The sequence below is a fragment of the Nelumbo nucifera genome, chromosome 5 (assembly GCF_055504915.1).
Source record: "Nelumbo nucifera cultivar China Antique chromosome 5, China Antique-T2T, whole genome shotgun sequence".
Taxonomy (NCBI): Eukaryota; Viridiplantae; Streptophyta; class Magnoliopsida; order Proteales; family Nelumbonaceae; genus Nelumbo; species Nelumbo nucifera.
The window spans coordinates 16029519-16150499 of NC_142653.1; the positions used below are offsets into that span (position 1 = coordinate 16029519).

Below are 120981 nucleotides of genomic sequence, written 5' to 3' on the forward strand. Positions count from 1 at the left end.
TAAGTTTACCTCAGTTATCACTGCTGCGACAACATCCTCAGTCAAATTGACTTTCGGTTTCCCAGAGTCTTTCTTCTTTTGGTACTGGCAGTCCTTGTAATGTCCGGGTTTGCCACATACATAGCAGTTTCCTTTCTTTTGTCGCTTCTTGAATTTCTGATCATTTTTCATATTCAAGTTGTTTTTGAATTTTGTAGTCTTTTCCTCCACCAGATTGGTTTTGGAAAACTAGTCCTCATTTTTCTTTCTGTTCTTTTATTCTATCGTAATTCGGACCACTACTTGGTCCAAAGTAGTGTCCTTTCTCTTATGCTTCATACTGGTCTTGAAATCAGTTCATGCATGTGGCAGTTTCTTTATGAGAGAACCGAAAATGAATTCATCTCATAGTACCATGCCTTCCTTTACCAATTACCCCACAAGAACCTGGAACTCATCTATTTGGGCAGGCACGTGCATGTCTTTTTTCATGGTGAAGTGCAAGAAGTTGGCAATGACATATTTCTTGTTTCCGGCATTTTCTAAAGCATACTTAGTGTCCAATCCATTCTAGATTTCATAGGCATAATTATAGGAAGAATAAACATTGTACAGTTCATTGGACAAGCAGTTAAGGATATGGTTCGTGCTGAGGTGATCAGCTGTAATCTAGTGTTTTGCAACAACAGAACGGGCTGGTTCCTCCATGTTTGGTGGGTTCGGTTCGATCAAGGCAAAAGATACCCCTAATTGCTCCAAGGCAAACAACAGGCGTTGTCTCCAACGCTTGTAATTGGTTCCATTGAAGGGTTCAATCTTAGAGAAATAGGGAACTGTTGATAGTATCCGGTTCCTCATTAAGGGGTTAGCAGAGATATGTTCCATAAATGCGGTTTTAAGATTGTTGTAAAAATAGTAAAGAATGCAGAATGAAACTTATCGGTATTCGCTTTTCAAACCAAACTTGCAGAGATGTGATGATGCAAAATCTCAAAATTGGGAATTGCAGGAAGAAGGAGGATTGAGTCATGCCACTTGGTCACTCTCCTTAAAACCGCGTTTGCCCCCCTACAGTGCAGCTGGGTGATCGCAAATCGGTCACCAAGATAAAAGAACCCACAAGCTTCTGGTAGGCGTGCACTTGCTTACCAGACCTCTGCGAACCATAGAAAGGATGATGCTCAGATTACAGAGAAGACAGAGAAGAAGACTATCGAAAGAGAATGTTGTGTGTAGACTAGATCGGCCAGTACTCTTCTTATAGAATGATCTCAGACCCGAATAGACACAGATGTATCCTTTCAGACAGGAGCTTCTTCAGAACAGTGCACCTATTCGAAGAGGCACAAGGAGGAAGAAGAGACACAAAAAGGAAAACATTTTAATTTAAAATTAAATTCAAAAATTGAAGAGACACATTTTAAATTAAAAAGTTATAATTCGGTCACACGCACATGCACACGCGCCCTCGCTTGGCCCAACTCGACTTTGGGCAACCCGACACCCAACCTAACACATTTAATTGTGTATATTCTTATACATTATGTATAAAGTATGATACATGTATTGATTATTTATACAAGTCTAAAGTAATTCTATGTGAAAGAGGGAGAGAACTGTGGTCATAAAGCATGTCTTATTATGAAATATTACTATAATATGATGTTTTTTTGTAATCTCTTATGTAACATGTGTGCTCGTATAAATATTAAATATGACTAGAAAATTTAACAAGCAATGTTACAAATTGAACCCAATCCAACCAACTCAGATTTCATGATTGGTTGGATTTGGGGTTGAGAATCTCGGTTAAAAAATATTAAATTGGATTAGAACAAGGATTGAGGTTTTAATACATGAGGTCGGGGTAGCATTGATGACCTTAACCCAAGCCAATTTGACCCAAGTTGCACTTGCAGATGGGAACCTTTCTCACTTCACTCTGGTTCATTAGTTGATTGAAGCGGATCCTTAGTAGACCATCGTTTCTTGGGAATTGGTAGAAACCAGCAAATCTTGGTTTCTAGAGCAGCCAACCCATCTGGAAACCGCTCTGGTTTTACCTTTCCAGCTTCGGGTTTGGCTAGTCTCAATTTGCCATCAAATATGACATTGACCAATGTTGAGACATTTTCTTCTTGATTTCCAATCCTTCCGATAGAAGTAATCTGCTCGATAGACTTTGGAGTTTAGTTAATTGGGAAGACATTGACAACCTCTGAGAGATGTTTGGTGATAAGGAAATCAAGTTAGCACTCTTCCAAATGCACCCTCATAAATTCTTTGGCCTAGATGGGTTTCCCAATTTCTTTTTTCAGCATTATTGAGAGATAAATAGAATCATTTTCCAGCATCATTGCCTTCATTCCAAAATGTAAAAATCCGAAAAAATCAAGGCCATTTTTGTCTTTTCAATCTATGTAATACATTTTATAAGATAATTGCAAAAGTTTTGATTAATAAATTGAGGCATATTCTTCTAAAAATCGTGTCAAAATCAAAATGTTTTCCTATCGAATACATTTTAGATAATGCTTTCGTATCCATTTTATGAAATCCGTTGGGCAAAGGCAATGTTATATGAAAATAAAATTAGATATGAACAGGGCTTATGATAGGGTGGAATGGAGAATTGTCAATTTTGTCACATTAAAGTTAGGTTTTGATTAAAAATTCATAGGATGGATTATGCAATGTATCTCGACTTTTTTTTTTATCAAATCCTGGTGAATGGTAGCCCCTCTCTGGCAATCCTTCATTTGCATTCAGGAGGTGAAATCTTTAGAATTCAAACTAACAATCTTTGCCCTTCAATTATACATCTCTTTTTTGCAGATGATTTTTACATCTTCTCCAAAGCCAATATATTGAGAGAGAAAGTATAATGGAACTTCTAAAGCAGTATGGAGAGGTATCTATCTACACAGAAGGTGAATCTCTCGAAATCTGAAATTTATTTTAGTCCAAATCTTCATCCTACACTCAAAAGGATAATTTCAAAGGTTCTCAAGGTGTGAAACCAGTAAATAAGCCCTCTTCTTATCTTGTTCTCCCTCCTGTTATGGGTAAGTCAAGGAAAGTCGTTTTTAATTTCTTATTAGATAGGGTGGAGCTTCAATCTAAAAATTGGAAGGTAGGTTCCTTATAAATAGTTGGAAAGGAGGTTATCATAAAGTCTCTATCAATTTCAATTCCAGCTTATACTAAGTCTTGCTACTTGATTCCCCAGGAAACTTGTAGTCAATTAGCAAGGAAGCAGAGGGAATTCTTGTGGGGAGAGACCAATGATAAGAAAAGAATTAATTGGATTAGTTGGAGGAAGACTTGACATCAAATTCAATGGTGGGTTAGGATAGAGAACCCCTATGCTTTTAATTTAGCTTTCATGGCAAAGCTTCCTTAAAGATTAATTGAAAATAAAAATTGCCTTTGGTCCAAAACCATTGAAGGAAAATATTTAAAAGGTAAAAACTTTTGGTCCTTTAAAGATCCCTTAAATTGCTCTTGGGGGGTCTAAGGAGCTTCCTAGCAGGAGAGATATTCTTAAGGAAGGTGCTTGTTGGAGAGTGGCTAATGGCCAGAATATTGATGTCTGGGAGGATCCTTGAATCCCGGGACTATCCTCTTCAAACCACTTTGGACTGTACAAATTAAATCCAAGTCAAGTATATCTGGTAAATAATCTTATAGATCCCAATATAAGAGTTTACAAGTCAGATACAATTCAGACTATTTGTAGATTTAATTTGTTCAATGGAGCTTCCTAGAATGGGAGGTCAAGATAGGTTGATGTGGATTCCAGATCCCAAAGGCAGATTCTTGGTGAAATCAGCCAACCACAACCACAATGTTGTTCAGTTGTTGATAATGAAGAAAATATTCTGATTCAATATTTTTTATCCACAAAGAAGTGGAGTGGAAGAAAACTTCATAACTTTGAAAAATAAATATTTTCATTTTTATATATAGATAAATAAGGGAAGTTGAAAAATAAGTATTCTTCAACTTGACTCAGGGAAGGAAGCATAAGGGAGAACTCCATCATCAAGTTTCTACTAAAAAAATACTGGCTAGGGCTCATCATTGGATTGGATAAATGGATTACTCAACAATTCAAACCCCAAAATTGCGTTGCACAAGGAATTTGATATGGATAGATGTTGAAAAGTATATAGATAGGAGATTATGGAGAGATTTGGGGGAGTAAGAGATCGAATTGATACCAAACATGACATCCCATATGCATGTATTCTACTTGTTTTGCTAGAAAATTAAAGGGAGCTCTAGACGTGAGATGACTTGTATGATAAGAGACCACCTAAACTAACTAATGACCACTTGGCGGATATGAGGGGTCTGATTTGATTATAAGGGTTGTCAATTTGTCATGACTAAAATTAGGAAAATGGATGAAATATTAGTTGCTTAATTTAAATTGGGAAATGTTTGGAATTTGGATGAGATGACTGCTGGTGGTGGTGGGGCCTATTTAGGACAAAACCTTGAGTTTGGAACATACACCTATGACCTACCTGGTCTGTGAGACTGTGACACTTTTAACTTGCCACATGGCAAATGTTAAAGAACAACCATTTTGAACAAACAGGTGCCTTAATTGTATAAAAGTATTATTCAGAAAAGAATGGGTTTGGGTATGGTTAACTTGATTTGAATTCAGTGGCAATAGAGGATACAGGATAGGATAGATCATGTAGCAGATGGGGCTTGGCGTCAAGCCATGAGGTGCCTGATGGGCCACAATGTATATGTTATGCTAGTGCCAGCTTAACACATTTCATTTTTATATATAGATATAAATATGATATTTTCAAAAACAAAACTTTATATATTTAAAAATAAATAAATAAAAAGCAAAACCTTGCTTTTGTAGAATTGCTGGTTGAAAATTTAAGAAATGAAGTTGGTTGTGGAATTGCTAGTTGTCCATTGTCATTGCATGAAGGGAGAATACTTTGAATATATATGCTTTATAACAAGGATAAACATGTTTGTACTCTAAAATGAGATTAAAGGCCGCGTTCCAGACTTCCAGATAGAAGAATGATCAAACGTTTGAATACTTGTCTCTAAGCTCCAAGCCAACTTTGCTTTGGATCTCATGTTCAGAAGTCAGACCACCAATAGTGTGTCATATATCAATCAAATCATTTATAATTAGGATAACTTCTCCAAATAATAGTGATGCTTAAGGACACTCGTATATTATACGACTTGATTGTGATTTGCCAACAACTTTGTAATTTTCTACATGGTTATTGCATTTCTACCTAAGAATAAAAAATAAAGAAAACGAAAATAGAGCCAGAGCCCAGAGGCATCATTTGGATAATCTTTGAAGAAGTAATTTTGTGCTATGGCCCTATGGGTAGCAGAAGAGCAATAAAAATGACTCTTTTTTTTTTTATTTCAACAAAGCATCAAATAAAAGTATAAGACATACATGCACACACAATTGCACAAAACATAAAATATAAAATATATAAAAAAAAACCTTCTGGACAACTTTTTTTTTCCTTCTTTTTCAATTTTAGACTAATAAGTGAAGAATAAAACGAAATATTCATACATCTGTCGTGTAATGCAGGTTGTCTTTAGTTTACTGTGTTTAGTCTCATTTTGGTGCTTAAACAAGTGGAAAGTATACTGGTTGTGTCAGTATGACATGAAATTGTTCCAATAATAATAAATTTGCAGGTCGTCTTCCTCTGCAGGATTGGACTTGGGGTTTCTGACATTTGAGATTTGATAGAACGCATGTATGTTGAGGCTCTCCATTGCATTGCAATTTGCATGGACTGTATATAGTCTGTGAGATCAGAAATAGAAGATTCCAAGATAAGTTCTGTTTGTAAAATTGCTTACAGAGTTACAGTCTTATGGCAGGCAGCCTAACATCTTTCATCAATCAATTTAGGCTCATCTCATAGAGGGCAAGCTAGCTAGGCTGTGCTTATTGTAAGAAGGGTTCCATCAACGACCCTAGATTCAATCTACACATCAACAACACAAGGGGAGACGTTTAAAAGCATATTTTGGATTTTGGAAATGGCCCCAAAATCTCTTTGTCTGTCCATTATTTGGTATTGGTACAAGTCCCGCAGGTGCTGAAAGCTGAAATTCAGCATTTCAGTAACTATATAATATGGAACTAGAGTAAAATGGGCAAATTAACCTCTGTCCCATATGGGCCGGGTAGCCCGACGGCCCGGCCCATTATAAGTCGGACTTGATCATAATTTTAGGCCAACGGGTTTAGGCTCGGGCCTAAAGCACCGGACCCGATTTTTCTCGGGTCAGGTTTGGGCTTTCTTAAAAAGCCTGGTCTGAGTCTGAACCCGATATGATACTATATATTAAATAATAAAAAGTATATTTTATTTAATAAAATATATATACAATATTTTTTTGTTGTTCTTCTTTTTTTTTCAAGTAAAAGTGACATGTTTATTATTTTTGAGTTTTGAAGGTTTTAATATAAATAAAACATTTTCTTATTGAATAAAAAAAATTCTGTTTTTAAATTTCTGGCCAAATTCAGGTTCAAACTCAAGCTTTAGACTTTATATGAGGGCCAAGCACGAACTCAAAACCTAAGCTCAATGGTCAGGCCAGACTCGGGCCTGAATATATTCTATTGATACATAAACAAAAACCGGCCCGAACCCAATCTGACCCAGCCATGAACAGGTGTAGTCCCATCTGCTTCAATTATATTTAATTTCATCTAGATATTTCTTTCTGGATAAGTTTGGGAAGCAAAAGTTCCGCCCGGCCACTTGATTTTTTTTTAAGATGCATTTACTATTTACAAATCAATCATACTAGGATTTCTACCCGGCACAAACACATGAAGAAAGGGATGAAATCTGTCTTTTTTTAGACAGGATAAGGAAACAATGAATAAATATTTTATTTTAATGTCCTTTATAAAGAGCTTTTTGGTTTGGGTCTTCATTTGGATTATATGTGTTGTCCATTCATGAGAATGTACAAATGTGACTATGTGAGGGGTTTTATCTCTCTTAGATCAGGCTTTACTCTTTACTCTTTATAGTGAAATGAGTTTTTTAGTCTCTTTGTTTTTTTTTTTTTGGGTGGGGGGTGTTAATCCATGGTTTTTAAAACTGAACTGGTCTGGGGTCCAGTTACCGGGTATTGGGTCGAACGGTCAAACCATTTGAACCAAATACTCGATCTATTCTGACAAAAAATAAAAAGGTCAAAACCGTTCGAATGATTAATCATTCGGTTCAGCGTTTTGTTGACCAAAATCAACAGTTTTAGGGGAAAATTCGGTTTTTTGGGAAAACGAAACCAATCATCTGATTGGTTTCTAATTTTTCCGGTCTGACCATTCGATCTGGTCCAATTTTGAAAACCATGATTTAATCCTAAGACTCGGTTTGAAAAGAGTACAAATATAAATATATAGTGTAAATGCATACAAAATAGTATAAATATAAGATTTTGCACTCTGTATATTTGTATTTGTATTCCTTCCAAACTGAGCCTAAATTCCTAATGAGTAAAGTTCAATTTGAAATGAGTACAAATATATATAAAATAATATAAAATACAAGATTTTACGCTTTAAGCTCAGTTTGAAAAGAATACAAATACAAATATATATAATATAAACATACAAAATAATACAAAATTAAAGGTTTTGTACTCTATAAATTTATATTTGTACTCCTTCCAAACTTAACCTTACATATTTGTATTTATACTCCTGCCAAACTGAGCCTAATGAGTTATTAGTCTAGAAATATGCAAAAGTGACAAAAGAAATTAAGAAATGGAATTTTGCAGAAAACAAAGAAAACAAGTAAAGCTAGAATAGAAAATAAACCTCGTCGAAGTTCATAAACTGATGCCTCGGTCTGTGGTGAAAAAATATTGAAGTTTCGAGAAGAATTTTAATAAAATTTTAGTTATTTTTTATTATTTTAGTATTATGTCTAAAAGTTTGGTCGAAATAATAAGAAACTGAATCCTGAAATTTCAGAAAAAAGAAAGAGAATTTAAAGTTTTATTTGGCTGGAAAAAAAAAAATCTGCCCTACATTGTTCATAATCATTTTGATAGGTGTATCCGAAAACCAAAATATTACGAAAATTCACCGACATTTAGAACCATGCATGAGCCCAGCAGGCAATGTGTACAAGTTGTGCACATGCAGGGGACATGGGATCCATAATTTGGTGGGTTCCATCAGGTAGATTTCGTAAGGCTAAAATCGACAACATGGATTTCAAATATAAAATGGCCCTTGAATTTATGTCTATGGCCATTTCGTTATTGACTCATCCATCATCAGAGGATACATATTCAGGAAATAAGTCCCATACATTCTGGTAATTAAGGCACCACAATTGGACAAAGGAAACTTCTGTCTATAACCTGATAATGGGGTCCATATAGGCCCTTTTGGACAGTCCTTGTGGTCAAAGACGGTCCGTGCCTCTTTTGAACCCATAAAAAGGTGATTTAAATCTTATCTGTTCAACCACTTGGAGTGGCACATGACAGATTGCTTCAACATGACTGTTACTGTTGTTGGTCAGAGCTCAGAAGAGGTGAACTACTGAAACCCCTCCTTTCAACAGGATTAGACACAAGAGTATATGTGATTGTGAAGGGAATGTGTGTATCTCTTAACTCTAAATTTATGGTCATTTCTGTGCTGGGAAGTGGGAATACCCTTATTGGATTTTGTAGCTGTAGCAAATCTTTTTACTCTTGAAGCTCATCAAGAATTTACACTCACTTTCATGGTCCAAGCATAAACCCAGTTGTCATCACCTGGGCTGGGCCAATCTCCCTTCATGGGTGTTCTTTTATTTATATATACATAAACATTTGCTTCCCTTAATGGGTCCATGAAAATGTTTAAGTTGATGATGCAATTTGATCAAACCTTTCAAAAACTAGTTTGGATATTAAAACAAGCAAAAACCCCTTGTCAGGAGACTTGGGACTCAGGACAAGCAAGAAACTATAGATTTGACAGAGAAATTAACCCAATGCAAGGAATTTCAGTTTATAGTCATCTTATAGTACTGCTCTTTTTTCTTTCCTTCACGTTCATGCAAGTTGAGAGAATCTTCTATCATTTCTCTCTCTCTCTCTCTCTGGGAACTCAAAAGACTTGTACACCGGCCCATACAGATACAGTATGATTGAATTTTCATTAATTCCTCATTCACCTTTTGAAAACTTGAGGGGCTTCTCGATCATTGAGAGAAAGAAACTCGACCGGCCATCCTTATCCAACTCAAAATTGCCTTTCAAAAAGTGAGTCAAATGGCTGGTTCCAACTTCAACTCGGTCAAAAGGTTAGGGTTTCCATTCCAACCTCAAAATTTCATGGTGGAGCCCACTTTGCTCAGGAGCTGGGGATTAATCAACATGACAGTAGATTATTACTAGAAAAGAACATCAAACACAGCAGTATCCTCCGGCTTCTTTATCAAGTGGGAACTTGGAACATGGAACATGGAAGTCGCATCTCCGGAGGTGGGCCATCAGAAGTATATAACTATCAAATGGATGGTCCAGATTGTTTAAAAGATCTCGGATTATAAGATGGAGACAGCAAAATTATTCTGTACGCAACAAACACCTGCCAAGAAAATCTGGATGGACAATATGGTGATGGAGTCAAATTATTGCTAGTTAATATGATAGAACAAAAAAAAGGAAAAATAAAGGGATTATTACAAATTTTTTTCAGTTTTATTGGTAGAGGAAATTTTGGACGTCGGTCGTCACTCGTCAGTGACAAGTTCAAGTGCGATGTGTTTGTGAAAAGCTAAAATGATGGGAGTCTGAGTGAATTCCATCACTTTATTTCATATCATCTTTAATGAGTTGGGTTGAATAAAGTATTAAAAGTATGTAGTACTAGTAGTCTGTTTCAACTTTCAATTTTGAAGGAGGTAGTAAGTAATCTAAGTTCAATTACCATTTGATGAGTTGATGGTCAATGGACTTTGGTCTACCATCCAGTCATGCATCCACCATGTACAAGCTTAACACATTCATACTTGTCTCTTCTGCGGGGAAATATTGGGCCTGGCTGAAGTTATGTGAATTGAGCCCCAATACAACCCGACCTAGGCCCAAGTAGGTCCCCATCCCATTCCATAATTAACATTACTTTATACAGAATATATATTATATTATTTATGCCTAAATTTAAACAATAGGTAGATGCATTTTTGTCTATCATAGTTTTAGTTTGAGAGACCCTCTGGCCGACTTTAATTGATAAACATGAATTTCGATAAATAACTCCTGATTGGTATGATATCAGTTAATTGGTCAAAAAAGTTTTCAGATATCATATATTTCCGATATCATAATTGAATCCTGGTCCATGAAGAGAGAATTGGGCCCTTGTTCTTGTACAGAGCCCTGGATCTTAATGAGATGGATCTCAGATTTCTAACCCCCACCATTATATGCCCTTTTGTTTTTTTCCAATTGTCACTTTTAAAAGTTTTTTCTATGGCTTTGGCAAAAAAGAAAATCTCACTCAGTGGGACGTTTTAGTAGAATTGGGATTTTCTGCCAATAAAACACATTCCAATCCTCTACCAACTTCATCTTATGCCTCACATATCACTATGAGACTGAAACCCACCATAAAAATGGGACCTGCCATATATGAGATGTTGGGATGTGAGATCATGTTGGTAGGTCGTTGGAATGAATTTTGTTTTGTTGGCAGGTGATCCCAACTGCACATCCAAATTAAGGGTGTTCATAAAAAAATGAGAATGGAAAACAGGTAATTTAGTCTAACAGCGTGCAATACTACCCGTGTTAGCATTGCAAAATAGTTTAATTCTATTATTCCTAATTTTAGCCCTCACTCATTAGTTTAAATTTCTTATGTGTCAAATGGATTGCTTTTATTTCCAACTTTAACTTGGTTTATTGACAGACGCTGATTTTTTTTTTTTTCTTTTCAATTCTACCCCCTCTTATGCGTCTCAACATTCCTAATATCTTTAGTTTACCAAATTCCTCAAGGTGTTCCTCTCCTATCTCTCTTAGTGCAAGGTAACTTCTCTCTAATCTTTCTCCTTTTATTTATTTGTTATACTTACTTTCTTCGCTTTTAAGAGCCTAACAAATATTAAATTGTTAAATCAAGTTTCGTGTACTAAGAAATTCCTTCTTGTTCTTATCATTTTTGTTATGGTCATGGCTGAGTTGGCCTTAGGAGACACATGGCCGCTCAATCATCGCCTGGACACACCAGCCACGTCGGCACGGCTCAACCAACTCCGCGGCCCCAGTCATGCTACGCTATCATTGTAACCCCCCATCTTATCCTCTCAGCCATGTTAGCTACACATCACGTAGATAAGCACGACTACAGATAGGAGAATGGAGGATGGCAACTCCGGTAGGGAATAGGATTCTATCCCAAAGACCTCAGTGGTCAACCTCATCCCGGCAACCCCAGAAGCCCAATCCAACCAGGACACAGACCTCCGGTTATAAAAAGGTATCTCCCGCTCAAGGTAAGGGATTCTGACTTTTAGCACCTCATACTGTTACTTTGCTTAGACCAGCACCTTTATTGCTCGGCCCAACCATTCACCACCCTCTACTGACTTGAGCATTGGAGTATTTACTCGGGGATAACTCTTTGGGCCTCTGACACCCTTTCTTCATCATAGGTCTTGAAGCGCAGCCCCGTCCTACCACCTCGGCTCCGCCCTGTTGGCAAGGATTATCTGGCTACCTTCCTAGGTTTGTGCACCACCTCGGATCAAGCAACATCAATTTGATTTCTTACTATAAAACTTGTTGCTTTGGAAGATCTCTCTCTCTCTCTCTCATGCTTGGGAGAGTACAATTAATTTTATTTTTTTAAGTTAAATGACATGTTGCTACCTTCTTGCACAATACACAAATTGTTTGTGGAAAATGCTTGGCTCCTACCCCATTGGAGGACATGCGTCCTACCAAAAGTATTTTATACAATAAATTTAAGATTTAGGGGTTTAGGGGATTTGACTTTAGGGTTTAAGGTTTAGAATTTAGATTTTATGGTTTAAGGTTTAGGACTAGGATTTAGGTTGTAGGGTTTAAAGGTTAGATATTTTAGATTTTAGGGTTTAAGATTAGGATTTTTTAAGGGTTATAGACTTTAGCATACAGGGTTTAAGGTTTAGGGCTGATGGGAAATTCTAAAGAAATCTTTAGAATGCAAGCGGAAGATATTTGATGTCATTCCATGTACATCTGCATCTTTATATATAATAGAAAGAGGAAAGAAGGGATGTGAGGGGTCTTCTCACCACAAAGTTCATGTAGACGTCATCCTCTCATTTCTCATACCTGTGGTTAGTTATTTTTAAATTAAATCATAAAAAATATAAGAAGTCAAAATAAAAATCATCTCCACATTTAATTGTCTTTAATAAAATCCGTTCACTACTCAAATAAAAACCCTCTTAGATCTTAATTGCTTCTAATAAAACCCAATATTAATTACTCTTGCCTATAAGATCTCTCTCTCTCTCTCTCATAGTCAATGTTTGTAACATCTTTGCTCATCCCATTAAAGCATGTTTGTCCAAGCATGATTCTTTTTCTCTAAATGCTATAAACTTTGACCATTACAATGATGATAATGGTCTTGATGGGGGTGTTCATGAAATGAAATTTACTAACATGTGGCTATTTTGGGTGCTCACAAATCAAAGAGAAGCTTTATTAGCTTTCGTGCTTTCTGATAAATCCTTGACATGGAAAATTTTTATCCAAGCTATTACTTCATTGGCAATTTCTTATCAAAGTCCTCCCATAGAAATTATTAAGGTAATAATTCTAACAAATACGGATTAAGTAAGAACTGTGAGAGGCCAGTTGAGATTGAAAAGAAAAGTAGTCTTTTGAGTTCTAACTTTAACGTCGGAGAGCACAAACAATCTTGCATACTGACCATATTAAGCAAAATATATTACAATCCTACCTCTCACTCCAATATAATCTCTTTGCATAAATTCCAATAAAAAAAGGCCTTAATGTTTGATTAGACAAATAGAACGAATGCTCCACCATATGTTGAATGATTAATTTAGAGTACAGTAAAAAAGATGGTATAATAATTTTTTATAATGATTATTAATTATGATAATAAATAGTAATTAGTATTTATTAAATTTAATAATTTCTATTTTATTTTTTCTATTGATTTTACATATTTACTTTCCCTAATGTTGATATGGACATACCACTGCAAATTTAATTTGAAATGGCTACACCACAATTTACATCTTACTATGTGAATGGGTATTGACGGAGACATGAAGTTGTTATTTGGGATAAGGCTGCAAATTAAGGCTGCAACTTGGGCCGGGTTAGCCCGAACCCAACCCGAAAAAGTTGGGTTGGGTTGGATCGGGTTGATGTTCGGGTTAGGGTTAGGGTTGAAATTCATAAACCCGACTTTACTTTGGGTTGGGTTAGAGTTTTCCCCTTGGCCAACCCGAACCCGACTCTATAGTACATGTCATATATAAATATATGTTATATGTAATATATCATACATTGATTTGTTTAGATTCATGATATTTGTATAGCCCCCACCACATAATATCATGTATTTCTTTTAAGATAATCACTTTAGTTAATCCTAATCAGAAAGACTAAAACCTTAATAACATTATTTTATGTTTTATCATAAGTCAAAATTCATAATAAACTATAGTTATCTCTAACATTTGTTTTTTTGAATTTTGTACCAAAAGAACAGAAAAAAGAAGGTCAATAAATAAATACTTATAAAACTAGGATTAATATATGTAGTGAAAATTGAGTTAATATCTAAAATTGAGAAATACTATGAGGTTTTAAGGGATGGAAAAAAGGTTGGATTGAGCCCAACCCAACCCGAATTTGACTTTGGGATGGATTGGGTTGGGTTAGGGTTGAAAGAATTTAGTTAGGATTAGGGTTAGGATTGGGTTGATCGGGTTGGGCTAGGGTTAGGATTAAGATTGGGTTGATTTAAGGTTAGGGTTGGGGTTTAGAACTTAGGTTTGGGCTAGGGTTGGCCTCAACCCGACCAAACCTGGCCTGACTTACAGCCCTACTGCAAACTAATGATAGGTAGAGCTAAATTTGATTTGTTGATATTGGAAATTGAATATGTTATCTATCGGATATCTAACATGAAGCAATGATATGGTGTTGCACATGTGCACCATGATGCCAATTCACCCAACAATCGAACGAAAAATCCTTGGAGAGTTAGCTGATGTTTTAACTTTTAAGTTGCCTCTCTCTCTCTCACATTGGGTTTGCTCTGTCATTGTACGAGTGACACGTGTAGGAGAGAGAGAGGGAAAGAAATGTGACAATTTTTCGAATGTTGATCTGGACGTGTAGCCAAAGAATGACCGTTTGTTATGTGAAGGTTGGGAAAGTATCAGGGTTACAGTCAAAACATACGCTAAGAACACCCTATTGCATTTTTCTGTTTTCTTTTTTTTTTTTTGAAATTTAGAAAACCATATTAAAATGGGAGACCCCTTCGGCACTCTAGTCTTGTACTCTTGTTAAAAGAAAAAGGAAAATAAAAAGTCGATATTCACCTTGGACCTAAATTTTGGTCCAGGTCCAGAGCTGGTCTCTGATGGGCCAGGCTGATACTCCTAGAACTTGGGTTTGGACTTTGGTGAGTCAGGAGGTCTAGTCCAACTCGAACCAACACCCCTTCTCTGCCTGTTCTCGCAATGCTAAGGGAAGAGCAAAATAAAGTGGTTATGGCCTTTGCCGTTATCCAGTCCACATTGCATCCAAGTATTTTCTGAAAGCAGATTCTACGATTCTTAATCAAGTCCTGTAATTTCCCCAAAGCAGTGATCAAACTATTATCTAGAGTAGCCCTTCCATCGTAGAAATCAAACCTACGATCCCTTAGAACTGAATATAGCACTTAGCACAGAGATGATACTGAGAAATTTCTTTCCTGTTAAACAAGGCAAGCCCCCTCAACCTAATTGGAGTAATCCATGAAGCTCTGTAAACAAAACAGAGGCCCAATGAAAGGCCAATCATCAGAAAGACATGTTATCAACTGAATCCTAAGAGTTCTCCTTTTCCATCCCAATTCAAGCAACGTCCTGTTTCTATCATATACACTTCCCCTACACAGTTTTGTGATTGAGGCCCTAGTATAGCTCGTCCTGCTCCAATGTTTAAATTTGGATAAACATTATGAGCACTCGTGAGTACAGAGGCATGATAGAACTCATGCTCTTTGTTTTTTTATTCAAATCATCAACATGATCTGTTTTTTGTTCGAATGTCATATCCCTTGGTATTAGGGGCCATCTTTCCTTTGCCTGGCTCCTACTTCGGAAGTCAGATTCAGATGTCCCCTTTCAAGATTTTCTTTCTTGATCACTTTTTCATTTCAATTTTGATCCACCTTCCTAATATTTATGCTCACCTCTGAAAATACTGTACTATGAATTCCTGATCCAACCCTAGCAAATTATAAAGATATCTCTTGCAGTTTTTTTCAATTTGATGTTGATATAGCCATTGAAGTCGAAAGGCAACTTGGCAAGGCAACATACTAAAATCTCGATAGATGTTCCAAAGACCAAAGTTTTACTTCCTTTAGTTTCCAAAGGGTCTTCATTTTCTACAATGCTTATCTGGTTCACATTTCACCACTATTGGTATATGGCTAAAAGCACAAATGACCACCTAAACAATAAAGATGAGAGAGAGAGAGAGAGAGAGTCTGACATCTCGTTAGGGTGCTGGCACCGTTCGCACAACTCTTAGCCCATCCCCCATACCCATAACCCCCAACCCTGGTGACAGATGGCTACAACCAACCAGATTACTTACAAGTTACAACTGAGCCACCATCAGGTGTAGCACCAAATCTACTCATGAAATGACTTATACAAGAAAATCCTATATCTAGACGACTAGACAGAGCAGCTCCCATTACTGATCAATGTGAGATTCAAGGACTCCTGAAGGCCTGAACATTGATTGAGTGGATTTGAGGGCAAAACTGTAAGTCGAACCGACAGACACTGTAAGACTTAAATGATCAGTCAAAGAAACTGACATTAAGAACGTGAAAAGCCCATAATTTGATGTTTCATGATAAAAAGAAGGATAATTATGTGGAGATAACTTTATACCAAGTTTTCATTCTTGAAGCTAAAATGCAATCATCACCTACGCCGCGTATGAGCTTTTGGTACAGATACAACTTTGTATACGAAAACATACTCTGACTGAGCAGGGAGCAGGCACGTAATTGGCATTCATAAAAGAGACTCAGGCATAAGAACTTGACAACTAGTGAGTCATCTAAGCCCAATCTGGTTTCTTATTTCAGGAAATTGAAGTATATCTGCTAGTCCTAGATCTTATGACAAGGATGTTTGCCAAACTGTAAAGATTTTCTTTAGGAGGGGGGAGGGGGTTGGGATCCAAATCCAGTTCATCTCAATCCCTACATGCTTCCTCTGCTCCAGATACAGAATAGGATGGAGAAAGTAGGACCTCAGAAGACCTGCTTATTTGAAAGGCTACAACTTTACCTGTCTGACAAATAAAATCCAAATCTTTTATAACCAAGAAAAATACAACCTTCCTTAGGACAATAGAACTTCATACACAATGAGTGGTAACAAAGAAAAACGGTGAATAAATATCATCAACTTTTAATAACATTAATTTAGTTAGAAGAGACAAACATAGAAATACACTTATCAATTGACCAGGGCATTTTGGATAGAAAGACATCTGCATTTGGACCCCAGAAAATGTAAAAAAAAAGGACAGGCAAATATTTGTACGGGAAAATAGTTACTTACAAAAATATTATCTTATTAAATTTTATAATGTTTGATTGCAATTTGGAAACAAACTTGGAAAATGGGTCACGGGCAAAGTTACTGACAAGAGGGAAATTAATAGATTTATCAGATGAGAATTATTTAAGGAGACAGTTATGCAGTAGAACTTTAAAAGTAAATCCCATAATATCATTCTTATCCAAGACTCTAGGAAAAGTGACTAATGCTTTCAAAGAGGGTAATTCATTTTACCCCATTCTCACTCTTGTTTGTATAACACTTTGCTTCCTTTGGCATTTTACTTGCAATAAAACAATAGAAAATTAGTAATTTTCTGAAACAACTGTTTTATGACATATTTTACATCCAACCAAACACAAATGAAAACAATAAAAGAATGAATTGTCACCTAAGCACATATCACTGAATTAGACAATATTTTGCAAAACAAGAAAATTTGTAATTCAGCACCAACAAATATAATCCTTAAAGTTGCTTGTATTGAACCACCTACATAGCTAGATGGAACAAGTAACTGATCAATAATTTTGCTTCAACGTTAACATGTACTATCAATATACAAGTATATGTATCAGGCTAATAATTTGGTTAGCCCCTTGTGCACAACCTTACGAGTAATGACTATAGGCAAACACTGGCTTGAGACTCTGATGTCATAGAAAAGTCTAATGATAACCGGGTTTCCCAAGCCATCAAGATTTGATTTCTCTTGCAACTTACCTTCTAAGAATATGATACTTATCACTTAACAATATAAATAATTCCAAATATATTATTCTTCTGTGAAATAACTGAATTCACCTGCTTTGATGCCTGTGTCTGTGTGCTAGGATGCACTAGACATGCCATAAGAGTTTCAAAATCCAATATGGGGGGGTGTTCAGTAGAAAACCCTAATATCTTATCACTGCATTTCAAATAGAAATCAAGTATCCTGATTGGTGATTTCTGAAGCTCAACATGCCCATGATGATTGCATCCAAAACCATACATCAAACCTGAAGAAAAAAACCTCTAGGTACTTGTATGAATGGTATCAGCTCATCATTCAGATAATATAAGTTCTTTGAATTCTTCAATCCAACATTGAACCGTCAAAGGGACATAGTAAAATCTTCTCATTTATGAGTTGGGCAAGTGTCTGCTAGTCATACCAGGACCAGCAATTCATACTAGAAGAGAGAATAGCATAAGAAAATACCTCAGCGTTCTTAAATCCAACATTGAACTATCAAGTAGATATATACTTCAGAGACACATAGTAAAATCTAGAAGAGAGACACATAGTAAAATCTTCTCAATAATGATTTGGGCAAGTGCCTGTTAGTCATACCAGGAAGTCATGCTACAAGAGAGAACAGCATAAGAAAATACTTCCATGATACTGCCATATTGGCAACTTTTAATATGTCTGAGGAATATTCATCTGGAAAGAGAAAATAACTAGTAAATTCAAAAGCATATATAAATTTCACCTTTTCGGTGATTGTTGGAGTTCTGCTTGCATAAATAAGATACCAGCAATAAAACAATTGAGCACAATGTAACTGACTACCGACCCTATATAGTTGGGACAAGGATTAGATGATGATGAAATACATGTTGTTGTACTCACTTGCACCAAGGCTGACTACTACATAAGGATGCTTCCATGTTTGATCTGGTATTGGCACCTGGAAAATAACTGGTATTACTTTCACTAGAAGCCCACTTCATAATGCCAGCATAGACAGGTGCAAGAAATCTCCATCTCAACAAAACTTTTTTCATGACAGAAAGTTGTTTAGATGGCTATACTAAATCCTTAGTTTATTTTTACTTGAATTGTATTCTTCTGGACCCTGCTTCCCATTAATAACATTTGTCTTCCAGTTGTAAAGTTATGATTAGCTTAATTAACCATTTTGCAAGCACAGTTCAAGATGCCACAAGTAACTACATAGACCTGACCTTCCTATTCACCAAATTTATGGCAGATGAATTTGTAGATGTAATTCAATTTCTTGCACAAGATATGCATCCATATCCATACTGTTCACAAAATATTTAGCTTTTTAGATTGTTGGAAATTGGTGGTTCATCAGTTTTCAAGTCTGAAAACATCCAACAAATTGCAAGCTGAAAAATAGAAAAGCCAAATCTAGGTTGAAGTAAAAATTATCCATTCTTGACTGAAACAAATTCCACAACCTAAACATATCTAGAAGTTATGATCTCCCCCCCCCCCCACCACCACCACCAAATTATCATTTTAATTTGTTTCGAAACTTGAAGTTCTGGATGGTAATTGCAGACAACTTAGCAACCTTAATCTTCATACATGCACCAGAAACTGTATAGAAATACTCATGCCATATCTTGCTTTCAAGGGCTTTATTTATTTCACGCACAGGGTTTTCTCAGAAATGACTCATAAACATGGTGAAACAACATGATTTTACCCCTATTCTTCATAAAACCAACTCCTGTTGTCAATTACAATAGAATTATTTGAAAATTCATGTTTTCAGTTTCAATTTACTATATGTGCAGTGCATATACTATAATATCCTTTTGATTTTCAACCACAAAATACAGTGAATGAGATAATAGCTTCCTTACTTGGGTGAGCTGACTAAGCAGAATGAACTTAATTTTAATATTTAGGAATAGCTTTCTCAAGGACTACAATCGCACAAGTTAAGACATGCAAATGCTTGTCAACCAGAGGTCCAGGGAAAATATATCTCTCAAGTTCAAAATGGGCTTGGCTACATAAGTCGGCATATGTCAACACACAAGAATTGATGTTTGACAGAATCTGGTAACAAGATCAAATTACCTAATACCAAGTTCATAGAATTTCTCCTGTAATGGATCTACAAAGATACAATTCATTCTTTTTATTTCTTTGTATTTAAATCAAAACTTGCCTGATAAGAAAGACTTTCAGACGTAGATCTTGTAAACAATGAAGAGTTGCCAAAAAAAAAAGCAATGTTGGATGAACCACTTGCAATAAAATACATACAGAAAGATTAATGGTACGAGTAATTGACGTGAGGAAACTTAATTACCTAATGGATTTTCTTGCTTTCATGTAAATTCTACAGATACAGCTGCTGATCGATCCCTATCCAGTATTTTCTTCTGGGAACCTTTCTCCACACTTACAACCCATCTCGACATGTTCAACCCTCTAAATTGAGGATTTTTCACCAGCTGAAACACGAATCCTCTTTCACTACCCTGCACCGACCGTGTGGTTTGCAACACACCCACAAACCTGGATTTGTTCAACAATCTAACAGCAGGCATTCTCACAGCTAAACTTGATTTCCTCTGAATTAGCGCAAGCTGGTTTCTCGCAGAGCCATTTTTCGTTGCAGTAACCGGACCAGTTGATTTAGATCGAATGTAACGATTACCAACGGAACTATCTGAACTATTTGCTTCTAGGCGTAGCCCAAAATCCTCACCTACAGCACTGCTTGAAGTACACTCTTCTTGTCTACAATCCTCAATAACAGCACTACTTGTACTTGAAGTGCTTGGCTCTAGCCCGAAATCGTCGCCAACAGCAGTGACTGAGCCAATTGCTTCCCGCTCGAAATCCTGAGCAGCAGCACTGGTTGAACTAATTGCTTCTCTCCCAGAACAAACACCAACCTGAACACTGGATACCTTTCTATTCCTCAATGACGAAGTTCTACTTCCGGGTTTGGAGGTCTTGACAGTAATCTCTTCTTCGCGGCCAATCACCGGAGATGGCTTCCTCACCCGCCTCCTAAGGTGGTTCCAAACTGCAGAGGGAACTTTCTTGCTAATAGTTCGAAGAGAGTCAACCACCTCTACCATCGACGGCCTCTTCTCGGCAGTCTTCCCGACACACCGAGCCGCCAACACGGCCAACTGGCGCATTACCGACGGGTCCCCAGGCGGCCCGATCCGGGGATCGAACAGAGGAGTGAACTCAAACTGCTTGATAAGTGGCAGGGCCCAATCAACGACGGAAGGCGGACTGTAGTTCACGTCAATGGCGTTCCGGCCACTGATAATTTCCAACAGTAGGATCCCAAAACTGAAGACGTCGCTCTTGGTACTGAGATTCTCCGGCGCAACGTAGCCGGGGTCGAGGTACCCTAAAGTGCCGGCCGGAGGCGTACATCTTATCCTTACATCCTCAACATGTCCCCTCAGGGCCAACCCGTAATCACCTAGCCTGGCATTCCAATGTCCGTCAACGAGCACGTTTGACGACTTGATGTCTCTGTGAATAACCGGCGGGTTCGACGAATGCAGAGTATCGACCGCTTTTGCGGTCTGCAATGCGAACCGGATTCGCTTCGCCCAACCGGGCGGTCGAGGGCTGGAATGCAAGAGATCATAAAGAGATCCGTTCTCCATGAACTCAACAACGATTAGCTTCTTCTCTTCTGCACCTACACTAAAACCAATAAGATTGACGAGACGAGGGCTTCGAATTCTCGAAAGGACTTCGATCTCGTTGTCCGCAGGGTTGTTGTTAATGTTGTTGACGTTGTCGTCATGGAGCGTGGCCCCGGCCAACGTCGTAGTCTTCTTAACAGCAACAACGAGCTTTCCGTCGTCAAGAACAGCCTTGTAGACGCTTCCATGGCTACCTTTACCGAGAAAGTAAGCCGGAGAGAAGCCCCCTGTAGCGGACTCGAGCTCGGCATAAGAGAAGCGCCGGATTTTAATGGGTTTATTATAACGCTTTTTTGATCTCTTCTTTCTATCCCAGTTATAGGGATCGCAAGTGATGATAGAAGACTCAGCTTTGCAAGAGAGGTAACCCATTCCCATTTATTATTGTTTGAGATATATGATATCACGTCTCAAAGAGAGAGACAGAAGAGTGAAAGCCTGAACGACGATAATGCTGCAGGCTGCCTGGATGCCGCTTTGGAAACACAGAACTGGGAGGCAGATAAAAGGGAAAGAGAAGAGGAGTTGTAGTAAGAAGAGAAGGAGCGAGAGATTCAAAGAGAGGTGGCGTGGTGGGGAACGACAGTGGCAAAGATCATTACTGCTGTCATCGATCAAAGAAAAAAAGAAGAATTTGTCAAGTCTCCAACAGTAAAAGTACTCTGGGGTGGGATGGGGTCTTTACAGCCTTTAGACTCGGAGAGATAAAAGTAATGAAGTAAGTAAGCAACTAAGCACATCCATACATTTTCCCACGCAGACGTAGCACAGCAAGGAATTCAACTTTTGATGAATATTCAATTGCTTTTCCTTAAGAATTTAAAATTTGTCCACACATCTCTCCATATAAAAACGTGAAACCGTAAAGATGATAAGTGAGAGAATTTCTCGGATTTCGTCTCACCGGTCACCAGGTGGGACCCTATCTGACTTTTGTTCTTCTTAATTCTTATCAGATTGCTAAGAAAGAGGCACCCGGAAGGACTAGAGTATTGCAGTGGATGCATGGCAATGGGAAAGATGAAGAAAGGAAGGATGATCTCCATCTGTTAGGTGGTATGTTGACATGTTGTGTTGTGTTGGGTGGGCCCCTGACCCTGAGGCCAGACTCTGTGAAGGATCATAATATCATATACACACTACTAATACTATAGAGTAAAGGGTTTTAGGTGCAGATAAAGAAATCTTATTTTAGAATAGTGAAGTGAATAGGGTTGGAATAATGTGTGATCAACCAAGATGGCGAGTGATATTGGATTCCTTTGGCTTTTATGGGGTTGAAACTAGAAATCTGGGTTTATGGGTATGTGAGGATTTGGTGAGACAATGACCTTAGAATTGATGATAGGCATCAACTTGTGGTGGTAAGACCATTTCTGATTTTGGTCGGTTATAGAGTATTAACTAACGCGTCGTTGTCTTGTCCTCCACAGTCCACATTCACTCTACCTTTTCTTCTACAGTTCTACTTTGTGTTTTATTTACATTTCTACTTCTTGTGTTATTTTTTATTTTTTTTAAGACAAAAATCATATTTAATTTCAACACAGAGAGGTAATTAAAATACCAAGCAAAAAAGTATACGTAAAGTACAAATACACAATAGGGATTCGCACCAAGAAACTAGAACTATCTGGAACTGTAACCATCAGAACTCCCCAACGGGTGGGTATGGGCAGAGCCCTATAGTCAAAGCCTCTTATCCCACCACCTTTCCATACACCACTGAACCATCTTAAAATACTTAGGGTCCTTTTAGTTTGTAGTCAGAATTAGAATAGGAATGGAGGGGTAGAGAATGGTCATTATCTCAAATGTAGAAATACCATTTCAAAAGAAATGGGAATATAGTTCCGATTTCATCTAACCAAACAGTTAGAATCAGAATAGACCATTCCAATTCTAGACCCCTATTTCTACAAACCAAATGGGGCCTTATAATTTAACTATTTTTAAAAATGAGATTATAAGAATTTGGGGTATTTTACAAATAAAATTCTATGATCATTAGGAATATTTTAGTAAGTGCTTAGTATCGTGGCCTAAGGTGTTTTTCTGAGGAAATGACAGCTTTAACACCTCACTAGAAACAGCTATAAAACATCTTCTTTGTTGTTTGGCACTGTTGCTACAATGTGGAAAAACATGCAACGTTTTCGCCTATATTTTATTTCGTTCAAAGTGTTTTCTTGAAGTTTTTTTTTTTGATATAGTGTTTGAGCAGAGGTCGATGATTGTTCAATAAACAACACTCGCCTAACTTCATATCCAATGAACATTATTTAATTATTTTGAGATCTAACGGCTAACATGTGTCAAGACATATATCCCAATGGTTTGGATTGTTTAATTATTATAATAAAGGGTCATCTATACCTTATGATGAAACTTAATTATTATAATAATTAAATTAAAGGGCAACAAAATACTCTCATAAAAAAGAACCGTCAACTCTAAAATCTTAAGTTGTTAAATGAGGTGTTTAACAAGTTTTATCCTTTCACATTTGATTTAAAAATGTCAAAAAACAATAGCCTTTCATTCCATGGAATTAACCGTGAATACACATTATGAAAAAGAAAATCTTTCTTCACATCCGATTCTACCCAAACGTTCTAGTGCATCGTAATGCATTAGATAATAACTTGCACCTGCCAGGTCAGTATACACATAGGAGCCATATCACCTGGTAATCACAAGAAACACTAGCATCTTGACCGGATGTGAGTTGTGTTTTCATTTCCACCTGTTCCTCCCTTAAAACGGTTTAGCCAATTTTTTTTTTTTTTTTTGACCGTTGAAGTAAAATCTCATATATAGCATCTAGGTGGACTCAAAATGGACATACGGTATCAAACAACTCCATTCCCATAATATAAACCCATACCATTCGGGGTGGAGCAGATTAGGGCCCTGATTTTCCCATCCGTACAATTGAAAGTTGAAAATGAAACCTGAATATTATTGACCATAGCCCGCTGCCCGTGCGGTGCGGAATGGGGAAGGGTCATTGCCTCATTGGTTGGTCCTATCATTGTTGAAGCGGATTTTGGATCAACCCGATCATCGGACTGATCCGGGAGGTGAAAGGTTATGTGCAACGCTCGAAGAAATTAATTTTAATTGCATGGTTGGCGTCTACGGCACTCCAAAAGGAGAAGGGGGCCTTTGCTTTTGACTTGTGTTGAGATTCATTCGTCAACTGGGCATGGGCAAACAGTTATTCGGACTTTCTTTTTTTTTTTTTAAAGTCCGTCCAGAAGAATCTGATCACCATGGTTCGGCTATTCTGACTACTTTGAGTTGTTCAACTATTACTACATATAAAACAAATTATACTTGTATTTTATAATATTATTTTCTGAATCGACTGGTGGCGGGTTTGTCTCTTCCTCTTGCATGTGGCCGTACATGTTGAACCTGGTCGAGGCCCGTGGACATGGATCAACAATCCGATCCATATCTCAATTATCTCATTCAACAACCCTTAATTAGCTATTCTATTAATGTGTCTCTACAACTGCAAATGAGACCCAGTTCGGATAGGGCTGATTCCAAATGTGAAATTGGATATATTGAAATTCTTATAACTCAAAATTGAATCTTTTAGAGGACTCCTTCACAGGTATGGAGATGGGAGACCGGAGATGCATCTCTGGCTGTGGCTGAATTCTCAGGAAAGCAAAAAGCCATAAGCAACTAAAAGGATTGGTCGGACTCGGACCAACTGATGTCATCATTTTCACTCATTAGCGATAAAGACGAACAAGCATATTGGGCCAAAGCTCTGGACCAGGACCATGTTGGTGGATCTGGATAAACTCACCTGCCGCCTTGTCCTAGTAAAGAGGGGCTTTGGGCATAAATGGTGCACAACCATGGATCTTTTTAGCCCATGGTCCAAAGGGGGAAGAAGTACTTGGCAGATCCAATGTGCCTTGTTGTAGGATGCATGCTTGCAGCACATGGTAGAAAATAATAGGTGTTGCGACTAAGAAAAACCGAATCAATGAAAATCAAACCGAAAATTTAGTTAACCGAATCAATTGGTTCAGTTTCAATTCCATATTAAAAGAAAAAACGAAGGTATCGGTTTAGTTTCAGTTAACCAAAATAGAAAACTAGTGGTTAACCTAACGGATTGGTATACATGTATTTGTATATATTTTATATTTTTTGTACAATATAAATTAATAAATATATATTATATAAATACATATATATTTATAATATATAATATATAATATATTATTTATTATTTAAAATATAATATTTTATATATATTTCTAGTGTTTTATTATATATTTATATATATTTTTATAATATATTGTAAATAATAAAAAATTGATGAATCGACAAACTGAACCGATGGTTATTCAAACCGATCAACTAATTAACCGATTGGCTTCAATTCAGTTTTGGTTACTGGTTTTCCAGAAACTAATAACCCCAGTTCAATTTCAAAAATAAGTCGAGAATTCAGTTAACTGAACCGTGAGCACCCCTAGCACATAGAGAGGTACCATACCTTGCAAGGCTAAGATTGGGTGAAAAAAATAAGTTTTTGACGTCTTAATTCTTTTTGGATGCCCTAAATCTTTTAACACTTATAAAGCTTTTCCCTCTGCTAGCTAGTTCTACCCCCATTAAACCAGACAGACCTGTCATTTAATAATAGATGCAAAATACCCATCTGATCAGTTCTGAACCATACTCCCCATTAATTGTCTAAACTAATCGAACCTAGACATTCCACCAAGGACCACAATTTTCTTATATAACTTATCCATGAGCTCATCGACTGCATTAATCTTTGTTTGTATGGCGCATGATGCAGACAGGGAAAGCTAGACATATCTCCAAATCCCAGATATCAGACTCCTGGCTCCTTCTTCTTCTTTTTTTTTTGGCCAACTTATATATATAGCGGATAACATTTTGAGGGCACGTAAAAAAAAAAAAAAAAAGGAGAAAAGAAAAAAAAAAACTTCTGACAACTAGCTCATGGAACTTGAAAAATATCAACTCTGTCTAATTGATGGTTGAGCTATGTAGAGTTGTGCTTCTTGTCAGACGAGCAGGTCTATAAATGCGTAAATGGTATCCATTTTTCTGAATTTGACTTCTGATCCAACAGGCGTTGAGGCTATCTAAAATTGAATCCATTTAAATGGATCCACCCAAACTCATCCAATATCCAACCTGATATTTTGTGAAAATTGGTTCCAATGTTTGTCTGTAAAGAATCATAGGTGGAAGTCTTTACAAGTTATTTCTATGACATTTTATTCACGATGTATTCTTTAACAACATGTGGTGGGAGTGTTGGGTAGTAAAAAACAACACATAAAAAAATGAGTACTGATATTTAGATAAATAAAGAAATTAAAATAAATTGAAATGATTTGATCACAACCAAACAAAGCCATCTAAGAGAATAGAGGCCAATGAGAAGAAATTACCTGATGGGTATAGAATTACTAAATAGGCTAAAATATAAATGGGTTAAAGTACTGATAAATTATTTGAGGACCCATAACTAGTGGAACATGATTTATGTAACTGACCCTATGTATAATTGTATAATCGGGGCAAGGCTTTGTTGAGTTGAGTTGAGATGAGAATTTATTTTAATTTATTACTGATATGCATTATCCCAATATGACCTGAATTCATGGATATGATCTTTTTCTATTGGTTAAAACAAGGATAAGATCTGATTCCAATTTGAATAAATAAAATATCAAATTTAAATTTAGGTATTAATTATCCAATTAAAATCCAATCCATTTACACTTGCTAGTTGCTATTGACTATTGGATGATGTGCATATAGCTAAGGGGAAGGGGGATTGGCTCATTGGCTGCATGGAATAAGGGATAAGGGTGAGGGCAATTAAATGCATTTGGTTGGTTAAGAAGTACAAAATTAAGCAAAAAAAAAAAAAAAAACAGAGTTGATGAGAAAAGATGTGGCGGTACAGATTTTGTTGTACACTTAAATAAATGGTTGGTTATGTAATTTATAGGAGACAGGAATAGAGGTTTCCATCCTGAGCCACGTGAAGAAACGGTGTACCTGGCCAGGCCATATTTTGGTGAAACATACATACCTGATTCACACCATCCAACACAAATTCAGAAAGATTAGGAACCTTTTAAAATTTAAATGGCGATGGAGGTGGCCCAAAGTGTTTGCAGTTGCAGCCTTGCAGGAAGAGTCTATCAGTACACATTCAGATTTTCAAAAAAAAAAAAAAAAGGAGAAGGTAATGCGTACAACAGCTTTATTTAGGTTGTATGGATTAATATTTTGAAAAGATGGTTTACCTGGCAGACCCAGACCCAGACCCCAGGGCCCAGTCTGCCCTATCCTACAATAGGATGATTAGAAGCTACCCTTCCCTATCCCTTCAATAAATTAATAATTAATTAGGATTTAGGCTAGGCCAACAATGAATTATGATTTTTAACCCCCAAGGATGGATTAATTACTTTTTAATCAAAAGATTTTATATTGGCAAGTCTGAAAATGATGCACAGGTCAGATGGAGACATCTGATTGATTTCTTGTGTAGGTGGATCCCGGGATGATAGGATTTTGACTTTTGAAATTATCAATTATGTAGCAGGTATGGGAGTCCGAAGGGTCTCGGGTTTGTCCTGCGGCGGTGGTTGCAGGAAACTCAAATCTCCACTATCCCATGCTCAAATCTCCATTACACCAACAAGTTGGTGTTGTCCATCTCCACGAGGGGGTGTTCGTTATATCGTTTTGACTATTAAACCTCATCGAATCAAATTGTAATTAGCGGTTTGGTCTTAAAATGGCTTGATTTAATTTGAGAATTCTTCAAATCGTAATATTAAACATTATATAATGTTTATGTTTAAACTATGAATTAATATTTCATATATTATTGTTGTTGTTTGTTTGAATTTTTTAATTTATAATTTGATGTCTAAGGAACTCTTTATGTTGAGAAAGTGTGAATGTAATTTATATAATAATATTAAGTGATATTTATTAATATTTCAATTTGATATTTGAATTATATTTGTCATTTATGTGGCTTAAAAAACATTTGTTATTTACATAGGTATGCATGTTATTTGTGCTTTCTAATTAGGTTAAACGTAACAGAATGGCTCAAAACTATTGCAAAATGGACCAAACCATAATAGATTGATTTGGTCTAATTTGGTTTATTCTATACTAAAATAGTTTGGTTTGGTCTGAGAATTTCTCCAATATAACTAACTGGAAAACTTTTGAATTGAGGCACAGTCAATTAGTAAAATATTCCTCTTAGGACTTTGTCATTTCATATCTCTAGGAATCCCTGGAAGATTGGGTATTTGAATTTCCTCACATAAAATTCCTCTAAAATCAGAGTGAATCGAACTACATAATTTTTAGGGATTGCCATCGTCACCTGCATGGCGGCTAACGTCATCCTCCGACAATGGTCTGACATCAACAGTTCCTCTAAGCAAAGATCAATTGAAGAAGGTTTTTGCAAGAGCTTCTAGTTGAAGGATTTTGTTGAGAGAGCAAGAAGAAGAGAAAAGGAAGGGGAGAGGGGGGGGCAAAGAAATGAATGGAGGAGAGTGTTACTCTTCACTCTCTCAAACATGAAATTTATGTTATAAGAGAGAAATTACATGAAACTATGAAAGCCCTCATATGGGTGCCCAAATACAAAAAACAGGAAATACCAAAAAGACCCTTGCCTCATACAATCTCAATAGGTCCCATATTGGGGACCCAAGACAAAGCCCAAAGCCAAACAATGTGATTTTTATTTTTTTTTTTGGGTGGTGGGGAGGGGGAGGGTGGGGTTGAGCATATGTGATTTTAATTTTGTTTGTTGTTTGAAAGTTTGATGGAAGTTTTATTTATTTATTTTATTAATATTTTAATATAATTTGGCAGGAGAGGGGTGCAACTTAGCAGTTAGGTTTGGATTTTTCGTCTTCAGCCCTCAGGCTGGGCCTGGGCTTAGTCCTCAAGTAGCCCAAGCCTGACTTTAGCACGATCCAAGTCCAACCAAACTATAGACTTACTTGAACACTATATACATATGTAAACACATGCATGTAAGCATATATGCAAAATATGTAAATTTCTCTAATTAAAGATTTAAATCATTGATATTAAATACATTCATACAAATTTTTAATATATTGTGCCTAATAGATCCGCCTAATCCCAATTGACCAATCCAACCCAGCCCAACCCAAAAATGTCAAATTCCAGTTTTAGCTAGGTCCAGATTGGATTGATCGGACTTGATCTCAGACTCGGTTTGAACTTGGGCATTAGCCATTAAGTCAAATGTTAAGGCTGTGTTTGGTTGCAGTGCAATTTTATTTGCACCGGTAGAAATGCATGGGGTGCAAATGAAAAAAAAAAACACAAAGTCTTGTTTAATTTTTCTTTGGGTTTTACATTATTTTTTTTTCAAGTTTTAATTTACTTATTTGTACTGCAATCAAACAAAATAAGCTAAAATTTGAAACAAAAATATGTCAAAATTTACACTTAAATCATCTGCAATGTTGTAGTTTTGCATCAATGCAAATTTATTTGTACTGCAACCAAACACAGACTTAGGGTTGGACTGAATTGACCTTAAACCCAGTCCAGGCCGCCGATTTGCACTCCTACGAATGGGGGGAATTGCTCAAACTCAAAAACTCGTCGGAGTAGAGACCTGGGATCAAATCCCGCTGCCACCAGGGGTTAGGGGGGGTTAAGGGAAAGGAGATGGACTACCCCATGAAGCAAAAAAAAAATGCAAATTTCAACAAACAAAGCAATCCTTTTCTGACGTTTTGTATATGGACCCGCTGGTAGGGCAAAGCAATAGCCAATAGGTGATCAACGTCAATTATATCAAGACTAAAGGCACCAAAGATCTGCCACTTGGGATTCGATGCGTCTGGTTGGTGGAGATAACAGTTACATAGGTCACGTAATCAGGAAAATCCAATCAAAAGTATCATAAAATTCGGACCCTCCTCCTCTTCTTATCCTTTTAGTTGAAGGTCAGGTCCATGGAAAGCTAGAACCATTGAGATTTTGGATTCCCCTGGTCACTACCTCCATTCCAGGAAAAAGGTGGGGAGAAAAAAAATAAAGGTGCTTTTGTAAATCTTCTGGGCCCCCAATTGCATCTCAATTCTCAGCTCAACCACCTAAAAAATGCTATCTATAGTTGAGAATTTTCCGGTAGGTTGGCTATAGTTCTAGTCAAGAAGGCCTGAGACTAGCCAGAGTGTGAGTTCCGGATTGGCCAGCTAGCCCACATATTCAGAGATAAAAAAAGGAGAGTGGGGGTTTCAAGTTTGAAACTTTGAAGCGTGAACACCCCCCTCCCCCTCAAATTCAAAAGGCTAGTAGAATTGATTAATTAAAATTAAACATCTAATAATTTTATATATAAACGCTCACCCAAGTTGCAATTCACAATTACACAGAAGTTTGGATCTTATGGTTGACATAAAATTGAGGTTGTATCAGTATCATTTAAGTATCAACCCACCAATGGGTGATGGGTGACCCCACACAAGTAATTAGAGTGACAGCAGCATCCATCAATCATCATGATAGAATGGATGGTCCTCCTCCGTTGTCAAGCTCATTACCCTAAATTATTTCTATTAATCAGTGGGGAATAAGTTGAATCTGTGTGTGTGTCTAATTTGTCACATAGTGGGGAGCTGCCCAGTGGGTCAAGGTCAAATCGCATAACCCACTCGGTGTCGGTGGGCCTTCCCTTACGCAACGTGCCCATTATTTTGTATAGGCTTTGGTTGGCAAAATTCTGTCGATCTACTTTTCATGAGAGAAGAGCATGGCCTGCCCAATCAAAATAAATGAATTTCTTTTTCTTATGGTGGTGGGCCAAGAGCCCAAGACCCAAGAATATGTCCGACTTAAATTTACATTACTTTTAGCCTTTGAGGATACATATTTGATTTGCTCAATTCTGTCTGACTCCATTAATCGTTTTATTCACTAGTTTACGGATCCAAAACTTCAATGCTTCATGTATCTGATTCAACAACCATTTCATTCCTTCTAACCAAAACACAATTGCTTATATAAGCATAAAAAACATTTGACTTAGTTAACATTCTTAAGAATTGAGCAACACTGCAATGGACACCACTATTAAAATTAAAATAATGAAATCTATAACCATATTTCCTGATTGCTATTTTTTGGGTAATGCAATTTCACTACTGATTTATTTCAAGTGTTCAGTTTGTAATTCATAAACTGACTTACTATAAGATTTTATACTAGACGAATGTACCTTCATATGATCCACTTAATTGATGGTTTAAGGTCTCAAGTCAAGCTGTTTTTTTTTTTTTTTGTTTGAAAGATAGGGGGTCTAAATAGATCTTCTACATGGATTAGATATAGAAAACAATAATTGCTCCAATTCATGCAATCTGCTATCTTTCTGGAAAGCCAGGATTCAATATCTGGAATTCTGATTGGATGAGTAAGTAAATTAAGAGGAAAAAAAAAGATGTGGCTAATGCAGTAAAGATAGTCTGGACTGGATTGGAGATGTTTTATGTTGCGACTGATGAATCACAGTCTCGTTGCTTACGCGGTTCCCGAGTTTCTCCCCTCTTTTGTTTATCACTAGAGACTATATACTATATTGTCATCGTCATTATCAGAAATCTTCATCTTTATCTCATAACCCTCATTGGGTACACACAGGAGGGCTTTCGAAGTTGCCCAACTTACCGCACAACGACAACCGTTGGATCAAAGTATTCAGCCCAGAGCAGAGGTTAACACTGTCGTCACCTGCAACAACAATTCCAGTATTGGAATCTGTAACTCTAAATTAACTGTGCAGCGCTTGTGTCTAAATCTTCTAACCATTCTCTTCAGGTGGACGGTTGACTCCTAATATTGCCTCTATATATATAAATGTATTAGAGAAGAAGAATTGAAAACAAACACCAAAAGAAAGAAGAAAAGTAGAAGAGATTAATGGTAGGAAATGGCTCATCAGATATCTGATGAGGAACAACGATCATCATCCGCAACCTCTTAAATTTCCGCAAGCTTTCCGATAGGATAACCAACCATTTACATGAACTCTTTTGATGTGTATTTAAGCCTTTCGAGAGTCGTGACTATTTATATATAGAATAGGTGAGAAGAAAAAGGAGAAAAGAAAAAGAAAAACTATGAACTATGTGCATGCATGCAGATGCAGAACTCAAGATAGACACGCCCAAGTTTGAAACTTCAAACTGTGTTCAACTAGAGACTTCATCCAGGAGCTTATACCTTCGAGCCTTACCTCTAAACACTTGCTTTGTCACCACGGTGTTCGATATCTCCTCAGCTGGTTTTGTCCTTCTATATGTTTCGTCCAAGCAACCCCTCGGTACGATCTTCTTGCGCGCTGCCGATGATTTCTCCGGCAACTTATGTTTCTTCATGGGATTGTGAGGATGCAGATGGAGACTGCTTCTTTGGACTTTCGGATGGATTGCTTCTTCCCTGATGTTGTTCTTCACGTTCTTTTCATCATCTTCACTGCTGTTGTTGGTATACGGAAGAGAGGGATTCTGCTGGGATGCTTCAATGTTGACTCCCTCTTTGTTAAGACACCAATTGCAGATTCGATACAACTCGGCTTTTGGGTAGAGATTGCTACAGTATCTGCAACATTAACGATTAACAAGGCAAATTAAGAAATAAGTCTGGATAAATGCGGTAATCAACAAAGGAAGGAAAACGAGACATGTTCTGGTTAAGGTTTTCTTTGATAATTTCTCTTTTCTTTAACCTGTGCTGAAATCTGAACTGACAAACTTTGCATCGGAAAAGCTCGTCAGGCAATCCATGATCTCCACACATGCAACAATCAGTGGAAATGTTGGGCGATGATGGTGCAACGGCTGCTTGGCTTGTCATAGTTTCTAAAACCAGTGACCGAGAGAGAGAGAGAGAGAGAGAGAGCAGATGATGGTCGATGGAGGGGAAGGACTCTATACAGAGAGTTAACAAGTTCTGCGTCGCAATACAAACCAGACATCCCAAATAGGCTGGCAAATACCAACATCTCTTTTTTGGGTTATTTATTTATTCATTTGTAAACTATTAATTATTTTTTTGATAGATTTGTTTTAAATTATTAATTCGGGTTTCATTTTCAGCGCCCCACTCGTGAGTGAGAGTGTAATATAATAAATTTCTATCAATAAGATAATACAATACTTGAGGCAAGAGGCCAAGACCAGAGTTGTTTTTTTTTTTTTTTCTTTTTTTGTGGGGGTGGGGTTGGGATTCCTTTTTCCACTCTCTCCTTTTAAGAGTTTATCTCTGTGGTCATCATCATCATCAAAAAAATAAAATAAGACCTCCATTCTCTTGTATCTGTTGGCTTGGCACGGGTTTTAGGGACACGTCAGCTCATCCCGTGGCTTTACTTTCCTGGGTGAATGGAGGCCATTGAATTTCTTAATTGTTTATGTAATCAAGTGGGATAGGGAAAAGGATGTCATCGACACGTGGAGAAGGCCAGCTAGACTGTCAGTTGCCACGTAAGGGAGACGGGACCAGAATGTTGAAGAACGCAACAACCTCCTTCTTGGGCCCTGAGCCAGCTGCTGCGGCCTGTCTTTAAAATACCAAACCAATATTGGCGCCTGTCGTACTTATTAATTATTATTCACGGCAGATGTTTCCAATGCACGGTGGTGAATGTGCCTGTAAGGCGCCCATTTTTTAGCAGCAGATCCTGTAACTGTTCAAACACCCAGTATAGCCTAATATCTCTCGATTCAGTCAGTGCAAATCCGTTCGAACACCCATTATAATCTTACATTGAAAATATCTCCTCATGAAATAAACATAGGAGTGTAGAGATGTTCCTAATAAGGTTCAAAATATCGGAAATATAAGGTGTATTAGAAAGGTAATTTTAGGAGATATATTGAAATACGCTTTAGAAATATATAGATACAGACAAAAAATCAAGATATGCATGGACATACTAGAAAATCAAAAAAAAATCTTTAAAAATATGAATATCAATAAAAATGAGTTTTATGTGATTATAACTAATTTATTTAAACATGAAAACTATTCTTTAATGATTTATATAAAGTATCGGGATATAATTAGTAACCGTTGAAAAAATAATAGAAAAACTAAAATGTATGTGTGTGTATACATACTAATATTTATTAGTTAATATTTGTTATATATATATTTAGATAATATTTATTATGTATACTAATTAATATATACCTTAATTTTTAATAAATAAATATAATTTATATTCATCTTGTTATTATATAAGTATTATTAATCAAATTTTAGCATTTGTTGGGAAACCTCCACCAAGGCAAGAAAATTACTTTAATATAAAAAAAAAACATGTTGTTTTAATAAGCAATTAAGGTTGGCGTAATGGTTAATTAATTATTGTTGTAAGCAAATGACTTGGGTTTGAAACTTGTTACCTTTGATTTGTGCTTTTTAACAAGTTATTTGACTTAAAAAACATTTAAAGAGATATTAATTGCCATAATTAAAGGTAACTCAAATGAGCATTTGATTAAATAATATTAGCATTTAGTGACATCTCAAACTTTAAGGCTTAATTAAAATTGATATTAATGAGAGAGAGAAGAGATAAATTAAATTTAAATTTAAATTTGATAGGAAAATTAAATTAATGCGTATCCGAAATGATCCAAAGCCAATACATACTTGAAACGGTCCGATATGAGGTTGATATGGACGAAAAAGTACGAAACCATCTAATTATACATGTTTAGTGTATCGTAACTCTTCCGAAACGATACATATCAACCCGTATCGGCCGATACATTGCAAAATTTAAAACCTTGATTCCCAGTACAAGGCTGTAAAAGATATTCAAATGGGCCTTGCATTGACTAAAACCGATCTCGTGGTTTAGTGTAGTTGAATGAATATTTCCTCTATACAATTGGGATCTATTTTTCACATAGGGTGTTTTATACCGACCTCACATGCATATCTCATCATGCATTGAGAATATCTCTCGTAAATAATAACATATAAATACGGGAGATGTTTCCAATGCATGGTTGGATGTGCCTATGAGATCAGTGTGAAGTGTTCTGTGTGAGAAGCAGATCCGATCTCCCCTCTATAACCCCATAACAAGCAACCTGAATCTGCTCCTCACACATAGCACTTCACCCAGACCTTATTTACAGGAGATGTTCCCAATGCACGGTGAGGTATGCCTGTGAGGCAGTGAGGAGCAGATCCCACCTCCATAACAAGTAATAAATAATAAAATAGAATAAGGGTTCGACTATGATATAGAAAAGATATGATATCCGAAAAACAATTGACCAATAAATAAGAATCATAAATATGATAGGGATATGCTATTATTTATCAAAATTCATGGATGGATTTTGATTGGTCAAAACTCTTTCCATATTATATATTTTCTGCATCATAGATTTTCCCAATAGATAAATAGCTAATAAGTTAGCGCAGGTGATGGTTTTCTGATTACCACAAACGCCAACAGAAACGTGTGCACAGACAGAAGTGAGAAGACTGTTTTCTGTTGAGCACTCCATTCAACGCCGACACAGAATTGGGAATCGCCTAACCACCCATAAACCGACGCAGATAAGTCTCTCCTTATCCTGTTCGTTCATATCGTTGGTTCCCAATATTAATTGTTTCACTCAGACAAAGTTCAATCATATTGAAATCAACCCCAATGCGTGTCGTCGATGAATTGTCCTTCAGATTACATAGTACCATTGAGTATGAAGCAATAATCAAAATGACTGTTATATGGACATGTAAGGAGGGAGATAGGAGACAATCACCATCGACTAGCTGTTTAAGCAACAGAACTGCACCAATGCGAACGATTGCCCACATAATTAATTAGAGGATATATTTCATTGTAACTAATGACTCAGACTGGAGGACTGTTTGGTCATAGCTTCTGAGGATCATTGGGCGGTGGACCACATTACCTCTGATTTATTTTAGTGCAAAAAAAAAAGACATGAATATATGATTTAAGTTGGGGATGGGTTGTGATATCTTAGACTCCCATGTTGATTTTAGCATGGTTTTTAAAATCAGACCGGACCAGATGGTTGGATCAGAAAAACTGGCAATTGGTCATCTGACCAGTTCCATTTTACTTTAAAATCATCATTTTGACAAAAAATCATTGATTTGGTCAGCAACTACTGATCTGGACAGTCAAACTGTTCGAACTTTCCAACGGTTTTTGGCAGTTTTTTTTGTCAGAACAATCCACTAGTTTGGTTTGAATGGTCAGACCATTCGACCCAGGAGCTGGACCCCTGAACAGTTTGTTGTCCGGTTCAACTTTAAAAACTTGAATTTTAGTGTTTTTCAACCAAATCCATGTCCTCTTCTTTTACAATTAAATCTATTTAGCAAGCATAAGAAACCCGCATAAATAGTTAAATCTATTTTCTGCCTATCGAACTCAATCAAATTGCTATTTGTACTCTAGTTTCCATTTTTTTTTAATTTAAACTGCGTTTATTTCAACACAAAATCGGTGAAAAATTTCAGGCCGAAATATTGACTCTTACAAAATTATAATGGAAGCATTTGCTATATATCAGAATAAACTAGAAAAAGCAAAAAACCGTTTTTTTTGGGGGGGGGGGGGCTGTAAAATGGATAGGACTCATGGGAGTAATAGCTTAAATGTTTAAGTTTGAAAAATCCTATATCTTTACGGAGAAAAGATGTAAAGGGGGCAGAAAACAATTGTTTTTCCATGAGGGTAGAAACATTATTAGAATGCATATTAAAATAGCAGTGTCACAGATAGCAGAAAACAATTGAAATTTTATAGAGGTTACTTTAAAGTAGCAGTGTCACAGATAGCATTGAAAAGCAATTTAGAATGCATATTAAAATATGCTTAGGAAACACATTTAAATAATGGAATGATTAGGATAATTATGAATTCACTAGAGAAACTTAATATTGCTAAAAGGCCTCATTTTGTACCATATTTTATAAGGTCTAGCATTCGTGATAATATGGCGAGGTGCCAACTGGCTAGCTTGTAAGGTCTCTGGCTAGTTCTGGCATAAGACTTGGGCCATGCTTGTACCCGTTCAAAGAAACCAAATCTTTTACTATAATTTATGATCAAGTTCTATAAACACGCAAGCATGCAAGCGCTCCGATTTTTAATAATATAGGTTTGTAGCATGAACAGAGAAATGACACTGCATGGAAGATGAACAAGCATTCAAGTGCGTGACCAAATAATCGTCCATTCATGTCAATAAACGGAAAATCAGGGTTTTTATGCCCACATAGCAACAGAAACAAGAATTGTCCAATTGTACCTTAAGTAGAGGTTACTGAATTTAAGGCTGCAAAAGCGAGTCAAAATTGAATTGGATATTAACCAGACACAAAGTTGATCAATTAATACTGGGATTCGAATCGTATCTTCTTCGAATCTTACCAATTGGATTCAATCTCATGTAATTGTTAATATAATAAACTACAAGTAACTTATTTCGTTATTTATCAAAGAAACAATACAAATAACTTTGGCATCATATATCATGCACAAAAAGAAAAAAAAAATAAAAAACTTGAAAACGACTGACACTCGAGCACGAGTATTTAGTAAATGGGCGCCACATTCAAAATAACTAGTATGCAGGTATAAACGTAAATTCAGATATGCATTCAAGTGGATCCAGATAAGTATTTAAATTCAGACAAAAAACACTATTTGCAGCCCCAAAATAAACACGACTGAACAAGTTTTGCTAGTTTATAGGCACCTTATGAGAAAAATGATAATGATTTTACTGATTCAACATGTTATTTATATGCTTGACAAGGAGACTAAGAGCCCCAACCTCAACTATACAAAAGCTTTGAGACTATTTATAAACAGCATTCTACCATCAATTATATATATAACCACAGCCACCATCCCGAGTGGTTAGAATGCAGGCTGAATTTCCACCGCTTTTTGAACAGATTGACCAGTCCTGTCCTACCTCAACTCCCAACAGCCAATTGATCCATAGCTTGAGTTCGTAAGGCAAAGCCTGTTACAATTAAAAAAAAAAAGGGGGGTCAATCCCAGGTGTGTAATCATTATTGCAAGACTGAGCCAACCAGATGCACTTCATTACGCAGTGGGTAAGGTTTTAGTATGCCCCACTTGTAATTTTCCAATGTTTGGCTGACCAATCACCAACTTCAGGACTGTTATTTGTAATATTGCCAACTTGAGAAGGAAGGGCAAACTTTATTTCACCAACGCAAAACTGAGGTGTGGCAATCCAAAAAATCCAAAGAGATGCAATGTGAACTTTATTTCACCAATGTAACAGAGGCTAAAAGCAGTTCTTTTTCAAAGGGTTCATAGAAAGAAAAAACTCAGAAAAATGCCTAAACCATGGGAACGCAACTGAGAAAGGTTTAAAAGTACATAATGACCCAAAGGCTTCTTGATATCGTCAAAGAAAACACTAGATTTAAATGTCACTTTTTTGTTGATTGATCACTACAATGGCAGGCCTACAGCTATATGGTGTAGAACACAACATAAATTGTAGCAGACAATATTCAATTCCATCAGAATGAGTATTGTTAGGTGCAAATTACTACCTGTCAAATAAGGTTTAGCTCTGGGCACACTCAAATGGATGAAATGTTCCTTCAGCAAACTCATGCATCCTAAACCGTTCAAGAAGTTCAAAGGGCCTGTGGATGAGAAGTAATAAAATTAATATGATATTATGTATAAAAATGTTAAAAGACAAAGGGAAGAAAAATATACGAGTATGAGATTAATTAATATAATGGGGTGGCCCTATTGGACATGGTATTAGTCATCAATCTTTGTTCCTATACCCCCAGCAAAATAGAGTAGCTAAATGGAAGAATCACCATTTACTTGATACCGCCAGATCATCATTTTATTCATATGAAAGTTGCAAAGAAGTTTTGGAGTGATGCAGTATTATCTTATTAATAAAATGCCTATGTGTATTTTTAAAGGTCAATCTCCTTTTTTGTTTTGTTTCCCACTTTATCTCCATTTCTGTTGATCCCAAGGTCCTGTTCATTTTTCAGGAACCTACTTTCCCAGATAAGTGCACTTACTCATGTTCTTTTTTGCTTGATTTACCTGGGTAAATGTATCTTGGGGAAATTTTGACCATTTATTTATTTTTCATTTACCCTTTACTTGAGAAACTCAATTTACCCAAGTCTGAGAAGGGTATCACTTACCCGGGTAAGTGACACCTGGGAAAATCAATTTTGCCATGAGTCCCAGTTTCTGAAATAAGAACATGGGTAAATTGGTCAATGGAACCACAATCTCATTGACCAACTTTCCCCCCTTCAAACTCCCAAAAGCGAATGGAGCCCAATAGTGATTGGATATACTTGTTTCATTCATCATTTGTGGCTTGCAACTAACAAGTTAAACACAAGCTTTTAAATGTCTTTCTTGCCTATTCTAGAACCTAAAAGGACATGAATTTGCATACCTTAATGTTACTTTCTAGGGGTGAGCAAACGGGTAGGTTCTACCTGGAACCAAATGGAATTGACCTTGAACCAGCCTTGAACCGAAACTACCTAATCAGTTACATGGTAGGGTCGGGTTCCAAATTCTTGAAACCAACCCCCACCCACGCCGGTTTCAGGGTCTAGGGGTTTACCCTACCCGAATTTACCTGATGAACCGGCCTTGCTTGGCCTTGGTGGAACTGATCTTTTTGGAACCTGCCTTGAAACTGAACTTTCCTTGAAATAAACCCCAGAATACTTTTGGGGATGTGAAGATTTGAACCCAAACATTCATGGTTATAAAAGCCATGGTCTCACTTGACCATTGAGTTACTTAAAGTGATTTGATCATTTGTTTTTGTCAACAGCTGTTATTTTTTCCTATGTATAGTACCAGCAGTATCTTTTGCTCTCAGTTCTCTCTTCTCTCCTCTCTCTTCTCTCTTCTTCCATTATTCTCTCCTGCATAACATGGTATCAGAGTGGGGCTATCAGATCTGAAAGGAGAAGTCGAGTCAACAGTTTTTTCTTTCTTCTTCGCACCAGATTTCCAGATCTGCCGCCCTCATCTGCTGTTCGGCTGATTGAAGATCACACACACTGAAGTAACTTTTCTCTCTCTCTTACCTTTTTTTTTTTTCTGGTCGTGTGCCAGGGCAGAACCTGTACTAGGCCTGCCGATTGGATGTGAGGTGATCAGCACCTCTTTCTTTCCCTTTTTGTGGGGTTGACTGATCCCTGTGAAACTGTAGGTCGTGAGGACCTTTTTGTGTGCTGCAACAGCAGCTTTTATGGTGAACTGAAGATCAGAAAGTGACCAATACTTTCTGTACCAGTAGTCCTGTTGATGCGTAGGTCAAGAGATGACCTGTATGCACTGTGGCAACACTTGTGTTGAGCTTGTAAGTCAAGGGATGACTTGTTAGTGCTGTAACAGCACCTGTATTTTTTCCCTTCAAGTGTTGAATTTCTTTAAGGTTGTGTACCCCATTTAAGAGTTGTTTTTGAATCTGAAATCATGAGTGGTGAAGATTCTGCTACATCCGGTGTTTCCTCAATACTGAATGGAATGAGTGGGGATGTGGACCTATCCTTTCCCATGGCTGTTATTCCCCTTGATGGTTTAAATTATTTAGAGTGGTCAAGAGGGATCAAGCTATACATCATTGCAAGGGGAAAGATAGGTTATTAATGGGAGAATCAAAGAACCACATTCTGGGAGTGCTGAATATGACAGATGGAACTAGGAAAACAGCATGGCCATGTCATGGCTTTTAGTTTCTATGCAACCTCAAATAAGAAGGAATTTCATGTGGGCTGAAATGGCAAATGAGATCTGGGAACAAGAAAAATCAACATATTCGGAACTGCAACACTATGCAAAAATATACCAGCTACAGGAAGAATCGTATACTTGTAAACAGGGGGAGAGGTGTCTATCTATGTACTACTCAGACTTGACCTCTGTCTGGAAAGAGTTAGATCATTATCAGAGTGTGGACTGAAAGTGTGATGAAGATGCAAAACTGTACAAAAAACTCGTCTCCCAGCAGAGAGTGTTTGCTTTCTTACATGGTTTGAACCCTACATATGAATCTATCAGAGTCCAGATCCTACGTAGCAAGGATCTTCCATCAGTTCAGGAAGTTTATGCTCTTGTACAATCAGAAGGAAGCAGAAGGAATTTGATGTGAAAGCTGAAGTGTTGTAGCTTAAGCAGTAGAAGAGAGGAGAAGACCAAGAGATGCTATGAATGTCGAACTGAACTAACCCAGTCGACAGTACTATTATTTATATTAAAGTACAGTACAAGGTTACATGAAATGACTGGGATGCCCCTGATTAGTGATGGGACACCCAAACAACTTAAAACACTAAACAAACTTAGGCACATTAACACAGGCCCAGTACATAACAACTTTAAACTCAAATACAGGCTAATAAGAACTCTTATCAGTCGAACCATCAATGCATACAAAACCATTAACCTAACACTCCCCCTCAAGCTAAGCATGGATGTCAATCATGTTTAGCTTGCCAAGAAGGTCCATGAACTTTGTTGCAGCCAACTCTTTAGTCAATACATCTGCAATTTGCATCTCAGATAGAGTATAAGGAATGCAGAGTTCTCCCGAGACTATTCTCTCTCTAACAAAATGTCGATCAATCTCAGTATGTTTTGTCCTGCCATGTTGCATAGGGTTATTTGCAATGTTGATGGCAGCCTTGTTGTCACAATACAGTCTGAGAGGACCCTCAGCTTTAATGCCAAGCTCATTAAGAAGGGTCCTGAGCCATAGGAGTTCAACAACCCCGTGAGCCATAGCTCGATATTCGGCTTCCGCACTTGATCTAGCAACTACATTCTGCTTGTTACTTCGCCATGTGACCAGGTTCCCTCCCACAAATGTGCAATATCCTGAAGTTGATTTTCTTTCTCCAACAGAACCAACCCAATCTGCATCAGTATAAGCTTCAATTTCAATTCTATTGTTTTTCCTGAATAGAAATCCCTTCCTTGGGCAAGTCTTCAAGTACCTGAGAATCCTTTCAACTGCTTTCATATGAGGGACCTTTGGAGAGTGCATGAATTGGCTGACAACATGTACAACATAAGCAATATCTGGCCGAGTAAGAGATAAGTATATCAACTTCCCTACCAATTTTTGGTATCTTTCTCCGTCACAGTAGTCCTCCCCTACTGATTCTTGTAGGCCATGATTCTGTTCTATTGGAGTATCTGCTGGTCTACACACCATCATGCCTGTTTCCTCTAGGAGGTCAAGAACATACCTCCGCTGACATATGTAGATTCCTTCTCTTGACCTAGCAACTTCAATCCCAAGAAAATATCTCATATGGCCCAAGTCTTTGATCTCAAATTCCGAAGCTAAAAACTCCTTCAGTCTTTTCATCTCTTCCAAGTCATTCTCGGTAATCACCACATCATCCACATAAACAATGAGTGCCGTAAGTTTGCTATACTGTCTCCTTATGAACAAGGTATGATCTGCACCGCTGAGTGTACCCCACTTTCTTCATGGCCCCACAAAGCCTCTCAAACCATGCATGAGGAGACTGCTTCAAACCATATAATGCTTTCCTCAATTTACACACCTTTCTACCAAAGTCATAGCCTGGTGGAGGTTCCATAAATACCTCTTCATGAAGATCACCATTTAGGAAGGCATTCTTCACATCCAGCTGATGAAGTTCCCATGAAAAATTTGCTGCTAGTGACAATAGAACCCGAATTGTGTTAAGCTTTGCTACTGGGGCAAAGGTTTCTTTGTAGTCAATTCCTTCTTTTTGAGTAACCCCTTTGCCACAAGTCTGCCCTTGTACCTTTCAATGGACCCGTCCTCTCTGTGCTTTACAGTAAACACCCACTTGCACCCAACAGTGCCCTTCCCCTCTGGCAGATCCACTAATTCCCAAGTTCTTGCTTTCATTAGGGCTTTCATCTCTTCATTCATAGCTTCTTTCCACCTTGGATCAGACACTGCCTCTAAGTACCTAGAAGGAATACGTACAGAGGAAAGAGCATACACAAAGGAGTGATAGGCAGGAGATAAATGCGAGTAAGAAACAAAATCAGCAATGGGGTGCAAGGTGGTACAAGAACGAATAGGCTTACGGAGAGCAATAGGAAGATCCAAATCAGAAGTATGTAAGTCAGAATTACCTTGGATTGCAGAGACAAATTGATTTGAGTCCAACTGGTTGCTGTCATGAGGTTGAGGGCCCTTTTTCCTTCTGTTGTATGTGAGTATCCCTTTCTGTTGCCTACTGGAGCCTTCAGGGACATCTGCAGCATCAGGAGAAGTAACCGGCACAGTGGGAGCCTCGCTAGGTTGACCCGGAATGCCACAACTAGGAGTAACAGAAGAGGATGGAAGGCCCAAGGCAGATAGAGGAACAAAAAAGGAGGGAGAATGAGAATCCTCTTCCATCCCACTAGTCTCCCCTTGAAGAGGATTCTGAGAAGACTGAAAATAGGGTTGAGACTCAAAAAAGACATCTCTGGTAACAAACTTTCTCTTGGAGACAAGATCATAACACTTGTACCCCTTCTGTGTAGGAGAGTACCCCAAAAATATTCCCTTCGTAGCCTTACGATCCAGCTTGGTCTTCTTTGGATCCTCACATGTACGAAACATATACAACCAAAGACCCGTGGAGGGAGAGGAAAGTCTGGAAGAGTGGGACACAAAACAGAGAAAGGGGTTTTCATACCCAATACCTTAGATGGTATCCGATTTATTAGATATGATGCGGTAAGTACAACTTGAGACCAGTATTGCTTGGGAACTTTGTGCTGGAATAGTAAAGCTCGAGTTGTCTCCAATAAATGTCTATTCTTGCGCTCAACAACCCTATTTTGCTGAGGGGTATTAGCACAGGATGGTTGATGTAACATGCCAGCATCTTCCATGAATAAGTTCAAGGATTTTTCAAAATATTCAGCAGCATTATTTGACTGGAACTGCTTAATCTTCTTGTCAAACTGTGTTTCAATCATCTTGCAAAAAGCCATAGTTATCCGTGGTAAAAAGTTCTACATTGCAAAAAGCCATAGTTATCTGTGGTAAACAGAAGCCATCAATGGAAACAATGGGTGAAGGGCCCCAAACATCAGAATGAAACAAATCAAAAGGAGATCGAATTTCATTACTGAAAATTGGATAAACAGTTCTACATTGTTTTGACATTTGACATACTTCACAAAATAAACTCTGACTTGAAATGCCCTTAAACAATTCAGGAAACAACATTTCTAATGAAGAAAAAAACAAATGACCTAGCCTAGCATGCCACAGATGCAACCTAGCTATTGACTCCACACTCTCCGGACTACTAGCAGCAGATGCTTGTAAGGCTGAACCGATGTCTGCATCAAAATAGTAGAGGCCTCCATACTCATGACCGCTCCCAATCGTTCTCCTCGTCAATCTGTCCTGAAAGACACAATGAGTAGGAAAAAAGGTTATACTATAGTTCAAATTTTTGGTAAGTTTTGAAACAAACAAAAGATTTGAGGTAAGACTAGGAACATGTAGAACTGATTTAAGAGAGAGATCCTTGATTAGGTCAACCACCCCCTTTCCAGAGATGGGGGAGAAAGACCTGTCAGCAACTCTCATCTTATCTTGACCAGACAACAAATGATATGAAGAGAATAAGGAGGACAAATGTGTCATGTGGTCAGTTGCACCGGAATCAATAACTCAAGAAGTAGAGTCAATAGAGCTAGTTGCACTAAAGGCAGAGACTGTACCTGATCTGGCAAGAGAGGTGAAAGCAAAAGAATTATTCCTTAGACGGGCTAATGCTCGGCTAAGGACCTCTACCTCACTAGCAGTGAAGCCCAGAGCACCAGCTCCAGAGGAATCAGCAACCTGCCCCATAGGAGAAGACATTGTTGGTATATTCTGTGAGTTGTCACCATTGTTGTTGGTAACAAGATTCCCACTTGCCGCATGACCCTTCTGTTGTTTCTTGTCCTTTCTCAATGCAGCTGGCTTCAGGTGAGGATACAGGACCCAACACTTTTCTTTTACATGTCTCTCACCACCACAATGAGTGCACTTAAGGTGCTTCTTGTCTAGATGTTTGTTTCCCTTAGTGAAGACCAGAGCTGAATGTTCTCCAAATTGTTCAGTTGGTTGAGTCTGAGAGTCAACTTGCATCTCCTTTCTCCTGACTTCTTCATTCCTCACCAGATAATAAACATGGTGTAACTCGGGCAATTCATCTCTCTCTAGAATTTGTGACCTTATACCCTCATACACTGGGTCCAGGCCAGCCAAGAACTTAAAGGCTCTGCTCTCTTCAATTTGCTTATCATGTCTCTCCTTGTCCCTGGCATTTTCCCAATCCAATATCAAGTGATGGTCAAGTTCTTCCCAAAGGCCTTCCAGAGTTGCAAAGTATGTTGCAATGTCATATCCCCTTGCCTTAAGGCCGCAATGTCTTGATTCAATCTATAGATTCTAGCATTGTTTTTCTTCTGTCCATAGGTCTTAGCTACCTTTTCCCAAATCTTGGCTGTTGTAGGAAAGTGATGAATAGTCCTAGCAACCCGAGGAGTCATAGAGGCAAGCAACCAGGACATAACTGTGGCATTCTCCTTGCGCCACACAGCATACTCTGCACTGCCAACCTCAGGTTCCTTGTTCCCATCTAAGTAGCCTGTGAGATCACGGGAAGTAATAAAAAGCATTGTAGAAACGGACCATTCCCTGAAGTTGTACTCATCCAGCAGCACACTTGTAATCTGCAAGCTGTGCAGATTAGGGTTTTCCAGATTTGAAAACCTTGCAGCAGGTCTGTTGTCCCTAGAAAAAACCTCTCCAGAAACTGAAGACATCTTGACTGCAGTCTCTGTGTAGATGTCACTGTTTAAGACTAGCCGAAGTGATCACAGTGCTGAAAGAGAGACTAGTTGCAGAGTTGAAGAAGGTTCTAACAGCTCGCAACACTGTTTCAGACTTGTCGAGACTGTCACAGTTCAGTTACAGCAGCAAATGAGGGGTTCTGGGCTGGTAACCGACCTGAAATTAAGGGCTCTCCACCACTATGCTATGTAGACTTCACTTGAGCTTCGAGTACTGCAACTGTAAAGAGAGTTCTCCCAACTGTGCTATGCAAACTTCACTTGAGCTTCGAGTACTGCAACTGTAGAGAGAGTTCTCCCCCTTACGGCTACTGCTAGGACTGCTAAAATCAGTCCTCAACTAGGTCTGTCCTATACAGACCTCTCTTAGTAGCCAAATAGCTACTATCTACTAGAAACAATCTAGTAGGACATCAGCGTCTGGGTCTTACTTCCCTTGCGCCCTACAACCAAGGGAAACCCTAGGTTCGGACCTTGTTTTGTTCTCCTACAACCCTAGGGTTTCACGGCAGCAACCCAGAAAAAAAAGAAAAGAAAGACAGCAAGAGAGAAGAGATGGCATCGGCTGTAACTAGGAAGGTGCTTAATGCTCTGATACCATGAAAGCTGAAGTGTTGTAGTTGAAACAGTAGAAGAGAGGAGAAGACCAAGAGATGCTGTGAATGTCAAACTGAACTAACCCAGTCGACAGTACTATTATTTATATTAAAATACAGTACAATGTTACATGAAATGACTGGGATGCCCCTGATTAGTGATGGGACACCCAGACAACTTAAAACACTAAACAAACTTAGGCCCATTAACACAGGCCCAGTACATAACAACTTAAACTCAAATACAGGCTAATAAGAACTCTTATCAACCGAACCATCAATACATACAAAACCTTAACCTAACATGATGAACAGTTCTGGAGATGTAGTTGTGTTGGCAGCGAAAGGGAGTGTTACTACCGGTGGGGAAATACTTCTAAGAAGGGGGATCTTCAGAAAAAGATGGATGACAAGGACAAATTGTGGTGTACTCATTGCCAGATACCCCGATACACCCGAGACACATGCTGGGATCTTCATGGGAAGTCGAAATGGGCTTAAGATCTGAATAAGAAGCAAGGTTCAGATATGAATAAAAAGTCAAGACAACAAGGTACAAAAAAACACACTATGGCAAACATGGCTACTCATGAGAATCAGCCCCCCATTCATACTGTGACTCAGACACATTCATTTGGAGCTGATCCAAGGGAGGATATTATAAATTCCTTCTATGACCATTTAGAGCTCTATGGTAGAGCAATTCGTCAGATGGATGCTCCTCCCTCAACTTCATTTGCGTCTACATCAAGTAACTCTGCCACAACTTTCCATGTTGATTCTGGAGCGTCAAACACATGACTAGTACGTCCTCTTACTTTCAAACCTATCACCTTCTTTCTGGAAGAGACAAGGTGAGACTAGCTGATGGATCTTATACTACCATAGCTGGTCAAGGAACCATTTCTCTCCCTCTCGGCCTTACCCTCTCTGATGTTTTACATGTTCCGAAATTTCCCATTAATTTGTTCTCTGTTAGTAGTATTACTAATTCCTTAAACTACTTAGTGACCTTTTTCCCTTCTTACTGTGTGATCCAAGATCTAGCCTCGGGGAGGACAATTGGTAGAGGATGTATGGTTGATGAACTTTACATGCTGGAGAATAAGGCTAGTCTTCAAGTCACAGAGTCTCTGAGTCAGTCCTGTAAGAGTCAAGTTTATTTATGGCATTGTCGTCTTGGTCATTTATCTTTTGAGTCTTTGAAAGTGGTGTTTCCAGAATTGTTTAAGTCAGTGTTCGTTTCAGATTTCTCTTGTCAAACTTGCCAATTGAGTAAGTAGTGTAGAACTCATTTTCTTTCAAAAAATAATAAATCTGAATTTCCTTTCACATTGTTCATTTTGATGTGTGGGGCCCTGTTACTTTACCATCTGAGAGTGGCTACAAGTATTTTATTACCATTATCGATGATTATTCTAGATATACATGGGTATATCCCATGCAGACCAGGGAAGAAGTACCAAAAGTTATCCAAGATTTTCAGCGGATGGTCTTCACCCAATTTCAAACTGAAATCCAAATTTTCCAGTCAGATAATGCCAAAGAGCATTTTCATAGTGATCTCACGGAATTTTTTGCGTCACGTGGTTCACTTCACCGTAGCTCTTTTGCTCGAACACCACAACGGGATGGTGTTGCTGAAAGAAAGAACCAACACCTCCTTGAAGTGGCCCGGGGTTTACTACTTCATATGAATGTCCCAAAACGCTTTTGGCTTGAGGTTGTCCTTTGTGCTACCTACCTCATCAACCGTATGCCCTCTCGTTGGTTAGAGTGCAAAGCCCCACATCAACTTCTCTTTCCTAAGGTCCCCCTTCTTTCCATTCCTCTTCGTGTGTTTGGTTGTCATTGCTTTGTCCAAAATTTGTCCCCCACTCGTGGAAAATTGGATCCTCGTACTATTCCTTGCATATTCCTAGGGTACTCCTTCACTCAAAAGGGATACCGTTGTTTTGATCCTGTTTCTCGGAAATCCTATGTTTCCATGGATGTCTCTTTTTTTGAAAGTGAGCCTTTTTTCCCTGTTTCTCCTCAGAGGGAGAGTAGGAATGAGGAGAAACCGGTTCAGCTCCCTCCTCTTCCTGATCCTCCTCCTTTTTGTGTCTTCTTCTGTCGTTACAAAGGCCCCCCAAATTCAAGAGCTGTGGAGAATGCAGAAGTTGTACCTCCAATGCCATTAAACTCTTTGGGGGCGAATCATACTCACTCAGGTATCTTGGTTCCCATTGATGTCCCTGACCCCATTGCAATTGATACCTCTATTGCTAATGACCTTGACCTTCTTATTGCTCACAGGAAAGGTGTTAGATCGTGCACCACTAAACACCCCATTTCCAACTTTGTTTCCTATGAAAACATTTCACCCTCTTTTCGAGCCTTTCTCACATCCATTGACAATGTCACTATCCCTAAGAATGTGGCAGAAGCTCTTTCAATACCTGAATGGACAGATGCTATGAAGGAAGAAATTAATGCCCTTCATAAAAATGGCACATGGGAACTTGTAGATCTTCCTAAGGGAAAGGATCCAGTTGGATGTAAATGGGTGTTCACAGTCAAACATACGGCTGATGGCACGATGGAGAGGTATAAAGCTCGTTTAGTGGAAAAGGGGTTTACACAAGTGTATGGAGTTGATTATGCAGAGACTTTTGCACCCGTTGCTAAGATGAACTCCATTAGAGTTCTATTCTCTCTTGCTGCTAATCTTGATTGGGATCTACATCAGGTTGATATCAATAATGCATTCTTGAATGGTGACCTTGAAGAGGAAGTTTACATGATACAACCCCCTGGTTTTCAGGCTCAAGGCAATGAACAAAAGGTGTGCGGGTTGAAGAAGTCTTTATACGGGCTGAAACAATCACTGCGAGCCTGGTTCAGTAGATTCCATGCAGTGGTTCAGCAGAAAGGATACAAGCAATGTCAATCTAATCACACATTGTTTGTGAAAAGAGGAGAAGGTAAAATTGCTGCTTTGATAGTATATGTTGATGATATAATTATCACTGGCGACTGGAAGGATGAAATCCAAAAGTCGAAGAGTTTTCTTGCCACACAGTTTTAAGTAAAGGATCTAGGTCCTCTAAGATTTGAAGTTGCCCGCTCAAAAATGGGTATCTTCATTTCCCAAAGGAAGTATGTCCTAAATTTACTCTAGGATACAGGAAAAATGGGAGTGAAGCCAGTTGATTCCCCTATTGATCCTAACCATAAATTAGGTGACAGCCAAGGTGAACCTATCAAGGATGTGAAACAGTTTCAGAGACTTATAGGGAGATTGTTATATCTTTCTATGACCCGCCCAGACATTGCTTATGCAGTTGGTGTCCTTAGCTAGTTCATGCATGCCCCTATGACCACTCATCTTGAAGCAACAGAAAGAATCTTCTGATACCTTAAAAGGTTTCCAGGTGCTGGCTTGTTGTTTCAAAGGCACAAACATTTGAAAGTTGATGTGTATACTGATGCAGATTGGGCAGGATCCCTAAATGACAGAAAGTCAACTAGTGGCTACTGTACCTTCATAGGAGGAAATCTAGTTACCTGGAAAAGCAAAAAGCAAAGTGTGGTAGCTAGATCCAGTGCTGAAGCTGAATATCGAGCAATGGCTCATGGAGTGGCTGAAATTATGTGGATAAAGAATCTATTGAGTGAGTTGGGTTTTCTAGTGGACAGACCTATGACCCTATTCTGTGATAACAAAGCGGCCATAAACATTGCTGCTAACCCTGTGCTACATGATAAAACTAAATACATCGAAGTCGACAAGCATTTTATCAGAGAAAAGGTTATCACAGGGGAAGTGTGTACTCCCTATGTCGGCTTTGAGGATCAAATTGCAGACATCTTTACAAAAGGACTACACCACTCACGACATCATGATTTATGTAACAAGTTGGGCATGATTGACATCTATGTCCCAACTTGAGGGGGAGTGTCAACAGCTGTTATTTTTTCCTATGTATAGTACCGCAGGGGTATTATTGTATTTTTACTCCTTTTTATTTTAGTTGTTGTCGCCCTAGTATATATATTAAAAAAACTGTGCCGCCAACAGTATCTTTTGCTCTCAGTTCTCTCTTCTCTCTTCTCTCTTTTCTCTCTTCTTCCATTCTTCTCTCCTGCATAACAGTTTTCATTTTAATTTTTGAATGTGTATAATAAGTAGTGTAAAAGGTAATATCTACAAAATTTAAATTTAATTTATAAATTTTTCATATAATGATAATCTACACATTATGTTATCTAATTTAATCAATAAATATAATATAAGTTTTAAACTATATTATTTTTATTAAAAACCAAGTTTCTAAAGAACATGCCTTTTTGTGAAGGGGGAGAGTAAAAGAAGTACAGGTTCCATGGGTAGACCCTGGAACCGACCTTCATAGGGTAGGTTCCAGTTCCAAAAACCTGGAACCGACCCCTACAGGGTAGGTTCCAAGTTCTGCCATGGAACCGAAACGAACCGGCCCATGCTCACCCCTATTACTTTCTTTGAAAATGTCCCTTTCTTTGTTGACGGTGTAGTATATACATAGAGGAAAGGTTCAACTTCTTTCCCATTGCCAGATCCATCTCCAACTCTCAACAGACCTCCCAATTGCCTTTCATAAAGGTAGGAGATCTTGTACTGCATATCCTATAAATAGTTTGTCCCCTTGTTATCTTTTGCTTCTGCAACTAAGACAATTGAAAAAGCTATTGATCTCACATTTGAAAGAAAGCAATTGAGGAGGAATTATGTACACTACAAGAGAATAGTAGCAGGGAACTCACTACTTTACCACCTGGATAACATGTTGGCTGTTGATAGGTACAATGAAAATTTTGCCTAATGGAGTTATGGAGTGTAGAAACCAGACATACAGGTGGATTACTCTGAAAACACTCTTCACAGTTTCCAAGATCAATTTAGTGCACATTATTATATCCCTTTAAAGATACATTAGTCCAGCCATTGGAGGTAATCAACTTTAGATCTTCTACCAAAGCTGGTAACTGTTGTGACTTTCCATACCCAACTGAACCTGAAAATCTGAAAATAATGTTGCTCTTGTGGTCTCTTATTACTCCTCTCAATCCTGATGCTCCTGGATTACTGAGATTGCAGTCATCAAAGTTAAATTTCAGTCATTGCTCAGCAGATGTCTCTGACTCTACATTTTGTTGATTTCTAATTTGGTGCTCTGCAATAATCTGACAACCTCTCTAAATTATCATGTTTACTCTGAACTCATCACATGCTAAAGCCAATGTGCAATTCTCACCAATTATCAGACCTATCAACACTCCCCACCGTCTTCAAAGTTCCTGGCATTTATCCCCCCCTAAAAGTCTACATAAGGCTGCAGCCTTGTGCACAGACTTTTTTTTTTTGCCTTCTAGTGCAACAAGCAGTTGGGTTTATGATAGTCAATTTCACAACATTAGTTGGAGCAGCCCAACCACTCCCTAACATATGAAAGAAGTGCTTCCACACCTGAGTAGCATAATGACAAATCAAAAGAAGATGACTAGTGTTTTTCCAGCCCCTTAAGCAAACAACACACGCATGAGGTAATAGACACCATGATCTCCATTTCCCTTTGGAGTCCATGATTTATTTTAATAACCTCACTGGCAGCTTCCCAACAGATGAATTTCACCCTTGGGGGAACAGGGACTCCCCACAATGGTTTGGCAGGAAAAAGGTTCATTTCAGATGAGTGGTATAGGGATTTAAAAATTGGATCCACAAGTAGACTGTTCAATAGAGTTCGGAACCCAGACCAATCTACAATAAAAATCCTAAGATGCATTATTTAGGTCTTCTAAGAGAACAACTAGGTCATCAATTTCTGAATCTCTCAATCCCTTCATTAAATCCAGGTTCCAAGACCACCCATTTTCATTCATGAAAGCCAAATCAGTAATGAAATTGCTATTGGAAGTGGAGAGATTCAGAAATTGCTATTGCAAGTGGAGAGATTCAGAAATTGCTATTGGAAGTGGAGATATTGTAGAATGTAGATTGTAGGAAATTTTTGGCAAAGAAGAGACTTTCCCCACCAAAGGTCTTCCCAAAACTTCATCTACAAGCCAAATACTAGATTGTACCTCAAATATTGAGAAAAGGTGGGGAAAAAAATCGGGATAGATTTCCATGAACTCTTAAATGTGGAATTTCTAGCTGACCCAAAATCCCATCCCTTAGGGTGCAATCTATAGATACTCTTTATTACAAAATACCACAGTGACTCAGTTTCTTTCTGGAATCTGCACAGCCATTTACCTAGCCAAGACACATTCTTTCCTTTCAACCTCCCTATTTCCAGTCTTCCATCTTCCTTGCTTTTATACACCTCTTTCCAACTCATTAAATGATCATAGGCAGTTACCTAGATTGGCAAATTCTCTCATGGATTAATTGGCTAGAATAGGGTTGACACAGTTGAATTGTATCAGAGTGCTAACTACCTTGAGTGTAGGATGGATTGGCTTTGTGGTTTGGTTTCTTTTTTATGTTTTTGTTCAATTATCACCTCACAAGCATGTACATACTTTCTTTCACTTATTTAATAAACTATTTCCTATCCATTAAAAAAAAAAGAAAAAATGGATAGGGAAAGAAAAGAAAAGTCTAAGATGAATTGGTACGCCTTAGATCAGCCTCATGAGATAATGCAAGCATGGAATCTCTTTTTGCCCAAAGCTCGAGGACATATTTTTGTGGAAGCAATGTTTAAAAAGCACAAAATGCAAGAAAAGTGCAAGGGCCTTCTAGTGCCCAATGCACAAGGCAACGCATGCATCTTTTCAAAACAAAGGGGCAAATTGTGTGTATGGGTGTGTGTGTGTATAAGAAATAAAAAATATCAGTAATACATAAAAAATGTAAACCTAAACTTAAAAGAAACTAAATGTTTTAAAGAGCCCGATGGCTAAAATTAAAATACATGAGCACAACATACAAAACATATCGTGAAAGTGAAAACAAATATGTGGATTGTATTGAAGTGCTTCGAGCACTCAATAATTCATGCATGTGAAGCTTTCAATGTGTTTATTTATCTCCTTGTTGCATTGCTTCAAGTATCTGGTATGATGTTAAACATCTTGGATTCCTAATTCTAGGAGACCAGTTATCTTCCTCCATAAAGGACCCTTGAGGCAAGCCTAAACAAATCCAAGTGGTGGTTTGGGGCAGTGACCCCAACCTAAACCTTTGGCCTGAATATATGAAAGGGTTGGTTTTGTGATTTTAGTCACAGTTCTTTCCATTTTAGGATTAGGGATCAGATATTAGTTGTATTTTTATTGACTTAGTGCTTCTTTAGTGGAAAATTTTCTATTTGAGATCCTGCTTGCTATTTGAGAAATAAGTCTTAAAGTATTTAAAAGGTCTTTTTTTTTGTTTATTTTAGAAGTTAATGGACCATTTTGTCTGTGGGGCTACACAATTGGGGAGTAGGCCATCCACCAAACCCATAACCCCCCCAACCCTGGTGCAGGCGGGATTTGATCCCAAGTTTCTGCTACAACCAGCTGGAGACCTTATCAACCATTCAGTTGGCACCTTGCAAAGTTAATGGACCATTACTAGTGTACAAATAGCAACAATAGATAATTTCAAAGTTGATAAACCATTACAAATGTATAAAACACATAAGATTGTACCCAAAAAAAATAGCATAGTTAAAAAAGGCACTTGCTCGGGCTGACGTGCACCTTTTGAAAGGGAGCACCTAGTTCAGGTGAGCATAGTTGTCAAAGTGACGCCTAGGCGACAAGGCACCCTTTGAGATAGTAATTATAAAATAGACATTATTAAACTAAATATTGATTTTGTGTGTTTATATACTAATCTCTTTTATGATTTTCTTATTTCTTAGGGTTTAATCAACACAGACATTGCTAACTGCTGTATTGAACCATCAAAGACTTCAAAACCAGAACCAAAAGTAAGGAAGAACTTAAAATTTTGTCTAATCAACACATTTTCATTTCTTTCTTCTTTTTCTTCTCATGAATATGTTGATTTTCTATACTTTAACATGAAGTTTATATTTTTCTTATGAAAATTATGGATGATTATTAAGTAAACATGGTTATGGAACCTAGGGAAGTTCCCTAGGATATGTTTTTTATTAAAAAAAAAAAATTGATGCCTAGGCGCCTAGGAAACAAGGTGCCTCCCTGTCACCTAGCCTCACCTTGGTGCCTTGAAAACTATGCAGGTGAGTGCCCTGCCCTAAAATGCACCTTGCTCGGGCACCTAGGTGCACCTGAGACATGCCTTTAAAAAACGTGTAAAAGATGATCCAACCTCCTCCAAGGATTTGCAAGTACTAATATATTGGGTTTTAGACTTTCCAGGGTTAAAGACAGCAAAAAGAGAAGAATTTAGGAGAGATTGAAAATACATTGTTAGATGTTGGCTCACATACTTTATGTATAAAAGTTGCTCAAGTTTACTATGCTTAAAAACTAATGAATGTGGCAGAAATTGATCCATGTACAATACATTTATCATACCAGTACTGTAGCACAAGTTTTAGATACTTACAGCAGAGCTTCACGGTTGCGACGCAGCTTCTGTTGATTGTTTTCCATGACAGTCAGCACATCTGCAGTGTCTGGCCCCATGACACCTCCAGCTACCATGGATGGCATTATGGCCCTTGGTGTCCATATCTATATAATGGAAGATAATCAGAAACTCAAGGGTCAGAAACTCTTCGTCTTCCCACTCTTCCTTCTTATTCCTTGTGTTAGGACAAGTGCCAGTAGCTACATGCTAAGGGCAAAGAATGGTTTGGACCTTCTCCACCTCTCCCCGCATGCACCCCATTTTCTTGTAAGAAAGTGATTAGTGGAATGAAGAAAAGTATTTTACAACTTATAAACTGGAAAAATCATCAATATTTATCCTCAACTAAAGGAACTTTAAAAGATCTATTCAACATACTCACTTTAATTGTGTGATCAATCCCACTGGTTGCAACACTGCAATCAAATGGATGGCACTGTATGCAGTTGACAACTAGCCAAAAGAAACAGTAACTTAAGATAACATGCAGAGGGATAATAAGAATAGAATTAATTCATGCTAGATAGATCACCATACCAGTTTCATCACCAAGAAGCATTTTTATCAGTCTTCCAGTTCTCTTGTGCCAAATGAACCATCTCCCATCATCACTTCCACTGGCAACATATTCACCTGTAAATTATCATTTAGGAGAAAAAAGAATGATAAGAATAATTTCCCTACAGCTTCTGTTGGCATTTACAATTCATATCCTAACAATAAAGATGTGAACAGATATCAGGAAGCAACAAGCAATTTTCTTCATGTCTATATTTTTAACAGTTCGCACTTTGCAGGGTTTAAGAAATGACGTACAAGAATGCTGGTTCCACTTTTAAATCATCAACTCCATTTTTATTAGTAACCAGATCAAGAAAACTTTATTGAAAATGAGAAAAGTAGGTATAGGTACAAGAGAGAAGAGTGACAGTACATACAAAACAAAGAGTATACAAAATACATTCCAGATACCATAAAGAGAACCTCCCTCTGGACGGGCCATTGAGAGGTGAATCTTTTGTCAGGGAAGGAATCAATATTCCATATTAATGAATACAGCTAGACAACAGAAAAATGAGATAGGCAGCACATGCCACTTGACTATGAGATTTAGACAAGTGCCAGGTTCTCAAGAGAATAGAAAGAGAAGTTTTGGGTGAACTAGCAATGAGACAGCCTCCTCTTTAAGGTTCCTAAAAAATTTATAAGTTCCGATATATGCCATCAGAGACAGAAGCAATGTTGCACGGACAATCCTAAGTGGATGAAGCGTTATGTCAGACGCTAAGGGTGATCATGGGTTGGGCCCAGGTTGGCCTTAGGCCAGGTCTATGGCATCTAACGATAAAAATTTAAGTATTTTAAAAACTTTAAACTAAACAATGTATAATAAATTAAAAATAAATATTTCACAAACCCATAGTAGATTGGGCTTGGCTAGGATTTACGCCTATGGTACAAAAATAAGGCATGGGCCTCATTTAATTCCAAGGCTTGGCTTGCCTAGCCTTTATAGTAAGTGTAGTGTGTAGTATGTTGTTCCAAGTCCCACATTGCTTGGGAAAGAGAATGGAGGCCTTGCCTATGAGGAAAACTCTCATATTTGAGTTGACTCATGTGTTGACACATGCCATGTATATGATAAAATTTTTATATCTATGTAAAATATTTACTACAAAAAATATATTTGCATATATAACATATAAAATATATATAATATTAATAATGTGTATATATAATATCAAGTATATATAGTTTATTATATATAATATATTATCATATAAAAATATTATGTGCATTATATATTTATATATAATAAAATATACTTTAGTATATTGTGGGCCCAAGCCGAGCCGGGCCAAGAATAATCACCGCTATAAGACACCTAGCACTCCGTGGATTCTTTAATGAACATTTCTATATAACATTTCCTTTTATCTAATTGCTTATTTAACATAAATGAAAAGGTAATGCCGATAATGGATGCCATTTTTCCTATAAAACAATTACTAAATATCAAGGTTGAACTTCACCATAAAGAGATTTTGATTATGGAGATGTACTAGAGCAGCCAGCATTTGATTAGTTTGGGAGGAGAGATGCTAGAATCTTCAAGGCAGAGATTGCACCAAAAGAGGTTTTGATTGTTAATTTCAAGATCAAATTTATTCATTGGGATAAAACACTACCTACTTTCCACTCCTCGGTGAATGAATTGATTAGAAATTGGCAATTTTGTGCCTCTTCCTTGTCCACATTCTTGGCACCAACACTCTATTCTTGGTTTCTTCTTGAAGAGATTAAGATTTACTTTGATGGTTGTAACTTTTAAAATCCATGGCAGTTGGACATTGGAGGTGTCTTTAGATACAATGACAACACAACAGCTGCTCTATACTCAGATCCTATTGGAATTGATTACTCTATAAGATCAGAACTATTGGAAGCCCTTCATGGACTGCGATAATTAGAAGGGATCAGCACTTGAGCTGGTTGGTATTAGAAGGAGATTCAAGGACTATTGTTGAGTAGCCCAGGCAAGGGAGTTAGGGACCTTGGCAGCATAGATATATATCGAGGGCAATTAAGCATATTGCTAGAATTTTGGGAGCTATGTACCATTGGGTTCAGAGAGAAAGTAACCATTTGGCATATGGGTTAGCTAAATAGGGGGCTAACAGATCTCAAATGTACTTGGGGACCATCTCGGGAATGGATGAATGATTGTAGCTTATAAGTTTAGTGGACTGTGGGCGGGTAGCATTGTTAGCCCAAACTGAGGGGGTGCAATTAGATTGTAGTTGTACCGTATATAACACTCAATTCTTTTCATAAATTAATGAAATTCTTGGTAATGATCAAAGCACACACGCACACACACACACACACACACACAATCAGGTGGTTTTTTTATCAAATCCCTTCTGGTATCATGTCTTTTCAGGGAGCATACCATTTTTATAGGTATAATGTTAGAATTTGAAAAAAAAAATATGAACTATTTTAATGTTTCATATCCATGAGTCCCTGTTTTTCATTTTGCCAAGTTAAACTCCCAGACATGGGTTGGATTCCGATTCCCGTGTTTATCTCCACGCAACATTGGCCAAATGACACAAGTAGAATTAGATCTAGATATGTTGAATTGAAAGGTGAATGAAGGCCAATAAGAGAGACCTACTTCCTACCAAATGTCGAACCAAAACCTTACTGTATTCTGGCCACCACATCAAGCCCAGTGATAGGAATGATATAAGGATGGAAACCAAGGACTGGCAAGAGTGTTTGGATGAAAAAGAGAGAATTACCACCAACACCTAGATTGCAGTATATCCCAGAGCTTATATCAACTGCAAACCCCTGAGACAAGACAACCTGAACATAATCCCAACCTCCTGCACCAAAATAAATTGCAAGCAGTTCCCTTTCATGAATCCTGTCCTAAAAATACCTTTAATGCCCACTGGTCCTGGTTTTCTCAAAAAGCAACCATCAAAGTTAAGCTTGATTGATCATTGGAATGGGGGATTCAAATTTCAAAGCAGAAAAGAAACCTCTCTAGAAATAGAAGAGGAAGCTACATGATCCATCCTTACTATCCATGTTAAAATCCTTAATTCTTCTATAATGAGTCACTATAATAATGATGAGACCCAACAGTACAACCTCCAGTAACTTTCTTTTATCAGTGAAACTCTAGCACTCCTCTTAGTGCGAATTGACCAGAAGATCTCAAACACATCCACATGGTCTTAGAACATGATGCCCAACATCCAGAGAGCCATACTAAGATGTATCAAATAATATGGGAATATCCACCAAGTGTTCTCAATGCAATAAAGTGATGACTACAGGGTTTTGGCTTCTCTAGTTGATGCAATAACTGGTTGGTGCCTGGACACTGATTAATCGATAAAGAAAATATCTAAATTTAAGATATCAATGCAATCTCATAAGTTAATATAGAATACAATTATGCAAGAAAAGAATGATGTTGAGCATTTAATTTACGGTTCTTGTTTTGAAAACAAAAGAAAAAGTTAGGCTGGATGGGCTAGAATAGTGAATCACAGTCCTTGTTTTCCAAAGAAGAGTTCAACCTTGATTGTTAGATGTGCCCTTTGTTTGTGGAAACTCCATTCCAACACACTATTGATTGGAAGAAAAAAGAACTTTGCTTCATTCCTTTATTTTATGCCTTTTTTCTATGTTATATACTGCCATCTAATCATATTCAATCACAAATATTTAAAGCAACATCATGAATACTAAGTTGACTAAGTTTACTGTCACTTTTATGAATACTAAGTTGGTTAGTCATAATTGACTAGCCAACCTAGTTGATGCTTAGATTTCTTAAGCAACGACATAATGAGTATTGACCAACTAGTTAGTGATGTGGTCAGTCTATCCATCAAGTGGCTAGTATATAATAAAACACAACCATATTCTCTACTATCTCAAATAACTAGAGATACAAACAAACAAACAAAGCTTTAAAATTATTTTGTGGTTGACTAAGTTGATTGTCATTTTTTATAGATACTAAGTTAAACTAGTCATTAATCAACTAGTCACCCTAGTCAATGCTTAGACGTCTTAGGCAACCAGATAACGAGTATCAACCGACTAGTTACTGATGCGGTCAGTCTAGTCCTCAACTGACTATAACAAAATGCAAACATATTCTAAACTATTTCAACTCAAATAATTAAAGATACAAACAAACAAATTAAGCTTTAAAACTACTTTGTGGTTGACTATGTTGACTGTCATTTTTTATGGATACTAAGTTGACTAGTTATTAACAGACTAGTCAACCTACATGATCACATCATGAGTTTTTCTTTTTTTTAAAATAGGAAATGGTAACTGTCATTGATAACATTAAATAAAGAGTGCAATTGTCACAACCCAAAGAATGGATGGAGAACCCATAGACATAGCCAGTCCTACAAACAAGCCGAAAACAAAGCCTCCTTATTGACTTCTTGCTTAGCTAAAGCATCAGCCATTTAAGTTGCTGATCTTCTTGCCCACTTAAACTGCACTCCAAACTCCCTTGCTAAGCTCATAATTTCCCTTGGAAGTTGTCTGAAGGACCATGTTTCCAAGCTTCTTGCTTGCATCCAACCCTAATACCAGCTTGGAATCTCCTTCTACGTCTAACTGTTGCATTCTCTATTATTTTGCCAGTCTGAGACCTTGGAATCAGGCCTTTACTTCTGCCCTTAAAGAATCATATCATGAGTATTGATCAACTAGTTAGTGATGAGGTCAGTCTAGCCCTCAACTGACTAGTCTGCGAACTAGTTAATGCTTTGATAACGTTGCATTGCCACCAATGGTGACCATATCTCACCAAAAAATGTAAATATGTGATCCAAAATTCCAATCACAAAGGAATTTAGATCAATAGGGGGTGCTTGACTCGTATGGATACTACAAAGAACACACATGGGGTCAGGAACCATTGCAATTGTCTAAGATGAAGCATACAAGACATGCTATTTTTCATGTGTATCACCTCCCAACTGAACACTTTGTTTTTAATGGGTGGAAGTGGAACCTAGCCAGGCAGCTTTTTAATGAGAAATTAAATAACCTAAGCAAAGAGGGCATTGAAGAAAAGACCCCAGCTGTTTTTTTCTTTTTTTGAAACCTACCAAGAAAAACTGTTTTTGTTGATAGCATGAATGTTGTTTACCATAAGAGTACAACAAAGAATATATTAATAAGAACAGAAGGCCTTTTCTTAGAAAAGTTAGTTTAAGATTTAATATGGTCCACATAGTTTTCACATCAGAATTAAGTGGAAGACAAATGCAATCTAATCCAGCTTACCTCTTTGGCCAAGAAAACTAGCCTGTTTTATGTCAGTCCCTACATTACAATGGCCAACATATCGTTGCTTCATATCAGTTACTGCTTCAGGCTGCAATGAGGACAACAGAAGTTCAGTGGATAACGAAAGCCTAAACTCAGCTTTTGATTTCTTGGATGAAGAAAACAAAAGAAGGAAAAAAAATCAGAAAAATCACAACAAAATGAGCCTTTCTTGATAGGTAATATAACTTTATTGATTATAAAAATGGTAGTACATTCCTTTGATGTAATTCTAATACAAATACTAATACTAAAGAATGATATTTACAAAGATGCCAAGCATCCCCAACTTAGGCCACCCAATGTAGCTTACCTCCTTTTTCCACACAATTACACCATTTAATTTACATCACCATTTCCCATCTGTCCCCAAAACATATTTCCTCTAGCCATCCCCTGTTTACGAATGTGTCTGCCAATTCATTGGCAGATCTGTGAATCCAGTTATCGATGACAACCAGGTCCCTTGCTAACAATCTCAACTCTCCCATAGTATTCCTGTATTGCCATGGAATCAACACATTGCTAGTTGTAGAGAAGATGGAGGGTAGTTATGTAATTTTATCTTTCTTTCTTGTATTTTTGTAGGCATGTACATTAGCGCACAGCTTCTTTAATTCTTTTGTAAGGACATATTTGTCCATTCATATTCCTTTAATATAAATACTCTTTTTGGGTTGGTTCTATCAGATTGATCAACCCTAACAGATCTGGACTATTGTTCTTCCTCTTGTCTCTTCACTTTCTCACAAACTAACATGGTATCAGAGCATGTTGTTCTCTGATCCATTACTCGTTCTTCTAATCTGTTTGAGAGCTATCTTCATCGTTGATTGGTTCTGGACTGTTCTGATCATTCTAGGAACCAGTTTTCTGTGTTTTGTGCATCCAGCAAGAGAGATTTCATTGGATCTCTCTCGGAAGACATCCGTTTGAAGTCAAAATTAAAAGGAAGTGTCACCTGGTCCTCTTCTTCATCCCCTCAAAGTTTCATCGAGATCAGAGAAGTATTGAGAGAGATCTATACATCTCTTCTGGGCAGCAGCAACCAGTTTTTCCTTTTTTGGACTGTGTTCTCAGTTTTCAACTATTGCTGCATCTTAGACACTCTCTTTCGACTGTAAGAGATTTCTTCTCTTGGTTTTGACTATCTTGAATTGGTTTTCTGCTTATATTCCTTGCTTCGACTGCTTTTTTGTTTTGTGTTCTTACTCGACATGGGTCTGGAAAGAATGAGATTATTTCTGTTAAGTTTGATGGAAGCAATCATGCTCTCTAGAAGTTTCATTTTCAGTATTTTGTTGAAGGGAAGGGTATGTAGGGTTATATTAATGGTTCCACATCCATTCCTGATGCTGATGATATCAAAGGGATGAAACAGTGGAAAACTAAGAATGCACAGGTTGTTTCATGGATTCTCGGTTCTGTTACTATGGATGTCAGTATTCCGATGAGGGGACTCAAATCTGCCCATGACATGTCCGAATACCTTGAAAAGGTTTATCAGCAACCAAATATGTCTAGTCAATATCAGATTGAAGTTGATATTTTCTCTTATGTTCAATGGGAGAAGCGGATTTAGGAATACTATGTTGGGTTTGTGAACCTTTGGATTAAATATGAATTGGCTCACTTTGGGGATCTCTCTACGGACTATTGTGTGAAAAATATGAAGAAACATCTCAGTAAGAGAAAGACTGCATTTTTTGATGCATCTCAGATCTGATTATGAAACCCTACGCTCTAGTATACTCAGCAGAGAGCCTGTACCAAATCTTGATATTATACTTGGTGAGTTGTTAAAAGAGGAAACTCGTTTCCTCACTCAGTCTGCACTTGATCAGAAGAAGGAACAAGGAATAGATACTGTCTTCTTGGCCACCAAACAGAAAGGGAAGAAGGATTTCTCGAAAGTGCAATGTTATGAATGCAAGGAATATGGACATGTGGCATCCCACTGCAAGAAGAAAAATTTCTGCACCTACTGCAAACAGCAGGGACACATTATTGTGGAATGCCTAGTCAGGCCCCCCGAGAAAGGACAACATAAGGCTTATCAAGCCTCAACTGAACCAACTCCAACTGATACTGCATCATCCTCATCAGCACAAAAACCAGATGCACAGGGAAATTTGACTGAAGATAAGATTCATGAGCTCATGCCCTCGGCTATTTCCTCTGCTTTTTCTGCTATTGGACTGGCTGGTAAGTCTGCTTATTTGTGTTCTTCTCCTTCACACGTGGATCATTGACTCTGAGCTTCAAACCATATGCTTATTTGTGTTCTTCTCCTTCTCATAATGTCATTTTTCTTGAGAACCTTTCATTCTTTGCACATATTAGTAAATTGCATGCACCATCCTTTTTTGTTCTGCACCATTTTGGCTCTGCAGGTGATCCTCCTCCCACATCTCTGTCACTTCAGGTTCATTTCAGGATGCATCCAGCTCGCCCACTGCCTATGCCTCCACCTCCAGCACCAATGGATGGTGATTCCTCTCCACCCATCACTGTTGTAAGCTCCTCTTCCCATCCTATTGATTTGCCTTCATTCGTTCCTTTAAGTCGACCATCTCATGTTTCTCATCCACCTGACCACTATGGCTTCTTTTCTAACCATAGCTCCTTCTCAATTGTTTTGTCATCTATAGATATTCCTAAGTCTTACAACCAGGCTGTAGCAGTTAAGCATTGGAAAGATGTTATTGACTTTGAGGCTCAGGCTTTATTGGAGAATGATACCTAGGAGTTGGTCACTCCTCCTCCAGGCGGTACTTTAGACAAATATAAAACCCGGTTGGTTGCTCAAGGCTACAGGTAAGAATATGGAATTGACTACGATGAGACCTTTGCTCTAGTGGCCGAAATGACAACAGTCTGTTTACTCTTGGCCATTACTGCTATTAGACAATGGACAGTTCATTAGATGGATGTCAAGAATGCCTTTGTCCATGGGCATTTACAAGAAACAGTTACATGAAACCACCTCCTACCTACTGCCATGATCCTCATAAGGTGTGTAAACTGAAGAAATCTTTATATGGTCTTAAATAAGCTCCACGAACTTGGTTCGACTGCTTCTGTATAGTGATGCTGGAGGCTGGCTTTCAGCAAAGTGCTTCAGATTACTCTCTTTTCACTCTCAAGCGGGCACAGGGGTTGACTCTTCTCTTGGTATATGTTGATGATATACTTATCATTGTAGATGATGTGGATGGCATTAACAATTTGAAGCTCCTTCTCAACAACTCCTTCAAAATGAAGGATCTTGGGCCTGTCACCTATTTTCTTGGGCTTGAAATTCAGCGATGTCCTCAAGGTTATTTTTTTAACCAACAGAAGTATACCTCTGATTTGGTGACACTTGCTCGCTTGTCTGATTCTAAACAAGTGGATACACCTCTAGAGCTTAACCGTAAGCTAAGCAATGATGATGGTGAGCTTCTCCCTGATGCTACTCTATATTGGAAGCTTGTAGGTAGTCTTATCTTCCTAATTATGACTAGATCGAACATTTCCTATGCAGTCCAGCTTGTCAGTAAGTTTGTATCTACGCCACATCAGCCCCACTTCTTTGTTGTTCTTTGAATCATCATTTATGTCAAGGGCACCCTATCTCATGGCTTGTTTTTCTCATCTTCATCCTCCACCCAACTTCGAGCTTATGCAAATGCAAATTAGGCAGGTTGTCCTAACACTCGTCGTTCCACTACTGGCTAGTGTATATTTCTTGGTGACTCTTTGATTTCTTGAAAATGCAAGAAACAACAAACCGTTTCCAAGTTATCTACAAAAGTAGAGTATAGAGCAATGTCCTCAATATGTAGTGAAATAGTTTGGCTCAAAGATCTACTTCATGACATGGACATTGATCACTCAACTACCATCCCCTTGTTTGCTGACAACATGAGTGCATCAAGACCTTGTTTGCTGACAAAATGGAGGGTAGTTATGTAATTTTATCTTTCTTTCTTGTATTTTAGTAGGTGTGTACATTAGTGTACAACTTCTTTAATTCTTTTGTAAGGACAAAAGGGGAGGTAGTAAGCCAACAGATCACCACTTTTGAGTCACTTTCCACAGCCAAAGCTATGAAGTTTGAAGACCTTGAAAGTTTTAGACCTCTTAAGACTGCCACTAGTTCTGCCATTGTGGAGTTAGCTTGGCCTATTGGATGAAAGGCAAATTTATCTCCATAACTGTCCTTAAAGCATCCTCCAATACCAACAACGCCTCGGTTCCCTTTGCTGCAGCCATCAAAATTTAGTTTAATCATTGTTCAAACCCAGTGGCATCCAACTAGCAATCACCCTAGCCCTCCCTGATGCAGATTGAGCAAATCCAAAACCATCCCCTAGAGATGTCTTCAAGGGAAATGAATTAAAAAGTTCCATCATCTTGACCTAACGGATCACCTTCATCGTTATGGATTCAATTAGTGAAAACCTTAGCCCTTTTTTCTTATTAAATAGTCTATTATTCCAGTATTCACATAGGATTCAAATAATGGCAACCCTAGTACATCTCCACATAATCCTGCCTCTTTTTCAAGCAAGATTAACAAATGCACTGTTCAAGATAGCACTCAAGTTAAGGGGGGTCCACCTGCAACCAAAAAGGCATAAAAACCATCCCCAAATTCTGGCAGGAAAGGGGAAGAGATTAGCAAGTGATATCAATTCTTCCACTTGCTTTGCAAATGAGACAAACACTTGTGGAAATACCAGACAGGTCTCTTCCTCTTTTGGTGAAAGACTTCCCAACAAAAGGCCCTTACTTGGATGGCACCAGCCCACTCCAAATTTCAATCACCGGAAAGGATTGAGGAAGGTTAGATATACCAGACAGGTCTCTTCCTCTTCAGAAACTTAAAAAGTATTGATCTTTTGATGAAAAAATTCCCAACAAAAGGCCCTCATTTTGGGTGGCACCAACCCACTCCAAATTTCTCTCACCAGAAAGGATTGAGCAAGGTTAGAAGAGTGAATGAGGACATCAAAGAAAGGGAGTGAATAGAAGTTGTTTTTGAAATACAAGAAAAATGCATAAATTAAGAATCTTGCAGGTTTCAATTGTAAAATGTTAGTTTTATAATTGAGACTTTTTGTGTATTGATGATTTTCTAGTATTTTCAAGTCTTTTGGTTTTCAATATTTTTGTAATATTGGGTAAGTTATAATAAGTTCAAAGAATTGCATAAGAGATGTTGTTTAGCCATGAAAAATAAGAATATTATAAGAGGGTTGTCAAAAGTTGAATTTGTTAAATTAGCTACTATTCTTGTATCCGAATCTGAATTATATCTGCTTGGATTGGTTTTTGTGTATTTAGGTAAGGTTTCTAATAACCTATTCGAAGACAGAAAAATCGTACAAATCATGTCTGATGAAGCTACAACCATTTCATTGTCTCAGATTGTTGACAAGATTTGAGTATTTAAACATGTTATTCTAATTTCAATTACAACTTTGTTTATGTACTTTCTTGGTAAGAGTATCTAATTTTCTATATTAAAGAGAAATTTTTGGAGTCAACAAATAATACAACTTTTTTGGCAATAAAGAAATAAGTGATAGAATAACAAAAATTTAACAATTGAGAGCTTGTGAGGAGCTTCCCAGGTATCTATCCCTTTCCTCTTCTATTTTGCTCCCTCAATCTCTTAGATTTCTCCATTCTCTTATTAGATATTTACATTAGTTAAAAAGGCGTGAGGGTAGCCTAAGCCTGAAGCGCTAGGAAGTTGCCTCCCTGGTCTCTAAACACTCACCCCAACTCCAGATAAACCTGGATTTTCCATGCTGCAACCGTCCAAGTTCATATAAATCTCCATCTCTTGAGATCTAGGACACAAGTACTGGTACTAGTGTCCCTTTTGGTAATGTTAATACCATGCCTTTATGTTTAACTTTTTAAAGCCTTGTAAAAATTTTAAATACTTATTTCTTGCCAAATTTAACTAATCTTCTAAGATAAACAACAATTTTATAGAATGGATTGTTAAAATATGTTTTCTTAGAAATGAATAATGACTTTATTAATAAAAGAAGTATACATTCATTCACCCTAAGAGGAGGCACGAGATGTTACCTCCCCTTAGAGATGAGAACAGAATTGTACTCTTAAGAGGATACAATCATAAGGTAGCCCAAAATAATTCAGCCCTTGAGACCCCTTGTTTAACAATCAGCCATAGCATTTGCCAATCTGCTAACCCACTGAAAACTGACTGACATCTTCCTTGTGAGCCACTTAACTTTCTTGAGAAGATCCTTGTATCCCCAGAGGACTGTATCTGGAATCCGACAGCCAGCCTACACCACCTTAGAGTCTCCCTCGACTATCAAATTTTCCATTCCTGGTTGGTAGGCAACTTGTATTCCTTTTACCGAATCCAATATCTCAGCCCTTGTAAAATCACCAACTCCCACTGGACCTGAAAATAAGGATAGGATGTTGCTGTCCTTATCTCTTAAGATCCCTCCTATCCAAGAAGGTCCTGGATTACCTTGATTGCTCCCGTTAAAATTCAGCTCTACCACACTCTTTGTAGGAGGTCTCAAAAACTGCCTTTAATCTATTCTTTTGGAGGCTGTGCAGGTCATCTCTGCCCAACTTTTCCAAAGATCATCAAAGGAGTAATCCCTAAACAAATCTAAAGTTTTCAGCCAAAGAATTGTCCTTGTAAAATACATTCCTTTACATCTTCGATTCTTCTTTCCTTTTCTTGGAATATTCTAGTATTCCTCCCCTCCCAAATAGTCCACAAAGTGGTTGCTCCAATTCACTTCCACATTAGTTTCCCTCTCTTAGTTGACCACCCAAAATTAGACGGATCAAAAAGCAAATTTACTTCAGAGGGCAAGTTCCACCTTACAAAGCTGAGGAATTGTTAAAAATATGTCTTTCATCAATAATTGGAATTCGTTAGATTAAAAGAATTTAGTTACAGTGCTCTAGAGAGAGGGCTTAACTCTCTCCAGGAAGATAACAAAGAAAGCAAGGTTCAAAAAATCGATACGCCGTAGGGGCATATCGGGAGAATCAATACTGTTTTTTTTTTTACTTTTTTTAATTTTTTTCTGAAACCGGTTCAGGGGGGCGATTTAGGGCTCCACCCCCTGACCCGGTCAGACCCCCGATACACCCACTAGAGGGGCATACCGGAGGGGTCCCGGAACAATAAGTATTGGCCAATACGGACTGATACATGTCAACACTTTGAACCTTGAAAGAAATAAAAAGTTACAGAGCAGCCCAAAACATTTGATCCCTTCCCACCCCCTGCTTTGCCAAAGCATCAACAAATGCATCTGCTGTTCTCTTGACCCACTGAAACTTGATTTCCAATCCTCTAGTTAGCCATTTAACTCCCTCCTCTCATTAGCAAATTTCCAAAGTCCACTACCTTCTTGTAACCAACTTAAGACCAGCTTCAAGTCCCCTTCAATGACTAACTTTTGTATATTCAGTTCCTTAGACTTCCTTATAACCACCAGTACTGCATAGACCTCAGATTTAAGAGAGTCTCCAACCCCAATGGGACCTCAATACAAAGCGAGGGACCTGGATTTCCCTCACTACTTCCATCAAAGTTTAGCTTTATAAGTCCGCATCCTGGTGATGACCACACTGGACAAACTAAAGAGCGGGTAGGAGCAGAATTTGCCCCCTCCAGCCGGCTATTCAGCAATCCGTAGAAATATCAACAAACAAGTCCAAAGATTCCAGACAGTGTACCACCCTCACCGTTTCTACTTCAATAAGGCTTTCTTTACTTCTTTCAACTTCAAAAAAAAAATCCTAGTGTTCCTTTCCTCCCAAAAAGTCCAGCAAACAACAGCCCTCACACATCTCCACATAATCCTTCCCCTTTTGTTTGGCCAACCGAAGAACGAGGGGCTAAACAAACTTTGAATGTTTGGCGGTGGGGTCCACCTGCAAAAAAAGAGGAAAGAAACCATTCCCAAAGATTAGCAGAAAAGGGGCAAGAAACTAATTCGGAGACAAGCACCAAAAAGGTCTTTTTCTTTTGAGTACGTCACAAGTATTACATCTTTCGAGGAAGGCTTCCCAACAAAAGGCTCCAATCCTTGGAGGAATCGGCTCACCCCAAACATCTTTAACTGGAAATTTTTGTGTAAATAAACTGGATTAAGGCAGTAGGGACTTGAAGTAGGCACAAGAAAAGGTCTCAGAGGAGTTAGGGTCCACAGTCTCTTATCCCTCTCATAGGGATCCGGCACCACTTGGTTTAAGATCTGAACCAGAATCATATGACATTTTCAACCTCTACATCCCTTAAGCCTCTTCTAAGCCCCAAATCCCAATCAAACCCAAAATTAGACTGAGAAGGAACTAGAAAACTAGACACAACCTTGCCCTTATACCGGGAGTGTGAAAAAAAGGGAATTGGTCTTTCAAAGGTCATGCCTGATGTGTTGCAAAAAGGAAGGAAGATGTATAAATTTCCAAGGAGAGGCACCACCAAACCTTGCCAAAATCGCAGTTATGGCCATGAGCCGAGCTTCTCACAAGATATTCGAGCTCAACTCGGTTTAAACCGAGCTTCGAGCTGAGCTCGAGCCTGATATATAGGCTCATTTGCTAATCAAGCCGAGCTCGAGTCTAGTGAAGCTCCGCTCGTGAGGCTCGTAAGCCTAATCATGCCTAGTATAATAAATAAATAATCTTTTTATTATATACATACATACATATAAATATATAAATATATATAATAATATTTTATATATAATATTTTTATTTTTTATGTATAATAGTAAATAATTTTTATAATTCTTATTTTTTGTATGTAAAATAAAAACATGTTTATATGTATATTTTTTATTTTTGTATAATAATAAATAATTTTTATAAATCTTAATTTTTTGTACGTAAAATGAAAAAAATATTTTTATATGTATATTTTTTATTTTTTAGAAAAACACTTGGCTTGCAATCGAGCTCGAGCCAAGCCAAGCTCAAACTTGCAAGCTCTCACCTCCCAACCTCCACAGCCATTTCCCCAACAGGGCTTCATTTTTCCTTCGACCATTACCTAAACCTAAGTAACCCTCCGTCAGCCTTACTCCTAGAGACCAATTCCCAATTCACCCCATGATCCTTCCTCTCCACCCTTGGTTCCCACAAGAACTCTCTTATCAACTTCTCCAAACTCCTACTTATCTTCATTGGGATCCTAAAAATTGATAAGTAATACACCGGCAAACTAGCTAGTGTAGACGTAATTCTACCATCCAGAGATAAATAATTCTTCTTCCAAGAGGCCAACTTCTTAGTAAACCTATCAATTACGAAGCTCCAAAAGCTCTCTTTCCTCATTTTATCCCCTAAGGGCATCCCCAAATAGTTTAGCGGCCATTGAGACACCGTACAACCCAAAACTTCAACCCTCTCCAATAATAGCTCTCTCTTCCTTATTAATCCCTATCATGCAGCTCTTATCGAAGCTCACCTTCATATTTGACATTTGTTCAAATACTTGAACCACCAACTTCAAGTTTTTGACCCATCTCACATCCTCCACCTCACAGAATAGATTTGTATCATCAACAAACAGTAAGTAGGTGATAGGAATGTTGTCTTCTTCCAACTCTCCACCCCCTCATAAGATTTCTCAAATCTGCTTTCTCAATTAGCCTCCCTAAAACTTCAGCGATCAAGGTGAAAAGGAATGGAGAGAGGGGGCCCCCTTGTCTAATTCCCCTAATACCTGGGAAGTGATCCACTGTCTTTCCATTTACCAGGATGGCGTAATGACAAGTCTCTACACAACCTAGAATCCATTTACACCATTTCTCCCTAAATCAGAAGCAATCCAACACTTGCATCAAAAAAGACCAATCAACCATATAGTAAGCTTTCTCTAAATCAAACTTGCACACACTCCCTTTCCTCTCTGTTCTCCGCATATCCTCCACACACTCATTGGCAATTAGAATTTGATCCACAATCTGCCTATTCCGAACAAAAGCCCCTTGATTCTATGAGATTAGCTCACAGAACCTCCCCAATGATTGTATACAAGCTATTAACCAAACTAGTGGGCCTAAAGTCTCTTGGATGACTTGTGCCCACTTTCTTTGGGACCAAAGCAATAAAAGTTGAGTTCAACACCGGATTTATCACTTTCTTTGGGTCAAAAGTCTCCTGCTTTAGTATCTCCCAACAGTCTTGGTAAAAAGCCATGGTAAATCTATCAGGTCCTGGTGCTTTAGCTCGATCCATTGAAAAAATTGTTTCCCGTATTTCCTCCAATTCAAAATTTCTTTCAAGCCACATCTTCTTCTCCTCGGACAATTTTGGCCAATCTAACCCTTCCATCCAATTCAAAAGACTTAAAGTGCTCCACAAAGGCCCTACAATTCTCATCCTATTGAGATATTGACACCCCATCTACCTCCAATTTAGAAATCAGACTTTTCCTTCTTCTACCATTGGCCATTGCATGAAAAAATTTGGTGTTTCTATCACCTTCTTTCACCCACTTATGTCTAGACTTTTGCCCCCAACCAACTTCCTCTTTGAATAGGATGTCTTCTAGCTCCTTCCTGAGCTTCCATCTTTCTTGTTTGTCTCTCACTTCAAAATTGCCCCCAAGGTTCAAAGTATTGATATGATACGCCCTGTATCGGGTGTATCGTATCATATCTTATGGTCTTGATATACTTATTTACAAGTGTTTTGGGACCCCCATTTATTTCAATAAAAAAAGACCTAAAAACATTTCCAGAAATCAAATTTTGAAAAAAAAAAACTAAGAAAAACATTAAGCGGTTAGTTTTTAGTACCGATACACCCCTGTCGATACACAGGAGCGTATCAATACTTAATCTTGATACACAGGAGCGTATCAATACTTAAGCGGTTAGTTTTTAGTACCGATACCCCCCCCCCTTTGGCATCCAACTCCTCAATCTGATTGATCACTTCCAAATTGTAGAATATTCCAATCCTTAATCTTCCTTTTTAATTCCTTCAACTTCCAATGAAATTTCATCCCCTCCCAAACAACACTTTGGTTAGTGTCATTCCACCAACTCAATAAATCCAGGGTGAGACAGCCACATGTTCTCAAATCTGAAAGGAGTGGGCCCTCTAGTACCAAGGTCCTCTCTCATTTAGGTAATAGGCTAATGATATGATGTTACCCTAGGCAATACACTAGAAATAACAGCCCCCCAATGCTCTTCCCAATCTGCTGTGAATAAAAATCTATCCAACTTAGAGCATATAGGATTCTCTTCAAGATTGGACCAAGTGAACAGACCATGTAGCAAAGGAACCTCCTTCAACTCAAAACTGTTTATAAAGTTGTTAAACCTTCTCATGCTAGTGCTACCACCTCTCCTGACCCTAATAGTCTCCTCAGTGAATCTAATAACATTGAAATCTCCTCCTAAACACCAAGGGCCTTCACAGAGTCCTCTAATGTCTCCCAATTCCTCCCAAAGTTACACTTCTTTCTCTATAACCAGTTGGACCATACACATTAGTTAATACCCACTCAAATCCATCTACCAAGTGTCTAAAGTTGATAGAAATAGTAAACCTCCCAATCAGCCCCTCCACTCCCTCGAAAACCTCTTCTTTCCGCATTGTCACTAGACCTCCTAACCTTCCCCACAAAGGACATATAGCCCAGTTGATGCCCCTTACTTTCCACTCCGATCTAGCCCATCTCCTATCAAACTCCATCAGCTTAGAATCCTGAATCAGCACCATGTTCGGACCCTCTCTTCTTATTACTTCTTTTATTAAAGGCCTTTTCCTAGCTCCCCCCAACCCCCTAACATTCCAACTGAGAATCTTCGTAACCATTTTACAAGAAAGCCGTGGATTACACTCAAGAAGTGGATCATAAAAAAGTTATATTTCAGAAGTGTCCATCCAGTATCATACTGGGTTTGTATTCTGTCCATCATGCAAAGCATTTACAGGTATCAGGCATTATAGGTCCATTGGCAAGAGTTAAGTTTGAAATATCATGTTCTATAAAAGCATGAAAAGAATTTCTGAGATATCAGTAAAAAGATGGCTGAAATTCTGATAAGAATTTGAAGAATAGTACCCCGACCTGATAAGCTGTATTATCATTCTGTGAAGATGAAGTAGGAGATCCATATAAGCCATTTGCAGAACCATTCTCTCTAGATGAATCACCCCTTCGATGAATTCTTAAGTTCAGACTTCCACGCAGAATGTTTGACTCAGCATCACGCCCTTCATCACCAGATATTGATGTTTCAAAGTCCAGCTCCATTTCTTCATCATAGTCAGAATCTTCTCTTTCAGATCTCGGACCATCCTGTGATGCATCACTGTTTACCTCTGATCGGTAGAGTATATCACTCAAAGATCGTATTCTTCCAGATCGAGCTTCAGGCTTGGGTGGGCAATCAGTTTCATTTTTGCTTCTTTCAGCTTCAACTGTCAAAGCAGAAGAAGAGTAAATATCACTATACAGTCAAAGAGAAAAAGTCCACAACAATTAAATAAGTACTCCGGTTTAATGATTTCAATTTCAACTTAAATGAAAAGGATGCTGAATACTTACATTAACACTAATATTATTTATATAAAAATGAAAAGATGACAAAAAAATCAAATCCATCAAACGATTTGTTATGCCTAGAAGAAAGTGGCATCTTTAAATAAGGAACCTAATGTCAACAACACCTCCTAGAGACACTAGAAAAAACTCCACAGAAATTCAACAGGTAATGTGTTGAACCTTTAAGTTACAGGTGTCAGAAAAGACAGTGAACAAATAAACTACTAATCAGAAACCTGCAACAAGATATTTTTTATTGGTAACAAACCTGCATCAAGCTGCTCTTTTATACTTTTCACCCTTTCTGCCACCTCAGAATTTGAAGGATCCAAAGATTGTGCATCAAGTGCATACTCTAGTGCTTCTTTGTGTTTCCCTAACTGAAGGACAGTAACTATTAGGAACAGAAGAGAGAGGAAAGAAGCTATATATGCATATAGAAAGAGACACAGAGAGACAAGTCACAAATACATAAGCTTATTATGAATAGGTTGAATGCACTAGTAAGACATAAACATTACAACCCCGCAGCACAGTCAAACAAGGCAGAGTTGTACAAAATCTGCTGAACTGCAAAGAAATCACTCGTCAAATCCCCTACCCCACTACAGATATAAACACAAAAGGAAAAGGATTACCTGTGATAGAGCTTCAGACATGTAGTAATGTGCACTGAATGATGAAGGATCAATATAATGAGCTTTATTGCAGTCTCTTATGGCCATATGGGCATCATTTTTCCACTTCCGCTGGAGAACAAAAACTAACTTATTACCCTCAACAATTCCAAACAACATATTAAGGAAACTAAGTATTTTTTTTCCTCTAGGAAAACAAAAAGAATTGGCAAAACCTTAAGAAATAAAGCTGCACGGGTACACAAGGCTTGATGCTTTAGTGCAATCCCAATTTCAGGACCTTTTCCATCAAGTACTTCATTGCATGCTTCAATTCCATCTAAATAATCTGTCCCCTCCTTCAAGTATTTTTCAGCAGCTTGAACCAATTCCTTGCATTTATTAATCTGTAACAGAAAAAAAAAAGTACTTAGCCAAAATATTACATGGAGAGGCAACAAGATATCCAATTCTAATTAGGCAAACCAAGCAATAATAAAACTACCCACCCTTGCAGAAACCATGCTTTTTCTGGAAAAGCCATCTGGAAGGACTTTTGATGTCACTGGTGGCATCTCATGTCCACCAAATACAGGAACCAAGGACCCCTGCTTTAAAATGTCTCCAACAGTATATTTGATAACACTCTCACCACCTGGAAGATTTTCGTTATAAGACAGCATACATATAATGACACAACTGTCTTGGCAGGAAAAAAAAAATTCAATGAATTATCATAAAGTGGTAAAAATGTTTCAATGACTCGTTGACGCAAATAGTTACAGAAATAGAAGCCTAACTAATATTTGATTTGGATCTTACAAAAACAGTTAAGCAGAGGCTTATGAAAAGATTGTTGATTGCCTGAGCTCCAAGCAGTCTTGCACAATGTTTTTAAAATCATGCAATTCATGATTTGAATCGTACGATTCATATCGAATCAGCCCCAAAATGATTCAAACTGTATGTCCTAATCATTTTTTAAATTAATTGTGTGATTTATGTTCAAATTGTTGTATCAAATCACAAATCGCAATTCAGAACCAATTTAAACGATTAGAACCAAAACATAATTTAAGATAAAAAACCATTTAGTCCACTTTTTTAAAAGCTACACATTTACATCAAGGGGCGGTGTTGTCATTTTGTTTTTATTAACTTAAATAGCCTCTTTAATCAATCAAAAGAGGCTTACTACCCTCCATTGAAGCTCCAACCCTCATCCCCTTGTTTACATGAAAGTTCTTTTTCTTCTTCTTTTGACACAATACAGGGGCTCCGCCCCATTTCTTCTTCTTTTGACGCAAAACAGGGGCTCCGCCCCATTTCTTTCATTCTTCTGCTTTTGTTGCACGGAAGGTAAGGGTTTTTCTTTTTCTCTTTCTGATTTCTGTTATTTTTTTAGTTGAAGATGAAAGGGGTAAGGTCCAACCCTTCTTATTTTGATACAAAACATTTCTTCTATTCTGTTTTTCAATGAATATTTTAAAATGAAAACAGGGGCTCCGCCCTATTGCAATTTCCTCTTTTTTTGCTTCATTTTTTTCCTTTTTCTTTTGTATACAAACACTGGGGCTTCAACTAGGGGTGCTCATGGTTCAGTTAACCAAACCGTGGGCCTTTTTTGGAACCAAACCAGTACTACCAGTTTTTGGGAAACCGGTAACCAGAACCGAACCAAAGCCAGTTGGACCGGTTGACCGGTTCGGTTAGCTTTCAGTTTTTCGGTTTTTTAATTTTTATAATATATATTATAAAAATATATAAATATATAATAAAAATTATAAATATTATATTTTAAATAATAAATAATATATCATATATTATAAATATATATTTATATATAATGCATATTTATTAATTTATAAGATATAAAAATATATAATATATATAATATACATAAATATATATAAAATATATAGAAATATATGTATACCGGTCGGTTCGATTAACCGCCAGTTTTCTATATTAGTTAATCGAAACCGAGCCGGTACCTTCGATTTTTTAAAAACACCAAACCGACCTGTTCGGTTTTTCGGTTTTTTCTCACCCCTAGCTTCAACCTCTTATACTTTTCTGTTTTTATAATGCAAAACAAGGGCTCACCCCCATTTTTCTCCATCTTATTTTTGACCCATGCTATGTTTTCATTATTTCATAAGACTTTTCATTTTATCTATGTCATATTTTAATTTTTAAGTTAGTTGTTCTTCTTTGTTAGGAGTCCTTTTGTTTATCAATGGTTGGAGGCAACGATAGAATAGGGCATCTTTGCTGAACACTGAAGAACTCTATATTCCTTATTGATCAGTGAGGATTTCTTTGTTACCTTCAGTGTATAAGTTTTTATTTATGTTGGTTTAGTGTATATGGTTAGGCTTATGATTTGCCTAGATTTGTAATTTATCATACTTGTACACATAGCATCTCTTTGGTTGTTTAGCTGTTTATGTCAATGGATGTGCTTATGAGTTATATCCAAATAAGCATTGGTATCAATTACCAAAAAAAAAAATAGATTTCAGAACTTAATTTCTTTAATTGCATTGTTTCACTATTGTATTATTGTATTGATTTGGCTTAAATTATTGAAACTTGAAAGACATGAACATGACGTCATGTAAAGCTCATATTTATATAATTATATGATCATATCAAATAGCAATACAATTAAGGATATAATTTTTTATTGCTTAACATTGAAGTTGAACTTGATCATGCCCATGGCATCTATTGAATTACGATTTATGACACTGGTATAATTGTCAGACTCACTACCGGTCGACTACCATAGCACTACTACTACCTATTTATGTTATGTCAATAGGCTAAAAATTAGTACAAAGTCATTCATTTTCATAATTTTTAATGGGTTTAGGCATTTTTATAGTTTTTTGACAATTTTTAGAAAAATCAGAAAAAAGCTTACGATTTGATTTAAACCTCTTTACAATTTACGATACGATGACAATTTTCAAAACATTTGTCTTGCAAGGGATGCGCTGTGGTGAAAAGAGTGCAAAAATGGAAAGTTTACTGCGAAATTTTGCAAGTGGAAGGTTTTTTTGTTTTTTAAAAATGAAAAGAGTGCAAAAATGGAAGGTTTTTTGGTTTTTTAATTTTTATAATATAAATTATAAAAATAAATATAAATATATAATAAAAATTTATAAATATATATACAATATTATATTTTAAATAATATATCATATAGTATAAATATATATTCATATATAATGCATATTTATTAATTTATAGTATATAAAATATATAGAAATATATGTATACCGGTCAATTCGGTTTACCACTGGTTTTCTATATTGGTTAACTGAAACCGAACCGACCAGTTCGGTCAACCGATTTTTCGGTTCGGTTTTGGTCGATTTTTCAGTTGGTTTGGTTTTTTGGTTTTTTTGCTCACCCCTACTTGGTATAAACCAAACTTCAAGCTGAGTTCGAGCCCAATAAAGCTTGGCTCATGAGGCTCACGAGCCTAATCAAGATTTTACATATATGTATGCATGTATATATGTATATAGTATTTTAATTTTTATATGTATAACAATAACTAGTTTTTATAATTCTTAATGTTTTATTTTATAGGAAATTTGGCTCACAGTCAAGCTCGAACTTTCGAACTTTTGAGTTGAGCCAAATTTGAGCTCAAGTCTAGCTTAAATTGAGCTTGAGATCGAGCCTCGTAGTGTTTTGACGAGTCGAACTCGAATAGCCAGATATTTGGCTTGGTTCGGCTCAGCAAGAATGAGGAGACAGTCTATCGCTTGTTTTACTCATACAAGAGCATCAGCAGAATTTCTCTTCCTGGCCAAGGCTCAATAGTAGCAGGAAAGCAAAGGTAGAGTGGAGCTTTATCACATTTGCAGTATGCTGGGTTATCTGGAATGAAAGAAACAGGAGAAAGTTCAAGAATAAGCACAAGAGTATTGAACTGCTAATTTCCATGGTTGAAATTGGTACTCTACTTCTCAAAACAAAAATTGGTATCAGATTGGATCTTAGAGCATACAGAATTTGGTCAGATTAGGAGATCAGAATTGGGGGAAATTTTCTGGTGTCCTTGATTTACAGACTTGTAATGTTGATCAGTTTTCTGTTTTGTAAAGTGTCCTTTGCTTTCTAGTTGTTTGGTTCTGGTAGGGTGTCACCTTGACACCTCTCAGTTTGTATGTCTCCTTTTATTTCAATTAATGGAATATTTTTATTTTTACTCTTCAAAAAAATAGCAGTCTTGCAAGGGGTGCACATTGATATAGACCTAACTATGACAGGTTGTTGATTCAAGGTGACTCTAAATTGGTAGTAGAGTGGCAGAAGGAACCGGAAACAGTGATTTGGAATTACAGGGAATCAATGAAAAGATTTAAATGGTTCATTAGAGACATGACATTTATTATCCAATGGGAATGGAGGTAAGAAAATGGGATGGCTGATAATTTTGCAAAACTGGGGATGCATAAGTCTGAACTTTTTCTGGCTCAGTTGTAATTCTGATTCTGTAATGGGGGCTACACCTCGCACCTTTGTTGTGTTGCTTTATTGTAACACTTTATCTTATCTTTAATAGAATTTCATTATTTATCAAAAAAAAAAGTTAAACAGAGTCAGATAAGGAGATAACAAAAGATCACCCATCCTTGTCAGGGTTAATAGAATCTTAAAAATAAAATGACCTAGAAAGGGGATGCTCCTGTCTCACCAATGCGTGCATGATGAATCTGCCCCTTTCACCATGATACTGTGGCAATGATGTGGGCATCAAATTGGTCTTGTAGTCTTTTTCCCCTTTTTAGATGGTAAGCAGAAATTTTCATTAAGATAAAATAACAAGGTTGCATCCACATTAAGAGTCTAGAATTTCTGTTTTTTCCTTGTTTTTATAAATTTTGGTTCATAGGAATAACTTAGTTATTTTTACATCCTTGATGTGGGGTCTGGTCATTGTTAAAGTTCATTCAAAATTTTGAAGTCAATGGTCAATAAATTAGAAGCTGCAATTTATCATAAATAAATAAATTAGAAGCTGCAGTGGTTTTGGTTTCTCTTAATAGGGTATGCAGTAGCAATTTCATAATTACGGCAAACATTAATCCAAACCAACCTAGTTAAGCTGGGCATATTTTTTACCATCTGTCTTTGCGGAAGAAAAAATAAAAAAATAGAATTTTTCCAAAGAGCTTGTCTTGGTGTTCTCTTTGTAAATCCTGATTCTCTTCTATTTCTCTCTCTAATCTACCACTATCTTCTACTCTCTTCTCTTCCAACAATATCAAAACTAGTGATGTGGGAGCTGAAATTTATCCATTCTCCTTTTCTTTCTTTTTTGAGAAAAGATAAGGTGAATTTTTATTAATTGGTCAAATCATCTACAGCTGCTCCCACATTTGGACGCACCCAATAGATACTTATAACATTTCATCCCACCAAATCTCATCTCAATTCCACCTAGAACCCTAGATTTCATAATTTTTTATGTTTCTTCACAACCTAGAATTTTCGTCCTTATGCAAGACAGGCTCGAAACTACACCAAACTTGATCAAGCATTTACATCCATCTAGGGCAAATTACCAACAAGGTTTCATTGAAAATTTCCAATCATAAAGACAGAGACATATTTCCTTCAATTTTAAACTTTTTACAGTTTAAGAACAAAACTGGAATAATTGTAGTCAAGCATTGAGACCCCTCCTAACCTAACCTAATTGCCATTTGCCAATTAATTTATTTCTAGATTCACCCTTGCTGCCTTGCATCATTCTAGCCTTACATCAAATCGGTATCAAAGTTATCAATTAGGGAGTAACTTGGATGGGCTCAGGTTAAGCTTTTGTTATGTTTTGAATGGGCCAGGCCGGCAGGCCCAGGCACATGCCCAATATAGTGCACAATCTTCAACTCAGGTACCTAAGTTATGTCCCTAACATCTATTGGTATCAGAACAGGCAATCTTACATCACCCTAATTATTTAAATCCAAGCAATCTCCATACACCAGCATATCCTATAGTCCATAAGACCATACCCCAGCTGTGCATCTTAGAAAAGCTCTTAACTCCATTACTCTGTCTTGGTTAATGGAGTGGTGAAAGACTTCTTCACAGCCTGTAGAGGTATCAGGCAAGGGGACCCTCTATCACCATTCCTCTTCACTCTAATAGCAGAGGTGTTTAGTAGAATAATCTCAAAGGCTGATAGAGAAGATGTGATTAAAGGGTGGAGAATAGGGAGGGATGGTATTCCGGACACCCATCTCCAATTTGTAGATGATATTCTGATTTTCTGTGATGGGGATGATATGGAGAGAGTGAGAAATCTCAAGTATTTGGTTAGAAGCTTTGAGAGATTGTCAAATTTGAGTGTCAACTTCGAAAAGAGTTGTGTAGCTGGTATTAACTTGGAGGATAGGGAGGTGGAGTTTATAGCAAGAAGCTTGGGATGTTCTATCTCGTCCTGGCCTATGACTTACTTGGGGCTTCCGCTAGGGGCAAACCCTAGGGAGAGTAGCTTTTGGTGTCCAGTGGTAGAGAGGTTCCAAAAGAAGTTAACATCGTGGAGGAAAAACTACTTATCCTTGGGGGGTAGAATCACATTGATAAGAGCCACACTTGCTAACTTACCAACCTATTTCCTATATGTGTTTAGGATGCCACCTAGGGAAGCTAAGAAGCTAGAGAAGTTGATGAGAGATTTTCATTGGCAGCCGAGGAAAAGTAAAAAGGATCACTTGATAAAATGGGAGGTGGTATGCCGGAATAAAGAGGAAGGGGGATTGGGGTTAGGGAATTTGATTAAAAAATAAATAAAGCATTGCTGGGGAAGTAGCTGTGGAGGTGGCCAGTGGAGAGAGAGAGACTTTGGCATGAGGTGGTGGGTAGTATTCATGGTCGCTCAGAAAATGGATGGGATTCTAGAGTATCACGGCGGGCAACCTTGGCAACACCTTGGAAAGCTATTCATGGCATTCTTCCTCAGTTTCTCAGTTTTGTCAGGTATGATGTTTGCAATGGTAATTCAGTCCTATTTTGGGAGGATACTTGGGTGGGAGAGGCTCCATTGAAGGACCTTTTCCCTTCTTTGTTCTCTGTTTCAAGGTATAAAAAGCATTCTATGTCAAAGTTTTTTTCCATTATGAATGATCCTTTAACACCAAATTGGGACTTTGGGTTTCGTAGAGGATTAAGGAAAAAGGAAATTGTCTCTCTCATAAATCTGGTAAGTCTACTTGATACAGTATGTTTGGACCCTTCTGAACCTGATAATCAGATTTGGACACCCCAGTGGAATGGATCCTTTTGTTGCGCTTCTTTCTTTAAATCCATTCAGTCTACCCCCAACCAGCCTTTCTCTTTTAAGGAAATTTGGTGCAGGCCTGTCCCCCCTAAGGTTATGGCTTTTTGCTGGGAAGTGTATTATGGGAAAATAAACACCTTTGACATTCTACAAAAGAGAAAACCTTTTCTCTGTCTCTCACCTTCCTTGTGTATTCTTTGCAAGTCACATGGTGAGGAATATAACCATGTACTAATATCTTGTTCATTTACTGTAGAGTTATGGAAGTGGCTCTTCTCATTGTCTGGGTGCAGGTTGGTTAGACCAGCAGATGCAAGTTTGTTTTTTGATCCTGCTTTCTTCCCTTGGCGGCACAGAAGAAGAAGAATTATGTGGAGGTGTGCAAGAGCAGTGCTGATCTGGTCCGTGTGGGAAGAAAGGAATGCCAGAATTTTCCAAGAGAAGGAGAGAAGCCCAAAAGAGATGAAGGACTGCATCCTAAATAGGGTGATCTTGTGGCTAAAATCACTGGACCTATTCCATCAATTCTCATTTAATGATGTTTAGAGGAATTGGTTAACAGTGGCTAATTGTTCATCAATAAAGACTAAAGTGAGTATGGCTTGGGAACCCCCTCCTGAAAGATTCTTGAAGCTGAATTTCGACGGAAGTAGTCTTGGTAATCCTGGTGCGTCAGGGGTGGGAGGGGTACTGAGGAATGAGAGTGGGAATTTGGTTCTTCTTTTCTCAGGACCCATAGGAGTTGGAAACTCTACTAGGGCGGAACTTGCTGCTGCTATCCAGGGAGTACAGTTAGCAGTGCAGATAGGTGTGGAACAGTTGATAATAGAAGGGGACTCCAAGGTGGTAGTGGGCTGGCTACAAAATCCAGAATCTATAATGTGGTGTTTTAAGAATGAAATTAAAAAATTCAACTGCCTAACAAGAAGCTTGACAGTGAGAATACAATGGGTGGGGAGATCAGCAAACTCTATGGCTGATGGTCTTGCAAAGCAAAGGGTAAATAGGGAATGTTTGTATTGGGCTCAATTGTATACTGAATCTGTTTCCTATCTTTTGTCTTTCTTCCTACTGTTAGGAGAGGACGCAGCTTGTGCCTCTCCACGGGAAGCTTGTAACTGCACCAGTTTTTATTAATGGAATTTATCCTTCTTATTTATCAAAAAAAAAAAAAGAAAAGCTCTTAACTCAGTTTTAGCACTTGACCAATTGTGGAGCTAAATAATGATATATGAATCATAATTAAAAGAAAATAAAAATTTTTCTTCATTTTTCCCCTCAAATGAACATCTTCCTCACATGCCTGTAGGTGAAGCTTCTTAGGCACCCTGAAATTCTATTATGTATATATTTTAAGATTTATAAAATTTTTCAAAACTTAGTTTTGCATGAAGGAAACAAAGATAAGTGCATAGTTTTAGTCCAAGAAAATATTGAATCACAAACTTCATCATATATATTATACATTAAATGCAGAGAGGGAAATAATCTATTAGCACATCTATATATTAGAGATTCAATCAGGTTCTCAATGAGACTCTCAACTAGCCAAAATTATTAGTTTTAGATACGGATTTGAATAGGTCAGGGTGGAACACTCATTTAGCAATGTTTAACCTTAAATTGTCTTCCAACATTCAACCACGGTTTAAAATGTCCCTAATTTCCCTAATATTTCGACAACATATTTCCACTTCCATGGGTAGCGACACGAAATTTTACCAGAATCGACATTTCCCCAATGAACACTACCAACACCATGTGGAGTAGCGACATGAAACTTTACTAGAATCAACATATTCCCCAGTGAACACTACCACTACTATGTAGAGTCCAAGAGATAATATTATAACGTAAGGTGGTACACTATTGTAAATATGTTAAGTAACAATGTTATTGTCCACCTAACTTACATGATTACCACTTTGAGCAAGCTCAATATTCATTTTAAACATGAAGTTAAATATTAGTTTTTGTTTGTATAATACATTATTTGGTTGATTTATTACAATCATTTACATTTTCCGTGAGTTAAAATTTTTCTTGCTCTGAATCTTAAAGTTAACAGGGCAACTTCAAAACATATTCTTTGTCTATAACCTTAGTTTCTTAGCTTTGTTTAATGATTTTCAACAAGAAAATAAATTAAAAAGGTGTGACTATGCTTCTTTTATCATTTCATAAAATATCTTTCTATATTTTGTATATTTTAAAATGTTTCCACCATGTTTATAATTTTTACAATATTTCCATACGATATTTCCGACATGTTTCTTATATTTGGATGGCCGATATTTCCACCGACATCGAAATTTTAAACCTTGCTTTCAACCACTAAGTCACCAATAATATAAACACTGATTAGGAGCCAGAAGAACCTTGCAGCACAATCTAGAAATTACCATTGTCCAAATCATAACCAAGACGAAATCTTATCTATTTCTACTTACATAACTATGATGGGAGTGCTAGAAGTGAAGTCAATGGTTACTTTTATCAAATCATGGTTCTTGGATACCCAGGTCCCTCTGGTATTGGAGAGGTGTTCAGAGATGTGAAGGCAGAATTATTGGACTATTTTAAGGCCTTGGAGTAGGTGACTCCTTAAGGTTTGAGGTTATGGCTGTCATAGGGGCTGCAAAAGGCAAAGGACATTAAGGTAAGAAAGCTGATTCAAAGTTGGTAGTGGAGTGGCTGCGAAAGGAAGAAAATAATTGTTTTGGGCTAAAACTGGTAGCGGAGCAATTCAAAAGCTGGCACAAAATATGGATGTGAAATTCAGTTGGGTTAAAAGAGCTGCTAGTGGATTTGCCAATGTATTAGCGAAACAAGGGTTTGGAAGGAATAAATTGTTTTAGGCTCAATTGCAATAATAAATTTCTTTGTGGAGAGTTAAGAAAGTTTATCTCTTCTAATCTTGTATTTATCTTTTTATATTTCAATGAAATTCTGTTATTGATCCAAAAAATTAGTGGTTCTTCAGATTTTCAGAACAATTTTCAACCTGTAGGTAAACCATTGATTAACAGAAACCAAGGAAATATAGTTAATGAACATGTCTAATGCTAATATGTACCAGTAATGACATCCTAATTCCAAACACAGATATAGTAGAAATATTCTAGTCCTGTGTTACCAAGTCATACTTCAATAGGACACATCTCAGCCAAGAGGAAAAGAATGAAATTGACCCAAAAAAAAGCATCAGAAAAACCATCCTAATACAAAGCCTGGATTCTTGAATAAATAAGAAATCAATAATTGTAGACCATAAGTTTTACGTCCACAGACATACCAAGATTCACGTCCATCAAGTAAACATGCTCTCCACTATAGCTAAGAAGAACTTCTTCATCATTTGGACTAAAAGTAACATGAGTCAGGTGCAAGCTTGATCTTCCCTAAAAATAAAGAAAAAAAAAATTGAAACTACTACAATGATCAACATTAAGTCTAATAAAGAATCACAATAATTCCAGAATAAAATTTAAGTAGAAAATCGCTCTTTCTATGATACAGTATTTTTTTATGTTTATTATATTCAAATTAAGAAAGTAAAAATCCCCTATACTTGTAAAAAAAAATCAAGATTTAAAAGCAATGTGCAGCATGTAACTGACCCAAGCTGCCAGTCTAATATACAAAGAAATATAGATAAATAAACTCAGTCACATTGATGCAACCCTAACTAAGTGCACTCTTCCCACCTTGCGAAGGAGGAATGCTTAACTGAACTCATCTCAGATAACTCCAACAAGGAAAAGGAGAAATACAAGAAAAAATAAATAAATACATGTCCATACTGAACACAAAACCAGAACTACAGGGACAATCTATCCACAACTTCAAGTTCTGAATGCACCAAGATCAACTCCACAATTAAAGAAACCACATCCACCACATAACACCAACTAACCAAGGCATACAAAGAAAAATTTCTGCTTCTCTCCTTAAAAAATGCCCCAAATTTGATAATCACAATGAACCATGACTCCATGACCATAATCCCAAACCATCAACCACTAGCATACTCCCAGAATATCTTCCTCTCATCTTTTTATCAGCATTACTTAACTCCTACAAATAATTTTGATTGAAATATTATCCTCCAACTTATCAAATCCCTTTACTCCCTATCCTCTTACCATATGTCCCACTTGCCACATCTAACCACTCCACCCTCCCCATCCTCTACATCCATCCACCTTAAATCTCCATCCCACCAACAGAGTGGCTACCTTCATAAACTCCTACACTTGAGGCTACCACCAATTGAAAAGGTGTGGTTGAGGTGCGCCTAGGTATACACTTGAGGCACATTTCAAGGCTTGTGCCTCACCTAGGCCCAAATGCAGCCACTTTAGAAAGGTCTGTGCCTAGTGTCTCAGCCCAGGCAAGCACCATTGTTAAATTTGGCGCTTTTTGCACTTTTTAAGTATGGTCTGGGCTGCGAACTCTGCCCCAGGATTCCCAACCGAGCCCCTTGAGGCAAGCCCAAATAAGTCCATGGTAGGGTCTTAAATCACAAAACCAATTTTGTAAGTAGGGATTTAGAATAAGACCTTAGCATGGACTTATTTGGGCTTGCCTCAAGGGGCTTGGTAAAAAGTAGCTTGTACAGTGCGTCAGTGCCGACATGAACATCTCTGGATTCCAAATGAACATCTCATTCAAATAGATGCCAGGATTGGCTTATTCTCTAACTGACAGCTTGGTGAAGGGATGTATCATGAGGAGGAAATTTTACCAACAAACGATCAATCAATTCCATGATAGCCTGTACAGTGCCTATCATTTTTTGTCTCCTTTCTTATATTTTCAATGAATACTATAATCTTCAATCAAAATCAAAAGTATGGGAAAGGGGGGAAAGAAAAGAAAAGAAAAGAAAAGAAAGAAAGACACAAATCTTTACTTGCATTTCAGAGAAGCTTCTACTTTGATCATTTTCTCGTAGGTTACATCCATTTTGTTTTGCCAATAGGTTAGATCCAATTTATGAAATAAAAATCTTATTCATGTTCTGTGTCGAGGATATGGAAAAAGAGGAATAGGATAAATAATTTCACAACATAGTAATTCATTTCCAAGTATTTGATTAAATACTGGAAGTTTTTGGCCAATCATCATCATCCATTATGAAAGCATTCAAGCAATGTCTGACTCAGAGCAGGATGTCTCAAAATTAGGCAAAATAATACTGCAAGAACCAGTCAGAAGATTCAAAAGATGAAACCTAAGCAAAAAAGATAATTTAAGTTCAACCATGTTGAGAAAGTTGTGAACTAACACGTTCAGAAAGATGCATTGGACAGAAATAATTGACACAGGGAGGTGGCTTCATCTTTTTCTGTGAGGAACTCAATGGTGAAAGCATCCTTCTATCATATAAACGAGCAAAGGCATCACTGCAGACATTTATAAATGATTATCAGTCAATACAAGGAATAGACAGAGAGAGAGAGAGATTGAGATTCAAAAATTTTTAATTCATACAAGGAACACATGCATGTGCATGCTGAAATTTGCTTTTGCAAAGAAAACCAACTTCATAAAAGTACCTGCCACCAACAAGAAGCAAATGTGGCCGAGTAGAACTAATGTCACAAGATTTTAAAGCAAGACACTGTTTAGGAGGATCAGCTAGTGACTTCTTTGCTCCACACCGCAAGTCAAGCTGCCATTAGGTAACAAATGCTGAATACATACCATAGAACCAAGTCCAGGTAAACAAGACAAAATTTAAACAAAAAAAAAAAACAATAAACTGTACAAGTCAATTATACATGAATATACATGTCATCAATTATCATATCCAATGTTTTAAAACATGGAGGCGTGCCGCGAGGTGTTCCACTACCTAAAGGCATGAGGCATAATTCAGAATGCAAGAGGTGTAAGCCTCCCGGACACAAGGAAGCGTAAGCCTCCTTAAGAGGAGGGGGTTAGGAGGAGGAAGGGGAGGAGGATGAAGAAGAAGGGGGGATCTCATTTTTTCTTTATTTTTAATAAAAATCTTTTATATTAAGAAGAATAAAGATGCATAACATTAGTTGAAAGGGGGGTCTGGGGGGCGAAGCCCTTGCCCCTAATGTTATGCATCTTGAAAAAATGAAAAAAAAAACTTTTTTTGTCTTTTTATATAAGATGTGCATGAGGCGTACGCCTCTAGCACATCTCATGAAAAAAGCGCATGAGGCATACGCCTCAGGGGATAAATATTTCAGTGCAAGAACACCATTAAGACAGTGTTCCTTCCCTTCGACTGCAATGCACAATGCACTAAAAACAAATACAACAAATTATAGGACAAACACCGTTTTATTGTGTGGGGGTTGGGGGGGCAAAGGGTACGGCCTAAAAAGGCCTACCACACACTCATTGAGGAAAATGGGTTTTCTTTTTCTACAACAGAAACATGTCACTTATTGCAATGTGTGGCCGCTGCATGGAGCCAACTAGCTACGACATAATCACAAGATTTTCTTGTTTCCATTGTGGAAGTTTAAGGTCTTCAGGAGAGTGTTATTTTTCTTCACTGGTTAAGTAGTTCATCTTTCCACAACCACCAATATACAACTTTGTGAATTGAGACCACTCCAGGACCTTGTTTCTATCAAGTTTACAGTAGTTAGGGGCTACCTCCAATCCCCAAAACATATCCAGACCAAGGTTCAAAGTATTGATACACACACCAATGCGCCAGAATGGGTGCATCACTACTTTGTACCTAATAGAAGCTGTTTTTTTAGTTTTTGTTTTCAAAAATAGGTCAGGGCCTCAAGGGTGGGTCTTATTCCTGTCTACCTCCCCCCCGAAACTCAAAGGGCCAAAGGCCAGTATTTCCTGTTTTGGACCCACAGCAATATGATACAATACACCAATACAGGGCATATTGTGTTGAATTTTGAACCATGATCCAAATCCCTTTGACTCTCCAATTTCTACCATAGAGCAAGAACCAGGCAACAAAAAAACAATGTTCAGAGAAGTAGAGAACCGGACCAGGCATAGAACCGGAGAAGGGAGAGGTTCAACCGGGGTCGAACCGTGATGATGTGACATATACATATATACTATGGGTCATACAAATACTATATATAATATATTTTACAACTTCTATTATACTTAAATATGGTGGATAGATGGTAAGCTTCTTAAATTTTAAAACAAATTGCTAGGGTTCAAGCCTTTTAATTTACATTTTCTTTAAAATATGTGCATAATATAATATGTACAATAAAGAGTCATTAATTAACATAAGTAAAAAGGTGGATTAGTGGTAATTAAGCAATATGTAAAAATAAGAGGTCTTGGGTTCAAGTCTTGTTAACTACGTTTTAAAATTTCACTTACATATGGACCCGGGTAGTTTTATGAAATCAAAACCAGTTCACAAGTTTTCCAGTTAAACCGGCCAGTCAGCCGGTTTTCACCAGGTTTTGAGCAAGTCTGGTTTTTCGGGTGTGACCAAACTGGTCAGGATCCTAGGTCACGATTCAACCGGTTCACCCAGCTGGTCTGGTCCAGTTTTCTAAAGACTGCAAAAAACCAATACAGCAATCAACAGCTCAATCAAAAAGCCAGAGAACGCAGAAAATAGTCACCAATTACACTAGGGAATCAGATTCGCTACACAACATAAGGAGAACAGAACCAGGCCTAGGTGACAAAAATAGGAGAGAAAACAAGGTACCGAATTACCAAAATTTCATCAAACTGAGAAAAACCAAGTTTGGACTAAAGAGGAACTTCATATGGTTCAAACAATGTAACTCATATAGCAAACAACATCCCATCTCCAGAGAACTGAATGAAACAATCAAATTTGGCTTTTTTCAATTTCCTCAGAAAAATTCCAGTAAAATATCAAAATCCCATTAACAGGCTGAAACATAATCAAAAAACATTTAAAATCATATCAGATCAAAATTTAGGGTTTTTCACGGTAGGAGGATTTGCCAACTATACAGTCTGCTGAAGTCAGCAGTCGGCTGTGATGGTGTCAGCAGTTGATCCCAGCCACCATAGTTGAACTCCCTTCAGTAGTTTCCATAATACCAACTTGTGCTTCAATGGTAAGAAGTAAGATGAAGAAGAGAAAAAAGAGGGAAGGTGAGAGAGAGAGAGAGAGAAAAGAAGGAGAGAAAGATTTTGGGGAAGACAGAAGAACTATTGGACATAGCCCTATTCATTGTAATATATACGTGATTACAGAAACTACAAATACACCCTCTAATACACTTAAACATAAATATGACTAGATTACCCTTACTTAAATACCACTTTCAACAGTCAGATGTGATTCTGGGCATAGTGTCCTAAATTACACTTAAAAACAACTTATCCCATCTATCATCAATCAAAAATCTGTCCAGCTTCAAGAGAGGAGCATCTCTATGGTTATTCCATGTATAAGCACACCCTGCAATAGAATATCAATCAAATAACATATATTCACGATCTCTTCAGTCTTGCATGTCTGAGGTGAGCCATTAACCTCCTTTTTTTTCTTAAAACTGAAATTTATAATTTTTTTATCAATAATAATTGAAATGTATAATGTAAAAATCCCCACCTACACACCAAGGGGTGTTCCACTTCCACCCCTGAGCTATATTGTTCAATCCCCCTCAAAAACATCCCTTTGGCTACTCTCGTTCAGCCCATACACTGTTGTCAACACCCATCAAGCTCCATCTGCCAAATTGCTACATAAGATTGAAATAGAAAGTAGACCAACAAACTGACCTAACACTGAGAACATGTCTTTGTACCACATCAATAGAATGAATCCTGAAGCCCCTATGAAGGATGAAAGGTCCTTCCAAACCAAACTCAAACCCCAGATCTCTACCACGTCTACCCCTTGAATCATCAAAGTATCTACTTTATTTATTTATTTATTTATTTATTTATTTACTTTGATAGTTATCAGGGTATCATTTCATTAAATATAAACAAAGATTTACAATGAAGAGCAAACAAGGTATAAATACCCCTAAAATACAGTCATTACAAATGAGCCCAATAAAGTCGCTACCTATTTACCCCTTGCCTTCTAAGGAATTTGCCAACCCATTAGCATCCCTTGGAACCCACTGAAAAACTACTGTTGCTCTCCTTAATAACCACTTGATTTTCTTCACCACTTCTCGATAAGTCCAGGCTGCCTTCTTTTCATTCTTTATCCAGCTTACCACTACTTTATTTTCTTTATGGTGTTTTTGAACTCAGAGCTCTAGCAAGGATCGCTAAGCCTGCATTCAAAATCAGAAGTCTCATAATCGGGGTAGGCCATCAACAGTGTTTTTTATAATAATAAAAATTTTCATTGAAATAAAAATGAGAATTTAAGATAAGGTGATAATAACATTCTTCCCAGCTGTACAAAGTTTAACCCTTATTTAGTATGCAATGTTGAAGATTTTGATGGTGCAAGAGAGAATCAAATTTGATGCAAGTATTCAGTGGAGCTAACCATGAAGAGTTAAGATTGAAAAACGAAATGATTGTACAAAACGAAAAGGAAAAAAATCATAACTAAAGACTCACTAGAATATTGTGACATTCTTGGTGAGAAGAGCCAGCTGGTGGACATGAAGCACTCTCCCGGAAGTCATGTTGCCTCAATGTCCCATCTTCACTTGCACTCATTACTACATTAGGATTTCCAACTTCCACCTGTCACATGAACAGAAATTGCATAACTAATGAGGATCAAAGCATGCATGTGAACATTGGCATTAACAAAACCAATCCCCCTCCCAATGAACAAGTTAGAATCTCAACATTTAATACTTCCATTTGCAAATAGAAACTGAAAGGAAGCTCCTATTTCTCCGTCATAAGAAAAAACCATTCAGAGTAAAATACAAAAAAAAAATGAAAAAGATGTTTATTAGGATGATATCTTACAGCTAACTTCTTAACTCTCCTATTATGACAATGAAACACTGCTGAAGGTGCAATAGAATTTTCTTCAAGTGTTCTCCCACTTAAATGAGATAAATGGAACAAGCGAACCTGAAAAGAAATCAGTAAACACATTTACAAAAATTTTCAACTAGATGCAGGAAAACATGGTTTTTTGAAAACAATGAAGGTTGATTTACGTAGAACATTACTTCTGAATCTCCAGCACCAGAAACAACAAGCTCATCAGAAGTCTCTGGAACAAATTTTGTACAAAATATATTGGCAGTATGCCCAGTATCAATACTGTGCAAAAGCTTCTGGCTTGAGTAGCTCCAAATGTTAAGCTGCGGAAAATGAAAACACATAATATGTAAAACTACAAATACAAGAAGGCATGAACAATTTCAATTAATTTTGAACACTTAGTTATGGAACAAAGGGCAGCATAAACAAAGCAATAGGAATACATGTTAGCGACTAGACAACATATAAACTGTCATATTAAGGACCATTAGGCCCATTACCAACTGATTATCCTGGCAATCCAGAAGGGTAGACTGGATGCAGACCTAACCTTTAACTCTTTATTTTTTATTGTTATTTTTTTGGGCACAAAGTGGACACTCTCAGACTCAAACTTGTGTTTGAACACTTGTCAGACCAAGAATTTAACATTACACCAAGCAGTGACCCAATGGCAAGTTTTGGTAGTCAAACACAACTTTAGTGCCTGAGCATGGGGTTGATGATAGGAAGAGTGCATGACTTCTTCCCAACCTCAAGTGTGCATTTCAATACCTGTCAGACCAAGACTTTCCAATTGATCAAATGGTTCCCCTTAGAGTCTCCTGGTTCCGACAAGAAATCTCTCATGATCTTTCCTAACCTCTTAGTCACTGAGGTATGAATCCCAAAAATCGAGAGGCAGTAAATGGATAGACTAGCAAAAGGTAGATTTGGTCAAGGTTAATCAACCTCCAAGAGATATATTCCAACCACGGGCATCTTATAGTGGAAACATATACCATGGGCATCTCAGAGTAAGGGGCTGTTTGGGGGGTCTGGGCACTTGGACAATTTGTAGGGAAATCAATTATTTAGCAAGGAAGACGGGTTTTTTTTTTAGGTGGATCAGGAGATCAGTGGACAGCTTAACTAACACTTTGTCAAAACAAAGGGTTTCTAGGGAGAATTTGTTCTGGGCCGTGTTGTAATTTGTTTACCTCGGGGTCAGTCAACACCTGACCTAGTTCTGGATGGTTGACAGTTGTATTTCTTTGATTTCCTTAATGAAAAACTGTTTCCAATGAAAAACAATACTAATGTTAATTGGACCTGTAGATGACATATTGGTGAACTTATGGATACTGTATGTTTGTTGGAAAAAAATAATGTCTCATGGAGAAATAAGAAGCACTTACTGGTTGCTCAATTTAGTGTGAAAACCAAGTGAAGATAAATGGCCCGTGGTGTATCAAAGTTACTATGGTTGAAGAGTCTTCTTACTAAAATGGGTGTTTAGTTTAAGAGACCTATGACACTTTATTGTGACAATTAAGCAGCTACAATAATGACTCATAATCCTGTTCAGAAAAGGCCAAACCAAGCATATAGAAGCGGGTAGAAATTTTATTATGAACAAGTTGAAAGTGTGTGTTTGCAATTTCTGAATTCAGAGGATCAATTGACCGATTGGTTGAGGAAATCTATTCCCAAGTACAAGCTAGAAGACGATCTATGCAAGCCAGGGATGTAAAACATCTATGCTCAACTTGAAGGGAAGTTTTGAGTAGTCAAGGGTCTTTCAGTCTTTGTGATTGCAATTGCATTATGTAATCAGGGCTTAGCGATTATTATACCCTATTAGTATATAAATTAATGTAGCAAGCAAGTGATCCAAGATTGGTTCACACCCTTTCTTTCATTTTTCTCTCTTCCTCGTGTATCATTCTCTTTCTTCTGTATTTCTCTCTGCATCTTTTCCTCCATCTTTTCTCTTTTCTCCTACTACTGATGCATCATCACTAAAACACAAGTAGCCTTACCCATTACAGGAGCACCTAAAAGGAAAAAAAAAACAACTATAGGGAAAAAGATGGATCAGTTGAATAACAAAAGAACACATAAAGTAGCTGAATTATACCTGTGTATCATCTGATCCAGATATCAAAAGTGAGCCTTTTGAATTCCATGCCACAGCATTCACACAACCCTGATGTCCCTGTTAAAATGCCAAACATGATTTAAGAAGGCATTTAAGAACAGAGGAGAAAACCTATGAGAAATATGATAATCCCAGCCAAGCGGTATTAGGGATGCAGTGCCCACAAGAGAACAGCTATATAATTACAACCAGAAACAAAAGCATATGAACATAACCAACAGTGCAACACAAACAAGAGAAAACAACAGCCTCTTTACCAGTTAAGTTCCTATGTTGCCCAGATACAACAAGGACACATATGAAATAGATGTTGGATACAAAAAGAAAAGAAAAGAAATATCCTAGGTGATATGCTATCCTTTGAACAGGTATCCAGGAATCATAGATCATGGCTGCTGACTTTTCCATTGATCTTTCATGCTCATCATCATAGAGGATGATATGCAAAGAAAACATGTGATTCAGAACTAAGTTAATATGACATTTCAGCATAAATGCACCACAACTACTTTTCCATTGATCTTTCATGCCCATCATCATAGAGGATGATATACAAAGAAAACATGTGATAAAAAGTGTCAAGTCCCAGAAAGGGAATAGTGGTTCTCAAAGCAACCAAAATTTGATGCTACATTAAGGGGGTGTTCTCCAATGTGAATTGTTTATCTTGTTGTGAATTCCAAAAACAAATCAAAACCATCTGGTTTGGAAACAAATTGTAGATTTTCAACCCTTTCTCCAAAGAAGACATAAAGGGCTAACAGGTAATAGCTGACTTAAGCCTTGACAGTCAAAGAGTTGTAAGCAAGTGGAGACCTTCAACCTCTAGGTCATTTAAACTTAATTTTGACAGCTGCAGCATGGGCAAAAGATATGTCAGGTGCTTTTATTGCTATCTACTCTAACCCTTGGTCAAAAAACCTTGCCAGGTGCTATAAACAAGTCTTTTTGGGGCAAGTTTAATATTAGCAAACTTTGAGCTAGGAAACATTCTCATTATATATGATCCCAGGATCAACCAACTCATATTAATTGGATTTCTGCAGCGAAAGAGCTAGTGAGCTACAATTCGTAGTGTGCGATGAGGATGGGGTTAGAGCCTTAAAGGGATGGAGGGAGTAACTAAGTAGGCTTCACCTTAACAGTCATATGTGCTTGTAACAAATAAACTAGTAGAAAATAATGCACCTAAAAAACCGCAGACCCAAAGCCTAATCAAAGAAAAGCATACATGTACGACTTTTATTTACCTTAAAGCATCTACTTTCACAATATTTATACTTTATAGTCCCCCATGCCATTTTCTGGGGACCGTGGAAGGAGAGAAATAAAAGGATTTTTGAGAAAGAAAGCTGGGCTCTGGACAAGGTGGTGCAACAAGTCGTGGCTTCAATCCATACCTGGCTTTCAGCCACAGACCTCTTTAGAAGAACTCCCCACAATCAGTATTTTGAAAACAGCATCCTTGTTGGCTAATCAGATAAGCTGATCAGTTTTTTGAATCCTGCTTTCAATTTTTTTTTTGTTAAAATGATTTTTTTTGAGAAAATTTAACCAAGATTCATTAAAGGAAGAAGAGGTACATGAGAAGATGCACAAAGCAGGGGAAGAACCCCTACAAATTACAAAGGAGGAAGCTTGTCGCTATACAAATGCTCCAAATACACACCACATTTGGCTAAATCATCCGCAGTATGATTGTGTTCCCTAGGAATCCAAACTAATTTTACATTTAAACAGTCCAAAGAGTCCCTAGCCTCTGCCAAATAGTGACTCAATCTCCAAGGTCCCCCCTCTTTGTCTCCTAACCATTTTATAGTATTTTCTGAATCACCTACAATGACTAAATTCTGGATTCCCAAATTTTTTATTATTTTGATTCCTGTGAGAGCTGCCACCACTTCAGCCTTTGTAGAATCAGCCAAACCAATTGGACCACTAAAAGTCCAACATATGTTGCCCCTTTCATCCCTTACTGTACCTCCAATACCAGCTAAGCCAGGTTTACCTAAGGCACTTCAATCGAAGTTTAGGGTCACTCCTTCACTGATGGGGTCAGGATGCCTCAAGGATGTCTGATGGAGGTGAGGGAGAAACAAAAAAGGGTAAGCAATATCTGAAATTAACTCCTCCAGGGGTAAACACCTCTATTGAGATAATTGACTGAGAGTCCTTTGAACAGATCTGAGTTCACTGTCCAGAGGTTGCAAAGGTAAGTAATATCTGAAATTAACTCCACCAGGGGCCTGAATTTGTTGTCAAAGAGGTGTTTGTTTCTTTCATCCCAAACTCCCCACAACACTGCATGTAGCACTGATTGCCAATAAACTTTACCCCTTTTACTTAACCCTGTTCCTTGTCATTGATGCAAAGAGTCCATAGTGTGCTTTGGTATAACCCAGCTGTACCCTGCCATTTTCAAGAAACGGAACCAAATCTTTTGGGTGAATTTGCAGTGAAGAAAAATGTGATCTGCTGATTCACCTTCACTGAAGCATAAAATGCAAACATGAGGAGAGATGGACAATCTTCCCAAAAACTTTTTCTGCAAGAGATCACAAGTATTTAATTTTTGGAGACAAGCTTCCCAGACAAAGAAACAAACTCTTGAAGGGATGTGGCTACACCAGATCTTCTTAAAAGGAAAGGAGAAATATTGTTCATCAGCAATCAAAACCCTGAACATAGACTTAGAAGAGAATTCGCCAGTAGGGTGCAAGGTCCAGATTCGGGTGTCAGAATAGGAGGGGGAGATGTAGGCTTCTTTAAGGGTCTGAATTAAGTCTATTAATTCAGAAATCTCTGAATCCATTAGGGGTCTTCTGAGGCGAAGGTTTAGGGTGTTTTCAATGGTTTGGTCTGGAAGGCAGGAAGAAATAGTGGCTTCTTGATCAAGCGTAAGGTTAAAAAGTCTAAGGAAGGAAGCTGCAAGGGTAGTTTCCCCCCACCAAAGGTCTTTCCAGAATGTTAAAGCCACTTCCCACTTTATATCTTATAAAGGAAAGAAAGAAGTATGAGTGGAGATGATACCTTTCCAAGGATTTGTGGACTTTATCCTGTTCAAATGGAGATTGCTATCCCACCCATTTACATTTGATCCATATTTGCTTGAAATGACAGCTGTCCAAAGAGTATTGGGTTCTTTAGGGAACCTCCACAGCCATTTGCCTAAGAAAGAAGAATTTTTCTCTTTTAAGTGTCAAATTCCCAAACCACCTTACTCTTTAGGCTTGCATACTTGTTTCCAACTGACTAAGTGGCTTCTCTTTTTCCCCCCTCATTCCCAAAGAAAGTTCCTTTGAAGCTTCTCAATCTGATTTCTGACTTTGGTTGGAATCTGGAAGATTGTAAGGAAGTAGGCTGGCAAATTTGCTAAGGAGGCCTTTAAGAGAGTAAGCCTTCCCCTTTTGAGAGATAACACTTCTTCCAAGATGATAGTTTCTTCTCACATTTCTCCACCACTGGTCTCCAGAAGTTGAGAGATTTTGGATTCCCTCCAAGAGGCATCCCAAGATAGGAAATAGGAAGATTCTCCTCTTTACACCCCAACAAAGATTTGAAGCTTTCTAGAAATTCCACTTCCACTGAGTTAAAAGCTACTATACTACTTTTGCAAAAACTAACCAATTTGTTTTTGTAAAAGGGAGACAAATTGTGGACAACATTCTAATTGCAAATGAGTGTGTGGAAGACAGAAAATCTTCTAGAAACCCAGGGGTCCTCGTGAAACTAGATCTAGAAAAGGCGTATGATAAAATGGATTGGGATTGTATTTTAGATTGCTTAAAGATTAGAGGCTTTGGTAGAAAATGGATTAGGTGGATTAAAGGTTGTATTGGTTCTTCATGGTTTTTAGTGTTTGATAAATGGTGAAACGAAAGGCTACTTAAAGGCTAGTAGGGGTCTCAAACAAGGTTGCCCACTTTCCCCCTTTCTATTCACTTTGGTAATGGACATCTTTAACTGTCTCTTTGATAAGGTTATTCTCCTTAACTTGGTGAAAGGATTTGAAGTGGGAAGGGACAAGATTCACATTTCACACTTATAGTTTGCTGATGACATAATTTTGTTCTTGGATGCCTCCATAACCAACATCACAAACACTAAAAGGACAACTGAATGTTTCAAATTTATCACTGGTTTGAGTGTTAACTTTTGTTAAAATGATATTTTCGGGATCTTTTTTGTGAATTCTAACGAATAGTTCCTAGTTGTACATGTTTGATCTGTCGACACATTTGTAATCTGTACTTACAATATGCATTAATACAAATCTTTATTTTACCTTCTCTCAAAAAATATTTATACTTTATAGTCACTCAATACATCTCTCTGTTGTTAGAAAAATGGTGATAGTTTAGCCCATCCAACTAATACATGAAATGATTCACACATATAAAAATATAATAAATAACAAATAGAACACCTTGAATTAAGAAACATGGCAATACCGATACACCTTGAGAGAAATTAAGCATGCAGTAAGGGAGATGGTCATCTCAGTTTGCTGGGCACCTAGACCAAAAAAGAACATAGCTGATTCACTTGCAAAACAGGGGCTAAACAGGGAACAGATGTATTGGAGGTGACCAATGAAAACTACATATGAATGATGTATGCTGTCATATGAGGTAACTTAAAAGTGTAGGCTGGGGATCGAGACATCCAAAGAGGCGCTGACAGGCAGTTGTGTATATTTCTCATTCGCTTCTCAATCAATAAAGTTCTCATTCAACTATCAACAAAATAAGCAAATAAAACACTTCAAATCATTATGTAAATGAAGATGATGATGACCTTAGAGTGCAGAGGAAACATTAAAGAGAGAGTTTGGCAGGAAAAAAACGCTCAAAATGCAAGAACAATAAGATTGGTTAAAATGACTAGAAAGCAAATAACAACTCTGTAAAACACTTGGATTTACAATCACACAAACCTCTAGCTCCTTTTCTAAGGAAAGCCTTTGTATCAATGATGAGTGCATTTGCAGCTTCTGATTAACATCCTAATCAAACACCACAAAGAATTATCTTAGTCCTGATCATGTCTAATGAAGCGCAATGATCAAATCAAAGAGAAACAACTTAAGCCAAAAACAACAAATTACCCTGATGCCTCAATGTAATACAATGAAGCATTGGTGCACATTCAAGAAACTAACTAATTCACTAAGTCAATTATGTAGTAATATTTCAACATGTTATTCAACAACAAGAGACTAAACCACAAAGCAGCATGAAATACTTTTATAGCCCATGAAATGCCAAGTAATTTTTTTGATGTAGCAGGGTGCACCTGAATTTGCCAATAAGCTGGAGCCCAAATATCCACTACCTGGTCCAAATTCACTAAGTTAAGCTCACAACAAGGCCTATCCACCACAACATTCCCTATAGGTTTTGCATTTTGTATTTAAATTTCTTTAGAAATGTTCCGCATCATTGTGTTTCTTGTTTTGCAAGATAGGGTTTGTCCCAAGGAAAATAAAAATGAGCTGAACCCAAAAACGGTGAATAATGATCTCTTTATTTTACAAAATTAATAATCAAGTTTTAACCTACAACTGCATCTGCTTGCCTTGAGAGAAATGACTCCTCTCTATAGGACTTGTAAGACTCCACATTTGTCTTTCATTGAATTGATAGGACTTTGGTCTAAGTTTTGTGCTTGGGTAGAGATATTCAACTAATAATCTTTTTGTTTCTCTATCAATTTATCCCTTTTTTATTTTATTGATCAGTCTCTGCTTTCTTTATAGACATTTCTCCCCATTTTCCTCTACTTCTCTTTCCTTTGGTCAGACATTAGTAAAGTTTCATCTTGGTTAAAGTACAATACCTCCATCCATATAAACCCAATTGTGTGATTCGTTACCACCTACCAATCTCCTATCCTTTTTCCGTTGATATTTGAAACTGGTTTTTCTCTCTATTTGGGTGCAAGTGGAATCAACTAATGGGAGGTAAATTTTCTATTTGATCGTTTTACTTTTGCTTGGCCTGAGAAAAGGAGGAGAATCATGTGGAGATGTATGAGGGCTGCTTTGCTATTGACTATCTAGGAAGAGGAGGAATGCAAAAATTTTCACAAAAAAGGAGAGAAGAAAAGAAGCGGTGAGAGATTGTCTGATGGCTAGGGTGGTTCATTGGATTTGAACCTTGGACTTGTTCTTGCAGTTCTCCTTTGATGATTTATGGAGAAACTGGGAGGTGGTGGCTAGAAGCTTGCCTAAGAAGGAAAAGTGCATAAGATTTGGCAGCCTCCTCCTAAAGCAAAGTTCAAATTTGGTGGATGTAATCAAGGTAATCCAGGACCCTCAGTAATAGGAAGCGTTTTGACTTTTGAGAAATACGTAAGGACATATTGTTGCCTTGTTCTTGAGCCCAGTAGGAATGGGTGCCTCATTTAAAGTTGAATTACTTGCTGTACCACAATGAGTTAAGATTGCAAGTGAATAAAATATGCTAAATGTGGTGATCGGAGGGAACTCAAAACTCATGGTGGGGTGGTTGCAGGAACCAGAATCTATAATTTGGTGTTTTGGGGATGAGATGAAAAGGTTTAAATGGATCATTAGAACTATGAATTTGAGCATGCAATAGGGCGAGGAGATGAACTAATGGGAATGGTGGATACTTTAGCTAAATAAGGGGTGAATATAAATCTTTTGTGTTGGGCTCAAAAGAAATACTTAAACTATTTCTATAAGGAGAGGTAGCACCTTGTGCCTCTCTATGGGATGCTTGTAATGCTTCCTACTTATTGATTAATAGAAGTGATTTTACTTGTCAACAAAAAACAAGTGCAAAATCCCCATCCCTTTTTGGGGCTGTAAGATTGCTATGACATTGTTGCACAAGAGCCTTTCTTCTCAAAGATGGTCAGAAATCAAATTAAAGTCATCAGTAAAAGGTAAAAACAGACATTTTCCAATTAAACCCATCGAAAGGTAAGCCTTCCATCAGCATGATGGTTTTCCATGTATCATGCACCAAGAGAAGCATCCTTCTAAGCCTAACCTTGAAGATAACCTTATAACTCCAGAGAAAATGTTTATCCTACAAACATATCCACCATAATTGCACAGACTATAGAAAAAAGTTACATTTCCCCAACAAGAAAATTAAATTTGGACTAAACAATAGCTTCTCCCCACCAAGTGAAAGGCAGATCATGAGTAGAACCAAAAATAAGTAAGTTATAGATTAAAGCCCTAGTTGGTCGGAAGTAGTTTAACATTAATCACTACAAAGAATAGCTAACTGAGCTGTAAGGAATGGATACCAAGTGCAGAAGCTATTGGTTATGCAATCATGATATAATGCAATTCATCTAAGGGGCCTTATCCAATATTTTCCCAACTATGTGGGGTCTTCAAAGGGGCTGACCAGATATGGACATAATCTTCGGCATTTTCTTGCACAAAGTGGCTGCCCTCAGATTCAAATCTGTGTTCTCATGCTTGTCAGCCTGAGATTTTACCATTGCACCAATCAATGGCCCATATTTAATGCAACTCATCTAGTTAGCAAAACTAATGCCACCCACAAAGGCCTTCAAACTCTGGACAACCTCAAAGTTTAAAGCAACGAGTAGTTTGACAAAGACAACGTCATGACCAATCCATGTAAATAACAGAAGTAGGCAATCTCCCATTACCTGAAAGTATCATTTAATAACTTCCAAACAGCATATATAAAGCAGTCACTGGCAATTTGAAAAGAACCTGGTCATTTCCCAGATCTTATACGATAATGGTTTAGGGAGCCCATATTCAAAAACTATCAAGTAACCAAAAGAAACGTAACATCCAGTGTCAAAAAATGTCTTCCCCTTGATTCAGAGTCAGGGCTTCCGTTACTTTTCGGAGTACCGTAGTGGGAGACCGTGACAAGTGTTCATTTGTAGATTACGAACATATTGCAAGTTCATGAAATTTTAATACGATATAGTCACTGATGATATAAAAAAGGCAAAAACCTCCCACTTGTGATGCCAATTGCCAACTCTCACATATTTTGCCAACTACATTTCAATTTCATACCACCTCTACTTAAAAATAAACATTTCCTTATAGAATACCCATAAAATTGCACCATGAACAAGTTAGAAAGACAATTACAGTAATTCAGTTAAACCAAGGGAAACAAACTAAAAGAGAGAGAGAGAGAGAGAGAGAGAGAGAGAGAGAAAACGTTATCGAGAAAGATCTTTTCGATTGAAATCATTGACCTCAAGCGGCGATTTACAGAACTCAGTTGAAAAATGAAATAAAAGAAATAATTGCATAACCGAACAAAAACAGGAGGAGAGCTAATCAGATTACATAGTGGAAGTCGATGGTTCTACTCTCAAGCAAATCGTAGATGTTGCCATCGGAGAAATTCATCGTGTCCATTGCAGACGCTGGTAAACCCTAATCAGAGATTAATAAGAATGTTTTTTTCGACTCTTACAAAGTCGGTGTTTTAATCTCAGCGACGTCTTTTCCCTTTCTTCTCGAAGAAAAGGAACGGAGAAGGAGGAGAGAGAGGGAGGGAGACTGGAGCTCCTTATATGGAGACATGCCTCGTGTTGCTCCCGCCTATATGCACACGACGTTGTTTTGTTTCGGTTGTTTCTACATGAACAAAATTCCGCGAAATGGAAAACATACAGCACCGAGAAACTACGATCTGCACCAGATTTGGTGCATCAGGGTCTACCAAACTGAATGGACTCACAACTTCCATCTCCGTGGATCATGTAAACCTTGATTTTGGCGTATATTACGTACGGAGCGAAAATAGATCAGAGAGCTAAGCACTAACCAATCAAGGAGATATAGGCGGTATGATGTAATTGTATCCCTTAAAAAGAAAATTGGGGAAAAAAATCACGTCCAAATATCGTGAGTAATATTTTATGTAAATCTAGTATATTATATCATTTTTATTTTGATTCGTGCCATAAAAATCAGCGTCCTCGAGCAACGTCGTTAGACCCAGATCGGATCGGACAAATGAACCGGTAAACCGATGAACCAGTAACCTTTCCAAGACCCGGTTCAGAAACCCAATGATTAATTCGCCGATTTCAGTGAACTCTCCTATCGTTCTTCCATTCTGTCCCACAACACAGTCTTCAAGGACAACGCAACCCAAATCCTACGGAACCGCCTTAAAAAAAAAAAAAGAAAAATATGAGATAATTGGTCTGAACTTAGATCGATCTTTTTAAAAAGAAATGTATATGCTATTATCCATTTGAATGGTGTGAAAGTATAACATTATTAACTTAATATGCTTAAATGATAGGGGCTAGTGAAGGGCTGCTTTCTTTTTAATCAGGTTCATCAGTTTATTTGCTCATTGTCGTGGGAACTTCATTTATACTGATGTAAATGCATGGAAATGCAAATTGGCCCGTGGTCCTCACCTCTGTTTTGGTAAAATGGTCCCTCCTTTATATGATGATAACAAATTTCGCATTAGCTTTTGAGATGTAATTTTTCATTGTCAATGGATACAAATAAAACAAAAAACAAATAAGATTGCACTAGGGGTACTTACACAGTTCGGTTAATTAAATTATGGGCAATTTTTGAAACCAAACCGGTCTTATTGGTTTTCCAAGTCTCTAAATCAAAACTAAACGTTACCACCAGTTAATTGATTTACTAATTTTGGTTTTTGACTGATTCGCTTTTTTATTTTTATATTTATAAGATATACCATAAATATATATATAATATATTATACTATAAATAATAAATGATATAATACATTATAAATATGAATACTATATTATAAATATTATATATATATAATATGTTATATATTATAAATATAACACATGTATATATAATAAATGCATATATATTTATATATAATATATAGATAATATGTGACATATATTTAAAATATATTATATATATATATATATATTAGTCAGTTTGGTTAACCATTGTTTTTTCTACGTCAATTAAAAACCAAACTGATCATTTGATTTTTTAAATATATCAAACCCATCGATTCAATTAACTGCATTTTCAGTTCTACTTTCTCAATTTGGTTCAGTTTTTTTTTTTTTATAAACACCCCTAATTGCAACTCATGGTTACAAAGAGAAGTGATATCAAGTCCGCAAAAATTTGCATCAGGTTCAGAATTACATTGCACACAAACAAAGCCTTAAGCAAGATGCTATTAGACCTGTTCATACTGGACTAGGGATGAATTTTTGGCAAAATTTGAATGAACTCAACCGGAAGCACGAGACCGATGATGCTGTGTAAAATGTTCATGGGCGGAGGCCGAAGCCCAGCCCATAAACTGGTCTAGATGCTACTGGCGTAAGCTGAAATACTTTCCATTGCTAAATAAAAGATGCTTCTGTATTTAGTTCAGAATCCTAGAATTCAATGGTCATACATCTACCACTAGAGACCTTACTGGCCCATTTCAGAACTAATACCCACATACACGAATCCGGACCAGTTCCTAATAATATCATCCGAACAAGCCCATTTACAGTAGCCTCGGAAACACAACAGCTCGCCATAAAATACAATAGGAAATGTTCCCAAACTCGATCGAGACAAGACCATCGTGACCATTGATCAATTGGTAATTATAGTCTGGAAGCTTCAGAGTTGGCCTAGCCCCTTATCACCTCATGGCCTAACCAATTGGTAATTAAAATGGGCCCAACCACTTATTTAGCTAGAATGGGCTTTCATTAATTTCAAAGAACCGATCAGCCCTAACAAAGCGTGTAAGTCGTAACAGGCTGTGAAGAGCTGATCGGCCCAACCTTTACTTCTTTTTTCTAGTTGATTTGTTTTGTTTGCTTTGCTTGATTAATGAATGGTTTTCTTACCAAAAAAACCCAGTCACGAGTAAACAGTTTGTAGCAGACTTCGGGGCGTACGTCCAGTATTCTTGGAAGACTTGTCCATTTTGGATAACAGAAACTTGTGAAATTTTGACTAAATGTTGTGATGGAATTTTATTATCAAGGTTTTCAGTATTTTGAAATAAATCTATATTTTCATTGTTTGTTTTTACAAAGTTTATATAAAAAAACTGAAATTTAGGATGAAAATTCTTCATTTTGGATCAAGATATCAAAAGAAAAATTGGATGAAATTAAATTTCAGTTAACATTCAGAAACTTTCCCTGTGTTCTCTGATGTGAATTATTTTCCTTGTTGCAAATTCCAAAACAAAATGAAATTAACTGATTCGGTTCTTAAAAAAAAATACAAAAAAAATACAGAAAACTACGGACAGATCTAAAGCAGATTTTTTATTTGCACTGTAGATCTATAAACAATCAAAATGTCAACAATCCACACTCTATGCATCAACGCCCGCATGTCAATTGGCATCAATTCCGAGTTGACACCTACCCCAACAATACTTTGGGCCTACAAATTCTGACCCTGTGCTGAACCGTTATTCTCCCAAAAAAATATGTCATTTGTTAAATGTATGCTTTTTATTTATTTCAAAAAATGAAACCAAAAGTGTGTTATTGAATTTCTGCACAATTTGTTTTTTTTTTGTTGGTTTTAAAAATCAAAATGATTTCAAAAACATGGAATTGTATTTCGAAACAAACGAACTTGCTTTTGCTTTTCAAAGCAAAAATACAATTCAAGTGCATCTTTGTTTTGTTGGCTGATGTGGCAATTTCAATAACAATTGAAAACTAAAATATTCATATTGTATGTTCCATTGTGAATTGCTTTTCTCGTTTATAATTCCAAAAAATAAACAAAACCAGCTAGTTGAAAAGATTGGTGACCAGGATTCAAATATTGAAAACAACCTCTTTGTACGTGCAAGGTTAAGATTACATATAGGGGTGTAAATGGATCAAATTTGAAACAAATTAAGCAATATCCAAATTCAAATTTGATTAAAAAATTTCATACCCGAATTAATTTGATATCTAGCGGGTATTGGAAATCAATGTTCAAATTTGAATTCAATTAAATATTTAAATATTCGATTCGATTTGAATTCAACTAATTAATTGTTTTAGGTTATTAACAAATATATAAAATAAAAAAATTCTATTTATATTATATACATTATATAAAATATTTAAATATTTTATATATTATATATAAGAATTAAATAATCGGTCAAATTTAAATATTTATTAAATTAAATCATGTCATATCTGAATCCAACCTGATTACTTAAACGGTATGAATAGGGTATCCAGATTCGACTGGTTGCAATATTCGAATTATCTGAATTCAATTCAATTATGTTTAAATCTCGAATTCGTAATCAGATTTTTTAATATTATTAATACACTAGCTACATACATCTATCCCTCCATAAACCTCGCATTGATGGAAGCCTTATGAACTAGGCTTCCCTTTTTTATATAGGCTTGGTTTGGAAGTAGTACAAATGCAAATATGTACAGTTACGAATGGCGCTTTCATGCACAACACCAAAAAACGTATTGACTCTTTGACTTTGTTTCTTCCCTCTCCTGTTGTATTTAAATAAAATCATTCGGCTTAAATTAAATATAAAAATCTCTTATAGGAAATTTCACATGTACAATATAAATTTATACAAAATAATATAAAATACAAGGTTTTAAAATATAGAAGTGAAAACGAAGTGTTGAAGGTTGGAGAATCTGGGAGCAAAATTCACTCGAAAGCAAAGGCACTTAAAGGCAAATGACAAGAACGCTGCCATCAAGGCCCTTATTTAAAGGAGAATGAACGGCCCAGATATCTCGAGATCCAATGGATGAGGAGCCACCGCCTCCACAACCCAACTGCAACACGCCACGTATAACTCAGCCTCAGAAGGCGAAACGATGCGCTAGCGACGGCTCGGATCATCTTAGATCTAACAGACTCAAAACGCCTCTGCACCTGCGGTCCAGCCACGCCGCACCCCTGAGCACTCATCCTCAGAAGGTGAAACGACGCTTGGGGCGAACCAGCGCGTCCGCCCACCCACCGGTTTATGTGACCAGGCCACGTGAGCGTGCACACCAATTTGACCAGAAAGTTGTTCCACGCATGGGGTGTTCTCCCAACGCATAGACCCATGTAGAATATGGCCCTCGACCGCCTGTCCGAAGTAGCAATGCCGCAGATCGCTCGTAGCTTTGGCCCAACTTATGTAGACAAACCAGGCAGAAACGCGAAAGAGAATGCCACTAGAGGGTACACCTTGGCTGCCGAACCCACTAGCACTCATCATTAGTACCCCCATCAGCCGAAGCCGAAGCCTTCACCTCGGCCTTGAGTGGAGAGCAAGTGATGTAGGGTGGCCCAGCCCAGCCCATGAACGCCAAAACCAAGGACGCGACTAGCCACAGCAGGGGCTACTATGCATCCCTCGTACGGAGTCAATCGCGGACCGCCCATGCGTCCCCGCAAAGCTCGTTGACTGCCCTTGTACGGCTCCCATATCAGGCGTTCATCTCCACCAACCTCCAGGCACCTCAAGTATAAATAGGGGGTACCCCCCCCCCCCTCCCTCTAGGTGAGAGATATTGAAATCTAATCCTACCGTAGAATTTGAGTGTCTTCACTTTGGGAATTCAGTATTTACGAGTAGCCTCCCCAGAGCCATCTTTTGTGCTTAATTCCCCTCTTCGTACCCTCGTACTGACTTGACCATCGAAGTTTCCGCTTCGGGTTCTCACCCAATGCCTCTGATATCCTCTGTCTTGCAGCACCTCGACTTACCCGAAGCTCAACATACGAATAACCTCGACCTCTAGTCTTTGGCCTCAGCATTTCGTCCCCGAATCTTCGAAGCCTTCGGCCCAATTTTAGAGCACAAAGGCGAAATTACTTTGTTGTCATCACCAACCCGAGCATGCACCGACAATTTTTGTTTTAAAAAATAAATCAAATCATATTGTAGAACACCCACTCAGTAAATACTTAGAAGTTATTTTGACTGTTATACTTTTAAATTTTAAAATGCCCTTAACCTAACTATCATTAAAAAAAATTAAAAACTTTAGTACTCATTCAATATGTTTACAATGCTGTGCCTGCTAAATGGGGAGTCAACTAGTCACCACATACAGGGCTACTGTTGATTGTTAATATTTTAGTGAAATCAGTGGCTCTGTGAGTGATGCTGAATAAACTCTTCCACCACATAGTCCCTTGCAGGTGAAACAAAGGGAATTAGAGAGGAATTTTTCAAAACAAACAAGAAGAGACATTGAGCTACTTATATAGGAGGACGAAGGACGAAGGAGGGGGGGGGGGGGGGTCAAAATTTAGGTTCTCTCGAATTACATGCAACCCTCGAATTAGTAAAACCTGTGGGTTTTTTTAACCAATCCGATGACATCGTGGGTCTACTTTTTTTTTCTTTTTAATTAACCATGCATATCGTCAAATTCATGATAGAACATAACATTAGAAAATTGACATCTAATTAACCACACACTAACCTTTATCCAATAATCGAAGGAATTAGTGGGGAATCAAATCTGAGTACTTGGATTCATTGGTCACATCCTACACATCACCAACTATGAATCGAAAAACTTCTGTTCCACTAGAATTTTGAATGGAAAAATCCTCCCGTTCATGGTGGATAACAGAGAACCACGTCTCCCTTAGTTCAGAAAAATCTGTAATAATATTCATGATGATACCGGAAATGTGGTTTTAGTATCACCAACTTAATTTCAACTGTGAATGTTAGAAGGAGCCTTTTGAGAATCGAAAACAACCCGGGAATTGGAAACTTTAAACATCAAAGTGGTGTTCGCCACTGCGAACGATTTTTCAAAACCAAAACAGCGGTTAGCTAATATTGATTTTTCAAAACCAGAATAGTGGGGGGAACACCCCCTAAATGACAAACCGACAACTTTGTTTTTGATATTTATCATACTGAATTCATGCACGCTTCCATTCTAATTAAATTTAAAATTAATACACACTAAGAACACATGAAAGGCATAGACATAGTGACACACGCATGCACATATACAGTGCATTTTAAATTGTTATATATTTTTAGGGAAAATTCCCGATTAGTACCTGTACTTTGGGCCTAGTGTCACTTTGGTTCTCAAATTTTAAAATGTGATAATCCAGTATCCAAACTTTTAAAACGTGACAATCCAATACCTGCCGTTAACTAGATATTAACCAACCGTTAAGTGGCATTTGAAAAAAGCACAAATGCCATTCAAGTGTTATTTAATTTTCTTTATCAAATATCTAAACGTTGACAAAAAAACTAACCACCCCAAATCTTTGCCTTTTCCATTCAAAAAGGTTGTGGTTACGTATGAGTGGGCATTCTAGTAACTCCAACTTTCTTGAATAGAAGAGGCAAGGATCTGGAACTGTTAATTTTTTGTCATGTTTGGATGGTTGATAAAGAAAATTAGATAGCACTTGAAGGGCATTTGTGTCTTTTTTAAATGCCACTTAATGGCTGGTTAATAGTTAATTAACAACAGGTATTGGATTGTCATGTTTTGAAAGTTTAGGTACTGGATTGTCACATTTTAAAGTTCAGGGACCAAAGTGGCATTAGGCCCAAAGTATAGGATACTAATCGGGAATTTCCCATATTTTTATTAATCTTCAACCTCTCACATTTGACTTAAATTGCACCCCTGATTATAAATTAATTTCTAGAGTTACCTATGATTGAAATTAAATAAATTGCACACACACACACAATCAATTTCTTGGGCTCTCAACTAGCTTATGAAAAATTTCCTAAGAACACCATTGTTTAGAGGGGAAAAGAAAAATAATGATAAGTTTAGGTGGTGTTCTACAACACAAATTGAGTTATATATATATTTTGAGAAGCAAAAACAAGTTAGTTTGGTTTCAAACAACAATCCATGTTTCTAAAACCATCAAAATAATGGTTTCTAAAACAAAATTAAAACAAATTTTGAACTATAGATATTATATGACTTATGAAGCATGATGTCAATCACCACTCACCATATGGGAAAGATGTTCTTTAAATTTCAAATTTAAGAACATTTTTTTTGTTTTAGTTTTAGAAACTAAAAGCATATCTACAACCAAGAACATGTTTTTTTTTTTTCAATGTTTTTGTTTGAGGAGCCAATTTGTTTCCGGCCAAGCCAAACATTGGATAACACCCCTTGGTGGGCAAAACATGAACAATGAAAATGGTTTGACTCTTCCTGAAATGCAATGGATGTAGGATGCATAATCCATAAAATGTTTACAAAGCCAATCTCAAACCAGTGACAGCTGTTTTTGTTTTGAAAAACAAAATTATACACATTGGCAAACAACCCCTAAAACTAGATTCTACCTATCTTACTATCTTTTTCTCCCAACTCTAGATTCATTAAGAGAGGGAAAGATTTTGGAGGAAAAATGATTTTGGTGCTTTGTCTAGGAGAGAGTGTTTATTTGAGTGCTCAATTTATTAACTAAGCGAGTTGGAAGTAAACTATATATGGAATTGGAATAGGAAAAGGATCGATGAAGGAAACTGTAATACCATTAAATAAATTTGAAATTTTATGGGGTTAATATTATCAACTCCTATAACCATGCCATAGAGATATCTACAATATATTTTACATAAAACCACCCAGATTGATACATTATCAAAGCTCTGAGGGCCATGCTTCGAATTTGAAAATGACTTATAGCTATGTTAGTTTGAGTTTCTGCATTTAAAAAAACACAATTTAACCCTAGTTTCTTTAACTCACTGTTGTTTTGGTGAGAGTACTTTTGCCATTTCATATAAAAGAAAAAATTGAAAATTAGGTGGTTGTAAGTCATTTTCCAGTTTCCACCCTGAAATTATTGGATGTCAAAACCTTTACAAACATATATACGGGCAACTATATATAAAGCTTAGGGTGATCCATGCTTGACTAAAACCAAACTACTGATGTGAATTTTTCAAAATGTGGTAGTTTTTTTTTTTTCTTTTTCCTTTTTCCTACCAATGGACCACAACTCGAGAGGACCAAATAATGTCAATGAACTAAATAAATAAACCAAGAGGAACCAAAACATGCACACGTACTAATTAAACAACCAATCCAGTTATATGTGGACCATTATTACCATTTACATCAGATAATGCCATTGGGGAACATTGAATATTACTCCCACTAAACTAATAATGCTGATGAATTAATGATGTGTTCGGTTTGATAGGAAAAAAGAAGACAGAAAGTTGTCAAATTTATGTTTTTCGTTTCTTATTTTCTATCAAACCAAAATAACTTAAATAAACCCCGAAAGGAAATAAAGTACATGCATGCGTGCTAGCCAAGCACATAATATTTGCAAAAATAAGAGCATACATATCCGTAGACACTCAGTGCGTCCATGATAAAGAAGATTATTTTTAGAAAATATTAGCAAAGAAACGATAATACATAAATGGCCAATATTCATGATTAGGAAGACTCGCTTTTTTTACCAAATCGAATAAGGGCTGTAAGTGAAAGTACTCAACATGTTCATCATCAACCATTTCTAGGGAAAAAAAAAAACAGCTACAATATTTGTCGTTTGATGATCAATGTGGCCAACTTTAATAATGTATTTTTAGGATCCGTTTAGTTTACGGTCAGAATTTAAATGGGAATTGGAATTAAAAATCCTCAGAGTCGGATTCAGAATGGTCTACTCCCCTAGCCTGTTCAGTTCCGATATGAATTGGAATGAGAATTAGAATAGGCTGATATGGGATTTCATTTCCAAAGGAGGGAAGAGAATGACCATTCCCTCAAATGGGGGAATGCCATTCCACCACAAATTGGAATGGGATTCCGATTCTGTCTGACCAAACGGTTGAATTAGAATGACCATTCTGATTTTGATTCAACCAAACGAGCCCTTACATCTATTTACCAGAAAATAATATGTCTAAGCTAAGGCTGCAAATGACATTAGTTTATCCAGATTCGAATTTCCAATCTGATTTAGGTGTTCCAGATTTGATCCCTTTACAAATGGATTGAATATGGATCAATCGTCCTAATCCAATTTGGTTCAACCACAACCCAACATATTTAATATACATATAATTACATGCAATTATTATATATTAGTTTATTAGTAAAGATGGTTTGAGATGCTGTATTTCTACTGAAGAGTGTTGAAAATTTTAAGGTTTTTGAAATTTTCTATTAAATCGAGTATATATTCCCTTACATCCACAACAATGAGTTATAGGTTCAATTCAAGTGTCTTAGAAGTTTTTTTTTTTTTAATTATTTTGTTCATAATATATAACATCAAAGTGGCATCTATTTCATTTTATTAGTAAAATATAATATTTTGTCATTTTTAATTTAATTAATAGTATGCAATATTTAAATTTGATCTGAGACCAATCTAAATGCTGCCGCCTGCCAAATAAGTTTTTTTAATTCAAACCTAAAATATTAATGAATCCAATTTGGACATATGTGCACCGACTCAGAGCCAATTAGCTTGTAGCCCTACTATGAGTGTATATAAAATACCTATATTTTCTATTTCATTACTTTGATGGTTTTATTAAGCTTCTGGCTTAAAATTGTCTCAGGAATGTGCCAAGTCACAGCCTCACAGTATGAACAGAGAATCATAGAAGACCCAGATGCCTTGCAAACTGTAAATTATCAAGAATCTGTGAAGATTCTGAACTTGTGATCGCTTGATCAGTGATGACATTCAAGAACTATCTCGCTTGCTCAACACCTAGCTACCATCAGGTTAGGATATGCTCGACAATTTGATGGTTTGGGTTTCTTCCCTCCCTCCCTATAAAGTCCCTAATTTCTAGTCTCTGAGTTGAACGTTAGATGCTAAACTCATCAAAGATCTAAGTTCTCTAGTCAACATAGTAGAATTAAATCCACTCTTTTACCATTAGGTGAATTTAATTCATACCAATTTGGATTAGTCTAGGCCCTTTTCTAAAGTTTCACCGTCTAACTCTAAACGACATGTCATGACTGTGGTTGATGTGGGCCATGTTGCCAGCCCATCTCTCTCTCTCTCTGTTCTGTACTTCACTTCCCCAGTCTGTCTGTCTCAGCCATTATATCGCCTCTACTTCAATTCCTCGAGCCATGCCAGAATCTCAAACTTCCAAAATAAAAGAAAAAGATGGCCAAAAGATTATCAGAAGGCTTATCTTAGGAGGTTAGGACAAGAAGCAGCATGGGGTTTTGGTTTGGGCTGTATTTGTCCCATAACTAGAGGAGCATCAAATGCAGTGTCACTTACCTACTAATAATTTAAACAAAATTTGCCGCTCAATTCATCCAATAATGCACCGTACAGCCACTGTGCAAAAACAATATAAAAAAGTTTACAGGTTTATATTAAGGGTTTCCGGTATATAAGGGTAATTTTTGGGTTTAATATTAATAAAAATAATATATTTAAAAAATTTTTAAAAATAGATTAACTTTTTAAAAATAATATAATAAAAGACAAAAATACTGTTCATCATACCGTCCGCCGTTTGCCACCGTCCGTTGCCGCCCACTTCCGCCTCCGACAACGTTGCCGGAGGTGGCGGCAGCGGCGCTGGTGGTCATTTCTCTGCCCGCCGCCGCTGCCACCTCTGTCTTCATCCATCTCCGACAACGTTGTTGGAGGTGGCGGCGTTAGACAGAGAAACCACCATCGCCAACTTTGCCTCCACTCATCTCTGGCAACGTTGCCGGAGATGAGGGGAGACAGAGGTGGCGATGGCGGCAGGCAGAGGAATGACCACCAGCACCGCTGTCGCCATCTTTGCCTCCGCCCACCTCCAACAACATTGTCAGAGGCGGAGGCGGAGGTGGGCAGAGGCAGCGGCGGGCGGTAGCGGATAATGGTGGCGGGCGGCGGCGGACGGCGGCTCTGATGAATAGATGGGAAAAAGAAGAAGATGAACAGTATTTTGGCCTGTAATTAATATTATTTTTAAAAAATTAAACCTATTTTTAAAATTTTTAAATATATTATTTTTATTTATATTATACCCCTAAAAGTTGCCCTTATGTGCTATTACCCATTAAATTAACGGTAATAAATTCAAAAAGACACATTTTAAGAGCCCACCTATTTAGTCAAAGGGAGAAGATATATCCGCGTGCCTAGATTTTAGTCGCTTTTCTTCTCGATATCATTCTAGTCTGCCCATACCAAGCGTTCATGTGCAGGTAGATGAATAGTTGGTTACGCGACTTCACCGTTACGAGACCGGATCTGCTCTTCACACTGGGCGCGAGGGCGCCTCACTCGCGCCTCACACGCATATCGTATCATGCATTTATGTATATAAATTACTATTGACGAGAGATATTTCCAATGGACGGTGGATGTACATGTGAGGCGCCCCCGTGTGAGGAGTCCGGATCTGCTCCTCACGATGCGCTATTCGAGGAGCAGATCTCAATTCGCCCAGCAGCACTCCTCGAGAGTTGAGAGAGTTGCTTTCGAATTCGGGTTTCGTCCTAGTCACGTCGATCGTGCGTTGCAGGTTGGAAATCACAATCACGTCTTACCGAAAATGTTGTACGTCTTAAGTCTTCGGTTCGGATAGAGACAATGAGCCATGTGACTCAAACCGGATCAGACCGGATGAGCCGGAACTACACAGTCACAGCCTTTGGGCTTCAGCCTTTGTTATAAAGTCATCTTTTTTAACCGCCGTTGGGTTAGAATAAGAAGTGGAACCCACGCTATACTCTTTTTAATTAAGACTGACTTTATTTTCAAGTTGAATTAGACTAGACGGATCCCTTCCCTAGTCAGTCCCTCAACTGGGGTCATTTTACTTTAAAAATTAGAACACTTCCTAGGACCCACCAATACAGACATTCCAATGGTTGAGGTATATTTATGGAATAATCAAAACAGATCAAGCCCACCTACTCAGCTTCCACTCAAGATTCACGAGCCATAGCTATTGGATTGGAATAGAGAAAACCCATCAAAGGTAAGAGTTTGCGCTTTGATTGATTGTGATCGGTACGTAGACTAGGACAAGTCAATTGGTTTTAAGGATGAATCATGAATGGGCCTGACCCTGAAGAACTAAGTATAGATGACCCCGTAGAGGATATATCAAATCGCAAATGAAAGATGTGGCAGCAGGCAGACAAGACAATAGTCACAAACAGTAGTCGCCTCTCAAGTTCAAGTATCTTCCACTTGGTGGGAGATGGGAACTAAAACACAACATAAGGGCCCATGCTTCTTCGTTTCCAGGGAGGTGAGTGCAGACTGCAGACTGCAGAGGACAGACAAATTGATCTTCACAAATTCCCTCTTCAACACCCACCGTGCCAAAAAGCTCCACTAAACAAACGAACATCAACCGTCATCATCAAGGGCCCAGGCCCATCGTTGTCATCTCATATTCTCATATAATATAATCAAAGATTTTATCTAAAATCATTTTTCTTACTGTGCAATTAGAGAGCCATCAGTGGATGGGGTTAAGTGGTAAAAAGTAAAAACAAACTGACCCGGGTTTTGAAAGCCTCTTCCCATGTAGTTGGGTTGGGTCTGTTGATGTACGTTAATTCGAGTTTGGGTTGACTCAAGCCAGTACCAACCCCGATCCACTGGCATCTCTATGATGAAGATAGGAACTTCTTTTCTTCTCCCTCTTGAAGTTCAACTGTGCTAAATCTTCTTCCATCGTCACTAGACATGCCATGACTGAAATGTGGGCCTAACCCTTGGATCGGTTTCATTTTGCAAACCAAAATCCAAAGTTTGGCATTCTTGGAAGTACCATTGCGATACTAACTATGGGCTTCTGCATCTTCGTATGTCAACTGATACCATGCAATATGTTACTAAAATCAGAAAAGGATCTATTTTTTATATAGGCAAATTCTAAGGCCCTGTTCGCTTTTCGGTAAGTTATTTATGCAGGCAAATGTAATTATTTGGGCAAGTTTTTCCTGGGAAACATTTACCCAGGTAAGTGCATTTACCCATGTTCTTTTATTTCTCAGGTAAATAAAGTAATGGTCATTTTAATCATAAAAATACATTATTAAAAGGGGCATTTTTGTCCCATCCAAGGGTTAGCAATTTTCCCCCAGGTGGGAAAGCTATTTATCCGCCTGAAAGATGGGTATCACTTATCCCAGGAAAATAGATTTTTCTTGGTCCCTACATAAATTTGATAAAAGAACATGGGTTTCTTGATTAATGGGACTCAATTCCATTAATCAATTCCCCTCCTCTCTCTCTCAAAATCCAAGTACGAACGCCCCTTAATAATGAATTTTCATAACTAAAATAGTCATTGTCTTATTTACCTGAAAAATAAATAAAAGAACATTGAACACAAAAAATACTTACCCAACAAATAGAGTAAAACAAAAGAGGCCTAAGATTGTCCTATACAAAAAGATACCTAATTCAATTATAGAAAGGAAATGTGGCCATTCCATGCACGATACATTGAAGAGGTGTATTCGATTGGGTTAGAATTAGATGTCAAAGTAATAAAATTACAATTTCAACTGGTGAGCAAAAGAGGTTGAAGTGATCAAGTTACCAAAGTAGGGGAAAATCAAAATTTTATTATTTATTTTTGAATTTGATGTTGCACAATCTGACTACTCCCTACTGGAGGATGATTTGGCTTCCAGTCGGACGGCGAGCTAAGTGAATCTGTAAGAAAAGATTAGAGAACCCGGGGTGGCTAGCCCGGCGATAGACCTGTTCATGGGTCGGGCTCGGGCCGGGCTTTTGCTCTTTATTAACATAAACTTTTCAGGCCCGAGCCCGAGCCCAGTCCAACCAACGGGCCTAAAACTTGGGCTCGAGCCCGGCCCTCAAAAAAGCCTAAAGTCTGGGCCTAAGCCCGAAGCCCGACTTGGGAGTCTGAGCGTCGGTGCCGTCTGAGAGAATGGTGCCTGTTGAGTTCACCGAATCCTGGGAGTCTGAGAGTGAGCATAGAAACCCAGAAAGTAAAAAAATAGAAGATGACAACAATGTCGGCTAGAGAGAGAGAGAGAGAGAGAGAGATGATCTAGATTTGGTGGTGCCAGCTGCCGGTGGGGTGGTGCCTGAGTTCGCAAAATGAAAACGATGCGCCTGGGTTTTGGTGGCGCCGGCTGGAGAGAGAACTGAGAAGATAGATGACCTAGTTCTAAGAAGAGAGAACTGAGAATGAGAAGAAAGAAGATGAAAACGGTGCCAGGTAGAGAGAGAGAATACTGCCAAAGAGAGAGATGACTAGTTTTGGTGGAGTCGGCCGTCGGTGATTGAGTTCGCAGGTGCAGTTGGGTTCACCGGTTCTGAGAGTTGAGAGGGAGAAATGAGAGCCACTTCTGAGAGTGAGAGTGAGAAAGGAGAATGAAAAGAAAAATTTTAAGTATTTAGGGTTAGGGTTAGTTAGTTTAGGAAAAGTCAGGCTGGGCCGGGCTCGGGCTTTTAGGCCCAAGGTCAAGCCCGCAGGCTAAAACACATGCTCAAGCCCGTCCGGGGGCCGGGCCGGCCCGTCGGGCCACCCGGCCCATGAACAGGTCTACCCGACGAGGTCGCTCCGATGCTTAAGTCAGTAAACTAATGCAAGTTGAAAAGCTTTGAGAGTTTAGAGAGCTAGAGAGTAGAAAAATCACACATACCTTGCACCATCAGGGTTGGTGCCTTTATATACTGACGTAGTCGTGGAGATCACGAAAGAGCCCCGGGATATCCGGGGTGTGGAGAAAGAGTTCGTTCCGCATTCGAAGGAGCAGTATATAGGTAAGGCTTATCGTTCCACTTTCGACTCCGGCGGAGTCGGGATGAGTCCTCATCGTGATCTCGGAAAAGTCGGGATCTATTAGCTCATTGTGATATCGAGAGATTCGGGATCTGTTGGAGAAACCTTTTGGAGTTGGTTACGCGGGAATCAGTTACGTGGTGATTCGAGTTGTTGGTCCCAAGCCGATACTTCGGTCCTTTAATTCCGAACTGGATTGAATACCGAGGTGAGATTTGTGCCGAGGTAAGCCTTATGCCGAGGCGGCCCTTGTGTCGTGGTGACCGAATACTCGAGCTCAATTATTTCAAACTAGGCTTGCCGATCTGAGCTATCACCTCTTAATCAGGTCGTGTCCACATGTCCCCTTCTCGCTAGATGAGCTGGAGCCGATCTCTACCAAGCTTCTGGAAGAGGAGGTCCGTCCTGAGCCTCCTATCGTGGACCTGGACGAAGGCCAGGATGAAGAGGTTCCGCCTCGCGAACCGGAGAGCACCTCCGCTCCCGAGCCTCAGCTCTCGGAGGAGAGCATAATGACCCCTCGGCTTGAGCTACTCAAGAGTAAGGACGCCGTATTTCCTGCTGAAGTTGCGGAGTGGGCTGACATGCCAACAAGCCAGCTCGGAGGCCAGGTTGCTAGCTACTGTATGGTGGTGAGTACTTTACTTTTATACTTCATTTTCTTCCTTTCCTTGTTCGCTTTTTCAGGGTACTTACCTCTGCTTTCTTTTTGTCAGGTGAATTCCGCCATTCACTCGTTGGTCTACCAGTCTGAGGTCCGCCTGAAGTGAGCTCGGGAAGCTGAGGAGAACGCTCGAAAACTTTACCGCGAGCTAGACTTAGCACGGGGTGAGGTTCTTCGGGCTAAGAAGGGAGCTCGGAGTCAACAGGAGTTGATCCTGGCGTTGATTGAGGAGAAGGAGAAGCTCCAACGCGAGAACAAGAACCTCAATGCGATGATCAAAGAGCGCACCAAGATCTTCGAGACCGTGATCAGAGAGGCGCGAACTGAGGAGAGAGAGCGCCATCGAAAGCTTCAAGGAGTCTCCGGAGTTCCACAATCTCCAGGTCGAGTACGGATCGAGCTCTTACCGGTCTGGCTTCAAGCTGTGTAAATATCTGATGCGGCAGAAGTTTCCCGAACTGGATCTTGGTGTTGTTTCTATGTCTGACCTCACTCCCAAGGTGGCGAAGGCGGCCAACGAAGAACCCTGCTCCTCCGAAGAGGAAAGCGATGATGAAGTCCCCGAAGCGGGCCCGTCAGGTCGAGAGGACGCAGAGGAAGATCGCATGGAGACTAACCTGCCCAGTAGTTCGGATACATGATTCTTGTCTTTTTTCTTGGGTCTTTATGATGTATACCCTGAGCCTCCAAGCTCGGTTCATAGTGAAAGTTTCTCTTTTTTCTTCTTCTTTCTATACTCAAAACTTTTCTTTAATGAAATACAAGTATTTTGGCTCTCTATATGCACAATTTTCTAAGTGTAAATAACCCCTGAACTGGCGAACTAAAGTAAATAGGAGAATTTTTTCTAAGTGTTGGTTGCCCCGAACTGTCGAGCTAACGAGCTGGACTACAAGTAGGGGTAACTGAAGTAGATTTTTTTCTAAGTGTTGGTTACCCCGAACTGTCAAGCTAACGATCTGGACTCCGAGTAGGGGTAACTTCACATTATTGTACGCCGAGGTGGGCGAACATTGTAGGGTATATACCCGACCTGTCTACACACGGGCTACTCGCTTAGGTGTCGGTTATCCCTTAGTGTCGAGCCGTCAGACCTGACCTCAATTGGGATTAACCTGTTGTTATATGCCGAGGTGGGCTAGACATCGTCGGGTTTGTACCCGAGTTGTCTATGCCCTGGGCATGAAAACCAATTTGCCTATGCCAAAGAGGCGACTACGACTTGTGTGCCTATGCCGAAGAGGCGACTTGGACTTGTCTGCCCATGCCAAAGAGGTGACTGGGACTTATCATAGTGCCGAGGTCTTATGTCAGCTCGGCATCATGGCCCTTGGGCCCCTAGGAGTGACTCGCAGTCCTCTCTCCAGTTCGGTGATCACAAGTAGTATCTTCTTAGGTTGTCGATGTTCCACGCTCGAGGTACTTGCTTTCCTTCTAAAGTCTCGAGCTTGTATGTACATTCCCCATATACCCATCTTACTCGGTATGAAACTTCCCAATTTGGTCCGAGCTTACCGACATCAGGCTTAGGTACCATAACCTTCTGAAGAACTAGGTCACCGACGCGGAAGTGTCGCTTCTTGACCCAGGCATTATAGTACCGAGCTACTCACTGTTGGTAAGATGCAGTCCGGATGTATGCCAGGTCTCATACTTCTTCCACCAGGTCTAGGTTAGTACGGAGCTCGTCATCATTTGTCTCCTTGTCGTACACCTCCAAGCGTAGTATAGGCACCTCGATTTCTGTAGGGATCACCGCTTCTGTGTCGTAAGTGATATTAAAAGGAGTCTCACCAGTGGCAGCCTTGATGGTAGTCCGGTAGTCCCAGAGTACACTGGGTAGTTTGTCTACCCACAATCCCTTGGCTCGAGCTAAGTGAGCTTTCAGTCCACGAAGTATGGCTCTGTTGGTGACTTCCGCTTTCCTGTTTGCTTAGGGGTGTGCTACCGAGGTGAAATTTTGCTGAATTTCCATTTCAGCACACCAATTTTGAAATTTTATATCATTGAACTGCTTCCTGTTGTCGGAGATGAGTACCTGAGGTAGCCCGAAGCGACCCGCTATGTTCTTCCAAAAGAAGTTTTGTATGTTGCGGGCTGTGATTGTTGCTAGCGGTTCAGCTTCCACCCACTTCGTGAAATAATCTACTGCCACGACTAGAAAATTCCTCTGTCATGTCGTTGGCGGGAATGGGCCAAGTATGTCGATTCTCCACTGTGCGAAAGGCCAAGGACTGGTGAGGTATTTTAGGTCGGCAATAGGTTGGTGGTGGATGTTAGCGTGCCTCTAACACTTATCGCACTTCTTGACGAGCTCGAGTGCGTCTGCCTTCATCGTGGGCCAGTAGTAGCCTTGCCGTAACATCTTCTGTGCAAGAGCCCTGCCCCCCAAGTGTCCGTCCACAAGCCTTCATGGGTGCCGCGGAGTACGTACTCGGCCTCTGAGGGTCGCAAGCAGCGCAAGTAGGGGAGCGTGAAGGACCTTCTGTACAGTTGTCCGTCTATAATGACGTACTTAGCCAACTGGCGCTCTACCTTTCGGGCTGCATTGCGTTCTGCAAGGAGGGTTCCGTGAAGCAAGTAACTCACGAGTGAGTTGATCCAG

The 120981-nt window shown here is 37.9% G+C and overlaps 2 protein-coding genes, 1 long non-coding RNA gene and 1 pseudogene across 11 annotated transcripts; 1 reads left to right on the plus strand and 3 right to left on the minus strand.

Moving 5' to 3' along the window:
* Positions 1–2602: 2602 nt before the first annotated feature.
* On the plus strand, positions 2603–8722 carry LOC148791252 (uncharacterized). The gene is made up of 3 exons (XR_016076616.1): positions 2603–2712; positions 2815–2909; positions 5695–8722. It is a non-coding gene; the product is annotated as an uncharacterized LOC148791252 (long non-coding RNA).
* Positions 8723–16369: 7647 nt separating this feature from the next.
* On the minus strand, positions 16370–22189 carry LOC104603954 (serine/threonine-protein kinase-like protein At3g51990 pseudogene; annotated as a pseudogene). Of its 6 annotated transcripts, none has more exons than XR_016076569.1 (4): positions 19937–22189; positions 18496–18553; positions 17112–17160; positions 16370–16601 (listed from the first exon to the last, which is right to left on the minus strand). The product of XR_016076569.1 is annotated as a serine/threonine-protein kinase-like protein At3g51990 pseudogene, transcript variant X6 (transcript). The 6 variants fall into 6 exon arrangements; XR_016076567.1 differs by having other exon boundaries at positions 16370–16605; XR_016076568.1 differs by lacking the exon at positions 17112–17160.
* Positions 22190–29106: 6917 nt separating this feature from the next.
* On the minus strand, positions 29107–33419 carry LOC104603948 (uncharacterized). Its single transcript, XM_010268131.3, has 3 exons — positions 33142–33419; positions 32650–33014; positions 29107–32144 (listed from the first exon to the last, which is right to left on the minus strand). The coding sequence occupies exons 1-3, from the start codon at positions 33267–33269 to the stop codon at positions 32038–32040; spliced, it is 600 nt and encodes a 199-aa protein (XP_010266433.2). The 5' UTR covers positions 33270–33419; the 3' UTR covers positions 29107–32037.
* A 4636-nt stretch (positions 33420–38055) lies between these two features.
* ASG2 (transducin family protein / WD-40 repeat family protein) lies at positions 38056–102589 on the minus strand. Of its 3 annotated transcripts, XM_088887652.1 has the most exons (21): positions 102292–102494; positions 98902–98970; positions 93945–94022; positions 93715–93825; positions 92011–92145; positions 91802–91909; positions 91439–91567; positions 87445–87560; positions 87174–87291; positions 85179–85284; positions 75084–75229; positions 74811–74981; positions 74596–74706; positions 74226–74337; positions 73481–73833; positions 61342–61432; positions 56035–56130; positions 55880–55950; positions 55474–55601; positions 39015–39110; positions 38056–38449 (listed from the first exon to the last, which is right to left on the minus strand). In XM_088887652.1, exons 4-20 carry the CDS (start codon positions 93748–93750, stop codon positions 39029–39031), a joined length of 2109 nt encoding a protein of 702 aa, XP_088743778.1. In that variant the 5' UTR covers positions 93751–93825; positions 93945–94022; positions 98902–98970; positions 102292–102494; the 3' UTR covers positions 38056–38449; positions 39015–39028. The 3 variants fall into 3 exon arrangements, with proteins under 3 accessions (XP_088743778.1, XP_010266423.1, XP_088743777.1); XM_010268121.3 differs by lacking the exon at positions 93715–93825 and having other exon boundaries at positions 102292–102589; XM_088887651.1 differs by lacking the exons at positions 38056–38449; positions 39015–39110; positions 55474–55601; positions 93715–93825 and adding an exon at positions 55690–55761 and having other exon boundaries at positions 102292–102589.
* Between the last annotated feature and the right edge of the window lie 18392 nt (positions 102590–120981).

Excerpts from the sequence above, each read along its gene's own strand:
- LOC104603948 (XM_010268131.3), bottom strand. The coding sequence starts at position 33,269 with ATGACAAGCCAAGCAGCCGTTGCACCATCATCGCCCAACATTTCCACT. Across the intron at positions 33,015-33,141 it reads CAGTTCAGATTTCAGCACAG|ATACTGTAGCAATCTCTACC; the intron begins GTTAAAGAAAAG and ends TTAATGTTGCAG. Across the intron at positions 32,145-32,649 it reads GACAAAGCAAGTGTTTAGAG|GTGACGACAGTGTTAACCTC; the intron begins GTAAGGCTCGAA and ends TTGTTGTTGCAG.
- ASG2 (XM_010268121.3), bottom strand. The coding sequence starts at position 102,363 with ATGGACACGATGAATTTCTCCGATGGCAACATCTACGATTTGCTTGAG. Across the intron at positions 73,834-74,225 it reads AAAAGAGCAGCTTGATGCAG|TTGAAGCTGAAAGAAGCAAA; the intron begins GTTTGTTACCAA and ends CTGCTTTGACAG. Across the intron at positions 55,602-55,879 it reads GGATTGATCACACAATTAAA|ATATGGACACCAAGGGCCAT; the intron begins GTGAGTATGTTG and ends TCCATTATATAG.